The sequence below is a fragment of the Pogonomyrmex barbatus genome, unplaced genomic scaffold, assembly GCF_055798465.1.
Source record: "Pogonomyrmex barbatus isolate J1 unplaced genomic scaffold, ASM5579846v1 scaffold2, whole genome shotgun sequence".
Classification (NCBI taxonomy): domain Eukaryota; kingdom Metazoa; phylum Arthropoda; class Insecta; order Hymenoptera; family Formicidae; genus Pogonomyrmex; species Pogonomyrmex barbatus.
Window position 1 is genome coordinate 13,417,461 of NW_028297116.1, and position 121,253 is coordinate 13,538,713.

Here is a 121,253-nt window from a genome sequence, read left to right on the forward strand (position 1 = left end):
TCATCGGGTTCCTTTTTCTATGCTTTGCCCTACCATCTCTGTCTCGGTGAAGTTATTCATCCGCAGCTTTCCATAGAAAGTGCCAAAGTGTTCCATTTCGTGTCAGATATGGAGATTTATTTTCACGATTGGAACGTATCTTTCTCTCTCTCTCTCTCTCTCTCTCTCTCTCTCTCTCTCTCTCTCTCATTTATTCTTTTTCTTCTCTCTCTCTTCCCGCATCGAAGAATTTTTCTAAAGAATCGATCGTGTCATACTGATACCTATTTCTTACGGATTGCTTTCATTGACTTCGGTGTAAATTTTATCCTGGCTTCTTTTCGTTCTCTCTCTTTCGTGTCCCGAAATACGTGTATCTCTTCTCAACCGGATCTTACGCAACGACAAGTTCGCGATTGCCGGCATTTCATTATGCAGCAAAAAGTGATAAGTGCATTTTTATATACAAATTAATTTCCTTTATTCGCTCGATAAGGAACTCACGATGTGCTCCAACTGAAGTCGATTTTCTTTTGACGTCTTGGACACTGTAGCAAACAGTATTTGATTTCGAAATCGATATGTGAAATCCTTTCAAGCAATCGATAATGACTAACTGAATCTGAAATTATTCGATTTGCGATACCAAAAGAATTAATATTGGAATCAACGCACATATTCATTTTACATATTGATAGAATAATTCAAACTATATTATAAAGTTATTAAAATATATATGTATCGTAAAATTATTATTATTTTATTAATAGAATGTTGAAGCTTTTTTTATATATTTTGTTTTGATGAATAAATTTGACAATAAAATTATTAGAGATCATATGGTTCTTTAATAGTAACGGTACAATATGTTACATAATTTAATAATATGTTTTTAAGTGTCTTGAAATATTCATTACGTGTTAAACATCTGCTATAATTTGTAATTAGACTTTTTCATGTAATTTGCAACCGGACAAACACATGGCAATAAAATATTACAATAGATGCAAATAAGCAACAATAACAATGACTAGTGCAGTCGTTATTGTGCACCTAGCGCATTACAGATCCCTTCTTCTAACTTCCTAAGTGGTGCATACACTATAAAAAACATCAAATTCGCAATTTATGTGTCTATGTGCGTGTACGATGCGCCGTAACAATTGTATCGAAGTGGCCACCGTGTTCTTTGACAATAATAACAGACGCCAGACGTCGTTCCCCATATATATCGATGCGTGGCACGATAAATTATGTATGCATACGCGACTAATGCAGACGCACGCATGTAAGCGCACGTATGTAAGGGTGAGCCGGCACGGCACGTTGTGTCAGCAATGGCTAATCTCTATTTGCATCCCCGAATTTCGACTCGATCCAGAAACCTGACTGCTCCCCCTGATTTTCGGCATTCAGGTGGCATATGTTACTCCTGCCCAGGACTCGGGACCGATACATAGACCGTGATCCGGCATGACTGCACTGATATCGCGTAACGACATCAGAGATTCTCAACGGAACATGCAATCCTGACGAAATTATCAAAATTGTTCCAAATAAAAAAAAAATCAAATAAAAAATAATTTTTTAAGAATAAATTAATAATTTAATAATTTAAATAATAAATGATAATGGCTGGCGCATGACAGAGTCTCAAATTTATATCGGAATATAATTCAATTGTCCGAATTTCAATTTACAAAATGTATCAGACATTAAAGATTTGAGAAAAGGTCTTGCGTGTGAAAATTAGGATAATCTGTATCTCTAAATTGTATTTATTTTATTTCGTATATAGGATTTGCATTTTTTTCTCTGCGTCAAGTGTTTGGTCCCGCGGTAACGACGACGAGAGAAAATGGTATGGGTCTCTCTTGGCGATAAATCACAGACACTCGTTAGCACGCCGCGAATACATTAAGCGGCAGTTTCACTCGCGCGTTTTTCCGATCTAAAAATACAATATGAGATCCGTTGTCCTCGCGTGCGAACACGCATGTGCAGGCGCTTGTCCTGATAGACGGAGGGTTGCGGGGCACCCCTCGCGCACGAGCGCGGTCATGACAGGGGCGAAGGGACGAAAGAAGAAAGAAAGTGTATGGCAATCGAGAAGAGGAGAAGAGAAAAAGAGAGAGACGAGAGGCGGTGTCGGCCGCTGGGGTCGAAGGCACAAAAGAATAGCGTCGCATGCCGCGGAGCTGAATCCACCCCTAAAATTCACTCTCCTGCGCCGCTCTCTCACGTGTGCAAGGTTGCCCAAGCCTTACAAAACGTTCTTCTCGACAGAAGACGTGACGTGGCGACGAGTGAATCGATTTCCGAGTCAGGTCTCGATGGTAGTCAGAACTTTACATATTTGATACGATCAAACATATCGTGGAATTCAATAGATGTTAATTGTTAATATAGATATTGCTCCAACATTTATTACAGTAAAATTTGTGATAGTATTTAAATTAGTATAGACAATTTTTTTAAGTATTAACTAAATATAATGATAAAATATATATTTTCTGTTACCTATATTTCTAATTAGTTCTGTTATTGTCGGCTGTAAGAGATGAGCACGAATGCCGAAACTCCACAAGTGGTTGACGAATCGGGGGGAGAACCACTGCGCGCGTTATTGATGAGTGCCACGCAGGGTGGTTGGATGAGTCTCGGGATATTTTTGGGGTGGGCAACAGGCAAGAGCACTCGCGCGCTCGTAGAGGGTGCCCCGAGCTTTTTCGGATCGGGTCGTCGCTCAGACGCGATGCAGCACGAAGAGGGGAGGCCAGAAATCGAATGTACCGGGGAGGCGGTCGGTGCGGGGAAGTACAGAGAGAGGGTAGGAGGGGGATAGAGGGGGGGGGGCAGAAACCATCTGCCCGCATATGTTATGCTCCGCGTATGTCGGGGCCGCAAAGCTGTAAGAGAGAACCGCTCGTCCGAGACCAGGAACCGACTGTCTGCTTGACGAGAGGAAGTCGGAAACGAACCCCGTCACCTCCCCCGAAATGTCCGAGGAAACGAGTGTTTTCATAATTAGGAAATGTAGGGAGGAAAATCGAGCCCGAGGGGTTGGCTCGTGTCGGCACGGACGCGAACCGGCACGTTTTGATTTTGTTTCTGGGCCCTGCCTCGGTAATGCACGACTGCTCACGCGTTTTAATTTTTATTTATAGAAGCAGACTTCTAATATGTGCCGGAAATTACAGCAAATTCATCCCCATACAAAAGGAAAATTTTCTAATCGCATATATTCTATTTTGTAGATGAATTCTCATCAAAGCTCCTCTCTGGTACTTTGTATTTCATACAAATGTTATATCTGACAGTGTTATAATGATCAATGTATAAACATTGTGATATGAGAAAGTCATCAGGTGCAACGCTCAATAGTTAATTAATTAATTAATTAATCATTTCGATTCATATATTGTTGCAACGAGTGTCGATCCGGTGTGTCGACAGTACGATCGATATTTCATGTTGCTCAATTTCGTGATGCCTCCAGGTGCAAAATCGGTTACTCTCACCTGCATTGCATCGCGTCGCGAGATCTGCAAGTCACAACGTAAATGCATTTCATTAACGATGTCGGCTGGTTGTGTAAAAAATTTCGGAATCACTGTCGATCAACCGTTCCCGTTTTGTTCAATATTAATTTCTCGAAACTTTGTTGGTCCGTCGGTGTGTGGCATTAATAACTTTTTGCTCCTTAATAATTATCTGTCTCAAAATATTCTATAATGCTCGATTATGTCGAAACGTCGACTTGCGCCTTTGTGAAAGAAAACGAAAATATGGCAAATTGATTGGAGGGCCTGCCCGCTGCCTGAAATGATACTCGCTGCTTCTCAGACTGCTTCCATATGTCGTTTGTCGTACCAAGCGTAATCTTGCTGACAGCGAAATTGCGAATTCGCGAGAGCCGGGGTTAAAGAGCGCGCGTGCCCCCATCACTCTGAATGGCGGAGAAAGAGAAAAAAAAAGAGTGGTGTCTTCGGAAGATCGTCTCGTTCCCTTTAAAAAGCACGGAGAGGAAAACACGACACGTCGGCGATCGTTGCATTGTGACCGAACGAACGAGATCCCGTTCGCGCGCGGGCACGAAGCGGACGAAGCGGGTACCCCAAAGCGCAGCTGGTCCCACGTCACTCGTTCCGGGCACACGAACGAAGTGCGGTCTCACCATTCGTCTCACTTGCACCGTCGCTCATGCGTATCTGCTATCCCCTTCCCGTCATCCGGTTTCTTCCAACCGGCAGGATGAACGAGGACGGTAAGTCGGAGCCACGCTTCGGCCACGCGACTTCGAGCCGTAGTACAGAAGCCTTCTTGCACTCTCTATGCCTGTAGGTCGAAGGTTGTAAGTTATAACACATACACGCACGCGCGGCTCGATAACAATCGAAACGAGTTCAACATCGCGATGCGACATTACGGTAATCATCTTCTTTTTCTTTGCTTCAAGAAAATTACTGCTTATTTTAACAATAAGGAGATCATGGGCTAGTCAATAATGATGATTGTAGGAAATGTAGTTTAAACAACGTTTAATGTACTTTAATGTACTTTATGTTGCTTCAAATACTCTCCATAAATATTCTTTATTGTTTCATATTATGTATAGAAAGAGAAAGAGACACAGAATAAAATTAAATTGAAATAATTTAAAAGAAGAAAAAAGCTTTGTCAATAAATTTTTCTAAAGAAAGCTTTTTTCTTTTATCTCGTCGACAATATTTATTTTAGATTTGATTATTCATACGCGTGACATAAATTTGATTAACTTTTTCTTATTTCTTCTTTGATATAGCTATCAAGCCATATCTGTCAAGCCTAATTGCACATGCCTTTTCCAGTAAGATACGTTTCTTGTACGTTCGAGATAATGTGTTGATTGAGATATTACATATTTTTTATAATTTGATTGCGTCATATGATCATGACTGACGAGGAGAAATTTCCACCTAACATGAGCCTTCATAAGTCAAATAGTTCAAATGGACATTCATTAATGACTCACACAATATGAAAAAAATTTATATGTTCTTTTTATAAGATTTTATACATTTGACGCGAATGCTATTCTTTTGTAATTTTTATTTCTAATTTAATTTTATATTTATTTTTTTATATATTGCATAGCACTGAAGATGACTTAATCTAACATCGTTTATCACATATTTTATATCTTCAAATTTTATATTTATTACAATCATTTAACATTAAGACCTTACGTTGGCTTCTATATTCCTTTTCTTAAATTATTTGTTTTGAAACAATTTACTTTTGTGTTGTTTCCGATTGTACAGATAAATTAAAATTTGCTTTGACACTAAGATGAAAATTTATATATCAACTTCCCATGAAGAATTGATAATGAAAACATTGCAATGCGTACGCCAGATCTCTCTAAGCGGCGAAGACATTTGCAATCGACGCGATATCATCTAAAGCCGCGAGCGGGATGCATATGGTTGCTTCCGGGAGGAAACCGCTGACCACCATTTGATTATTATCATTGTTGCATATCCTTGGAGAACGCGACAGTTGGCTTCTTGTCGCGAGTATTCGTGTCATACTTTGCTTTCGGCAAAGTTACATGTAAAAGCGTCGCGTTGGCATTTTCGTTGAGGGTCGGCAAAAAAAGGACCGTGAGATCCATTGGCGCTACGGATTAGTCTCCACGCAAGTTGAACGGACCACGAGTGGCAAAAAAGAGAGAGAAAGAAGAGAAAGAAAAAAAGGAGATATTTTTTCACGATTCTTTCATGCGCCCCTTTTTAGGAGCCTCCGAATCCCTGTGCAGGAAACGGCTTTTTGCGCCTCCGAATCTTTTATCATCCAAACGGTCCGGGTTAATTTTTAATGACACACAAAGAGAAAATTGTCTCCCAGATATTTGCACAAGGAAAGTAGGATTACTTTTGTTACCGAAGCGTATATATAGCGCTGAAGTATTCTTATGAATAGTTGCGCAGACCTGCCTTGGTATTCTAAAATTTTAATAATTACAAGTAATAAGATCCGTTGATAATCAAATGTAATCCAAAAATTTTCATATTTTAATTTGTATAATTCCAAAAATTTTCCTATTTTCTTGCATGTTGTTGAAACGTTCGAGTATCAAATGTACAACTGAAAAATTCAAGCAAAATCAACGAGAAGTACAGGAATGGGGAAGAGTAGTAGTAGATCAGTAATAATAGATCAAACAGACTGATCGTATAATTTTGCACATTGTAAAGCTCAGCTCGTGGCAGGGTGGGCCCGATAGAGAAAAGGGGAGTAGAATTACCTTTCGTAGTTGAATAGAACGCACCTACGTAGGCACGTAGGACGAGTTGTATAGCGGAGCGTAAGTACGCCTGAATCAGGGTCGGATAATCGAAAAACAAGGAATCGACTTTTTCATACAATATATTGCATATGTATTACAAAAATAACATTATGATTCCTCGCTTTCTTTATCAATATACAGTCCCTGATTGAAGTTTATTGTGAATTAAAATATCTTTTAATTTAATTAATTGAATTTATTTTTAATTAAAATATTCTGAAGAAGCATTTTTTGTTGTTTACTGGATGTTAATATTTAAAAATAATATTAATAAATTTAAATATTATTATATCATCTGTATGTAAAAAAAGTTTAGGAGACTTTTTTATTGAAAATTGAAAGTTTTTAATTTATTTTAGATTATTTCGATTGTAGAATTAAACTCGTAAATACAACGGAAGTGCAATTTGTTTCTCCGAAGTATCGTCGTATCAAATTTAAAACTTCAAAATCCGCCCCTGCAACGAAGCATGGTGCGTAACAGAAGTGCGTAGGCATTGGTCGTGCACACGTGCAGGGGCACGCGTCGTGACAAAGGGCCCGCACTGATCCACCCCCTTTCTACCTCGTTTTACTCCCTGTTTCTCCCCGTCATCATCCCTCCTCCTCATTCCATCCCTCTTCCCTCGCGTTCTCTTACGGCTGTCGACTGCTTCGATTGCTTAACGCAGGCGAAGTCTGAAGCACTCGTTGTGTTATTAGCGCTTTTTAAGCACGTGGACACCCGTGGCGTATCCCGGGCTGCACACGGAATTTTACACGTTAAACTTGCACTCGTGCTGACCGATAATCGAGGGTCTTATTACTCTACCCCATCGCACCGGAAGAACGAGTCATGTTCGTACCAGACAATGGCGATCGTTTATAGTGAACAAGTCGACTTAGTATTTTACGATCAATACTTAAATACAGACAATAACATTTTCTTCATACTTCATTATATTTAACAAAATTTTGGAAGAAATTAACAGAAAATGACAAGTCATGACAAGTTCTCTAAAAGCGACAATAAATTTTAAACACAAGGATTTAAAATAAAATGCAAACTTGAGGGGTGCCATTGCGTGCAAGACCAATGAGATCACGTTCCATCACGACAGGGCGATCAAATGGACATTGCGTTACCACAATAATACGGCCATCAATAATCTTGACGCTTATCCCTTTAACAATAAACATGGGAAATTAGCGAGGACAATCGGGTATGGTTCACGTAACGTACGACCGGGTCCGCCAATACTAAGCCGAGGTGAACGCGGCCGAATTTATAACGAAATATATAGAGCGGCGACCCTCGCGAGAGAGGAGCTTTAATCTCCTGACGCGCCGTGGGGCACTAAGGGGCACCGAGGGGGCGAGCGGGCGCGCACGCCTCGGCGGAGTCTCACGAGAGAAGTGCTCGGGGGATTATGCACGAGAACGGGGGACCGCCGAGGGGCACCACCGAGGCCCCTATTGTTGGGGATCTTCTCCGACGCATAATGCCCCCGGATGAGTCTGTAAACTTATCAGTCGGACGGTCGCGAGCGGCATCGATGCGCCGCTCGATAATACCGAAACTCCGTGATATACGTGCCATGGCGGGAACGAGGCCGTCCATGGGATATTACGATCGCGCCGCCCCGTCTGAATACGTAAATCAGGATCAGATCACTTTGTGCTCCGACATGCATTTTTCTTTTTTCGCGCGCGCGCGCACGCAAGAAGCTCGTTCGCCGAGCACGCTTTTGAAAATATTTGAGTCCGATCGCGCGCAACCGTACCGGATCAACATATCCGACGACTTTACGATACCCGGTTGTGCATATTGCGATTTCGGGCCCCACCTCGCCACTCCCCCCCCCCCCCCTCGTTTGACGTCGCTCTTAAACGGCAAGCGCTCGATATACGAGTTGCCCTCGCGGTGATAATCGCTGAATTACGCATGTTTAACGCGCGATAAGAACACGATGCTTAGATCCTGCAGTCATGCAACAACAATTCGAAGCACTCATATAGACCGCTTTATATTCCTCGCGTGGTACGCTCCTGCATATATTTTTCTTATATCACGTCGTATAAACTCCGATTTCGCGTCAACATTAGCGAAAAGCATACCAAACATCAAGTTCTCGATGGCCATTTCCTTCACTTTACTCAAAGAAAATATCCCCCATCGTCGCTAACGAGCGTCATATGTGAGGATTGATCCTTTCCCGTTTTCAATGAAAATAATGAGGACGTGAGAACAGAAATATTATCCCCGAGAAAGATTTCATAAATCACCGTCTTAACCACTGTTGAGAACTAATCGGTGTCACGTGCAAACCGTTTGCACACGAATTGCGTTAATCCCTTACGGGAAGAGAGGATCTTTCTTGTATATGGAAAAACCACAACGCCATACCATGTTATTCCCATAAACAGATTTTTCCCAGCTGTTACGTGAAACGGAAAATGATTTCCTTCTATCCTACAAAATTGATAACTGCAGTTCAAGATTTTATAAAATATTAACTCCGATTTATGAGCGTATAATATTCTGAACCTCAGACATTTATCACTTTTTAATAAATAATATTATACGTTTCATAGACGTAAAATTAAAATTCTGCGCGCAACGTTTTGTAGAGAGATCCAGTTTACATAATGTGTATTATAAATTCGGACCTTCGTTTTAATCGCACGGTTGGTTTAGGGTTTAGGTTTAGCTCTCAGATTTGGGTGCACAAATGCAGACTAGATCTAGGTCGAATCCTACTGAACCCTCCGATCCCTTCGGCATAATCAGTACAGCCCCTGGTATGAAAAGCTTTTTATCGCAGTTGCTTCCTAAATTATAATTTACGTATGCGCATAAAATTTACAGTTAGGTACGCTCTAATTCAAATCTCAATCGCTATTTTGCATCACAACTGCGGTAATTCCCAATTATTTAACGTAAAAATAAATCTTGGCATTTTATAAATCAATTTTTCTCCCTTCCTATCTTTTTATTTTTTTCTTTTAAAATAAAGTGCTTTTAAAAATCAATCCAATCAATTAAAAGATATTTTATAAAATAAAACACAAGACACTTAAATAACGGAATATCCGCTAGTAGATAATTTTAGAACTGGTCTTTTTTTATTTTTTCCGGAACAAAAATCATATTTCGCATTTGGTATGTCTCTCTCACGAGCGTACCGCCCCGAAACACGAAACTTCCGCGACGCAACGAACGAGTGTGGTTCTTCCTGTCTTTTGCCGCAATAGGAAATATGCCAGGTGGAATCAAATTATTTTATCGAATTTTTTTCTCGTAGAAGATTAAAGTGTAAAGCTCAGTATTATTTGAGCAAAAATATGCAAATTGTTACATTATGAACTATGCCAAAGCCTTATTACACCATTTCTCTATCTGTAATGCTGTTATAAAAGATAAAATATTTTACTCATTTTTATTTATAGCAAACACGCATACTTCTTTCATGTGTTATATGATACGACATGTAGATACATGTCATACAACAGTAAAGATTAAAAGCGGTCTGTTACTGTAGAAAAAAATGCAAATCATAGAACGCAATTTGTTTCATGCGGATATCTAGCATGAGGATCTACGTAATCTTTGATCATCATTATGTCGCAATATTCAACAAGAATAATTCATTAAATAAATAATAATTATACTACAAACAGTTATATAGATTCTGCAATATATTGTCCATGGAATTTTGTAAAATTTAAAATTCTACGTAATAATATTAATCAAAAAGCATAAGCAATTTTATGTATCTTGATGACGAAGAAGGTAATATTAATAGAATGTAATATTTTTTTTACACAAGTATAGAACATACCGAATAAAGATGGGCGTTAAGTAGACTAACAATATAAACATGACTACCTAATAATATTACTCCGCCGTCGGCACGCGTACCATCGTAGGGCAATAAGGGCCAAAGTACATAATAATACGGCCCCCCCCCTTTAATCGCGTATCGACCGCCGTTCAATTACGCATTAGATTACCAGGATCACTTTGTCTTTCGTATAGTCTTCTCTACGGCCGATGCCACCAGTACAAGAAGCGGTAATTGCGGGCAAGGTACGCACGCACTCACGCACTCACGTACGCACGTACACACGCACCAATGTACGCCACACATTTATTGCTGGGCCGTAGACCCACACACGTAGTAGCACAACCGGCACACGCTCTCTCCCCCGGCATATGGCGCGGTCCCCCTTTTTCAGTTCCGGGGGAGAAGAAACGAGGGGCTGCGGCGCGTGCTGAAAATCCCCACTATTTCTTTCTCTCTCCTCGTCTGTTCCCTTCCCTTTTATGGTTTCGCTCCCTCTCACACACGCGGGCGCCCTTCTCCCTTTTCGTTCCAACCCCGCGACCCAACTTGGCGCGGTACGGCAAAATGCTGAAACGTAACCCATCTATCGATGTCCGCGCTCATTCTCGAAGCGGACGCCATGTAGTGCATACCACGAAGGCATGATCGGCGAACAGAGGTGCTGGTGATACGCGATCGTGAAAATCTCCCTTCTAGCAACAGCTAGCGCGAGCTTCCAACTAGTCCCAGGAGCCTTTGTACTCTTAAGAGCACCCTCGATATTTCCGTTCTGTTAACGCTCCGTTTCGTAGGTCGACGTGAGCCGGATTGTTCACTATATGATCCATGTGAATCGTTTTTGGTCGCAAGTGAAGAGTGAGGAGGAGTGTGAAAAATGAAGATTTTCAAACGAATGGATTACTTGAGTGCATACAGTTAAAGAGAATCTGAGAGAATCTTTTACGTATATACTGGACATCAAAAATAGATTGTTATAGAAAAATAATATATGTTAATTGTGATTTATATATGTGCCGTTGAGAATTTAAAATACAAAGAAAATAAGTCCTGATCTTTTTACATTGATATTACCGTGCCAAGAAGATTCAAATACAAAACGGTCCTGCATTCATATTGTATCGATATTAATAACTAACTATTTAAATGTCCGCAGTGCCTTTAATATAAACAATTTATAGTGGATGATACAATCGAGTTCGTGATCGAAATCTGGATCGTAATTCAATATTTATGTCCATTGCAAGTGCGACATGCAGTATGTAGATCAACGTTTTAATAAAGAAGAAAAGTGTTGCAATCGATAGTATCGAATGAGAAGATATCGATGAAAGACAACATAAGCAGATAAATTATTAAAATTTAAGTGCCTTCAATTCTTCCCTAGTGATATTTTCATTTTGTACTGTTTTGTACGAGACTGTTATTGTATGTCTATATAAACAAACGTCAACAAATGTGTATTATCGAATCATCGAAATAATTTATCTTCATGACAAGGGTTAGAGAGTATTTTCATCAAGTGTCACCTTGATCTTGGGTGAGTATTTAATTGGGAAGCCATGTCACTTTAAAAATATACCGTCTTTCATAACTCATATAATGATAATTGATGTAATAGTAGCAATGGTTTATATTGTATAAATTATTTTTAATTAAAAATAAATTAAATCGTGTTTTATAATTAGTAGCTCTACCATTTTAATTCGAAGTCTCTTTCGGGAAAAAAAATTCGGGACTCAATCGAATACGGACGATGTGTAGAGGATTGAATATTGGATAGAAAAACATTTTCTGTTAAAAATACGCAGACAATTTGCAACAGATTTGTTTTGAAAGGTCTCGATAATAGTTTCCGAGGAGTCGACGACCGTCGTGGAGAAGAATAGACGGTGACCTCATGCTTTACTTAAGCCGTGGCGACCGGCAGTGAGACAATTAGATCTCGGTTTGGGTCATCAATTTCATGAGTTAGTAAAGGAAGAAGCTATAAGCTCTTGTAAGAGACTACAGCAAAATATTCATGTACTCTTACTTTGAATTGTAAGCTTTTTGGAAGAAATACAAATCTATATAAAGTAAAAGAATTAAAAATTAAAAGCATGTTTTCATAAACACAAACTCATAAACACAAAAAAATAAAAGTTATTATTAATTTCAGAAAAAGCGTTATATTTACACCTAAAATATTTATAAACTTTTTATGGATACGACAAGTTTGACCCAGATTCGAATTGATACTCAATCGTAGCGTCGTCGAACGGTCTGCGTCGATAATCGTCTTTGTCTTCTATAAGAGAGTATTTTATTTATAAGCCCGGCAATTAGGCTCGTCCTCGACAAGCATTAGTGTCGTTTATCGACCGGTCTGCTGTGTGTCCTCACGCAGCTCGTTTAATCAACACTATTGTGGAAATTACGCGTTATAATATATAAAACCCAATACTTCGTGGAATTTAATTTATCAAGATCTAAAGTATAATTTTAACATAAGATATAAAAATATTATTAATTATTATTAATTGTTTCCATTTTTATCAAATTTTTTAATTATTTCGACCAATTAGATTTATTTACTATTCAATAAATTCATCGATAATAATTCTTTATTATATTTGATTAGAAAATTATTTCAAATGTTAAACTTTATGAATGGAATTAATTTTTCCAGCTTGGAACAAGGCTGCAAAACTTCGATGATAGTTCATACATTCTAAGAACTTATTCTGTATCACCAAAAGCACTCCTTGAAACGAGCACAATGGCAACCATGGGAGTAACAGTGTTTTGCAACAGAGTACAGATAAACGGCAACGATCAAGAACAATTAATGTTGCTACGAACGTTGCAAGATAACGAGAACAATATCATCGGCAATCAATCAACGTTGATAGTCCCGAAAAACAGCATCAATAACAACGCAACGAATTCCACAACAGTATTACCCCCGTATGATCCCTCCAGATTGAAGAAACATGGCAAGAATGGACAACCACCCCCTGTTGCTGTTGCCCGAAGAAATGCAAGAGAGAGAAATCGCGTGAAACAAGTGAACAATGGATTTGCTACATTGCGACAACACATTCCGAGCCACATTGCCGCTGGTTATGGCGATAGAGGTAAGAAGTTATCAAAGGTGGAAACTCTCAGAATGGCTGTAGAATATATCAGAGGTCTTCAAAGACTGCTGGCTGAAGCTGACGGCGTCGAATATGACTCCAAGATCGCTGCCGGTACACAGTGCGCTCCTTCTCCGACCAATAGCGTTATTTCTTCAACTCATAACGGCTCTGGCGAAAGACTCGTTCTTGAAGATGACGTACTAGCCGTAGAAGACGACGACAGAGAGCAATTGGATGAAGAAGAGGATGAAAGTGCTACCAAATCGAAAATTGCATTAGCCAGGTAAATTTTTAATATTAAATTGAAAGAACGGATGAAAAAAGGCGAATACGAATAGAAATATAAAAAAAGACACTTTGCATATTTAATACTTTAATACATAATTATGTTTTACTTTATAAAATAATTATGGATAATTATGTTATATTAATATAGCATATTTTAATTTTATTTCTTCTTTCTCATAGATTATCCCCTAATCGGACGGCTATTTCATCCCCACGTGACTACTACGCATCCTCGGTGGGGGACGAAGAAAATCTAGAACCGCAAACGATAACCAGTGGACAGAATTTCTCCAGATTGTCTCCAAATTCGGTGGCCTCACCGCCTTCAGAATATTATGCACAAAACGAGGAGAATCTGGAACCGCAGATTTTATCACCCTATAGCGGTGCTGGGGATAGCGAAGAGGGTGTGACTGTCTATGCGACCAGTCCGGAAACCTTCTCCGGGGCCCTCTATTACAAGCAAGAGATCACCGAGACGGGGGAATTCATGGACGTCGTCAGCTGGTGGGAACAGGAACAGGGTAGACTCGTCCATCAACAGCACACGCAACGGATGACGCACGCGTAACCATAGGTGAGTTCTCGACGAGTTTAACTCAAGTTGTCTGTTCAAGTTGGGAGACATTGAGCCGACGACAATAAATTACGGAAAAAAATTGCGAACGCTCAAACGAGACGGCTATAACTCGATAATTTCTGCCATGTAAATTTCTTAAATAGACTTATTAAATTGTATTATTATATCATCAAATGATATTATTGTTAATGGAAAATCATATTTTTACAACATTGTGTATCTTCAATTTTTCTTATTAACTGTGAAACAATAGAAGATAAATTAGTTAAAATTAGAGACGCTCGATTTTGGCGCAATAACAGGACAAATGTCTTTCGCAAAAACGACAAATGTGATAAGGATGTCGGTATTTGGACGGGTGTCGTGACTTACATGTTCGATGCGTTCAGAATGCACACGTGATACCCGCGTCGCGGAAATGCCGCCAAGTGGAAACTCGTGTTCAACGCTTCGTTCCGAACACGTGCTACGTCGGTGTCGAGCCCGAAAATAAACTCTACGCACCGAAACCACTTTGCAAAGTACGTGCCGACATGACACTTGGATGTCATGGTCTCTTCTACGTTTTTTATCTCATCAAGAACCCTCTCGTTTAGAGAGTAAAGAAGAATCTTTATACCGATATATCTTCTTATCAAGAAGAAAAATATCAAATTTTTATATAATATTTTAATAATATATGAAAATATTGCTTTTCCTATATTTGACAATTTCTCTATTTAATCCTCACAATAATAAAAAGATTGTTTTTAGATATTATTTATAACAATAAAATTATTCATAATAATAATTGCTATTATTTCAATGAATAATGATGATTTAAGTTCTATCTAAATTCTAGATTTCTTCTCGATAAAAGAAAAAGTTTGGATAGATTCATTTTTGCAACTTCCATTTTGTTTCTCTATCATATTTGTGCTCGAACTTCATGCATCGAAGGTCAGAGTAACCTTAATGGTCTACAGTATGCAATTTGGGGGACACATGGCTGGTGGTGGATCATGGTGTGTCATCTTAAAAGCGTGCAACCACGAACGGAAGTGGCGGAACGTCTAGCCATATGTTGGATATTCTTCTTGAAATATCTCGCAACCAGACCTTCCTCAATCTTCTTGGTTTCCAATTGCTGGTCATCAATTCCCATGGATATCTGACACATGTTCGTTTCACGATTGAGCTACTTCTTTTTCAAAGATCCACTTAAAGGAATTTTAAATCGAAATGCACGTGAACAGTGCGATAAAATATCTTTTAAATACTTTTCGACATCTTTATAAAATATTTATCCGAAAATTAAAATAGAAGTAAAGATTGAATTAAAGATTAATAGAAGAGATCGAACCTTATTGATTTTTAGTTTATATTTACTTATGTACACAATGTGCAATTTATTTTGCATGTATAAAAATACATAATACGGACAAATTAAAAAATAATGAAGTAAATTAAATTTTCTTTAAAAAAATCATAGAACGTTATATTTTATTTTTTTTTATTTATAAGACTTTTATAGAACTTTGTACTTACGTTTCAATTTTTGTATGAGCATAGCAAATTTTAAATGAATATATTTCATAGAGAGAAAGAACGATTGCAAAGCGATAACCGATGCATTCGATTCTGGACTTGCAACCGAGGGAAAAAAATCAGCTGGCGGACGGTGCCAGTCGCCGTGCCACAAATAGACGTCGCGGTTTCCTTAGAAACGTGCGTAGCGCCCACGTGCCGTACACGCAGACCGGCATAGTGTTGGATGCACATACGTTGATCGACTGAAGGGCGACGGAAGCTGAATTGCCGCTGCCGCTGACATATGCGCGGCATGACAATTTAAAAAAGTCGAGTCATAAACCGTGAAACGCTTCGCACGGAACTTTTCCTCTTGAAAATATTCTCGTTAATACTCTCGTCATTATTGGCAAAATATTTTTAAGAAACTCTTTTTAAATAAATATATGGAAGTGAACTCGTTATTTTAATTCGTTAAAAATAATATACCAATTTGCCATCAATTCAATGCCATCTTAATTGTTCTTAAGAAATTTTCTAGATTTTATTAAATTTGATAAAATTTCATCTCTTTTGTTTCAACAGACGCAACGCGCTTTTCTCATGTATATCTTCTTTTGGCGAAGATATAGTTATTACAGAAACATATCGCGGCATGACAAGAAGCATAGGGAGTAAGGAGCTTTAGGTTTTAGGCGCGCGAGGGCTTGGAATGAGCAGCCAGCAAGTAATTCTCGACAATTATAAAGTGAGGTCATCTACGAAGTTTACGAGATGCGTCGTCGCGTCAAATTAATTTAATAAATTCCTTACTCTGCTCCCGGTCACGTATATCGGTGCGTGCGACCGCTATGCCGGTTTTCTTCCTCGCTTGATTCGCCTCTCGCGAGGGGCAGACGAGGCCTAAGTCGTAACACCGCGTGTTAATTCGCGAGGTGAGAGAGCCCGGGTCCTTCTCATCCGAGCCGCGGGCAGTCCAATTAAATCCCCTTTTTTGAATAACATATTACATCGATAACGGAAATGCGTTATGCGCGAATTAAACGCGAGATAATCCACGATAATCAAGATAATTAATCGAAGTGGCGTAACGTCGCGTTGGACACGGGAGTTCTTCGGGGTAGGAACGTGTGCAGGGGTGGCCGGAAAGCCGTGAGCTAAATGTTGCAGTAAGTAATGACCGCGTCTCGCTTCAGTAATTGAAACGTATTATAGAGATTAAATATGAGATACGGCCGTGCTGCGGCCATGTAATTGTGAGGATTTTTCTCAGATCTTCTTCGACCGTAGAAGCAGTCCATAAATATTTATTGTATAAAAAAAAAAAAAAAAAAAGAAGAGTAACTTTTCGTTTAATTACACAGATTCCTTAGAAAGCAAACAGAATGAATTTTAAAAATCCTGAATTTTCATGTACATATCCCAAGATATCTGAAATTCTGATATCTTGCAGTGTAAAGAGATAAATACTTTCTTTTTTTACAACTTAATAATTTGTTTGTAATTTATATATGAATATTATTATTATATATATATATATGAATATTATTATATTTATATTATAAATATTTAAAAGAAATTTCTTGTTTCTTTTATTGAAAATATCGAGAAAATATTTTTTTTTAATTATCTTTTGAAAATAATATATAATTTAAATGAAAACCATTATCAAATTATTGCAAATTGCATAGTAAAATAAGCACGCAACCAAGTTTATAGCAATCGTCATTTTTCGCCTTCAGTTCAGCTTATTTCACAGACATTTAGAACATGGAACAAAGAATCCAACGAATAATTATGCTGGTGGAACCCGCATGTTAGTTATCTTATCAATAAACATTACCAGCATAGTAGCACGACAGTTTTAAAACGATAGTGACGGTTTGAAGCCAATTTTAGTATTACTGAATCCGCGATTTTTTAATTATCAGTTATTTTAGTGTAATTATAAAAATATATATATTATAGGCATTCCATTTTTGTTTAATTATATAATTTTATTATATTTTATCATATTTAAAAATTTAATACATAAATTTTTCAATAAAATTTTTCTTAACTTTAATATATAGTCTTGATTAAATTCTTGTACGAATTTAATTTAACTAAAATAAATAATTTTATAAGTTTTTTTAACAGCAAAAATTTAAAGTTATAACTTAAAACGCACGCTCTTTTTTCATTTATCAAAATGAGATATGAGTCAGATAAAAGGGAATAAGTCTGAAGACTTCCAGATTCGAGAGACGACAAATACTTCACCACAAGACACTTCATGTCGGTTCTTCTTAGGATCTTAAAAGTACGGGCGTGGTAGATCCTTTAATTTATCACTTACCACTTACATACCACACACGTTTTCCTCAAGCTTTCTTTATCGGTATCTTTACGATTATGGAGAGAAAGACATTTCTTTACCAAACCTTTATGAAGCATCGTAAAGATTGATTTAAAAAAAGATGACAATGCAATGGATATGTGCAATTCGCCAAAATTTACGTATATTTAATTAATAGCTTAATTAAAATATATATTTTAAAAATTGTACATATATAGAAATATATATACAATATATATATTTCCATACATTTCCACATTCCACATTCCACATTCCACATTCCATACATTTTTATTAAAAGATATCAACTCTTTGAAATTAACAATTAAATATTTTTATAATTCATCTTATATAATTTTGTATGATAATTCAAGTTAATTGCAGTACATTATTAATGGAATGATAATACTGCTATATATTATATTACTTTATATAGTATTTGGGACTAACGATTTTTTTATAAATTGCATGGTATTTGTTATAATTATATATTTCTGTTACAGATTATTTTTTATAGTATCCTATAATTCAATGTATACCATGAAAAGCAAGAATTTCTGACATTTTTTTTTCTTATACCGAAACTATCCTGTTCCTTCTGTGCCTCCCGATTCTTTCTTCCAAAGAAAAATGAGGATTTGCCACATTATTTGTACATGCGTTTTTTCCCACGATATATCCGGAATCTACGGGATGTTCGCGACGATTCGTCCGTTCGTTTCCGAATTTAATTCTTCTCCAATACAGCTAAACGAGGATCCGCGCGATCCAGTGACGGAACACAATAGCGAGACGGGACAAAGGATCTCTCGAGGATAGACGGGATCTTTCTTCGTTCCCTTACTCGCAGGATCACGAAATTGTGATGGAAACTGTTTTCTTTCGATATAAATCTTCAACAAGGGTTCATGGGTATCTTGGATAATAACGGTTGTCGCAAGGAAGGAAATTTTCGCACACGCAGATTTTCATGATATATCCTGAGATAAAACGTTATGCGCTATAAAAGAGGAGGGTAATACAAAATTTCTATGATAAAAATACAGAATAATCCACCTTACAAACTATGGATGATTAATTCTCAAAAAGTAATAAGAATTTTAATCATTTTGTATATAAAAAGATGAAATTTATTCACGTGTTTTAACATAAATTTTATATCTGAAACTAATGTAATAATCAATATATGTATATTATATATATTAAATATTAATATTAATTTATAATTTTTTTCAGTTACAGATTCCAACTAGGAAAGGTCAATATTTGCCACAAAATTCGGAGTCCATTAATATAATAGATTTCGATCAAATTTCGCATGATCTCACTAGACCAGGATGAAGATCTTTTCAAAAATATATAACATTATTGTTATGACGTCGTAAATATGAACGCATTGTGATTGATAGCAAAAGTCGGAAAATCGTACTTACTTGTTACGAGTATTTGACCATTAAGTTGATCTGCTTATTATTATATCTTGTCTTTAGGATAACCAACAGAATGTGAAAGTTATGGATGCTACATTTTTATTTAATAAGAACAGTATGTTTATTTGTCTATAACAATAATACTTAATATTACATCATATCTCATTTTATTACTTATTTGCATTATATTTTAAAACTCCTGTAAGTTTTACAAAATTTTTCTATTTATATATGGATTCATCAATTTTATAAAGTATTACAAATTGGAGTACCGTTATCCATGCATACTTTTGACTGTACTAATCAATCGTTTTCTTAAGAACAATAGAGAGAAATATTTCAATTCTCTTTAGCTGTTGTTTTGCGCTTCCAGAGAAAAAATACTTATTTTTTGGCTATTTATATCACAACAAGTACAATTAATTTTAATTATATATCATAAAGATAATTATATTTATATGAAATCGTTTACTGCGCGGAACTGTAAAATTGAAGTAAATAGACATGCGTGACGTACTGTAGAATAGAAACAAAAATTCTTGTTGTACCAATATCATCAATCGTTACGCTATCTTATTATCGATACATTATTTTATTAAACTTTTACAATGAATGTGTTTAAGATTTGAAAGATAAAACATGACATTCTTATTTAAAGCCAATGTTTATAGAATATTTATTGCGTCGTGTGTTTATTATTGCACAATTTAACATGTTATATATATTTAAGATAATTCAGGGGCAACAGTACATAAGATATACTTATAAAGAGTCATATATTCAATGAGGAGATGATACAGAGAATTTTGTAATTTTATAGTTACGCATTATATAATTACATATATAATATATATGAACTTTATTTTATATTGGTTATAGTGATTTCAAATATTTGCATCGAAAATTTATAGTGATTTCAATAATATATAATGATTTCAAATATTTGCATTGAAAATTTTTATATTAAAAATGATTCTCGGCGTTACAACAATGGGAAACATGTAGGGTAATTGAGAATCAGGTCTATAAACGATGCGCAATTATACTTTCGATTTAATGATTCATTTATTGATAAAAGTTCCAAACGTTTCGACTCAAATTTAAGTCATCTTCAATGGTACTATAAAGTAAAGATATAATTCTGTATCCAGTTGATGAACTCAACCATAAAAATTAATGATGATATATCAGTTATGTCAGTTATGAATATTCTGAATGAAAATTGATTAATAACTAAATGAATAATTTATTAATAATAATTTTTAATGTGAGATAGTACATGTATCTGTCATCTTTCATGTTAATTAAAACGAAAGAGTAGTCATGAAATGGTTGTCACCCAAATGAACACAATTAACTATAAAAACGGAAAAAACCCAAGAGCACAATATAATTCACGCTTTAAACTTTTTTAATCGTCTCTGATAAATATTACAAGAAAATATGTACAAATATATAAATAATATATATTAATAATATATATAAATAGTATATAATTATATAATATTATATATTATGTTACAATACATTAATTTAAACAATATAGAAATAGTTTATATATATTATATATTCTATATAGTGTCTTGTATCATTTCCTCATCTTTGACTTTGTTAAACTTTTGGTACACCCTGTAGGCAGACGCTTTGTAAATCGACTTGATACTGCGATACACAATCAAAAAAATTTGTACATAAGTGCCTTAATTAATCGTAGGCGATAAGTTATATTAATATTTATATTTTTTTTATACTCGAAATTTTTGACGAAATATTTAAAATATTAATATATAAGAGTTACTATTCACACATGAAATGTATTTTATATACATGAAATCTTTCTACCTGTTTGCGATATTATAATCTATTTATATAATAAAAATAGTCATCCGTTATTATATTGTTTACGATATTGGTAATAAAATAATTATTAAATAATTTTTAATGAACTTTTTGAAAAAATACTTGACAGCGTGCTAAAAGAATATGTATATTTACGTATTTATACCATATGAAATAAAACAGCGCGATCACAGCTTCAATTTCGATCAATTGTAATTAATTATTCTTCAAAAAATATTATTTTCATCCCCACCAGGAAGTACTATTTAATATTATTTAAAAAAGTACAATTGCCTAACAAGAACAACAAAATTGTTGCGAATATATATACATAATATATAACCTATGTGATTATTATAATATGCTTTTCGCAACTATACATTTTCAAGAACATAATGAGTTATAATGAATATATATCTAATTGTTGTAAATTTTACTTACAAGTGCGTTACAAAACTGAATCATTTTATTATTCAACTTAATATAAAATATTATGGAAATACTGAAAGCATCAAGTATTTTAGGATTTACTGTAAATTACATGCGGATTAGATATTTCATTGCCATAAGCGTCACATTGACGTTCTTGTAGATATCAATGCCTTAATTAAGTTTTAAATAAGTATTCTATGATCTTGTATTTGATATATCTTTTTATGGAATATTTAAAATACATTTTATATTAATTATGTATATCATAGTTTTATTTTAATAATCTGTACTATTATAAATTAATTATAAATTATAAATTATAAATTAATTATAAAGTTAATTAAATATATTAAGAATTTTACAAAAACTTTCAAAATAAAAAAATTAAAAAAAATAAACTAAATTTTATATGTAATCAATATTAAATATGATTTATTACATATATTTTATTCTTCCAAACATAATTTTGTATTGATTCAATTTTTAATATTTTGCGCCGCTATCTTTTTTCGATCAAATTAAAATTTGCATAAAAAATATATTTACATATAAATATATATAAATATATTTACATTATAATTTAAATAATCTTTCTTTTATAACTTGCTCTGCTTCCCTTTTACAATATGTTAATAAATCTTAAAAATATTTTGCCTCATTATATAAAACTTACAGTAATTTAAAATTTGAAAGATAATTATAATACACTAACATTTTCACATGTAATAAAAGAATCAGGATTCGTATTTTTCACTTCTATTTCGTATTTTTCATTTTTACTTCGCATTTTTTACTTCTGCATATTCAGTCTTCTAATGCCTTCTTCCACTTTATTATGTCGATAGGTCAATTTTCCGGTCACCTATTAGAATGCCTTCATTTATCGCTACGTCTGTATATTTCCATATTGACGAACATTAATCGTTTAACATTGTTACGTATGCATAATTGAATTTTACTCGTCATGCTTACATTGTAAAATCACAATAATATTATTTCATTTTGTGACAATATACCACAATTAAATAAAAACATATTGTAAGAAACTATTTACTATTTTAATATTATAATTTAATAAATATTTAATTTATTAAATATTTTAATATATATATTATATATTATTTTAATAAATAAAAATATTTATAAATTGAAATATACGTTAGGAGTTAAAATAACAGTTTAATATTAGATATGCAAATTAAAATTATAAAAACATACTTAAATTACTATACCATAACATATTTCAAACAAGACATATATTCACACACACACACATATATATATATATATATATATAAATAATTTAAAAAAATAAGAGTTTGCTAAAAGTCTAAAAGTCTAAAGTGCTAAAAGTCTAAATAAATAATATAGAAATTAATATAAAACGTACATAATATATAAGACACATATCTTAAAAATAGTAAATGACAGTACAAGATTAAATATGTGGTGACGTGAAAATTTTATCGGTAATAAATTTATATTAAATAAATTTTTATCCATTGATTCATCTTTTGAAAAGATTAATTAATCGTTTGAAAAGATTAATTAATATTACTACTAAACAAATTAATTGTTTTTTTTATTAGTATTAATTAGTATTAATTAGTATTAATTTAATTCAAATCTTTTGTAATTTAATATTTATATGTAACATAAATGAAGATGCAATTATAATGCCAGTGAACTTAATAAATTCATAATCGAATGCATGACGCAATTTTCACATCCGGCACGTGAGATATAAATGAAATGAATAAACAATGCAATGGTGAGGTCAGCGTATAATTAAAACTGAATACATAAACTCTTGTGTGAACCAGACTTAGATTATAAAATATCAATCAGTGTTACGCACAGATTAGAAACGCATTTGCCATTAAAACGTGAAAACGCTTCTTTAATCGCCTAAGCCAACAAAATAGTTTTAACAAAGTATTGTTACATTAACTACGATTGAATTTTATACCTTTTAACGACGATATTGAGTAGTGTATTATAAAAAAAAATAAAATATATGTAACGTTATTACAACGTAATATATCTTTTTAAATCACAATGGATGTGATTCCAGTAACATCATCGTATTTTTCATTTATGATTTCTTCGCTGCTGGTTGTGTTTGCCACAGCACTAATTGCAGCGTATTATTACATCGAAACATCTCGAGCTGTTCGTCTGATAAAAAAGTTACCATGTATGTACACGCTAATAATAAAAATATCTTCAACTTCTAATTTAAGAAACATGTTTTTTTCGATTATAATTTTTAACTATACAATTTTCTATTGTGTTGACTTGCAATAAATTTTTTATTTTTTTCTTTTTTTTTAGCTCCACCACATGTACCTATTCTTGGTCATTCATTAATAACTTTAAAAGCGGCTCCCGAAGATATAATAGAAAAAGCTCTTGAATATTATGAGAAATATGGAACGGTAATAGGAGTATATTTGGGAACAAAAGCAGTTGTCTTTTTAATAGATCCACAAGATATCGAAATAATTTTAAGTAGCTCTGTGCATATCGATAAATCCCAGGATTATCAGTAAGAAATCAAATTAACAATTAATAAAATAATTAAAATATTACATTATATTATACTTTTATATCTATATTATAACTGTAGACATATATTTTACTTTAGACGCTCTTGTTATTTATTATTTTCCTATTATTCTGATCTTGTTTAAAAAATTCTCTTTATTCTCATCGTAGATTTTTTAAACCATGGCTTGGAGATGGTTTACTGATTACAACTGGCGATAAATGGCGTAGACATAGAAAAGTGATAGCTCCCACGTTTCATATGAATATTTTGAAAACGTTTGTGCCTCTATTTTATGAAAACAGCATAGACCTTGTGCAACGACTTCGCGATCAGATTGGAAAGGAATTCGATTGTCACGATTACTTATCAGCCGTAACGGTTGACATTTTGACAGAAACGGCGATGGGAGTTAGGAAGGGTGGAAAGAAAAAAACTGGATTTGACTATGCTATGGCTGTGATGAAGTATTTATTTTAAAATTATACTATCATTTTGTTATTAAATATTTAAGTATCATGAAAACATATTCATCATAATTTGAATTGATTGTAGAATGAGCGATATTTTGCACAGAAGACATTATGACGTATCGTTGCGGGCAGACATACTCTTCAGATTTTCTAAATTTGCCAAGCTTCAAGAGAAATTATTAAGTATTATTCATTCATTGACAAATAATGTGATTAAAGAAAAAGCAAGAGATGTCGAAGAAAAACATGCAAAAAATCAGCAACAAAAAGAACCACAAAATGATAAATTAATGGAAAGTTCGGTCATGACAAAAAATACAGAAAGTGCTAAAAACAATACTGCTAATTATAAACTACACTATGTAAGAGATGATCTTGACGATATTGATGAGAATGATATAGGTGAAAAAAAACGACTCGCCTTCTTAGAAATGATGTTAGAATTAAAAAAAGTTGGGCAAATGACTGATGAAGAAATTTGGGAGGAAGTGAACACTATCATGTTTGAGGTACGACAACTTTGTTTTAGAAATAAATTTAATTTTTTTTCAACTACTATAAAATACTTCGTGCATTATAAACTACTATTGTTATAATGAATTACATTATCAAAGAATTAATTATTGATTTATTACAGGGACATGATACCACGGCAGCTGGCTCGAGTTTTGCACTTTGTGCATTAGGAAGTCATCCAGATATTCAAGTACGTTTATTATCATTCTTTATGATTAAGCACCGATAGCTGATATTATCATATTTATGTCGCAAGTAGACAATTATTCTATTAAAACTTCAAAGTAGATAGAAAAGCGATCAAATCTTTTCGATCCTCGGCATTTTTGACGAAAAATGTCTTTTTTGTTCCCGGAATAAATTTTTGAGGAAATTCTAAAAATTCATTTAAGGTCTTTTCATCCCACACAATCGCTTTTTCTTTTATAGCTTCTGTAAAATTAAATCCTGAAGTAGCTAGAAATAATTAAAGAATTATATATTAATTAAATGGTTACCTCGTTTGACAATATTATATATTTATCAGAAATTTATTATATATAATTATATATTATTAAACAACTATTGATACGTTTAAAATCAAATTATTCTGAATTTTCTTTTGATTAAATTATTTTTTTGATTGAGTTATTATCTACAAAACAATTAAGGCATTTAATACACCTACTTCCACAAGTTTTGCCCATGATACCATGCAGGTTAGGACCTAGCTTATGTTTCCCATCTTTTTCCATAGTATGACATGAAGCACACATCTTCATAAATAATTTCTTACCATTGACCGCGTCACCCATCTAAGTAGATAATTTGCCGTTAAATTAAATTTATTTAAATTAAATTAAAATACTAATTCAACAACATTGCATTTCGCGATATTCATTCTTTATCGTTTCTCTGCGAGAGAAGTCGATATACTTTTTGGTTTCGATAACGATTGTAACAACTTATCCTTTTCTTGGTCTTTTAAGTTAATAATTTTCTCCTATAGGCTCGTGTGCATGAAGAATTGGACGCAATTTTTGGTGATAGCGATAGACAATGTACTTTCCAAGATACCTTGGAAATGAAATATCTCGAGAGAGTTATTCTTGAAACTCTGAGACTTTTCCCACCAGTACCTCTAATTGCCAGGCAGCTTAATGAAGATGTGAAGATAGGTAAACATATATTCAATTAAACGCATTATTAATAATAACATTAGCTGTATCATGTGAATTACTTTAGAAATTTATTTATAAATTAAAAGAAAGAGATATAATTCTTTTTATATTACAGTTACAAACAATTATGTTCTTCCAAAATCAACGACAGTATTGGTTGTACAATTTTTGACGCATCGTATAGACAAATATTATCCAAATGCAACAGTTTTTAATCCAGACAACTTCTTACCGGAAAAAATGCAGCAAAGACATTATTATGCTTACATTCCTTTCAGTGCTGGACCAAGGTATTTTTTAATAATAATTTTTCTAATATCTAATATTTTTTACTGAACATTTAATATTTTTTACATCTCCCCCCCCCTCTCTCTCTCTCTCTCTCTCTCTCTCTCTCTCTCTCTGTGTGTGTGTGTGTGTGTGTGTGTGTGTGTGTGTGTGTGTGTGTGTGTGTGTGTGTGTATACAGTTATAGTTATACTAGAAAATCACATTTAAATATATAAATCCAATAAATGTTTGTTTTTGAAACAAAGAATATTGTTAACATATTATTTTGAAAAAAGTTATCGTAATTAAAAACATATCGTAAATAAAAATATATTATTACATTTGTTGACAACAATCGTATTTTTCATAGATCCTGCGTGGGTCGAAAATACGCTATGCTAAAACTGAAGGTTTTATTATCGACAATATTGAGAAATTATCGTATCACTTCTAATAAATCGATCGACGATTTTCAATTGCGAGGTGACATTATTCTGAAAAGACATGATGGATTCAAGATCAAAATTGAGCCACGCAAGTCAGGTTTGATAAATCAGTAGATTAGTCGGAATTTAATAATTCCGGATTCGCATAATACATGATTTAAGAAAATATAGTCGATATATAACTTAATAAAAATTATTATTTATTCATTGTTTTTTTGTCTGATATAATAAACTATAACTTGCTTAACTATAAACTTGCTCTTTTATAATTATAATAACTTTGTATAATCTATAATATGCAGATGGGAAAATATATTATATTTAGAATATTAAAAGAAATACGGCTGTAAATGCACTTTACAACGACGTATTTGAATTTTTCAAAAATGTTACATTTTCGAGCCCTCCCATCCCCTCCCCCTAATTTTCAAAAACTTTTAAATCTTTATAAGAATATGAATTCAATAGCATTTTATGCTGAATACAACGGTATATAATAAAGTCATTTTCCGAAATCGCATTTTTGGATTTTTGGAATAAGGGAGAAATACCTCTATATATTTGCTCCATACTCGTTTCATACCGCTGGCTGCACGGAACAACGTTAAAGGTGAATATGACGCAGTACAGTTTGTCAGTACAGTATCAGTGCAACAATAATTATTGAAATAAGAGCTTTTTAATACTTTTTAATACTTGTTTTATACTTTTCAAATACTTTTTGTTATAATAATAATAATCATCAGAGCAAAATTGTATCAGACAGCTCATATAAATTAACAAGAGGAAAGAGAGACCAGTGAACAAACAAAAACGAAGTGACGTGATAAAAACAAATTTGAATAAACAATATTTATTGTAAAAATAACAATTAGCAGAGTTACTTTGAATATAAATCTGATATTGTCCATTTCGACTTTGCGGAGCCTTCTTCAGTAATTTTTCTTAATAAAAGCGATAAAAAACGAAAGGGAATGTAAATGTATAAAAACTGGTTCGGTGAAATTGTAGAACACACATTTAGATTCAAGCGTAAATAGATAAAAGAAAAATATATAAAATAAAATATATAAAAATGTGAAAAATATAATAATTATAAGAGTGAAATTAAGAGTTAATAGTCAGACGCATAAGTTTTTATGGATTTAAAATTTTCCTTCGTTTTTTATCGTTTTTGTTAAGAAAACTTGCTGAAGAAGGCCTCGTGAAGTTAAAACGTGCAATATCAAATTTATTGAAGGTGACACTGTTAATTATTGTTTTTACAATAAATATTGTTTACTCGAATTTGTTTTGTTTTGTCATTTCATTTTCGCTCGTTCATTGGCCTCTCTTTCCTTTTATTAATAATAATCATAATTTTAATAATGATAGTGGGTTTATTGGACAATATTCAAATGTTTGATGATATATCAAAGAATGTATGCAGTACCATAGAGAATTAAAAACAAGTTACAAATAAAGAAATGATTATTTTTATAAAATATTGTTCATTTAATTTTGGTCGTACGATAGCTATTGCAGTGCTTACGGTAGCTATTGCAATGTTATGAATATATTTTATTGATCAATATTTATATTTTATAATATCTTATTATCGCAACTCTACGCAAGAAATAGATTTGTGAAGACGTAGTTTTATTTGCATATATTGTTTATCATAAGCATCGGATGAAATTTTGATAAAAATTTCGAAACCTTTGTTTCATTCCTTCAATTCTTCTTGAATTTGTCTTACTACTTCTTCAAAATTCAATTGTTTTTCTTTATATATTTTACCGAGATATTATCGACGTTACATATAACATTTTTTTACATTGTATGCGTAATTTGCTTCGTCATCAGTGAGTTCAATTGTCTGCATCTGATATATCAAATGCGATTTGAAAATCTAATGGTTCTTCCTCTTCCATTTTATGTTAATTATTTAAATAATTATTTATTTAAATAGCTAATTTATAATAAATTTAATGTATCTTTATAATAACTGATTATTTTACAAAAAATTTGTTGAACAAGAAAAATAAATAATCTTGTATAATATACAGATCATGTATAATATTACTATGTTTAAAAATCTTTAAAAAATATTATCAAAATTAATAAATTATTGATTAAAAAATTCTTAAGTTAATTAAAATAAATAATTACAATTTTAATTTAAAGAATTTATAAAATAAAAAAATGTATGAAAATATAAACAGCAATAAAAATTTTCAACTTTTTTTTTAAGTACATAGTTATTTATTAAGCTTGTATTTCTCACTTGTATCAATTGATAATATTTTAGAGAATAAAATTAATTATACAACTGTGAATTTGCTGCGATTACATTCTTTTGTACTAATGTCCATGCAAACAATGCTCATGTAAATAATATGCAAATAAAGCTGTGCCTTAGCAAATATATTTTTTGCGTAACGTTGCGATAATAAGACATTACGATACAAAACATAAATGTTGATTAATAAAATATATTTATAACATTACAATAGCTACCGTAAGCATTGCGATAGCTGCCGTACGACCAAAAATTAAATAAACCATATTTTATAAAATTAAATAAGTCATATTTTATAATCATTTCTTTATTTGTAACTTGTTTCTAAATATCCAAAGTGCTTCGTACGTTTTCTAATATCTCATCAAAAATATTTGACTTCCGTTTAACAAAACCTGCTATCATTATTACTATTATTACTATTCTCATTATTATTATTATTATTATTATTATTATTATTATTATTATAAAAAAGCTCTTATTTCAATAATTATTGTGACTGATACTGACGAATTGCATCATATTCACCTTTAATGTTGTCCCGCGCATCCATCGCGGTATGAGACGGATACTTATGTATGGAGCGCGTATAAAGGTATTTCTCGCTTATTTCTCAAAAATGCGATTTTGGAAAATAATTTTCCTTTTTTTGATAGTTTTAACGGTTTGGATGATATTTATTCAGAAAGAAAAAAAAACAATTTTTTTCGAAGGGTGGTTTCCCCCTTAACATTTGAGAACGCAGATAAAAAAAATTATGTGTCTCTTATTTTTGTCCATATTTTAACATACTCGAAGCTCATTAAAATCAGAGGGGGCAGTTCCGATACTTCTCTTGTAAGCAAAATTTTAAGCAAAGTTCAAAGCAAAAAAATCATATTGTTGAATTATCTTGCAACTTTGATAATATATCTCATAATTATAATAACTTTCTTTTTAAAAGTATAATTTATTCATATGTTTTCGCAAATATATAAATATATAAATTTGATTTATTTAAATACATTTATGTATGTATAAAAAAGAATTTAATTTTTAACTACAAAATATAAAATTCTTTTTATCTAAATTATTATTATTATTATATAAAGCGCTATATATACATACATGTTCCATGTGAATCATGAATATAACACTGAACACTGAAAATACTAAATATTTTACTAAATAAAGGAAGGACAAAAATAAAATTTAATAACTAGAGCAATATAAGTTATTAAATCTTGGTCTGTATTTTTTTATTTCCCTTCATGACTGATAGATTTCATTTTGGTTTATCGCACGTTGTTTTCGCCATTTTTTAAAGTCTACAAAGATAAATTGCAAAATCCATGGCAAAATAAATGCACTATTTAACACTAGTAGAGAGATTTGATACATTTCATAACTACCAGTCCAATCCTTAATTAGTCCTATAATATATATAATTATATAAAGTATAAAAAATTGTATTATGTTTAAAAAATATATATTAAGTATACAATCTTTTTATCTATAATAATTAAGTTAAATATTAATAATAAATTAAAGTCATTTACCTATAATAGCGCCAAAAATTATTGTGACTAGACTGCTGATGACAGAGTAGATACCATAAGCCGATGCGAATTTTTTTATATCCTGCTCTTCTATAATAACTAGAGGTTGCGGAACCAGCAACCATGATCGCACGGCACCGACTATTGCTATCATAATATATGCGCTCATAATCGTATTGCTGTACTTCAAAAATCCTGCATACCGTAATTTTCTTATTTTAAATGTTTATGACAATCTATTTAATTATAAGATTAAGAGGCTTACCTATTCTGGCGAATTCCATGAAGATTGTAGCTGTGAAAAATATGTATTTCTGCTTTACGTTTACTACCAGTGTAAAAATTGTTAGCAGAATTTTTGACGTCCACTCGGCTATTCCACTAACTGTCATGCTTATTGCGGCTTCCGATTTCGTATATCCCGCATCAGTCATTATAAGAGGAAGAAGAGAGGAAAAACCAAAGTCGGATGTACACACGAAACTTACACCAAAGCATAAATTTAGGAAACATAAATTTTTCACCAAAGACATGTCCACAAGTTCCTTCAGAATGGTTTTGAATCTTATATATAAAAAGATGAAATAGCTATTAATTATAATAGAACCATTAGCTCCTAAAGTGTTCAGATATATTAACCTTGAGTTATATAATTCAATTACGTTTACAAATAATTAGAAACACTGTACTCACTTTATCTTCTTTTCAACGCTTTGCCCCTCAGCGTCTTGTTTCTCTTCTTTCTCGTGGATTTCTTGATCATGTTTTTCATCCCTTTCCTGCATTTCTTTATCTTGTTTCTCTTCCTTCTCCTGAATTTCCTTATCTTGTTTCTCTTGTTCCTCTTTGATTTCTCTACTTATTTGCCACTCCTTGTTTCTCTTCTCCAGAATTTCCCGTGTATCGTTCAATATACAAATCGTACGATTCGCCAAATTGACCAAGTTGGAGGCTGAGATAGCTCGTATACGCGCCAAACTTCCGCGAATTCCATTCTCGATAGCTGAGACTGACGCAACTCTTTGTGTAGAAAGCTGACGAATAAAATTAACGTAAACATAAATTGAAAAATATAATCAATTAAAAAAATTAAAATTTAATTGATAAAAAAAGAAAAAAGATTGTATTTATTAAATTTTATCACCTTAGAATTTTCAATTAGCAAAGGCATTTCATTTTCTTCTTTGAGACTAAGAAGACTGCTACATTTAGTTTTAGAAGAGACGTGAATCACGGCGATGGTTGAACGACGATTGGACATTGCTCGAAACATTCGTTGTTTTTTCTCGTGCGCTCTTTCAGCACGAACTTCCTCCGGCTTTTTGGCATGCCATTCCACGGGATGCATCAATGACATACCGACAATGCTGTGAAGGCTGATCCCGCCTACGATTGCCGCGGTACCTAACACAAGCGGAAAACAAAAATCAATTGTAATAAAGTTCTAGAACCTCTGTCTTTGCAAAACTTATATATACCGCGAAAACCATACTCCGTCAATAACCATCCGCACAACATAGGATATACGATTGAGCCAAGTCCAATAACGATTTGCGATGCGGACATTACCTAAAAGAGAAAAAAAAATATTTTGAGAATAAGTTAAGAATTCGGTATTCTTAAACAACGAGCATAAAATGCGACTGCTTTACTTTTGGTCTTTTCTTCACGAAGTACGAGTTGAAAACCGTGTTAGAGATCGTAATAATAAAGCCAAATCCAAAACCTTGAAGAAAACAGATGAAAGCGACATCGTATATGTTTCTAACAAATGCCAGAGCGACATTTGGTAACGCAAAGAAGATTGCACCCACAACTCCAATTAGTCTTGGAGTATGTCTCTTCAGCAATGTGTCGGTAAGCAAGCCTGCAAAAAACATTTGTCTGTGTTTAATGCATGAACGGAAAAAAGAGAAACTATTTTATTATTGATAAAATACATTTCCTATTGCTATACATTTGAAAAATACATTTTCTAATGAGCATTATATTATTAATATATTTTTCAAACGTTAAAAATTTCCAGTATTTAAATAATTTTTATAATATAATTTATTATATTTTATTTGTATTACATATTTATTATTTTTTAATTATTTATAAATTATATTTGTACACATAAAATATATTGTATTCACATATTACGACATCGCGATATCGTAATATTAGCAATATTAGACAATAATAAAATGGCGCATAGTGTATAACAATAAAGGAAATAGATATGAAACTCTATTTAATTTTTTATTCGAAGATCTTCGCTGAATTTAAAATAAAATTTGTTGTTATCTTTGGACTCAGTCACAGATGGAAAGATTTCCCATTGACAGCAAAAGCGCATTTCTCTATTAGCTCTAATCTGATAATCGTGATATATTCCAAGAACATATGATAACAAAAAATACGTTTTTTTATAGACAAGAATTCAACTATAGTGAGATTCAAATCATGTGTTGTGAATCTTTGATATTACGGAAATATACATATTACAATCGTATATGTCGCAAATATGTATCAGATTAAAGCTTCGGTACACACATTAATCAATTTAATCTTATTTTGAAAGCGTAAATTGCAAATAAATTGTAATAAGAAGCCAATGTCTTAATTGTTTAACGTCGATAAGAGTAAATGATGAGGTTTATTTCGAGAGTCACTTAATCTCTTTATCACACGGATGCAAATACGAGTTTTTTCTTCCGAGGAAAATTTTATACCGAGAAAAAAATGCTATGAAACGTATAGATTTTCTTATAAGCCCATTGTTACTATTATTATTACTATTAAATTTATATAGAAATTTTCTATTAGTTATTATGCAATTATTACATATATTATATATGTGTGCTTACTCGCAAGAGAATAGGTGATCATAAAGAGAGAATTGAATAAACTTGATGCCATGCCTGCCTGTCCGGACGCCTCGAGAAATTCGGCGAAGATTATACTGAATGATGATGACGGACCTATCGTGGTAAACTGGAATAACAAAACAAAATTATGAGTTACATATTACATATTTACACATAAAATTGCTTATATCAGGAAATGTCCCAAACCATTTTTTAAGCAAATAAGACATTATGTAGAAAAATAATATGTTCGATTTAATAGCTGACCACTATTATATCTTATAATCATATTGCACTAACGAAAGTTAATATCATTGCTAATACGATAATCCATCCCCAACCACCATCTGGCGCTAAGTCTTCCAATTTAATTTCATCTTCTTCGTTCAGTTTTTCCATCTTTGCGATTGCATTATTTTTTTCAACAACGTTATTGATTGTGTGCGTATTTATCGTAGCGTCGGTAATTTCTGTTGCCGTCATTTTGCGTCTTCCTGCAATCTTTAAAATTTAAAATTTAGACTTACTACAGTATTAATTGCTTCTTTGATTTAATCAAATGTATTAAGTATATATCTTTCGCAAAATAAAAAAAAAGTGTAACAGCAAAAATATTTATAAACAATAAACACGTAAATGTAATGTTATACGTAAATATTATATTTATAAATATATTTTACTTTAATTATTATTAAAATTAAAACTAGGTAATCTAGAAAAATTATTTGTCACGTTTTTAATTTCTGTAATAAAAACATATCTTTAATTTATTGATTAAATTTATTAATTTTAAGACTTTTTTTAATCATATAAATTGTATAAAATTTTTTTAAAATTATCTTTATTTTATTAATACATAACATAAGTAAATCATAATATTTTAATAGAAATATTTTTATATATATATAAAAATTTATAAATTTTAGATTATTTATATCCTTGTTGACATCATTTACACAAATTTATGTCAAATTTTTATAACATTTTTCAAATCAAAATTGAAACCAGACAATATTTTAATTGTACAGGATTTGAAGATAAGATGTAAGTATTTACCTAGCAGAATGATAGATAAATTTGAAGCAAACGTCAACGCTTCCGATACACTTCCACGATAATCGAAGGTAGACAGTTTCTGACTAAGCGGGGAATCGACTATGCCAGAAACAATTTCGAGATTCTCCTTATCTTACGTTGAAAGTGTCGTTAAATACCATTCTTAGATCGGACTGAAATATTATCAGTAGCATCTGCAATTACGGAATTGCACAAAGAGAAAAGATACAAATGTAAACAAATTGTCTCATGTGCGGTTTCTGATGCACGAGATGCTCCAATTAAATTAACTACTAGTAAATTAAATAGTAGAAAAAAACTTATCTTCCATATCTGATTAGTCAACAATGAATATCTTAATACTACGACTTTAGTCTAGATATGTTAAAGAGTAAATAGAACAAAATTAATAAGAATTTGTAAGTTGAATAATTTTTTATTATTATAAAAATTCTTTCACAAAAAATAATACGTAAGTGAGAGAAGAATTAGAAAGAAAAATAATTAAATATATTTTTATTGTAATAATTTTCTAGAGATATTTATAAATATTGTGCAAAAAAATTTGAATAATTTATATATATATATATATATATATATATATATATATATATATAATTTTTATATATATATATATATATATATAAATAAATAATGCGAATCGTTGCACATTTAATATAATACATACAATATAATACAATACAATTTCATTATATAATATTATAATATAATTACACAATAATTGATAATAGCAATCAAATTAAATTTATTGTGACACATTAAATTACATTCTTTATTAATTTGATAAAATATTTAACTTGATAATTATATAACAATATATATAACAATAATTTTGATTTTATAACAAAAAAAAATCATAAAAAAGCATTAGTGTATTAGTGTAGAAAAATTATTTGTATAAGTAAGTTAAACCTGGACAATGTTTACCCAGCGTACATCTTATATCTCATCAACAAGTTGCATAAGTCAAGGCGCAATTTATTTTAATCTCTTATATCAGTAACGCAATATACGCATAATATACGCATATATGCTTATCTATTTTATTTATAGTATAGATTGCAGTTTATTAGCACAGAGACAATAGTAGTAAATATTTCCATAATATAATCCAATATTTTGAAAGTTGTAAAGTTGTTTGATAATAGAATTGATTATATATATATATATATATATATATATATATATATAATCAATTCTATTATCAAATAACTTTACAACGTGAAAAAAATATTACATTATGAATACTCTCATATGGTATCAAAATTATTATTGTATTTGTTAAAGTATTTTTGTTAATACAAGTAGGTAACATTTTGTATGTAGACTGACGTATATCTATATCTCAGTGAATGCTATCTATATGTTCAATATGGATACAGATAAAACGTCCAACCAACGAAGGTCAATCAGTATTGCAAACGATCCGCGTGTGCTCGTAGTGGTCACTTGCGTTAACAATTATTCGCCAATTAACTCAACCGTCTCCAATTACTCATTCCAGCGATTCGTAAATACGTCTACATTGCTGAATAAGAAAGAAGTGTGATGTGAGAAATATATATGGAGTGAAACAAGACAATAAAATCGTGTTGAACAAACAACAAATAATTAAAATCAGATTTTTATGTTTTTATAGATTTAATGGTACGTTTTATTATATTTATTATTTACCTAATATACATTTATTATAAGTAATAATTTAAGTATTAAGTAATAATAATTTAATATAATTCCTGTAGAAATATTAAAAATGGAAATATATACTTGCATGATACGTAAAACGTAAAATAATAATAATGTATACATAGCCATCACTTTATTGTCTAGTTAATAAAATTTATTTACAATTATCCCATAAATAATTATAATTATAATTTTTTTTATATATGTCATGTGTTACTGAGTATAGATAATATTAAAAAGCAAGTAATATAATTGCACAATTAAAGATATCTTATCGATATATTATAAAAAATTTATTTAGAGTGTGCGTATTTTTCATTTAAACTTGTAATACGATAGATATTTTCTTTGATTATCAAATCCAAATGCGATTAGATATGCCTTGCATATTATGTGACTTATTAAATACTAAAATAATTTGTTCTTGTTATTGCATAATATGCATATTATATAAAATTTTATTTATTGCTTTGTAGATTTTTAAGTGTACAATTCAATTGACTATACACGCAACGGCTATTCTAAATTCCCCGCTTGACCAACGTATCTTTCCAGAAGAGTAGGAGTGGAAACTCCAAGTAGAGAGAAATAGACTGCAAACTAATCGACACTTCACTAATCGACAGTCACACGAAACAGAAAGTTACAACAGCAGTGGGCAAGCAGAGTATTTGATTAGTGTTTAGCGAGTAGTATTAGTATTGATTAGAAGACGATTATAAGAGGATGCTATTTAAAGAAGATAGTCAAGAAGTTTAAATCTCAGTATCTGATTTTTCCTACACTTTTTAACGTTGATAATTTATGCTAAGTATAAGATACCGTTTTCGTGGATGATGACAGAAGAAAACAAGAAAAAAAATATTAAAGGACAAGCTCCAGATGGTGGCTGGGGTTGGTTCGTTTGTCTTGGAAGCAGTCTAATTTTGGTAAATGTCAATTGCATTGTTATATAAAAATTCTGAATTATATATTTATATTTATAATTAAGGTTATAATAAAAATATAATATAAACAGAAATTTGTATGAAAAAGATTATATTATAAGTAATGAAAAATAGTACAGAAAATTATTTTTAAGTGACATCTAACTTTTTATCTCACAATTATTCACAACTATTATTTTTATGTATGTTCATTATATTACGCAATAACTTATTAACATTTCTACATTTCTATATATATATGCAGTTACATTGACATTGAAACGTAAGAAAAATACAAAATAAAATTATATAAAATGCTATTTATAATAGTAGAAAAATTTTGATTATTATTTTAACTAATAACTAATAACTAATAACAATGAAAAATGTAGCTATCTTTGCGATCCTTGGATCCATCATTTGGGTTGCTCTTCAAAGATTTATTAGAGAATCTCGATGTCGATTCCACAGGAACTTCGGTTATAATGAGCATCTTAGATGCTATCGTTAATTTTTCAGGTAAAATATAGTTTTTGCGATAAAAAAACAACTTTTGGTTATTAAAATAAAGCATTATTTGTTCTTATTAAAGTTATTGTATATTTTCAGGTTTTTTAGTTGGGCCATTGTTAAAAAAGTACTCTTACCGACAAGTCGCATTATTTGGATCTTTGCTAAGCTGCACTGGTTTAATAATTACATCACAGGCTAATAGTATGCTGTATATTATTTGCTCTTACAGTGTTTTAGGAGGTACATACAGAATTTATTATTAGAAATCATACTATTTTAATGTTTTAATACCATTCTGATTGCGACAGGTTTAGGTACTGGCCTTGCCACAGCTAGTTCTTTTGTCGCATTAAATACGTTCTTTGACAAAAAGCGAGGACAAGCAGTGGGTTTTTCCATGGCGGGAAATGCATTGGCGATGATGATCGTACCGCTGGTAAGAGATATTTGTGAAAAAAAAAAAGATTTTGTCTAATAAATAAAAACGATTTATTTGTAGTTGATACATTTGCTACTAGACTTATACGGATTTCGCGGCACAACACTTATTGTCGGAGGCTGGGCATTACATTCTATAGTAGGAGCATGTTTGTTACGTCCACTTAAAGAACAATCATCGATACCACCAGTCGAAGTAAATTTTTTACATACATGCATTTTTACACACTGCATTTTTAAATACTGAATCGTCATACTTTAAAATTTCGATATTTCAAACTTTGAGCAACACTTATTAAGAATATACACTTTTTTTTAGACAAAATCTAATGAAAAACAAGAAAGCGATGCTCTATTAATGAAATCAAATCCTGATGGAACACGGAGGATGTCAAATGGATCGATGTGGACGCAGGATCAAAACGTGGAAAATGAGCCAGTTCCATTTAAAACGAACTCGTTTATAAAGAAAATAAAAACAATATTTGACTTAGATCTTTTCAAAAATACCACGTACTTAAATGTTACTTTAGGTTGCAGTTTTTACTATGTGTCTGAATCGAATTTCAAATTAATGACTCCTTTTTTCCTTTCGGATATCGGTGAGTAAATTTTCAACATATAACTTTTAATATAAACTTTAACTGTATCAGTACCGTAGCAAAGGATGTCCCCAAGTTGTTGTCAAAGGAATTCCCATGTATTATTAAATAACGCGGAAATATTAATAATAAAAATTAGTCGCATCGCATACATACAAATCTGTTTAGAGCAATATTATAGGGACTTTGATGATCGAAAGACACCGATCTCATCAAACATCCTCGCTACGGCACTGCTCGTGAGTTACATAAACTGCTCGTAGGAACTTGACGATCGGCAGGAATGACGAAAGCGGAGGTGGCCTTTTGCCTGTCTCTGACTGCATTCACCGACATCCTCGCTAGACTGATACTGCCCACGCTATTCGACAAATTCGGCTGGAAAAAGCGCATAATTTTTTGGATCTTCTGCTTCCTCCTTGGAATTGCACGTTCCAGTAATTCTTCCATTGAGTTTAAACGAGATTATTAAATTTAATTATTCCACTACGTTTTCATTCTTATTTTTATTATTATGGCTATTTCTCTTATTAAACTCTTATTAAACATGATTACTTGAAGTCTAAATTTAGAGTAAATTTAAATAATAGATATAAATAATGAAGACTTTAATATGGAATGTAATTCTACAGAGGGTTCGGAATAAGTAGAGAGATTGAAAATTTTTCTTTTTTACGCAGTATTAGCGGAACAATCGAAAGGGACGACGCTGATTGTCATGTTTGTAATAGCGGGATTTTTACGTGGTGCTACATTGGTGAATTTAAATCTCTGCATATCCGAATGTTGTACTTTAAAGAAGCTGCCAAGTGCACTTGGAATATTTATGGTGTGTAAAGGCATATGCGTAGTCACCATGAGTCCTTTAATCGGTATGTCTATATAATGTCGCTTATATATATATATATATATATATATATATATATATATATTAAAATAATATTGTGAAAAATAATTCTTTATATCTATTAAAAAAGGATACATCAGGGATGTCACCGATAGCTACCAGATTTGTCTTCATGTAATGACCGGCATGATAGTTGTTACATTTACCGTGTGGAGTATTGAATTTTTATACGTCATCCTCTGTAGACGACTTGCAGTGGCTAAAAAATTACGACGGAACATAATGGAATAGTATTCTAAATTTAATAATATTTCTATAGAATGATTAAATATATTTTTATCAGTTATCAGTCAAATTTTTATGATTAATGAAGCATAAAATTCTAAAATAAATAATTCTTTCTTGGAATAATCTTTTTTTTCAATTAATAATTCCCGCATTTTATTATAAAACGATAAGCAATGCGTATTTGTTAACATATAATAATAAATTATTATAATAAAATTATTTTTCCATGTTAAAAAATAATCTTGTTGTAATAGAAATATAGTGCGTTAAATTGGATTAAAGTGCCATGACTTCATAATTTGTAATCTTTTTAATGCACTGATATGTTATCTTACTGCATTATATTTTTACAGATGCGACAAACTTATTTCTCTTCTGTTTATCTAAAAGCAAAACTTCCTTGTCAAATCAGTTATCATTCTGTGCAGACAAATAACAAATCTCGCTCATTGTTTTCTTAACAGAAGCTGTCAAAAAAGATTATCGAGTATAAAATTAGATAAATTCGATAAATGTATAATCAATATTTATTTTCATGTCTGTTTATATTTTTCGTGAGAAAAAGAAGCTGCGGTTTTTATCATCAAATTGCAAGTACTTTATTTAAAACGCTGTACTTTATTTAAAATTAAAATTACATTACTGGTATAACGGATATGACATAGGATAATATAGATCATTACTCGTGTCATCATTGAACTTGCATGAGATAATGAGGCATGTTGATTTAATTTGCATCAAATACATAAAACCATTTATAAATTAAATACATCTATTTACACCGTTCGAATGCACCGTTTGAATGCGAAGCATTGCATGCGCGCGTGCATTCAAACTCGCGGGCGAATATTACGAACGATTGTATTTGATCTCGGATGGAGCAGCGGAGCCGGTTTTCATCGTGCCCCCTCCTCTTTGGGTCAGTCTCGCAGCGTCCGCAGCTCGTGTCAGAACACACTTCTTTGGCTGCATATGTGTCGTAGATTTATATCAATTTACGCAGCATCTTAAAAAACTTCCTTTGCTAACATTTAAATAAATTTTCCAACTTCTGACTTGTGTTAACGTTGACAATATAAAGATGACGTTCTAATCCAGTGTTGACAAATTTTCCGACAATATTTAACATTGTTAAATGTACAATGCACTATTTGCCAACATACTTGATGACTCGATAAAGTATCTCCGTTTGATTGATGTCAGGTAAGTAGCTTGTATGAAAAGAAGAAAGAGTATCTGAATTATTAGTACAGATAAAGAAACTAAGACGTTGATGAAGAGCAAACAAAAGAACAAATTGAACTCATTATTTCAGATAATTATTTTTGTTGTTTTAAGTAACTGATTAATCAAACAAACGTTTATTTTTATCATTTTACTTCAGTCATGGGTTCTTAACTTTAAGAAACACGAATAAAAGTCAGAGAAAATTTAATTTTGTCGTCAATATGTTGTAAACTTTCAGAAACTGTTAATAGTTATGTAATAAAGTGTTTTGCGCAAACTTTTATCTGTAAAAATATTAAAAATAATGTCGATAATCTATTGGACTATCTTTTCGTCATAAACATAATTATTATAAATATAAAGTTGATCGATCAATATATAACAAAACACATTTTTATTGTTTTCTAAGTATCACCATTTTGTTAATTATTTTATAATGGAGAAGTATTTAATAGATTGCACAGTGACGATTAAAAATGTAAATATGTGAATACGCGATAGAAGAGAGCAGCCGTCTAACACATACGAGACATACGATTTATATGTATGTATATTATATGCTAATGCATAATGCATAGGAGACGAATGAGAATGAGAGGAACCTTATCCGCGTATCTTATCACTAGCCAATCTGAATTGACAATCACACGTTATCTGAACGATCAAGCTTACAATACTGCTGACAGTACGAGCGCGAGGTACAACTAAAAATCTAGGAATACTTTCATGAAATACTCATAGAACAGCGATTGAATACGTTCGATAGGATGGCACGTGGTGTGACAGATAAAGGCTGGGCATGGGCGATCGTCGTTGGCGTGACTGTTATCAATGTAAGTCAACTTATCAGTATATATAAAAAAATAACTATCGTAATAACATTAGAAATTTGTGATAATTAATTCTTATTGTTATAAACGAATTTTAATAATCCTCATTTATGATTCTAATCGAGAGATTTCATCAAAATAGTAAGTAAAACTTTGTTTAATCAGAAGTTGTAACTCAAAAATTTATAAAGAAATCTTTCATGATTAGATTCAGCTCATTTTTAAGACAATAACATTTTCTATCGACATTCATAGTATTTTAAAAGTTCTGTAAAATGTGATGATATTCTAGAAAATGCGAATGTTGCGAAATTTGAGCCACAAATTTTTAAGAGACTAATTTATAATTTCCTTCATCAGCTAGCTGTGCTTCCGGTCCAGCAATGTTTCGGACTTATCTTCGCGGAACGTTTCGCAAGTCTCGGCATCGCCGCGACACAAACAAGTCTAATTCTCCATCTTAATGGGACACTAACGTGCAGTTTAGGTCTGATAAGCGGTCCGATGATGAAAAGATTCGCCTTTCGTCAGGTTGCATATTTTGGCAGCTTGACGGTCGTTCTTGGAATTTGCGCAGCTGCCTTCGCTGTGTCTCTCCCGACTCTCATTATCAGTTACTGCGTTATCATTGGTAAATAAACGCAGAATAATTAGTGGAATACAAATAAGAGCCGTAATACGATAAACAGTTTGTCCTTTTATGTTGAGCACCACTGAACTCTGAAAGAAAACTAAGCTTGTGGAGAATAAGGTGATTGTAGTACACGCACATCCAAGTGGAAGAATGTTTAAAGCGTTTGCTATTAAGTTTTTACTCAGCATTCAGTGACACTCAACATTATAACACTCTCCAAGTTTAATTATTAAAGCAGATAATAATGTTGTTGTATTCTTATAAATTTTCAAAATTACTCTACACAATTACTCTGTACAATTTGAAGCTTTAAACTCTTGTATATTAATTGCATTATATTATTATCTTAACAAAAATAGTAGTATTATATAATTATAAAACATATTTAACAGGTATAGGCCAAGGAATTATTTTCCCAGCGACGACCTTAGCTCTGAACACCTACTTCCGTAAGAAGCGTAATGTAGCCATGGGTCTCTCGGTTACAATGACCGGTCTAGGTCCAATTTTAATGCCTCTTTTGATAGACGTACTTCTCGAGAATTTTGCCACCACTGGCACTCTTCTGATTCTCGCCGGGATCGCTTCGCATTCCCTTATTGGTGCGTCGCTGTTAAGGCCGCTAGAGAAGCAGAAAGAGGTGAGTTAAAGGTACGTGAAAAAAGACATAATCTTATACCAAACTTCTCATCATTTTTCATCTTACATATTTCAGTCGTCCCATTGTATATTACATCCCATTGTACGTTAGCAATATGTGAAATGTAAATCATGTCTGGAATGCTCTTTTTTTTTCTCATTTTTTAGCAAGTTCTGGTAGACAAAACTACTGATATATCGAAAGAGGAAAATTTATGTGTTAATAGTGAAGCAAATGTAGAAAGTAACGCCGTTGAACGCCAATTATTAAGCAGAGAGAATACTGAAGAGGAAAGGCGATCAAACCACCATCGTTCGGAGAATTGCGAAACAGAAATAAAGGAAAATAGAAAAGCTTCATTTCTTAAAAAAATTATTACAAATATGGACCTCGATCTTCTTCATGATAATCGTTACATAGCGATAGTACTAGGTAGATTACGAAGTGAATCCGTAAGATCTCGTAGAATTAAGATCTTGAGAGGTACATGTAACGTGTGTTTCAAAAACAGGGATGAGTATCTCGTTGGTAGCCGAAACTAATTTCAATGCGATGATACCTTTCGTTCTGGCCGAATTAGCGAGCCTCGACAGGACGTCCATAGCTACAGTGATGTCGATTCAAGCTGCCGCGGACATCACGGGACGTCTTTGCGTACCATTGCTGGCGCAAAAGATCGGCTGGACGTGCAGGAATCTTTATGTGATATCTCTGCTGGGATCGACTCTCGGAAGGACTAGTACGTACCGCCACATAAAGTATACGAATCACGAGGAATCTCTTCACGAGGTGATTTCTGGGGTGGGTTGATTAGTTGGTAATGTGCATATGACAACTGATACATCTGCAAATTATTAATTGTTATTGTCAAACCGCGACCGAAATCGTGATATTATTTATATAGCAATACAAATGTTACAACATATTTTAAGGTTAAAATTTTTAACATACATAACATTCTTTGATCAATAATATTCAATAATATTCGACAATATTGTTATCTTATAGCATTTTATTATTGTACTTTACGTATGCAGTTTTGTTAATTTTCATATTCCCAATGTTTTGTATAAACTTCTGTACAAAGTCATTTCTCATGTTAGTTTCTTGACAGTTCTATCAACGTGGGGTGACACCTACGTCATCGTGATCGGAGTAGCCCTAATCGTTGGGCTAGCGAAGGGAACCAAGGCTGTCTTTCAAGCTTTAATCATTCCCGATTACGTACCATTGGAGAGACTACCGGCCGCATCCGGTATTCAGATGGTTTGTAACGGCATCCTGTCTATCAGTATGGGACCAATTATCGGTAAAGAGCAATTTATAATGAAAGCAACCTGTAATTTCTTATTAATGTTTGCTTTAAAATAATAATGTTTATAATAAAGCAGCATTCTTATTGTATTTATTTTAATCTAAATTGAATATTTTCAGGTTTGGTGCATGATTCAACAGACAGTTACGTAGGTGCGCTTTATTTCACATCTTTACTCAGTTTGTCCTGTGTTCTCCTGTGGTTGATAGGTGGATTATGGACTCCCGGTAAAAATACACTAAAGTTAGATCAACAAAATACGTCAGGGGAACAAGAAAATTCTCGCGAAAATGCGTAATAAATTTATTTAGCCACGCTCTAATACTTTGTATAATGTAAAACATTGACGAATATAGATTATTTTGATTCTACAATCTCTTTAATAATATTGTAGAATTATTAATTGTAGAATAATTATGCAAGAAATTCAAAATTTTTGCTCGTACATTAGTGACATAGCGTACATTTTAACTCATTGACGATATTATAAAAATTAATTATTTTAATTTTATAAAAAATTTTATAAAATTGTCAATAAATGTACTTAATTTCCATTAATATAGCTAAACCATTAATATAGCTAATAATTCTATAAAATTAGCAATATATCTTTATAAATTGATCGTTATATAATTTATCGTAATATAACGTAATATAATTAAACATTACACAAATGTATATTATGCAGACATATTTAATAATTGAAAATTATTTTTATATCAATAACAATCTATATTGCGAATTTGTAACAGACTCCACTTATGCATTGATAATTGCTTATCAATGACTAAGTTGATACGCGTAATAAGATTTCATTTGTAGAGATATGAATATTAAGATATATACAGATGCATATATTCGCATACCTTCTTAAATACACGAATTATTACTTAATTTTATATCATTAATTTCTATTATTTTCTTTCTCTCCCCATTCTCTTTGCTCCAGTCCTGCAATACTGTTATAAGACAATCCAATGAAAACTTGATTAATATATTTAAAATTAAAATTTTCGTCTGCTATATATTTATGTATGTTATTTATTAAATAAATAAATATTACGTAATTTTTTGTATAATTATAATGTATATTTATAATTTAACTCCAGTAATATAAAGTGTATGCAATAACAAAATTAAAGAAATAAAATTGATATAAAATTATAATACAGTATGTACTATTATTAATTAAAATACAAAATTAAAGATTAATTATTTGTTGATAAAAATTTTTTTTACTTTCAAAACTAATGTAAGAATAATATAAAAACTTTAAACTTTTCTTCTACAATGATACACATGCGCTATAAAATGTTACAATTATTAATTATTGTAAAATAATCAAATGATAGAAATGATAAACATATAAACGTATATATTCATGTAAGTTATATATAATTATATATAATTTCATATATAATTTCTATGGCACATTTCTACTATGGTATATTTCCTATTTGGTTTTCATCTAACGTTGTAATCGCATTGTACAGTAATAATTTATTGAATGTTTCATGGAATGATCAGAAAGATTAGATTAATCTTAAACTCTCTTAGACACTTTCTTATCTGTTATGAGTGTTATGAGTGACAGTATAACTTTTCTCATTTCGCGAGAAACTACACGAAAAGAGAGTACTTTGGTATTAGAAGAATATGTTAAATTTTGTGTTACTTTTCTATACAGGTTGCAAGTACTTTATTAGTGTTGGATCAATTCAACTTGTGCATTAATTCAAAAGGAAAAATTATTGATAGATTGTTATTGATAATTGTGTAATAATTTATCTTATTGTGTAACATTTTATAAAACGGAAAAAGAAAACAGTGCATTTATATGTATGTATCAATTTTTTTCTTCTAAATGTTAAAAATGTATATTGGAAACTTAATTACAAACTTGTATCAAAAATAATATTTTATTGTATTATAATAAATAGAGATTTGCAAAGATTATTTGTTTATCGGACGGATAAAATGAGATCAGTGATGCTTCAATTAAAATTGCAGATTACGTTTCCGAATGGATTTGTCAAGTTATTCAAATAATCGCGGTATCGATTAATGCAGATAAGATTGATAGCATCTAACATCATCTCACATCGGAAATTGCAAGTCACTATTATTACATAAAGTCAATACTATTATGAAATGATTAATTCAAGAAGTGATTTAAGTTTAATGTTTTGACGATTGTATACAGTTTGCAGGCAATTGTTAAAGGGGACACAATTACTCTGCACACAATTGATAATTACGTGAATGAATACGAAAACAACAGACTTTATGCAAATATTTATTTGATAAAGTGAATTTTTAATTTATATATGTGATACGTTTATATCATTTGTAGACAATTAATTATTGTTATAAATTAATTATTGTTATACAATTTGATTTTATATTGATTTAGAAAATGTTTACGAAAGTGCCGCCAAATGGAGGATGGGGATGGATCATTGTTCTAGCCGCTGCTTTACATGGCGTAAGTTGTCATATAATTTTATCAGGAAAATAATATGAAATAAATGCTCATACAAATGTCAAAATTCTTATAAAAAAAATTGAAATTAATTCGAGATTAATAAATGTTTTATAGTTGTCAACCATTCCGATCCTGCAAGTATTTGGATTGATATTCAAAGATTCTTTTGCTGTACTCAATTTGAATGCAACGGATACAACAATTATAATTAATATAAATTTGGCATTTGGTATGATACTCGGTTTAATTAATGGACCTCTTTTGAAAACTTTCGGCTACAGAAAAATAGCAATGATTGGAAGTGCAATATACTCAATTGGTGTAACACTAACAGCATTTGCTAATAATTTTACTCTTATTGTAATATGCTACGGAATATTAGCCTGTAAGTAAAATTATTCAGTTTTATTAATAATTTTAGCAATTATTGATATAAAATATTATAATATTATAATTTTTTTACATGTCTAACGTTCCAAAATATATCAATTATATTTATAATATTTCAATTATATTTAATTAGGTAAATAAATTAAGTATTAATCATCATTAAAATATAATTTTTTTATTAGATATAAAAAATATATATAATAAATAATATATATAATAAATATAAAAAATATATATATAAAATAAACAAGATGTTTTAAAATTTAAGTGTCTATTCAATAATTTTAAATGTAGACATATTTCATACAGTCATATCAGCTTTATACCACTATAAATTAATCAATTTATGAATTTATTTATTGTAGCTATTGGTATGAATATGTCAATGTCTGGATTTTCTTTGGCGATTAATTCTTATTTTACTACAAGACGAGGACGAGCTATGGGCTTATCGGTGACTCTCACGGGATTGGGTTCAATCCTTATGCCTCAAATATCATCCTTTTTACTTTCATTTTATGGTATTCAGGTATCGTAAAAACTACTTTTGCGATAAAGAAACATTTTAAATATAAAGAAAATAATAAATAAAAAAATATTAAAAAAGCTTTAATACTATTTGTATACTATTTGTATAAAATAATTAGTCTTAAGTTAAATCATGTAAAATTAATATGTCAGTATGCTATTAAAAGCATGTTTGTGTATTTATGTATTTCGATAAGAAGCATCTCGCGTTCGATGTAGCTATATTTGCAGTGAATGTTGCTGATAGTAAAATGGCAATTGCTTATCAATGTAGGTCGGACCATGAACGTTTACTTTCTATATTATCAATTCTATAGGATCTATATCAGGATCTATATCATTAAATTAACACACGATTTTCTTTCTCTGCATTGTCAATCTGTAACATTAATAAAGTATTTAGTGAAATATATCTCTTTAATTCCTAATTAACTTATTAAAAAATATAACTGTTTACACAATTATTTTTAAAATAATAATTATTATAAATCTTATTAAAAAGCATATATAGTATAAAAAATGTAATATTATGTAGGGGACTGTCTTGATACTTGGCGCTTACAGTTTTCATTCGATGATAGGCGCTCTGCTGTTGCGACCAGTTAAACAGCACATGAAAAAGGTACCTATCTGTTTAGAGACGATTCCAGAAGAACCCAATATTTTAGCCAATGAGAAACAAGGTATTTGCTAATAAAAAATATGTACATGTGTAATACACTTTTTTATTAATATAAATTAAAATTATTTGCAGATACGAAGAAATATTGCGAGGAGAATGAAGTAAACATACATTCTTCGATGACAGTAATAAACAATTATGAAAGAAAAAGGAAAACGACAATAACCAGCATCGATCACGATATCGAAGTTGGAAGTATTTATGGATTCGATACGCCTTTACCTCGACAGGTTTCTATAGATAGAACAAGTACAATCCAATAATTAAAACATATTAATTAATAATAAAATAAATTAATTAATTAATGATTAATTGAAAAAATATACACGGCACTGAAAATGTAAATTCTATGTTTTAGTATCGTATGATGGAAATTACGATACGGAGATGTCAATGGTTAACGGAACCTCAAAGACGAATTTACACAATTGGAAAGCTTCAAGACATTCATGGTGGAATTCAGGTATCAAAATATAAATAAAAATGAATTTTTATATTGACAAATTCAGCTTTGTAATTCAATATTATAAAAATTATATATATATATATATATATATATATATATATATATATACTTAATAAAAAAATATATATATTTTTCATAGCCAAAAGTATAGACAGTATTCATCTCGGTAGCAGCATAAAAATTTTTGACGAACCTGTTCCAATAACAAAAAAATTGACTTTTATTGATAATGGTGTAAGCAAAACTAATGGTATAAATAGAACTAATGGTGTAAGTCAGAACGTTGTAGAAAAAGATTTATTATTAAAAAAAGAAACAGATAATTGTCTAATCAAAGAAGACAATGACGATCGGTGAGTATGAGAATATTTAGTAATGAGCAATAGATAAAATAAGACTAATACTTACTCTATTCTTTTTTTCTCGTTTTATTAACATTAATGTAAAATTATTATTGAAGAATGTGCGAGTAGTATAAATTATAATTATATAGAATTCTAGAATTTAATACATAGAAGACGTTACTTTTTAATATAATAAAGAATATAACAATCATATTATAGTGACAAAAATAATTCGACCATCAGTCGAATTCTGCGTCGAGTGGCTGATCTTTACGATTTCGATCTTCTGCGCGACCCGATTTACGTGAACATCATGTTAGGGATGTCAATTGCAATCTTCGCGGAGATCAACTTCTCCATGCTGACGCCGTTTATCCTTGCCGACATGGGCTTGACAACTGCAAATATTGCCAACGTCATGAGCATCATCGCGATGGTCGATCTCGTTAGCAGAAGCGTGGCACCTTTCCTAGGGGAATGGCTACGTCTGCCACCCAGGATGATGTACATGCTCAGCCTGTTTCTTCTGATAATCAGCAGAACTTGTAACGTATACCAATCATCTTCCGTTATCGAGTTTTGACAAAAAGATAAGAAAAGATTATTATCTGAAAAAAAACGCAAAAAATCTCAATATTCACAGGCAACAGATTTATTTTTACTTTTATTTCTTGGCGCAGCACTAATATTTGCGACTGGTTTCGCCTCGATGTTGGCCGTTGCGATCGGTTTGGGAGCAGCGAAAGGAATTCGGTCGGTATATATGACTTTAGTAGTACCCAGCTACGTTTCGATTCAAAAGTTACCTAACGCTTCGGGGATTCAAATGCTGACCAACGGAATGATTCTTATGAGCGCTGGTCCTATGATTGGTACGTAAATTACAATATATCATTTATACATTATATAATTATTATTTTTATATATAATTTATTAAGTGTCCAAAATTTAAATAATAAAAAATTGTCGTTGTTGCAGGTTTAATACGAGATACTACTGGAAATTATACGATTTGTATTATCCTGCTCAACTGTGTGACCGCTCTTACGTTATTTATTTGGACAATAGAGATGATACTTATACGAAGAAAGACTGCTCGGCAAAAATCACAATTGTCCGAAACAGCGAACTGAATAATTATCAAAAATAAATTATTCAAAAATAAATTATTTTCAAGTGTGATACACTCATTGTAAATCCCAAAACGTGTTTCAAGCTGTTGAAGTAAGCTGTTGAAGGGTAGTCAAAATATATTTAAAGAGCAAAAGAAAAATAAGAAAAATTACATTTAACAATTTTCGATTTCACGAATTATGAAATAGAAGTAAAAATTTGTTCACGTTTCCTTTAAGTGGCTTTCGCCACTAATGCAATTGCATTAATGCAAATAATTAAGGTCGTGTCCTTGTTTGATACCATTTACCATAGAAATGAATCTAATTACAGCGTTAGTCTTCTGTAGACGCGATTGGAGTTTTTAAGACAACCGCGGTACACCGTGTAGACAATGGTACACCTTTTCCCACTATTTTCCGGCAGGAGATTCTCACGTCTTGATGCGACAAGCAACGTGTGATCTTCCTGAAGAAACCTGAAAAGGAAGTTTGAAGGTCAATGAATTGTAGATATTGTTGCATCAAGCAAGCCAATCTATTCGATGCTGATGGTTTCATCTTTTCTCGCCTCAAATTCTTTCTCATTAGGTGTAACATCTTTTTCGTTGAATGGTTATAATATACGCACGATATCACCTAATTTTCTTGTGCTACGAATGAATAAAGCACGGAAGTAATGTTATTTCTTTTCTATCAGGAAAAATTAAATATAGAAAATTTTTTAAATATATAAAATATTTTTAAATATATTTTTGATATATAATTATTATTTAACGATATGAAATGGTATATGTATTTTTAAATGTTGAATTATTTTTTCATACAATTTCGCTTGAAGTGAGTGAAAGAGCGAGTTCGAAATTCACGACACAATCATTCCGTTTCACTGTACAATCGAAAAAAATTGATTTGCGCTGCATGCATATATGTATATCACGTACAAATGTATATTTAGATGCAGCCGTATTCAAATAATCGTGACACTTCTTGGCGAATGTTCAGTTTTACGAAATCGGCGAAAGTGACGAGCGATTGGTAAATACATAAAAGACGAGCTCAAGTAACGCGACAGGATTTCAAAACAACCACACCTGTAGTTTTCTAAATTTTTTTAAATAAAAAAAATGCGCAATATTTTAAATAATTTATCATGCCACGTGAATATAATTTAATATACTAATTGTCAAGAATAGTGTTGCATCGTACGAAAAAAATATGTCGCATGAGATTTGCAAGAATTAGAAATATATTTACTTAATTTATTTTAGAAATAAACCTATACTAGTCTTTTTTATGTGCAAATTGTTAAGTCATTCATTATTCATTATTTTTTATTTGCTATCCGTTTTCTATTATTCATTATTCCTCATATTTATCATTGTTTTTTTTTTTTTTATGTCACGCCAGAACTCATTATTTTAGCATTAAGAGTGTGACTGGAAACGAAGAAAGCTTCTCCTTTGGAAAACGTTTAATAATGCACGATAGTTTCTGAGAAGATTAATTTTAAACTGACTTAGATTTAGCTTACAGTATTGATGAAAGCGCTCCAGAAAATGAGAGCATGTTCGCTTAAAATCCAGTTCGTGTAACATGGTCTAACCTGATTAATCAATATATCAAGAGTCATTAGTCTTCTTTTCGTTAAAATATCTTTTTTACGGCAAAAAGTTTTTTTATTTAAAGCAAAATTCAATTGCTTTTAAAGCTTAAGAAAAAATTTTATGTAAATCATTTTTAAAAATACTTTTTAAAAAGTTTTATGCAAATTATTTTTAAACCGGTCGTAAAATAAATTTCTAAAGAAGATTTTAATTATAAATAAATGCAATGTATATAAATATTGTATATATTTTTTACAGCAATTTTAATAGTGAACAACTTCGAATCACAACATAATGTGACAAATGCAAATATACTCCATGTCTTGAGTTTCTTGTTGAGTTTTTTTTCTTATCTATAAACTTACCAAATTTATAAAAAAGACTTATTAGACTTAACAAAACATGTATATATGATATACATATATGTATATATAATATACACATCCGGATTATAAAATACCGGTGCACTGGCCACGATAATCACTTACGCGCGCACGAATCGAAACAGTTCACCCGTTTATATTAAATATCAGTAAATTAAGAAGTTTATTTGGAAATGAGGTCGAAGAATATTTTAACAGTTACAACAGTTCACAACCGTTCACATTGTTCACGGAAACACACTCAAATCGTCCGCACATACATAAAGAATTATCTTGAGCATTTTCCACACTTCATACGTCATCGTCTGGCACGTGACACCTACAAAAAGTATTTTGTATTAATTAAAACATTTTATCTATTAATTGCAATAAATAAAATTACATTTGTAATATTTCAATTATAGATAACTCAAAAAGTATATCTTAAAACATTAAAAATATATCTTTAAAACATTATTTATAAATATAAAATTTTAAAGTTACCAATTTAAATATTAATATTAATAATAATTTACTTTTAATAATTTATTAATAATCATTTATCATTATATGCTTTCTAATATTAAAGAAATTAAATATAAAGATATTTTTTAAAAAAGAAAATTATGACAAAAAATATTTTTATAAAAGATTTAATTATAAATATTAAATTAACAGTGATAAATACCTTTGAGTGCCCAGAATACAGCATAGGAATTTCAAGAATTTCAGGATGTTCGAACTCATCTTCATTTTCGTAATTGTGTTTTTCAGGCAATGCAAACTCTTCATGTTCCATGATGCCCCACAAAGGAACGCTCTCTGGACCTGTGGAAGCCACAGCCAAATTGTTCACAGCCTGAGGCAACACTTGATAGGCTTTCTCGATCGATTCAAACGTATCTTCGGACTTTGTCTTCGTTTTCTTTATATCCGTTTCCGAAGCTTTCCTTGATTCCTTCGTGTTCCTTTCTACCTCCTTCATCATTTTCTCTTTTTTCTGTTGGATAGGAGTCGATTTAGAAGTTACAACAGACTGGGGCGTGACGACATGGACGCGTTCTTTGTTCACTTGAGAAATCCCCACAGGGAAGCTCTGCCATATGTCGACGTTCGTGGATGTAGTGGGAGTATCGGTAGAACTTTCAGTTGACTTTTTAATGTTCACTGCCTTAAATGAAAAGTATACAGGAAAAGTAAAATATTATTTTTCTTATTATTAATATTTTCTTAGAACGTTTGTGAATTGTTATCGTACTTGTGTAGTTTCCACGCGATTGCTGACCGATTCTTTGTATTCTAGATCATTGAAGCTGAATCCGGCCAGAGTGAACGTCTTAACATTATCTTTGTGAGAATCATCTATGTGATCAACAGGCTCGGTGGTAGTCAGATACTCATCAGGGATTTTCTTTGAAGGAAAAAGGTACGGATTGGACGAACTAGGCGATACTGTACTAGCAGTTGTGCCTTTTGAATATTCCTGAATCAGAAAAAAATTATCTTATTTTTATAGTTTACTATATATAAAAAATTTACCATAAATAAAATCAACATAATAATAAAAATTTTGACATTAATAATTAATTTTAAAGTTAATGACATCAAAACTTATCGTTAGAATTTTAAAATACAGTTTATCATAGCATATGATAGTTATAGAATGTTTTCTGTAACTATCATATGCTATGATAAACTGTAAAAAAAAATATTATGTACTAATATTCAGTTTTAATATCCATTTTTCTGCATTGCTATATATTAATTAGATTTAATATTACAATATGCAAGATTATAAATTATATTCATCACTCTATGATGAATATAATTTAATCCGTTCATAAAAATATATTTGTTAAAAAAGAATTGTATACCTGTATCGTCCAGTTATCAATATTCTTTTGCAATCTATGTACATCTATAGAGTTGTTCGCTTTAATACTAATTGGTTTTTTGGTGACATTTTCAAATATCGGTAAAGTTGTCGGCCAAATTGGAGAAATGACCGACGAGTTGGGAGGACTGGCCACTTTGATTCTGTTTCTTGATTCTTCACCAGCATAATTGTCATGATTGGATTCACTCGCGTCGGAAATCTTTTTTTCATGCGTTGGATGGAATGGAAGTGGCGTATATTGCGACGTATAAGGAATGATGACTTGTACCTAAACATTTTGATCGCACAGATAAATTATACATAAATCAACGAGGACAATCTGTCTCCTTAAAGATTTGTTTTTTTATTTGAAAAACATATTCACATCACCTGTTTATTCCTCTTCGCACCTTGCTGTGTCTCGTTCAAATTAATATTTTGACTCAATATATCTTCCGCTGCATCATCGTAGGGTTTCAGAATGTTCCAAAACGATTGCGGAATTGTATCTGTATTCGGAGTCGTTGAAAGGACATTTGACCACGGATACCACGTCTTCCCAAGTGGCGAAGTGTAGGAGACGTCTTGCTCCCGAAGAACTGTAGGATCATGAAGACTTTTGGTAGCATTCTGAATCGTGTTATTGTTAACCTTCGATATTGTCTCGAGATAATCCGGAGAGAGATGAGATTGCGTTGAAGCGACACCTTGACGTATTCCGAAAATCTCCTCACCAGGTACCACAGTCGTCCCGGCAATCTCGGAACTCTCAAAGCCCCCGAATGCGTTAGAGGTCGGCGATATCGAGGACGAGTCCGTCCGACTTTCATCCGTGTGCGTGAAATCTAGCAACGGTGACTCCTCAAAATTTATTGAATCTTCAATCTTCCCAGAAGATCCGTCTAAAGCACGCGGAGGTACGTGAGAACTCTCGGCGACGTTGGCGCTCGTGGACAGATCGTTGTATCGATTCGGTATTTGGTCGAGATCGGAAATTCCATAGCTGGGAAGATTTTGGTTGATTGGACCCGCGTTATCGAGGAAATTTCCTGTCGGTCCACTCGAACCCGTCACCTCATAAAATCCTGCATTATTAGGCACTCCCGAAGGTTGACGATTCTGAACGCCAGAACTATCAACAGATGTTTGATGATTTACGGAATCGAATAAATCTTTATTTTCGTATTCTTGTTTATCTGGTACAGGATTGACATGACCGTGAGACACTTGAGTTCCACTGGAGGATAGATCACCGTGTGCCCTATGATCTTGAAAATGATCGAATTCTCCGCTATTTGTAGGATATCCTAGTTCTTGATGGATCGAGGGATTTGGATACACAGATTGTTCGTTGTGTCCACCATTGAAAGCAGGTCTCGTTACATCCAGAAAAGAGCCGTTTCCTGTGAGCGCGCTGTTCCCGGAAACAGACGGTGGTGGTGGTGGTGCGTCAAGATATAAATTTTCATCAGAAGCGATCTGCGAAGGGTAATTAAAGTCTCCCGCTTTAAAGAGCGGCGGTAATGCTCCGGGAAATAAATGCGGGTTTGGTAACGGGCCAATAAAGGAGTTGTCCTGGTCTTCGATGGGTAAAGGCGACGCGAAAGAGAAGTCTGGAGCTCTGACTTCCTGCGAGGCAGCATGATGAGCATCATAAGGTACTTCGTGATTTACAGGTGGCAGATACTCGCCGTTCAGTGACGATTGAATTTGCGGCGGTGGCGGTGGTGGTATATACGAAGCATCTCCCGAATGGGCAGCCTCACCTGGATTCTGTATCGGCATCCACGGGACTCTGTTGCAAGAATTGCAACTCTTGCCCTTGGCTGAAGAAGGATATGCGGATTGATCGTTGACAGGAGACGGAGGAAGAGGTGGTTTCTCATAAGGAGGGGGATTCACCACAGGAGGGGGACCGTTGTAGAGTGTCGCGGGTGGTCCAGGAGGCGATAGACCTGGTGATGGGGAATATGAAGTTTCGTGCAGTGGTGGTGGTGGTGGTAGCGGCGGCGGCGGTTGCGACGAAGACTCGGAACTAAAAGGATTCAACCACTTCATCATCCACGAGAAATATCCCGGTGCATCGGTTGGCTGGGGAGTCGCCAATCTTGGATTTCTGCTGTATGGACGAAATCCTGGTGGTGGCGGTGGTACGAGATACTCGCTGATTCTGCGAACGCGTCGAATGTAGTTTGAACCACCTCGGCCATTCTGGATGGCAAAAACTGCACTGATTATGTAGATCACCAGCAATAAGAATGGCAAAGCCTGAAATACGAAACCATTGCTTTTGTAGCCGAAAAGATTGCTAATGTTATTAGCTGAAACTTATTTTGTCATATAAATAATTTGTATTATTTGCTATAATTAGAAAACAATAAATCTTTGCTTTAGAATTTTTTAACAAAACTGACTTTAGTCCAATAGATCCAAATTTTCGTTATATAGTTTATTTTAAATAGAAATAAGAGGAGACGCACAGCTCCTTCCTTAAGTCGAAAGTTGTTGGATGTATGCTAACAATTGTTTTTCTCTTTCTCTTTCTCGATATTCCGGGTATCATTTGCCCGACGAAATCTCGTACGCATTACATTATTATGTACACTTTCCGTAACAGTCAATGACGTGACGGAGAATAAACGTGCAGTGAAGCGAACTGGGTCGCACCATGAGAATCATTCTACGCCGCCGAGGATTATGTATGCCGTGCGTGAAATTAGACGCCTTCTCCCTTGTTATTCCAGAATGGAGTCCTCGTTGGTTTTCCTCTCCTTAATTCTGAATTCAACTGATTACCCTGCTTTAATACACCGCTTGCTATGTGCAATTTACGCACATACAGAGAGCGAACAATATTGCCGCGTCGCAAAAAAAAAAACATTCGGTCGCGAAGAGACTAACAATTGGTTTCAGCTGCCGCAAATCATATACTCTCGTCACGTTAGTAATCCTCAGTTTTCACATTCGGCTAACGTTATTAAACTAAGCGTTATTAGATTTCGCCCGGCACTCTTTACGTATTCCTAATTCCGAAATTGGCTTTAAACGCGAGTGGAAAGCACTGGTGTAACTGTCGTTCGAGACTCTTCGGCCTGTTTAAACGACGTAGACTCCACAATCATCATCCTCCTGAAGAGATTCTAAGTCAACTAGTCATTATCGACGGCACGAGGTCATAAGGTTTACGAATGCAATGGTGAAGGTCAAAAATGTGCCACGAGAAAGGATCACGAATTCAATTCCGTAGAATTGCTTCGATCTATTATTCACTTTGTTATTTTGTTATTTATGTGTACGCAAAACTATTGTCTAACGATTGTCTAACGATTTATTTGGAGACAAGAACTTTAAACATTTTTCCAAATTCGATTTCGATATCAGTTAGCTTCTCAATTGACCGTAACGTATTTATTTTGGGTAACGTATTCATTAATATCCACGATAAAATTTTTGTTTCAAGTCACGACGAATTCACAAAAACGCGCAGCGAATGATCCTCTTAGGGACAGAAAGCCGAGGCTAGGAAGCTATTATTATGGAAGGCCGCGAGGAAAACGAAGAAAGGCCGGGAATATGTCGCGATTCGCAGCACCCACAGTGGCGTGGAGATTCTCCCACGTGGATTGAATGCAGAGAGAGAGAAAGAGCTCTCCACGTGCTAGTTCTTCGCGTACGTGCGCGTGCGGTCGCGTCGCCGCTCTCGTGAGAGAGAACGAGAGTAAGTCGGCGGGTGACCGTGTTTGTCCCGCGAACCGGAAGCCGCGTAGGAAAGTGAAGAAACGGAAGAAAAGAGGAGGCGCGCTCGCGCGCACGTATGCGCGAGAAACGCGCCTCTAATAACGCATTACGGTGATTTTACGCGCACACGGGAGGGCGTTATGCAAATTGCTTCAGAGCAGGTCGCATCGCTGCATTCTGCTCGCAACGCGCGCGATTCGCAACGCGATGCGTCGCGTATGCGGTTTCGTTTACGGCGCGCAGATGTTCGACGCAAAGTAGTTTCTCGCCTGATGACTGTAACGCGCGAATCGAAATTGTCACGGTTATCCCACGAAGATAATTCACGCAATAGTTAGAAAATTTTCCCCCACAGCTAACATTTACGTCTACTCCGATGAAACATTAATACTCATCACGCGAATTCCAATCGCGAGGTTTCACATTTATACACACACACACACACATATATATATATATATATATATATATGTACATATATTTCGATTAAATTGAGCACGCACAAATAAACCTACTTGTTTCTGCGTGCGTTCTTTCGATATGATATGATACATCTTCATCTGCAGAACTATGTGGCACGACGCCATTTCCTCAGACGGACTTTAATGAGAAGTCAGTAGGCTACGAATACCCAGCAGGTATTAATCAAACATGGATCGAGAATAATAGTGACTCCGCGCTCTTAAGTCAAGGATAGAATTAAGGATAGAAGAACGGGTTGAAAACTGCTAGGAAGCGGATAAGTCCGATTTCTCGTCTAGAGATCGTCCAGAACATCTGGAGAGCACCGATTTGGCACACACAGGTCGACGGTTTACGATCGCACGACTGACGATCGTATCAAGCCTACTGACGTATATCGATTATCTTCCCCGGCCGTTTAAATCGTCACGTTTGAATGGGAGATTATGGTTTTACTTGGTTGGATTGCAAATGTATCAGCATCTTCGACCACGAGATCTCGACCCAGAAGTGCAAGGTGAGAGGACGCGAATGCGCAAATGCAACAGCGTAACTATGATATGAAACTCAGTGATGCATCTCATTATAAAGAATTCGCTCTCGAAACCTCGAATTGTTCTGCGAACAGATTCGATAAAACGCATAGGCTGAAATAAAATTTACTTAAATATATGAAAACACGAAATAATTATACAACATATATATATAAATGTACAAATGTATCTTGATGTATTTTAAGTCTGTGAGAGAGAATTTATCCTACAGATAATAACCGTTCATCTCGTGCATTTTCTTGTGATACAAATTATCAATGCGTAATAACGGAGGATGCGCTAATAACGCGAAATGAGTATCGCAAATTCTAATAATCGTCCCGTCTGAAGGTGCCCGCGCGGAAGCGTCACCCGCACGTTTTCTCATTAGGATCGTCTCACGCTACAGCAGGAATTAATTATTAAAATGTCCGATTATTAAATTTGATTACGCCACTGCGCCCGTGCGCGTACAAACTCGTTGCCGAACGGCGGAGATGTAGCACCCGCGCACACATAAAACGAGTAATGTAGGTAAGTGGGCTGTGGGTATTACGAGGAGTTTGAGACCTACAGCAAGAGAAGACGATGTAACGCGCGCGAGGTCGTGCACGTGTAATCCCGAACGACGCGTATTCGTGTATGTGTACGTGTATGCGTGTCCCATACGAGCGCGCGTATACGTCGGAAAATAAATGTCAGCGTTAATCGAGACGAACCGCCGCCGATAACGAGGCTGCGCTCTCATTACGGCGCCGGGATAACGTCGCCCGAAATGAAACGATCATCGCACACGTACGAGAAATTCTGCGAGATATCTCCGTGAAATCGAGACCGACCGTCAACGAGATCGATATTCACAGGCGAAACTTTCGATGTCTCTCAACGAAGCTGTGACAACAAAAATTACAGTTTATAATTACGATGACTTTTTATATTAAAATGACTGTATAATTCTCTCCTATTTATTCTCGAATTCTGTACGGGATATTGTATATTTTGAGAAATCTCGGCTTTTGTAAAAAAAAAAAAAAATCTAAAAGCCGTACGTACGCCGCCCGTAGATTGTAAAAAGATAATGGTATTATCCTGTCACTTTCCGAGGCGGATTTTAAATTCTCCTAAAGCCCCGACGATCCCGTGGGAATAGTTCGGGTGAAAATCAGGAGATCTTGACGATCTTCTCTTCAGAAAAGACGAGCCCTAACGGTGCTTCAACGTCGCAGAAGACAATTACAGGAGCGTCGAGACAGAGAGAGTTAACTATCGTATTTACATCGTGGGCTGCTCCAGTTCGACGTGCGTCAGAAAAATACGGCGTAAAGTGTTGGTCGTGACCCCTTATATGGTCTTCTCAAGATAAGTAATCGCGATACTTGACTCGCAACTAATATCGAGACTAATTGAAATCCATATTTTCGAGAGATGTAAAATTCGAGATGAGTGTAATAGAAGAAATTCATCTCAGGCAGATTATCTTATTATTTAGAAAACGATAGAAATAATATTGCCAAGTCTTCCTTAACTTTCACGATTTAAAAAGTTCGATTACAATCCAGATATAAAATCGTACACGGCAAATATATTAAGCGAAAGTATGTAAAGTATGAAAGGGGTACGTGCACAAATCGAGTGAAAAATGTCCAAGAATCGTACGTGTTGTGTAGAATAATAGAAAGAAACCTCGGGTGGCGCTACATCATTATTGACAACTCAATGTTATAAAAGAATATGTCTATAAACGGAAAGAGATTTCACCTTTGTTTTGCCAATACAAACGGATTTATTAACTAGTACTCTTGATTTCTACTTATCTCTTGCTTCACTCGTTATTTTAAAATAGAAATTGTAACAGTATAAATTATATATATGTTATATATCTATTTTAATTTTTAATATCTTTAGATTATAAAAGTTTGTTCATCCAAACAAGACATACTAATATAATATTAGAACTAAAGTGACATGGGCACTTCGAGTAGAAAATGTTTGCATGGATATCTCACGCTCGTAAAAAGTATTGACTCTTTTCTAAAGCTGATAAGACATGTAAATGGAAAGTAATTTTTCTTTTCATCTCTTTTCTAAGAAAATTGCTTACACCCTTATATACTTTGTCCTCTTTATCAGCACTATATGCAGTTTTAAGATAAGATTTAAAGTATTATCTAAAACTGGTGACAAAGCAATATCAATATGTGTAAAACATAATGTGAAAAAAATATTCTTTAGATTTTAAAATCTAAAAAAATGATATACAAAATATTCTAAAATTACTCGAAAATAAATATTAAAGGTAACTGTTTTCTTATAATAAAATCGAAAAAAATCTATCATTTTTAACAATAAATTTATTATACTTACACTTGATACTTAAGTTTTAATATTTGCTTTTTAACTAAGTCTTAAATTATGATTTTGTTAAAATAATGATTATTTTATGCAAATAAAATAAATAATTCCACTTTTTATTTTTATACTTTGCAGCTGAAAAAGTCACAGATTATTAATATCTCTATATTTATGTCAATAAAAGTCGATATTAAATTTTACAAAAAATAATGTTGATATTCAATGTTATGTTGTTAATATATTCTAAGATTCTTTGCATAATAATCTTGAATGAAGTAAACGCGAAAAGAGCATTAATTAGAAAACACTTGCTGCACATATTTTTGGAAATTGGGACTATGTGAGACACGTGCAAACGGAAAGCGATAGATTTGGGTCGTTCGAAAGAGTTTCCCTCTTTGACTGGCGATGTGCCGAACGGCCTGATCGTCCACCTCGAAAGCGGTTTATGTCTTCGTCATTTATTCGTCACTCTGACGCGCGCTATCGACGATTCACGATGTGCATAAATCAACCATGACTTTTGAGACACAACACGGGCTGTACATTAACATATTGCTCCAACGACGCTCTTCTGGCTAATTAAAGAACGTGACTGCGGGACGATTCTCCCGCAAAATACAATTTACACAAAATCAAATCAATGTGTTCAAAAAAATTATAACTTTAGAACTGGAACTCGACTATTAATAAGACATAATAAGACAGACTTCTTGTCAAATTATTTGCGGTATTTAATATTTTGAATATATATAAAGTACATTTTTTTATAATATAAAAATATAAAAGAAATGTTTAATATGTAATTAATAAAAGTATGCTATTTATTATTAAAAAAAAAAAAAAAAGAATCGGTGTATTTGCGACATATGTGTTATTTCTATTATATAATTTTCTAGAGACAATTTTTTAATATTTAAAGTAATGCTCAATTTCTTCTTACTTTTTCCTATAATTATCTACATATAAATTTCTTTAATGATAGATTAATCTATATTATACTAAGTGAGGATTTTTTAAAGAGATATTCTTTTAATGAAATAATATTTAACATGAACATGGAGAGTTCCTACGCGTCTATTCCATGTTCAATATAGATTAGACTCGAAAGCGGTGTGCGTCTTTTCTATGTCGTCAAGGCTCTCACGTTGCTCGGTACATCATAATTGCGCAGCCCGCACGATTCGCCTCGTTATCAATATACCACGAGTAGAGAGAATTATAGCGCATTAAAATGATCCATCATTAAATTCACTAGAACAATCTACAAATGTAAGGGCAGTGATTTGCAGTTTTAATCGAAAAAGATTGCACGCGATAAAGATAATTATTATCTTTTGATAATCAATATTTTGACAATGAATATTATTGTGCTTGTATAATAAAATTGAATTTTCAAAATATTTCTTGCATAAAAGTAGATTATCAAAAGATATATATAATTATTTTTATATTATAGTAAATTTATTTTAATTAACATTAATCTATTAAATTTTATATTAAAAAAAAAAAAATCTCTCTCTGAAATCTTTTGATCAAACAACAACAATCTCATAATAATTCACTGCTTTTTTGTTCCAAAAAAAATAAACTTATCTCTTATCACTAGCATTACTCACTCTTCGAGCATCCATCTCTCCTACAATGAGGTTCTCTCCGTCAGGAACATGTCACATGCACGCGAAATCAAAATCACACTTGTCCTAAATCTTCTTCCGGAGCAAATCGGATTTCCACCAGCTCTCTCAGCCTTCCATCGTCACAGCGCGTAATGCGAACCGAACGGGGGCGAGAATTCTTCCTCGCCGCGAGAAGGTGAAGGTTGAAGCGGAAGGACGCAGGATCTCGAAGCGACCGTGCATGGGAAAGGAGGTGGGAAGAAAAAAAAAATATGGAAAGAAGGATGCGCACTTGACCAGGGTCAAAGAGAGAGTCCATTGGAGCGTCTTCGGCTGAAGTCACTTATATACATTTGCGCTTCTCTCCTTCCTTCTTGACACCTCTCTCTCCCTTCCGTAGCACCTTTCCCTCGCTCCAGAACAAGGATTCCTCCGTGTACATTCAACCAATCTCTCTCTCTCTCTCTCTCTCTCTCTCTCTCTCTCTCTCTCTCTCTCTCTCTCTCTCCCCCTCTCTCCCCCTTTTTTTATCTCTGAGGCTGCAGTTGGACCTATGAAAAGAGGGTTTTCCTATCTGTTCGAAAATATTTTCATCCCTGATCGTTGATAACGAAAGAAAAGTTATTTAAACTCAGAGAAGAAGGAATGCATAAAATGCAGGTATAAAGGCATCTTTGACGTAACTGGTTTTCTTATTCAGCGTAATACTTTTTATTCCACAATATAATATTGTATATACACACACACACACACACACACACACACATATATATATTATATCTTGCAAATTAAATGACTATTAAATGTATTATATGTTAAAATTTGCTATATCTTGATACTATTCAGTACACACAAAATATATAAACAAAATGATAATTATATTTTATATGATGGAAAATAAATCTTTAATGGCGAGATAGAAAATGAATATTCGATATGAACAAGATATGCAAAATCAAATCTGTTATAGATATAAGATGTACATGCATAATTAAAGCATAATGCCAGCAGCATAACGAACGTGCATAGAATATTACGTGCGGACATTAAACTCAGTTGCAACTTTCTCGCCGCTTTCTGGCGATTTTGTATTCCGTAGATTCACCCTCGATTTCCTCGTCGTAAAGCCGCCACGTTGAAAAAAACGTCGCATTCTGAATGCGCGTCCGACATTTCACTTGGAAAGAATCATCGGGGATGCAGAAGTGACGTTCTGACTTCAAACGACGTCGAAAAAAAAAAAAAAAAACATAGCTTTATATTTTAATCACATTAGCTTTCAATAATTACGTAATATAATAACGCCAATAAATTATCACTTTCTTTAATTTGAAATAATGAAAATACAGCATTGTTAGAAAAAAATATATTAATATATTTATATATAAGAATATATTAATATATTAATATATAAGAATATTCGTCGACAAAAACAGGGATATGTAAATTCGAGGTAAAAGAGATGCGTGAATTTATGGCAAGGCCAACGTGAACTGTCTTCATTTTATCTTGCTTTATAATTCCTAATTAAATCCCTGATAAACGATCATATGTTTCACACAATTAAACCATAAACCGTTTTGCTATAAATGATCCTGACATTCTCGCGTCGGCCAAATCTTTCGATCACACGCGACGATGAATTCCTTCTCGTGCATCGTTCTTTTGTACCTTCAATCTTATCTCAGTCTGATCAGGATTGCCGTAGGTCAAACTGCGATGCCTACCTGCACAGAAATAGGTGCTTTCGAGATCTACGACGGGACCTGCAAGAATTATTATATTTGTGTGGACGACGGCGAGAAACTCAATCCGGTGAACCTAATGTGCGCCAGTTCTGCCATATTCGACCCTCTTCAGGGCAGATGCGTATCTGAGAGCACGGCTACGTGTCAGCAAACGACGACGATGCCACCCTCGACGACGATGCCACCCTCGACCACCACTTCAGCACCACTCTGCGTTAGATACGGCAGATTTCCAATACAGGACGCGCAGTGTAAAAGGTATTACCTGTGTTACTGGGACGGCGTCCGTTACACCATAATGGACAATCTGTCATGCCCGAATACGCTGGTATTCAACCCGGTATCGGAAAAATGTGTGCCGCCAGAGAGATATACATGTCCGGGAACAATTGGATAAGGACGATCGAACATTATAATGTAAATTATACATATTCGCACTTTATAAAATGCTCTTGCGTGATTCTGAGAAAAATAATCATGTAAACTAATATAAGAATAACGATTGTTAAATATTAATTACTATTTATCGAAATAATTTCTGCCAAAAATAAGTAATGTTTTTCTCGATTATAATAAATATATGTTTACTGAGTAATAAATGGATATAAATAATAAATGGATGGAGAGAAATTTGTTAAATATAAAAGATGTTATATCACTTGATAACGTTCGATAAATGGAAAAAAGTAGCACTGAACGTAATCATCTATGATTAAATCGTAAATAGATTTCCGACATGAAACAGATTTTATAGGCTGATAGAAAAATAATCAGCAAATCTTTGAATACCCGCCTGTTTAACAGTTGTGTTTATCACCTAAGGTATTATTTTCAACTTAATGGAAACAATAAAAGTACGTAACAATTCCTCGTTAGCACGATTCATTATAGATGTGATTCAGCCGATGTGATTGTGATTGTCGATACGAATCGGTGTTCGCGATTAATTATTTTCGAATGTTATGAACACAAGCTATAATTGTTTGCACAATAATCAGGCGTTTACTACTAAAGATTATTAAACGTTTTAAATATTTACTTCTCTATCTAAATGTCAAATATATTGCTAAAATTAGAATAATTAACAAAAATTATATACTAATAAGAATATAGAAGATTAAATTTTTATTCTACATTAAAGTAATGAAATTTCTTTTATAATATTAAATGCATATTATATTTGTCTGCAAATTTGTACATAGATTTACATAAATAAAGAATATATTTTGTTTTATTATCTGTTACCTGTAGTATTTTAAAATAAAAATAAAAATTTTTAATATGTACTGAAAGTTTGCTTATCAATATGCATTTATATGATTAAATATAATGTACCGTAAGATTTATGCATACAATATAATTCTTCATTTTAACTTCACTAAAATTATCTCTTGACATTAGAAAGTACAATTTAATCTTGTCAAATATATCTATTCAAGGGAGAACTTTGTACAATGTGAATTCAGTTAGAGTTCTCAGATTGCCACCCATCGGCGCTTCTTTGATTCTTTCATTCGACCAATGCCCTAGTTCTTCTGTGGTCGCTCTTCTTCTCCTCGAGTGAACTCTACTATCTTTGGGGTCCGCTATAACATCCATTAAATTTGTTTTAACAACCTCTTTGATTGATTTGTTGATTGAATTTAATTGATTTTGCGCCATTTGCGACACCATATGTTGCAATCCGACTACGACATCTTCCTGTATTCCTGGTAAGCTTTCCCGCACGACTTCCAGTTTTGTGTCATTATTGATGCTCTCTATCAAAGACATCGTACTTTTATTTCTTTCAGTGGTTACATTTTCATTTTCCATAAATTCTAAAGCTATAATACTCGTCTCCTCCTCGGGTTTATTCGTAATCGTAGTAGATCGTATATCCTCCATCGTCAGATTAGCATCATGAAATTCCGTAACGTTTGAAAAATCAATATCATCGCTGATGTTCATCTTTGTAGAAGGCATTGTAATTTCATCTTCTGCTGTAGTCACATTTCCTTCATTTTCTGTATACGTAGTGTTATTTGTTTCCTCTTCGGGATTATTTGTCGTTGCGGAAAGTTGAATATTTTCCTTCATCAGATAATCCTTCTGAATTCTTGAAATGTTTAAAGGATCAGTTACAGAATCAGTGGGATCATAAAGATTTTGTTTAGTCAGATTTTCCTCATCAAGACTTCTTCGTCTTCGTCTTCGAGATAGTACCTCGTGTTCCGAGTCATATTCGGAATTCTCATTTCTGAAATCAATGTAATCAGAAGTTTGATCTGAGATTGAATTCTCGAAGTCAGAATTTATAAATTCTAATTCTTCGCTTTTACTGTCAGCAGCACCACTCCGTTTTTTCTTGACAAAATTCGTATCTTTTGTCAAATTGCCCAAGCTGGTACAATTTAACAATGCATTTATGGTTTCCATGTTAACGGAATCGTTCAAAGATTTTAATTGCTCCAGCAAATCGGGATTATCATGATGTTGTGGATTCTCATCCAGCAATAATTGTTTCTCTACTTCGACCAAGTTATGTTTCTCCTTGTTCTCATTAATGTGCTCCAAGAGAACCTTGACTTTCAAAGCCAGCTTATGTTGCGGCGTACTTGTAGTCGTACTTCTTCGAGTGTCCGTGATAGTGGGAACATTGATAGCCGTCGAATTATTCTCATTCTCTTGAGAGGTCAACATGGTCGCTGCTACATTCGCCACAGTCGTGTACCGACTTCCAATTGTTGATTCCTCAGACAAATCAATTACGGACTTAATTTTCGTCGTTTTTGACGGAAGTCTCTCTTCTACGGTCTCTCTTTCTTCCTCAGAACATATCTCTGATTCGCAGGACTTGCTGATTGTCTTATCACAATTTCCAGATTCGTCGCAGGCTTCCGAATTGGCAACGGATGCACAATCTTCGGAATTCTCGCACAATTCCAACTCGCTAGTTGTTGATTTGATCTTTGTTGGCGATATTGTTGTTGTAATAAATTCTTCTTTCTCAGTAGTCTTTACTTTAAACAACGACGCTTCTTCGCTTGTGAATATCATGCTTTCTTCACTTCCTCCTATGTATACTTCTTCGGATGATTCGGTGCTTATGTTCTTAATTACGCCTTCAGTTGAAACTGCTTCTCCGCCTAGTTTATCCAAGATCATTCCAGATTTTTCAGATTCTTTCGCAAATTCGGTAAATTCAATCGATGGTATCGCAGTTGTAACATCTTGCTTAGCAACTTCTTCCGAAACTGCTGTGCTCGCACTTGTAAACAAAACATGACTAATTTTATCTAATTCTTCACTCGTCAATTCAATGAAACCTTCACCGCTGCCTTCTTTAGACTTCAAGTGTTCTTCCATATCTTCTTTTACGATATAACTTGTCGTCGTTTCTAACGTAGTTGCACTGCCCTCGTCAACAGATACTTTATCCGTTGATTGAGACACTTTCGAAGACTCCTCGGAAATACCTGTCGTAAATGCGACTGGAGTTGTCTTTTCAGCTAACTTAGAAACTATTTCTTCTTCCTCTTTTGATGTAGATAACGATTTCGTGACTTCTTCTGATCTCTCCTCACTAGATATTTCTTTTTCCGTAATTATTTCTCTACTGCTAATTGGAACTGACATTTTTGTATCTACCAAAGTTATTGGTGATGTTTCAGTGACTACCTCCGTTACGATTGCTTCCGAGGTGGATGATGATTCAGAAAATAATTCTTCCGAAGAAGATGCACTCTTTTGCATTAAGCACACTGGATCTGACGAATTTTCCTCACAATCTATTTTTTCCGAAAATTCCTGAATTGTAGTTGGTATTTTGGGAAAAATCGTAGTTCTTTCAAATATCTCTTCATCAGGTAATGTTTCCAGCAATTTTGTAATACCAGATAAATTTTCTTCGCTCTCGCTTTCGATCTTGCTCTGTTCAACTGTTTCTTCACTCGAACTGATTTCCCTGTCATGTTCCGGTAAAATGCCAGCGAAACCTGTAGTTATTTCTGCAGTATATTCAGTAGTGGATTTGATCGTGCTACTCTCTTCACTTCCCTCTTCCTCATAATCATCCGTGCAAGGTTCTTCAGTTTCCTCCTTGGCCTTCGTTGCCGTCAGCTGATGCATTTTGGGACTAACTTTGATCTCCACTCTCTTTTTCGGATTCTTCGAACCATCGGACAATTCTACAATGTTTTTACTAACAACCGGACCGACTCCGCATTTCACACTTTTGTGTTCCCAAACCACGACATTGCCGACATGACTGACCGAAGTGAAGTTAACAATCCTGCTGACCATGGTGTCTTCGTCTATAACCTCGAATAGAGCTGTTTGGCCAATCTCAGGATCGTTCGCCGTCAGCTCACCCTCAAATTTCTTACATTCCAGGTATTTTTCTGGTATAGTTGCTGAATTTTCAAAAGAGATTATATATTCGCGGATAACCAGCTTTTTCGGCGGTCGAACGACCTTATCCTCTTTGATGGTCGTCAACTCGATCCAACACAAAGTGATATCTTCGCCCTCGTGAACGCTGCTAGTTCTCTTCACCTTAGAATTATTACCAACCACTTCGTCAAATTCCTTATCAACATTTATCGAGTGACTAGTTGAGTTTCCGATGAAGCTGCTCGAGTATCTTTGATTTTTCTTTTTACTACTTGCACAGTTTGTTGATTCTTTTTCCTTAGCAATTTGTTCTAGTGTTTCTTTTCCTGTGACCAATAGAATATTTTCTGTTGTGTTTGGTTTGTGGTGCTCGTTACGATTGCGTGTAAAGCGATGACGATCTTTGCGATCGAAGATATTCATATTCACATTCACGTTCTGATTTTTTATTGCGCTGTGCAGAAAAAATGGAAGACTAAGTAATTAAAGATGATAATGTAGAATATTTATTAGAATATTTATATATACGTAATATTTTTTTTTTACTTAATAAATTAATTATATATTTTTTGGAATTTGAAATTTTATATATTTTTTGGATTTTTCTACTTGTTCATTTCTAATACTATTAAAAGTTATGTATACCATATACTTTATACTATATAAATTGATTTTATTAATCATATTTTACTTTTGAATTTCGTCATTATTTTCTTCGGATGTTTCCGTTTCCTTCGATGAATCAGATTGCAAGGTACTATCCCAATTCTTATCTTGGGAATTTGCCTTTTTGTCTTTGAATGCATTCTGGATCTGAAGAATTAGACAGATGCCAGAGAAAAGTTGATGACAACAATTTGGAATAAATTTGAAAAAATTATAAATATAAAAGCACATATGAATTTTTGTTTCCCACAGATTTATATTAACGCACAAAAATATTAGTATCAATCTCCCAGAGTAACAAAATAATTACAATTTATTTCCAAAATCCACTTACAGCCAAGGAATCCAAATCAAAGCGTTGCAATTGTATGAAATGAAGTGATGAAAAATCCAAAGCGGCATTTAATAAAACTAGTAATCATAATAAACAACAATATAATATAAAAACTGCTACTCGTCTATTTATATTATAAAGATATTATAAAGAAATAAAAAAGTATAAATAAATTAGTTATATATAAAAATCTCTTGATGACATTGTTTAAAATTAATCTGGATAAAGGTTTAGCGAAATTTTCTTACCACAAAGCACTCTAAAAATTCAACGACAAACGAATATAATAGATAAATAAATTAAACTATAATGTAAAAAATTTTTTAAAATACAATAAAAGTAGTGAAACAATTTACTTAAAAAGAAAACATTGTCAAAAATAAATAAACTCTTATTATATATTAAATAAAAGTAATTAAAAAGCGTGTAGAACAAAAATAAATAAAAATATAAAAATATCTATTTTATAATTAATTTACATACTTGACTTGATGAATGAGAGGCAAGTGGAATAGCAGCATTATGTCTAAACCAACAGCAGACCTTTCAGTCAAATAAACATATTATTAGGTTGATAAATTATTACTGGCATCATCGAAATTGATATCTTTCAATATTAATAATATACTGGCATCTAAATATATGTACACGTAAATATATGTTACTTGTATTTCGATAAAAATTGAACGCATGTTTGTATGCTAAACAACATGCCAACAAATTGTTTTCCAGAGATATATGTGAAAGTTTTATGAAGACATTTGATATATTGCCTGGCGGCGATCATGTATACGATTTAATTTAGAAAATGTCGGTTTCACAATTGATCTCCGATCAAACCATGCAAGCCCGACGATATCTCGGCACGCGAGATTAAACGCAACGACTGCACTGTGCATCGGCACGAAAGTGAAAATGATCGAGGAACAAAATATATATCACGGTACGATAAGAACGGTGAGTCTAATAAAGAATTTGCTTATTTAACGTTGAAATATTTATAGCGCCGAAGTAAAAGAAACTAGTTATGACACATTTAATCAGTTTGACGAAATGAAAAGAGAAATCTGTTAAATGTGCGTGATAGCCTAGATTAAAGTATCTTTTATTACATGCTGTGATAACATTTATTATTCTTCTATATTTTATATTTATCTATTTCTTTTATATTTTAATAATAATTTTTATACTCACGTATATACTCACATATTTCCAACATTTTTTAGAGTATTTTTTTTAAATATTTTCGAAAAATTACTATTTTGTCATTCAATACGTTAGTCTTTCAATAGTCGTTAATCTTTCAAGTTAAAGAAATATTACTTGTAATGTAAAATGAAACGAATATTCTGCTTTAATTTTAAATTCACGTTAAACAAATAATAAATAATTAAATAGAATATGAAAGAGTAACTACCTACCACAAAAAGTAAGGGGAGGGTGTAAGGCGCGCGAACCAGCATCGCCGCCAAAATGTCACCTTTTCGTTCTTTCCAGATCTTCTATCTCTTTACTCCTCGAGCAAGAAACACGACCTACACCCAACACCAGAGCAGAACTTTTAATCTTGCCAACAAAATCTCTAATTTATCACTGTCTGTATGTGTTAACCTGACATTATCTGACAATAAATCAATAAATCTACTATATATTTAACTTCTAATTAAGAAACGATTATCCAACAAGTCGATCATGTTTCCGAAAAGAATCGAGCTGTTTGCTTGTCATCGGTACTGACCACGACAGATAATCAAAATGTTCCAATGATGGGGGCACGCAGCACTCGCCTGATGTTGAATCGAGGTCTGTTCCTATCGAGTGCCAACTCGACTAGACCTAGCACCTTCGTGCAAGCTATCGTCCCCACCTGTTATTATCAAATCTCTCTAACCCCGCTCCTTTTTAAGACCCCCCCCCGGTTCAACATTTCGATTTTCCGGACTTGTTATCAGCAGCAGCAGCAGCAGCAGCAACGTCTCGTCTCCTTGTCCCACGACTTAATTTCCCTAATTGCTATTTTCCTCGTCACTTCAACGATGCATTGATCAATTGATTAAATACATCTCACTCGCCAACGCGTTCCTAGCAAGAATCATTTACCGGTACCGGAATAATTACCTCATCAAAAAGCCTTATATGACTAAGAAAGATGACTACTTCGTGTACCTAAATTCGACACTTTGCACAATCTATTGGTAACTGTCGGATAGCATTTCAGATAATAAAATAAAATATTATTTGTCTTTTTCTTATGATGATTCCTTAATCAAATATTTATATATTTCAACTTTTTCAAATCTTATTTTATATAAAATCTTTTATATTTAACCGTTTTATGTTATTTCAATATAATAATAAAATAATTATCAAAAATTGTATTTAAAAATCTTTGAAACTTTGGAAGAACTTTTGAAAGGGCATTGATTTTTTCTTTTTCTCTAACTAATTAAGAGATTCTACATATGACTATATTCATTTCAATTTAACAGGCAATCGATAATTGACTATGTAACATTTAATTTGAATGTCTTCGTTCGTTATGCACGATAAAGCTCTGTCGCTTTGTTCGGTTCTATTCTCTATGTCAAAAAGAACATTTCGTTCGCTGCATTTAAAAGTTTAATGAATTACAGTTGCTCCATGTCCTTGAATTATGATAATGTAGGTGTTCGCTCAAAAAAAACTCTTGTCTTATTTCATCACATAATTACACTTGAATAACTCGTTCGAATTACTTTCTCTTTATAAAGGTACCAAAACTTTTTCAATTAATTTTACGTGAATTACTTTATAATTTAATCATAATTATTAACAAAAAGAACTAGGAGCAAGATCCTGCTCTCAGTTTTGTTAGAAAAAGATTTACGTAAGATCTCATAACACTCAAATAGATATTTTCCAGCAAATTCGTAATTTTTGATTGCAGAAAAGCAATCTTCTTATGTTCTTAATAAAAAGAACATTACGATAAAACATGAATAGTTTGACGAATGAGTAAACGTGAGAGAATTAAATTCTCGTTCTTTTAATGATTCTCAACATTTATTTCTTCTTTTCTTTCTTGTCTTTACATTGCTACTAGCAAGTCACGATCGCTCGTTATCTATATGTTACACGGCTTCGCGATCATCTATTGTGCTCGGAGAAAAGGCTAGATCGCTTTATATGTTCCTTTGTCTCTCGTTGATCGTTTTATCGCTACTGACGTCGAGATGTAATAATTTACAGACCATCACGCGCGGATGCTGCGAACTCTAGTCCCCAGAATCGCTGATGACAGTCGTTGCCGATTTTCCGACAGCGCCATTTCCCTTTATAGCGCAAGTTCTTCGAGGAGATGAAATAAATCCAAAAATGAAATAAATAATAAAGAATCTAGATGATAGTGAAAAGTCTCTCTTTAAACCAACAATATATCGAGAAATAAGGTTAAATCTATTTAAAGATTTTTATTTATAAAATGAAAATATGTCTAAGAAGTAATCCTAATCTCGACACACATACGTAAGAATAAAATTTTTATTTTATTTTTTAATATAAAATATTGTTCTTAGAATATTTCTTGAATAATTACGACAACAGCACGAATAAACAAAATTACTGAAATATTTTTTCATACCTTTCAGTTTTGCATATTTCTAATTATTCTATCTAATTAATCTACTCGATAACTGCCAGCCAACGCCACCACGGCTGTGCACATGAAGCATAGTTTATTAACAAGTTGCCAATAATTATAACAGTGTCAATAATTATAACAGTGTCAATAACCTACGAATACGATTCGGCAATTCAACCGGATAATCGCGATCGGATTAACTTGGCGATTTAAGTGGTTCCCGGCGGTCGTTATTGCGCCGAGCGGCCTGCTCGATCGTTCTCGTTTCGATTTGACGTTGCGCGTTAGGCGGAAGAAGCCGGCGGAGGAAGACGGTTGTCGACGGTTGGACCCGGGAAATAGAAGAGGAAGGGTGTGTGTACGATCGCATGCGAGCGCGAAATCATAAATGCTATTGCGCAAGGTGGTGGTCGGGGACACGAACATCGAAATGAAAGAACGGAGATAGCGTGCGCTTTGATGATTTGTGCGCGCGATTGATTGGAATTGTGAATTTACGAGATGCCCCCACATCTGCCGTTTATTAACTTCTGCGATTATCTCGCGCCGCTATAATCGTCGATATTAGCAATGATCCAACGATGCATTACCCCGCATTCCCCTCCGAGACGTTTGCTTCTGAGAAATGTCCTAAAGTAATTTATTCATACTGCGACCGATCACTGGGACAGCGGTATTTCTGAAGAATAATTAACGTGTAAAAACCTAACTCACATTTTCAGTGTTTCTTTCTTCAAGTTACGAATAAATACAGAAGAAACGCAGATCGTAAATTTCTTATTTATTTACAGTTAAATTTTGCCAAAACCGCAAGCAGACATTAACGTTTGTAGTTATATGCTCGTTCAAAGGACGTTACACAACGTGCTATTTGAAACGTTCTATTATATCATAGCTGTCGCAAAGCATTTTGCAGTAAAATGAAACTTATAATGTAATGACTAAGTAATGGGACACGAGGTAGACTGTCGCGTGCATACTTGCAGTAGCAGTATATGTACAGACATATTCGTGCATACTTGGAACCTTGAGCCAAAATCCTCTTGCCCAATATGCCAGTGAAAGGAGGTGTTTCTCCCATATAACAGAATTTCCACGGGATTGATGCAGTTCCGATTAGCGTCAGTTGTCGCGAATAACAATTTGATACGAGACACAGTTCACTAGTAAATTACATTAATAATTCATTAAAATACAATTGATTAATATATTTATTACGTGTGAAATTTATTAATTTACGGTAACATCCTCAATGTATTTCTAGAGGATATAAAATATTTTTTAAGTATAAAAAGATTCCATATTAAAACGAATTTCTAATAACATTTCTACGTTATACTTATGACACTTTTATTGCCGTTAAATAATAAATTAAACAATGTGGTTTATAATAATTTTTCTGACAATGATATTTACGATAAAAATTTTGCACGGCTGGCAACGTCCATCAATGTTCCCTCCAGGTAATACTTTAATATTCAAAAATATTCATATTATTTTCATGTTACTTTTATTATTGCATATAGTTCATAATTTAATTACATACGCAACTTCTTTTGTAAAAGCAGTAATCAATTATATAAAAAAAACAAAGAAATTTTAATTTATATATATATATATATATATATATATATATATAATTTAATTATTATGTAATTTTAATGATATTCTCGAATCTTTCATGGAAAAGCCACAAATCCCAATTACAATTTTTACAAAGAAATTCTTTTATAAAAATGAATAAATTATCAATATTGATATCTATAAAAAATACAATATAAAAAAGTTTTCATTTTATATTATTTTAATTCATGAAAATATTTTTACTTTTAACTTTTGCTTTTTTTTACACATGCTCTAATATTTTATACTGACATTCCATTTACATAAACATGTAAAATATTTGTAAAATATTTTATTCAAGGACCCCGAGGTCTGCCGATCGTGGGAAATATACTCGACGTGAAACGTCTAGTTGATGAAACCAAGTTTTATTCCCATGCCTGGTGTCGGTTGGCCGATATTTACGGACCCATCGTCGGCTTGAAACTTGGTATATCCGAACCGCTGATCATTGTTTCGGGTAAGGACGCTGTAGTCGAAATGATGGGTCGACCTGAGTTTGACGGCAGACCTGATGGATTTATACACAGATTTCGGACGGGAGGTGAACGAAGAGGCGTACTGTTCACGGACGGTGATATCTGGCGAGATCAAAGAAGGTACTTTGCAATGCGATTATTATCTTTATTATTATTAGTAATCCTAAGGGTTCTCAAAATCGTATCGTTTTATGTAAATTATGAAATCTTTAGCATCAATATAAATTAATGAGGAAACTTTTATTCTTATTAAATAATAATTTTAAATATATATTTTTAAAATATCAATAATACTTTTTATATTTGCATTTTCTTTATATTTGCAACCATTATTAAGATTAAATCTTTGAAATATGATTACATTATTTTTTGCGCACAAAAACTAAGAAAAATAAACTTATATTACAACTTGTTACGAGTTTTCAGATTTGCCTTGAGAACATTGAAGGAATTTGGATTCGGTAAAGTCACAATGGAGGACATAATATTAAACGATGCTATTTCCTTAACGAGTACGATAGAGTCGCTAGCTAAATTGGGACCCATTACAAACTTGTACAATATTACCTCAATAGCCGTCCTTAATAGTTTGTGGACATTAATTGCTGGATCAAGGTGTACTGCAAAATTATTATAAATTACATACAATTACGTTTCATCAATAATAACATTAGAATATATTGTCCATAGATATGACTTGCAAAATCCAAAATTAACAGAGATTTTGTCAGTAGTAAACGATCTCACCAGAAATAGTAATGCCACAGGCGGCATATTGACCCACTTGCCTTTTTTGAGATATATCATCCCAGGATTGACCGGATTTACTGTGTTAGATCAAAGATTGGCACGAATGTGGCAATTTTTCGGGGTAATCTAATATTTTTCTTCTTTATGGATGTAATTTCGATCTATATACTAAGATATTTTATTTCAGTCCGAAATAACGAGGCACAAACAAACTAGAACGCACGGCGAGATCAGAGACTTTATCGATGTTTATTTAGCGGAGATGGACAGCAAGCAATCAAATCCGACCGTATCATCTTTTAACGGTACACAATACATTATGTACAAAAAATGTACAAAAAAGAAAAATAAAAAAAGTTTTATATAAGTTTAAATATATTAAAATTTTCTGCCACTTTATTGTTAAATTCTTATAATCATAAAAAAAGAAATAACATTATTCATGAAGAGAAAATAGTATTTAAAAATAGTTTATTTTAATAATATTGTAATAAATAAATAAATATATATATAATGTGTTTAATTTTAATGAAAATTAGATAAAATTAGATAATTAAATAATTTTTTTGTTACGTGTGACAAATAATATAAAATACTGTTCCAGAAGAACAATTAATCGGTGTTGTGAAAGACCTTTTCACCGCCGGTGTAGAAACGACAAATAATACGATTGGCTTTATAATAACGTATCTTGTGGCAAAACAGGATGTACAAAGAAAAGTATATGAGGAAATCGAGAGAGTGCTAGGCAAGGAAGTACTACCTCGCACAGAATACAAAAATCGGTATGTACGGAAAAATATTGCTTGGCATACTATTAATATTAAATCGTTCGGAAGTTGCACGGATATACGAAAAATTTGCGGTCGCAAATTTTCAGACTGCCATACTTAAACGCGACGATAGCGGAGGTGTCGAGATTAGCGAATGTCGGTCCAACCTCAATCCCTCATCGGGCAATGACTGACTCTACTCTCCTGGGTTACAAGATAAAAAAGAATTATACTTTGTTGGCTAATCTGCGAAGCGTACATATGGACGAGCAACATTGGGGCGATCCGAAGGAATTTCGGCCAGAAAGATTTATTAATGACAAAGGAGAGTACATCGAGGACCCTTGGCTGATACCATTCGGCTTAGGTATACAAATAAATATACAAATCTCTTACAAACCTGAAGATTGTGATATTAATAATATAACAGGTCGTCGAAAGTGCTTGGGCGAGATCTTGGCGAGGAACAGCGTATTCCTGTTTACTGCATGTCTATTGCAGAAATTTCAATTTGTGTTATCTCCGGAACATCCCGACCCCATTTTAGACGGTCTGGACGGCTTTACAATCGCGCCACCTAATTTAAGTGTTATTGCTATCAAAAGAAAATGACTGCTTAATTTTTCATTGATGCATGTAATGTAATGTACTAATACTTATAAAATAATATATATATATATATATATATATATAATCTATACAAAAATATATAATATGGATGAAATAATAATTATATTTTATAACAATTGTTTATATAGAATTAATAAAATACTACTTTTCAAAAGGATTGCAGGAATTAATAATCGTATTTTTTTTTTACAATAGCGATTATCTTTATTTTTATTTTTTTTTTAATACAAGTTCGATCTCAAGTAATGTTAGAAGACTCTATTTACATTTGATATACAATTAACATGTTTTCTATTCACAAAAGAAATGCTTACAAGAAGTCTTTCACTATATCCCGTAACATTTTAGGGAACGTTATATTTTTTTTTATCGTTGGCTTATGCATTTGGCATAATTCAAAAAATGGCGAACCAACTATATAATTGTTTTCGTATCGATGTTTATATAAAGCGCGATAAATGATGGAAGACAACAGAGAGACAAGAAGAATCATCAAATCTTCGCAGTGCCAAAGTAACTATCTATATTCATTTCTACAGTTTCGATGCTTCGAATTATCGAGTGAATTGACCAGACAATTGCCGCAAATATTTGCTTCGAAAAAAAATTAATTAGTATATCGAAATTTAGAGTTAAGAATATTTTTTTCGTAAACAAAATATATATTCAAAATATATATTATATACAACCACAAGATACATAGAACTGACACAACCGTCAGCTTTGATTGACATATTTATATAATCTCTATGAAAGAATGTATTACTTACAATATGTCATATACTAATATTTATAGAGTAAAAACAAATAATAGTCCATATAACCGGACGCATTATGATAGACATATAGAATCGTAATATAACATGAGAGAAGTTTCAAGTTTTATTTACACGAAGAATTTGGAGATTTTTATATGGTCCACACAGATGTAGCTCTTCTGTATGAGTGATAATAATGCAGTCATCATCGTGATTTACAATGAGTATTAATTAATTGGAAGTTTAGACAATTTTATATTTTTTAATAACGATGCAAATACTTCAGAATTTTAATATATTTATATAATCAGTAGCCGATTTAGTAAAAATTATTAATCAGATTAAGGACTAACACAACATATAACATCGATAAATTAACATAACAAAATAACAAAATTATTCTCACAATGCATGACGACAAATAAAAAACTGATTTGTAACAAAAATACAAATATTCACATGTAAATAATTAGTTAAGTATAATTTCTTTTTCTCTTCAATGTTAATATCAAATCACGATGTGAATCGAGTGATCTCATATATATAATATGATTGTTAACCATTAACTATCTCATGGAATAACAGTTCCAAAACTTGAACTCTTATAATTCACATGAATCTAACAATAAGTTCGACGATGTCCAGTTAAACTTCAAAAAACATGATACAATATCTCAAAAATTTCTTCTGTTATTTACATTTCTTTAGTAGAGCCATCGACAATGTCTGATCCGCATGTCAAGATCATTCACAGCCTTATAATCAGCTACATTGTCATTTTACAGCTTGTTCGCAAATAATTATATAAAAGAAACTGTTATAGATGAAAAAATTTACGTGCACGAAAATATTTTATTGCAAAATTAATATGAAATCTAAATCTGCATCTATCTTTGTAAAACTAGAAGTGAGCATTGATATATGCATGAATTAATTTGATTATCCATACTACATGTAAAATATTTATAACCAAAAATGGAAGATTCACGAATATATCATACGTATTTTTTATGAACATACAGTATAATTTTCTAAATATATAGCACGTAAATTTCTTAGAAACGTTATATTATCGTCAGAATTACTTTATAGAATTAGAGAGAGACTTCAGATATACATGATATCTGATTTCTAATAGTACACTGCTTGTGTGCAGGTCAAAGCAGAAAAGTCTTCTACTGTTTTGCGATTTTCGTAATTATTAACGAGTTATTAAAATCGTAGAATAAGCGCGCCCGATCTGTCGGCCAATGCAAACGCTTGACGAAATACAATCGTCCAACACGCGTTTGCGATAGAAATGCAATGAAATGTTTGGAGATATGCACTATAAGCAAATGTTCTGTTAATTGTAGACTTCACGTCTATATATCTCGCCGTATTCTGTGATCTTTAGTAATTAACTCGTTACTAATTCTGAAAATCATAAAATGGTAGAAGACTTTTCTACTCAGTTTGACTCACTCTACTCGTTATACAAGCGATGTATCATTAGGAATCAGACATCCCGTACATATCTCAAAGATAAATTACAACATTGCATCTTTCCCTTCACTGTGCAAAAGGCCGAATCGACGAGAGCGTCATGAAATGATTTTGCACAATCCACGAATCGATTCTATTTTCGAACAATAAATCCTGCCCAAAATTGATTCGAGACTAGATGACGTCTCGTCTACGCGAACCTCAGGACGACAATGCTAAACCCAATCGTGCAAAAACCATTTCTCTTCTTAACCGCGTGATCTCCCAGTAAACATCGTGAACTGTAACAGTAGATTAAAAAATATAAGTACTAGCAGAAAAATGTAAATTATTTTTGATTTTTATTACTTTCAATATTTAATACATAAACATTAAAATATTTGTCTGAAAAATTTTTTTTTATTTTTAAGTACGTTATATATAAAAAGAACAAAATCTCTAATAAATTATTTATCATTATGCATTAAAACATACCTGAACTTTTGACGAGACCACGCTCAACGTATCTTAGATAATTAAGAAAATCACATACCGCTATGATCTACAAGAAAGCAGAATATTCTTTACAAAACAGAATTTTCTATTATTTTTCGAATGAATATAAATAACCATTATATAGAACTTACTCGATTGCGACATATCTGCGAAATGCAGTGCCATTGGTTTTCTTGATCACTGAGCCGCATACGATAATGGCATTGCCGTGGTGTTTCCAATAGTGCACATTTTCTGAAATCGAAATATTATCGCTGTTTCATACATTTACAAAACTTTTATAGAAACATTTGTGATAATAATACCATCGTGAATAAAAGCATATAATCTTCCAATTATTGTTGCATCAACTTCAAATCTTGCAAATTGTATGCAATTGTAATGTATAAAGACATTACAGAAACATAGAATTGCAAAGTTCCAATCAGATTATAACAATATTTATGTCAGAAACATAAATATATGAAAATAAATATAGAAATATCACCAATTAATAATAAGAAATATGTGTTTAAATCATCCAATAAACGCACAAAATCTTGTAATTTTTTTATTATATCCTGAGATATTAAATATTTTAACATAGAAACTTGAAAACGTACTTGGGAAAAGCAAGTTTTGTTTTATCGCTGACCGCCTCGATAAATATGATACCATCCAAAACGGCTTGTCTGACCCTAGCCCCCAATTCTTTATTTGGGAAATCCAAGCAGAGGTCGATATCCTCCCTAAATACCCTCCCAACGAAGGGATCACTTTTGTCGATGCAGGGATTTGCTTTCCACCTCAGAAACTCAGTATGCACTCTTGGATCAACTTCCAGACCGAAGTCCTTACATTCCTTTTCCTTCTCCTTCTCACGCTCACGCTTCCAATCTCTTTCAAGAGTCTCCTTGTCGATTGGTAGAGGCGGCCTTTGTTCTTTCACAGGTGATTCAGGCGGCGAATTCTCGCGACCGTATTTTAAATTAAAATGCGACGGCGACCTGTATCAGAATTGCAAATTATTTTTAACCGTGTTATTAAATTTGCATTTTGTCTTGCAAAAAATAAACATAAATACTTAAGTAAGTATATGACTTTTTATGTTTCTTATAATTTATAATAGTTTATAAGTAGTTATTCTGTATATACTGTTATTGTGTTATTTTTAATTATGTGTTATTTTTGTTTAGAAAAATTATCGAAATACATAATATAAACTTTAATTCTTTTTAATAATAAAACTTTATAACAGATAAAAATATTTTTTCGAAATTACCAACAATATAACAAATGTGCAATTATTATGACGTACTGCTTGAATTTGTCATTTCCACATTCAAAATGCTCGGTAGTTTTAAAGAATTATAAATTTCAAAAAAGGTCGAATTACCTCCGATGTTTTTTTGTGAAAAGCCCTTGCTGGCTCTCCTCCCCATTACTAACGCGTCCCTTCGTGTCAATTTGAGGATGCAAATGAGGATTGGGCCTTGACGGTGTAGATGTAAGCACCAAAGTTTTCAAAGCTGCTACTTCAGCTGCGAGCACTTCCGATTTCATGCGGCTCTCCTCCAGAAGACGTTCCGCCGTCGCTTGACGTACGTTAGCTTCTCGAACCATATTATGTGCCTCCTATAATAAACATTTTTTATATTAAATAATCTAAATTGTTATATTTATACTGCTATATAATAATATGTTATATAATAATATGTTAATAACTTAAATTGTTATATTAATAAAATAATTTCATTTCTCTGTTAATATTGAAAACTATATCTTACATAAGCGTACAATTTTATTATTTATAATTTAGTATTGTAATTCGTTCTTTGATTTAATTTTTTCATTGTAATAAAATGTGCGTTATTTAATCTTCTAACAATATGGAATTGGTAACACTAACTTGAAAGAGACTGGCAGTGAGTTCTTCGAGCTCGGCTTCTACATCCTGTCTGATCCGCGAGAGTCTGGCTACTTCTTCGTCCTTTAATTTTAATTCTTCATGAGCTCTTTTAAGTTCTTCTTGCAATTTGGCCACTGCATGCTCTTTTACTTCAGCCACTGCTCTTCCCCATTGCAGAGTAGTAGGCGATGGCGGACCGTTAGTCTTTTTAGGAACGCACAATTCTTGCTTTGATGATTCTCCCAGCTAAAAAAATATTCACAAAATAATTATGTAAAGTATATAGTAATATTATATTAGTGTATAAAATGTAGTGAGCATTAGTAATATTATATATTTGTACAAGAATTATTAAAATACGACGAAGCGAAGATTGAAATTACATGCGTATTTTTAGAGAGGGAGAGTCTTTTTGTTGTTTCAAAGGACTTCTCCTTTTTCAAGTCCGTATCGAGTTTCTCATCGGCAGTTTCTCTCACAGAGTCATCTTCGCTCAACCGAAAATCCAAAGGTTTCGTACATTGAGCTTGAGATTCCAAGACTTCCGACTCGTGAGATTTTAACTTTTCGCAGGATTTCACGGACTTCTTCTCTTCTGATAAGTTTCGATGTCGCGACAGGACACCTTGCAACTTTTCGTTGTATGCGAATAGTGGAGTAGTTTTGGTTGAATTGGAACTAAAATATGCAAATCTCATTATTCTCGATAGCATAACACACATAAGTATTACAATAATAATAATATAATCGATGATATCCGGCAATCCCGAATATCAATTAAAAATTTTAAATGTAGCATCGTTTTCTACAAAAAAGGAATTAATTTTGCAATCATAGCAAAATTATTACTATTATTATACATTCGACAAAGTAAAAATTAAATTTCGTTACTACAATCAATTATTGGATATTAGAAAACCAATAGAAAATCAATTAAATTCATTCAATACCCAGGGTAGCACAATTGGTTTCATATACATTTTTTAAACATATGTGTATACGATTACGAAACGTTACATACGTTTAAAGAACGTATATGAAATTAATTTGCGCTAATCGGGTATTTAACCAAACGTAATAAAAATTCTCCATTATGGTAAATTTCGTATTTCATTTTATCGAAAGCAATTTCAAAAATCAATTACATATACTAAATAAAAAGATGATTTCGATAGAAAAGTAAAAAGTCAATAAAAAAAGTCAATAAACATACCTATCACCTAGGAACTTGTTATCATCCTCGTCGAATAGACTAGTGGGCTCTTCATCCTCGTCCTCGCATTTTGTGGCATAACCGAAGAGGTCCGTAGCTGCCCTCGCGAGGTCCGATTTGAGAATAGGATGAGGCGGATGTAGCGTGGCGCAATCAGCTTCGTCCGTGTAGAGCTCATCTTCATCCGTGGTGTATTCCTCATCGCCGGTTGTTCCGGTGCTCCCGGCCCGTCTGTGCTTCGTCGTGAGAGGTCGATAGGCGTATTCATTCGAGCCGGAAACTGACTCGTTGGATTCCATTGACTCGGGCTGCTGTTGTTCCTGGACCTCCTTCATGGCGCCTTACTGTGATTGAATATAGTCTTGAAACTTGCTGAAACATTTAAATATTATTTCTTGACACGTGACACGTAAAGATATTTCAAACATTGTTCTTTTTCATATAAATATATTCTACTTTTTTACTTAATAATATAATAAAATAACTTTTCTTATCTTTAAACTGAATATAAAACTTGTTTTAAATATTTTAATTTAATAAATTATTATTATTATAAATTTTGATTTAATAAATTAATTTTATTTATATTTTCAATTTGTACACAATTATATTTTCGCTTTGTAGTACAAGTTTATTCCCCCAAGTAATATTCGTTTAATTTTATTCCTGGCCATGTGACATATAATCACAATATTGAATATACTTGTGAAAACCGACTAAGCTCTTTCTCATGTAAAACCCTACAATTTTTTTTATAAATAACTCATAAATTTCATGCGTGCCTTGCGTGATTGCGAATGCGTGTGGCACGCATGTGCTGGCCTTTGCTTATTACATAAGTGTATCTTGGGAAATTTAAATTTATTAACACACTAGCCATGTCGAATGAACCTATTATTCGTCACGGTCATTATGCAAACTTGGTATAAATTTCCATGCGAAAATTTAACTAATATCGGCCAAATTAAACGCTCCGCTTTTTATTAAAGATACGATAAAATCGGGGGCGCACAGCTGTGCAGTTAATTGCTTCGAGCCCACTTAAATAAATACATTATATAGAAAACTGAATATAATATCTTGTTTTTAACGAATTATCTCTTTTGACACTATTTCACTTAACTGCTTTAAAACCTTCCAACTACTCCACGCTTACAGATACAATACAATGCTTACAGATAATGAAAAGGAACGAACGTGCGCTATCATGTTGCACGCATATCCTTACGTCATACTGCCATATCGTGCACATAATGGTTAGAAGGGGAATATATTCATTCATACATCCTTCTTACAGGTCAAAAAGAGTTAGAAACTCGGCAAATTTTTGTTAAAGTTGTTTTTGTTAAAGATTATTAATTCAACTTATCTCAGGTGACATGAAAAGTCCGAGAAATGATATCATTGGAATTAAGCGCAAGCACATTATTAACTCTTTATTGTTAAATCTCCAATGAATATTACAATGCTCTTTAATTAAGAACTGCAACTGTATGAATAATAACAATATCCAGTAATTCAGAATAGTTTTAAAGGATAATCATATTTTTCTCCAGATGCTTCAGAACGCGGGTAAATTTCCGGCTTAATTCCGCGGATCAGCGTTAATTGGCGTGCAAAGTATGCGGAAGAACGCGTTACATTTCAATTTGCATACATTCATCCAATTGCTCTCGTTGCAATTAGAGATCTACCATTTTCTGATTACATAAATTTTTTAATTATTCATTTCGAAGAACTACGAGAATCAGATAATAAATTTATTATTAATATATCTTTTATCGCAAATCGCTGCCAACACCAATTAACCAATCTAGCATACATAATTAAAAAAATTATTATTAATAATTAAAAATTTCCATTGCATCTGTCTAGTTCGGTTCTTCCGATTTTTTTTCTTTCTTAAGTGGAGCACAATTTCTACGATCAAAGTCACGAGAAGGATGGTTAAAGGATGGCTCGTTTAATCTTCGAGGATATCACGTGGATTGTTTCTACATATTCTCACGAGGCAACGGTTAACAATGTAACAGGCGGTACCATGAGTACGAAGATGATTTCCTTGGAGGCTATATAAGGGACGCGCGGAGATTGCGTCACGGTTAAATCGTGATCGCGCGAGTGGTACAGCCGGGCACTACGTGCTACTCTCTCGTGTATCGTCGCGGGTCAGTACCACGTGATAAGCACAAATCAGAGATATAATTTTTCATTTTTGTCACAACAAACAAAATTCTAAAAACTGTTTATAACATTCTTATAAAGGTAATCATGCAATTTAAATGTAAATATTAAAGCATCGTCAAAATCGATCTCTCTAATCTCTCCCTATCGCTAATTTTAATGACTTTTTATTTTCTACAAATCAGATATGTTTAATTTAAAATTGCAAAAGCGTAGAGAAGCGACATAAACAACAGCGTAGAGAAGCGTGCGTTTGTGTTGTTAATTTGATAAGCAGCGCGCAAGAAAGTGCGAAATCCAGTGTCTGATTCGTCGATCATTTCGCGTCAGCGAAGGCCAGTAATTCCGCGGTTAATTATCAGTCAACACGACGAAGGGAGATGAAGGGGTGTGATTAACATTTACAGAGGGAAACATTCTCGCATTTCCTGCGAGAAATACCACACTCCCCTGGATATACACATCCCTGGCCTTGCGCTCTCTCTCTCTCTCTCTCTCTCTCACGCTTCGCGTGTGCTAGTTAGCTTCGTGCACGCGGGTTCTGAATTGACAGCGTCTCAACAATGTGGACGCGTGTGCGTCTCTCGTTTGCACGTGTGAGTAAGCGGCGTGCGACCGCGTACCAGTCGCAGACACGCTCTATGAACATCGTACCACGACAGACGACAGCGAAGGATATAGGATTGTACCACACTTTCATTCGCCTGCCGAATGTTCCGAATGAACGAGGAAAGATTTTTTCATTTCGACATGAGATCATCGATTATTTTCGAAAGGGGGGAATGGGACAGGCAAAGCAAAGGGGGTAGAACCATGGTGTAACGTCACTGAATGTCGGATTTTCATTTAGGTAGAATTCGAACGAAGATTTAAAGTCCTTTCTCAATCGTGAAACTTTCTTAAGATTTAATTTTTTCTTATGAAAATTTTACCGACTTGATTTCATCGACGCGAGATGCTCGAAAATGGCGGGTCAGAATTAGAATGAATCACGCGTGGGCATGAATAAGATGATGTCAGATATATGTCCAGATTCTCATCTCTCTCTCTCTCTCTCTCTCTCATGTAGTCTGTTCCCATCTGAAATCTAGTAGGGTAAATTTTTATCGTAACTCTTCTATTCATTGTTCTAGTGAATAATATTTTATTCATGTGAGATAAATCCTATTCATTGAATAAATGTACTTGTCCACTTTCTTTCTCTCTTTCTCTCTTCTTTTCCAAAGTGAGAAAAGAAAACAGTACAGATTTCACATGAATAATTCTTTGGTGAAACTAGACTAAGCTAGACTATGACAGGTTATCTAAATATACGGCATGGAACGAGATGCAATGAGATTATTAATATAAACGAAGTACAAGGTAAAGCTATAGCCCGAAAAGCTGATAGCTCGGATACTCAATCGTGCAAGCTTGCCAATCAAGGTTTCTAGTAATAATGCTACAGCATTAAAATACTCGTGCCTTGAGAATTGCAGCGAATAGGCCTCAATTCAAATGACCTAGATGCATGTAAGTAAGAGGGACGTAATTTAATTTGTCGTTTGCTAGTACAGTCGCGCCTGCATCCAAGTAGTCGAAGTTAACAAACTTCACGCTACAAATTTACGATTTACGATTTATCTAATTATTATTTATCACAGTTTCCTACTAACATTTCCTACCAACATTTATAATTATAACGTAATAATCTAAACGTGTCTGACAAGCTCGCAGAAACTAACGCGATATATTATTCTAATCTAAGTTTGCTATTTACGAGAGAAAGAGAGCGAGAGAGAGAAGGAGAGAGAGAGAGAGAGAGAGAGAGAGAGAGAGAGAAGGAGAAAGATAATTAAAACTTCTTCATAAAAGATGTATGCACAGGAACTCGCAGAACGTATAATGCCTTTTCCTCTTGTAATTATATTCTCGGGTATAAAACAACGTCGCAGAGAGATTTCATTGAAATGCGCGCAAAAAAGCAAAAAAAAATTTAAAAGCGAGATTGAAGCACGTCATTTCACACACCATTGCACGATTTGACACCTCCGCAGGTGCGTCTTAATCTCGCCGCACATCTTCTTTCATAATGAATAATTATTGTGCATTGATTGCAATAGACATGTATAACTCCACGCAGATATACATGTAACCTTCAGCTGTGGAGATATAGCACCTTTCTTTATCGATAACGTATGGAGTTTGGGTCCGATACAATTCGCGCGGCATTTATATCGCATGACGCATGCCACTCGTAATGCCATTATTTCGCTTTTTTTTTTTTTTTTTTTTCATACATTCGCGCAGCTGACAAATGCATTTTCGCGCGCGTGCACACTTTTTGTTATTCCCAATCATACATCACAACGCGCCACGGAAGCTACAATATAGGACTATTGTGTAGCTTCCTATTGTAAGATTGACACACCGTGTCATGAACGACAGAGACAATGGCGCGGGTTAATCCGGCAATGTTTCATTTTACACCCTACCTCTGCGATTGACTAACAGTATATCGTATCACCGAGCAATTCATACGGCATTCATACTTCCGAGATGAGCTACGCTCGCGAGCGTAGCGACGATGCATAATTCAACGAAAGCAACAAAGATAACGGGAATAATATCAAGCGTAAAATGTTTATATCCCTTGCAGATATCTACGTAAAGAAAACGTAATAAGGAACGTAATAAAATTTATTCTAGCCTCATAAATATATTATACAATACGGAGTATATGCAGGATAAAAGGATAAAATGCAGATAAAATCTTTTTACATCTGTAGAGAAAAAAAACCTATATATTATATATACTAATGAAACTTATATGATAGAAATTGTAATTAGAGAAAGAAGGATTCAAATCAACTTTGAAGAAATTATGAGTAACTTTTCTGATAGTTGACCTTTGAAAGAGAGAGCTGTCAAAGGTAGGATAAAAGAGAGAATGCTTATGCAAGGTGAATATATAAAGGCCAAGATGATACGACTAACAACATAACTATAGCAGGGGAATTACGAAAAGAAATGTGGACGTTGTTTCCCACGTACGTCAAGACCGTACAATGCATCCTCTACTAAATCAACATTAACGACGTATAACCAGCAAAACATAGTGAAGGTCGCAATATTCTCCCTGGATACGCAAATTAAAAATCTGCAAACGCACTAGTTCTTATCAGACGAATTAATTGGATCTGAGATATACGATAATTATTTCTCACGAATCGAAGCTATTTTACTATTGAAGTTACAAAGATGTCCAAAATATCATCCAGTCTTTTAACTTTTTAATAATCAGTCTATGATTTTATTCGTTATGTCGTTATTATTTTCCAAATTTATTTTTAGATTAATTTAATTCTAATTAATCTATACATAAATATCTATACATAATTTAATCTATACATAAATAAATATTTTATGTAAGAAAAAAATGTACTGTAAAAATTTTTTAAGCGCAGTGCGTTGAAATTGTATTAATAATTTTAGTTTGAAATTGTATTAATAATTTTAGTATAACTAGAACTGCTTACGTCATGCCGTTAGAATAAAGATTATCTGATATATATATATATTCAGAAACGTGTACCGTAACTGTCATACGTGTGTATCTCGATCGAGCAATTATTTACGGTGAAACGCCCACATTTTACCTCGTCGCGACAACGGCGTACACCGCAATCAGTTATTCAACGATTACAAGGCTTACGTACAAAACAAATGAGAGAAGCGGATAAATCGGAAGTACGTTATCGCGCGACCAATCTCTGGTTTCCATTTGATAACGAAGCACCTGCTCGACACAATGCGATTTCAAACAGATACACCCCGATATAGGACAAGCGGAGGAGCCGGTGAAACTGATGCGAGAATAAATCGCATGTATATCCAGTGATTAAAATGCCCAGTAGCGATGGTTACATTTAAAACGTGTCACGATTTCTATCTCTTTCTCTCTCTTTCTATGCATCATTTTCCAAATACTTTAAATTATTTTCTGGCAACTGGAGAACGGGCTCACTCGCCCGATGCAATTTCAATCTTGAATCCACGGCGACGCCAAATTGAAAAAAAAAAAAAAAAAAAAAAAAAAGAATATTATTCCGAGAAAGTGTACTGAAGTAATTTTCTACGATACGCTCCATCAATCAAACCGTCTGGCCAATCTCGTAGTGAATTGCTATCGAGAGTCGAAGGTCGGGTTTCGCCAGATCTGCGATTTGACGCAAACTACGAGCGATTGGTAAAATTAATATAACGCGTAATATACATGTGTCGATCCTGACTTGCGTTAGTCGTAAATAAAAATTACGCTTGACTTATAATACTAAATGTCGTAGTCTCGCGCTCGTTTATACGTCACTGTACCCAATTCAAGTTGCAAATCCAATTTAGGCTCTTCTGATCGCGTGATCAAACGAAAGGTTCAGACGTTCTACACTCGCGTTCTATTCCTCGCACGATTTTATTTATCTCGCGAAACTAAGATTGGAAAGACTCGACCATCGCGAAAATATGACAGAGTTAAAATTATTCCGTTGGCGATTACGTTAAGAAGAAATGTCAATCTCGCGCGAAGTCTCGGAAATGCTGAATACAATGCCAGCGGCAGAAGCGAGGTGACAGTTTCGAGTTTCCGCCAGCGGGACTTACCTGTCAGGTGAAATCTTCTCCGAAATCGGCGACATTCGTCACGTCAATTCAATGTGGACAACGATCGATCGCGATGTCGCGACTGCAAAGTCAACGATAGACAAAAGGCAAAACTCGATCGTGAGTCACCAAATCCACGCTTCGCGGCGGTTCGACGCGGACTGAACCTGCTATACTCTCCCACTCTCTCTTTCTCTCCCTCGAAGTTTGCCAATGATCTCTCCCCCCTTGGGAGACGATCTGGCATCGCCTCGATCATCATCCTCCTCGCCTCGTACATCATCAACCTGCTGCGGCGAGCCAAGAGGAGTTACGTTGTGCAATTGCGTTATACGAGTGGTAGTGTGTCGTATATGATAGAGCGTTTCAAATAGAATCGTAGACCGGATTGAAGAGTCGAAATGAACACAAGAATGAGGAAGTTCGCAATTTGTAATTTTAGACGTCACGACGTCGAGTTACGTCAGATCGTGCCCTAGAAATATTTCGTTGAATTCTTCGTTGATTCTTCAATCTCGATTAAAGTATTTCAAGAGAAAGATGTAACAAAAAAAAAATCATTTTTGAGAAATAATTTATTAAATAATTTATAGATAGATAGCATTTCTTTTTCTCCACTTGCGCAAATAAATATCGCTAATTAATTTAAAAAATTATTATTAATTATCTTACAAAAAAATGATCAATGATTGTTCATTTTCACTTGTGCTACTCTTCTTCCTTGGCTATCTTTTCCTACTTATTCGACCCGCCGGCCGTCTGTTTCTAATCACGACATTATAAGCGCATTATTGACTGACCGCATCCTTGTCTCTTGACAACCGCGCCAGTTGATTATACATTTTCGCTTATGCATTTGCATTTAACATTTACATTTGATTCTTCTTAGCCACAAATCCCCCTTCCGGCCACTTGTCCACCTGATAGCTCATCCTCCCACGCATGAGTTTCGATAATAACAACATCCCTCTCTCGTGCCTATCAGTGCTCGAGTAGGCCAGCTAGCTGGAACGTTAATTATAGCGTCCGTAATTGAGTTTGATAGGGCTCAATGAGATAAGTGTGACCCTTGATGCACGGCGACCTCTACATACCACGACTGGGAGCATTAACGTTAATCATCTACTGGTTTCTTCCTACGCACATGTCATACGGCTATTAAAATCATTCGTAATTTTCTTTTTCCTAGAAAGTACAAAAATAGACATCCCCTTTGTACATCTATGTCGTAATCAATCATCTGCTATTAGCAGAATTAGCTTTGTTGACTATTAAATAATGGGAGAATTTTATTGGATCTTTTAATTGTGTACAGACTTTTAAATCGATACGCTGTTTACTCTTTTACTTTGCGGCTCAATTAGCAACATTAAAAGCTTCCATCCTGCCTTTCGGAGTGTTCCCGCTCCCTCGCAAACGCGAAAGCAACTGAAAACTCTTCTTGCAACGCAACGATGCATTGTTCGTTGCGTTCGCAGTACGCCGAACAATCCCGCTGTTGAACAAGCTTTAGCTTCGTGAAATCTCGGCTCCTGCCGATAATAAAACTTCACCCGTCGAATTAAAGTTCATCGCGGCGTTTTTAATCTGTTGTTTGCCAAGTTTGCAAAAATAACTACTTGCATCAAAAGAACTGACATAAAATAAGAGATATTTTTAAATAATGCATCTGTAGGGAAAAGAAATTTATTTCCCCGTAAAATTTATCCAGATTTTTTAAATGCATTTATATTAATATTTAATTACTAAAATGTTAGAGAGAGAGAGAGAGAGAGAGAGAGACAAGAAGAAATTTTAAGAAAAGATTTTTGTTGTATGAGGCAGCAAGAAAATTTCAACGCCAAGCCTTTTAGTAAATTATTTTCATGGATATGCTTTCAAGGAATCGAATAAAAAGAAATAAGATCGCGAGAAACCTTGCCCCGCCAGGAAATTCTTTTCACAACATCGCGTCCCAAGGTTTTTAAATATATCTCTTAAATATCAGTTGCCATCTCGAATAAAAGTTAATATCGAGGGATCCTTTGAGACATCCGAGAAATTTGAAGGAACCATGAAAACCGCTATTCTTTGCGATGCATACACATGTGTGGACCACAACTGAATGTATTGTGCGAGTGAGATGTTATTCTCGGCTATTTGCGTGCGATTTCGTCATTTTCGGCGCCGATTTCATCTCGTCGAACACGCGAGCATATGTGCGCATATGCGAAAAATAGAATTGGAATGGAATAAGTAAAATTTTCATTGACAAGACATTTTCAAATTTAACAACACTCTAGAAAGCATTTCTCGCATGACATGCACCCATGGTAAAAAGCTTGAAAAATTCACGTTTAGAGATAAACTGTGCAGCATCTGAGTTGCCATTAATATTTCAACAGTGGCTGATACCTATTAAATTACATCTTTCAATATTCACCATGTTGCGCGACGTCGAAATTCCGGATAAAATGAAATACACTTCTAATAAAACTTGTTCTTTATATTTCTCTCTTTTTATTAAATTTTTTATTAAATAAATCACCATTACAATAACATAACAAATGTAATATAAATTTTACATACCTCTTTTGTTTTAAAATTATTTTATATGTCAAACTGTAAAAATACTATACACTTTTCTAAATAACAAAAAGTGTAAAAATTTATTTTTAAGCATTTTACAGATATACAAATAAATATATTATCATTGATAACTCAACGAATTCTATTTAAACGATATCGATTAAAATGCCGCATGTAAGAATAATACACAAGATTACATAAGAATAAATTTCCCTTGCATGACGTTATGAATGAATGATTAGGTAAATGGTGATAACAGACTAACATTTTACGACATCTTCCTGTGTCAACCATTATTCGATTGGAATCTGTGTCAAATCAACTCTCCTTTATTAATTAACCAATTCTTCGTATCAAGGTTCTCAAATTAAATATCAGAATATATGTAAAATGCAGAATATATATAAAAAATATTATGCTATTATGCTATTATTAGAATTCATTCTGCAACATAACGCAAAAATTAATTATAACATAAAATTCTTATCAGAATCACGTAAAATCACGTAAAAATGAAAAGGCAACTGCTTCACTATTAACAATAATAATAATTAATAAAATAATAATTTCAGCCGATTTTGTGTCTTTTCTTTTATATCTTATTCTTTATTATCTAATCAGAGCACTAACAAATTACGCAACTATCGACATCTCTCGTGGATATCTCCAACCCCAATTCTACCCCTAGCTTCCACCTTTCTACGAGCCGGGTATAATCATGCGTAAACACAGAGACCTGAAAGGGGACAAGAAGACAGAGGAATACGATCCCCCTTGGTGCAGTTCCTCGGGTGCTTATTTTTAAACGCAGTCGATGCACTTAGGCCTGTCAGCATCGTCGACGTCGCGTATGCAGGAATTCCATACACGATATTACGATACATACGTCGCATATAGGTATTGCCTATGTGCTTATAGCGACAGTATCACGCAAATCATGTGTAGATACGTGCTCTCACGTATTCCCCTCGGGCCGTGACCCGACTGCGCACGAGCCATGATGAATTCCATCATGCAAAAGGGCTGTAACGCGTCGAAACCGATGCACCGCACGTGTGATGCAGGATCGTGTCGTGTTAGATGGGTCACAAAGAGCAACTGCCCAGACAATAGGCCGACATTATAATAGGTTCGTTATTTTATTATACGCTGTCGCGTCTATCGGCGTCAATGAACTCGCGCAATTTGCATACTATGAGCGGCCATAGTGTTCGTATCCGAGCCTTCAATTCTTGACTTCGTGTGCAGGTTCCAGGCAAAGGAAAGAATGTGAAACTCTCTTATTGACTAAAATATACATATGGTCATATTTTTTTATTAAATCACGAATCTATTATGCGTCTTTTCAGTTTGTAAGACCGAAGAAAATGAAAAGTAATGAATAAAATTGCACGACGCTGTATATAGGACGCTGTCATTTCAAAATTGACAGAAAATAAATTACTTCTTGCAAGTTATTCTTTGTTTCAATTTTTCTCTATAAAAATATCACGGAAGGTTATTATTTCTGCCATAATTTTTCAAATTTTAATATTTCAGAGAAACTAAGCTTCAAAATAAAATTTTATTAAAAGACGTAAATTTAAAATGAGTAAGCGAAAAATATAGTATGCGATGTGTCATTGTTCGTTCATGTCTTTTTAAATGTAATTTATGAAAAATTTCATTTTGGCTTGGAAACTCAATATTCTTCTTCGAAAAAATTCGCTTTAAATTTCACAGAGAACAACGCCGAATGTCCGATCCCACGTCATACCCGTAACGTTATAAAAAAAAAAAAAAAACAGCAGAAAATCTCGTTAAGGTACTCATGTATGGTGCATTACGTTGCACATATGATACACTGGTTTAAAGATCGTATAGATCGGTTGGAATAAATTCCTCTGAGAAAGTGCACTCAAGCGAATCTATTCCGCTTCAAAGAGCGTAAACGCATACGGCGCACGGGATTCCACACGCGCAACCGTGAGATCGTAACACGTCCTCATACGTTAGTTCTTGAAATCACGTAATTGCCTTTGATTTATGCAGTATTAACCGGAACCGTTTGTAAGACTTCGGTCTGAGTCAAGCGTAATAATTCTGCACTCAGCTGCGGAGTGTAACATTTCTAATTATACAGCTTATCACATTTTATAAATAATAATAATATTTGCGATTAATAAATTCTTTTTAATTAATCGCTCATGATGTTATTAAGCATTAAAATTTCAAGATGTATTTTAGGAATTTCTGGATCGCATAACTTTCAACATACCGTACATTATTTTGATAATAGCATTAAAGAAGATATATTATTAACATCAAGTTATCTAAAAAAAAAATTAAAAAAATAATTGTAATCTTTCATAGGGGTTTATATTTTTTAAAACGTATAGAATGAAGAAATTTTATTTTTCAGTACTACGACCGAAAAGAATAATCAAAAATAACACACACCCCTTGTCAATTAATATATTAATTTGTAATAATACATAATTTTGTTTGAAAAATACAGTCTCGCAGCAACTGGACAAATAACTAAAAGATTCAGAGATATATCACGAACACGCGTCGCTTCCGACATTCTGGATGTGATAAAGCGTAGGAGATTTATGCAGCCGACAGTATCCCTGCATCTTCCAATGTTGTGTAGTTTTTAGTTATCTCCACCGGTTTCCGCGACACAGACGCACGAGGTTGCACGTGCAGGTTGCACCGCGCATTCATTTTATCTGCAATGGGATAGGGATGCGGCTATCGCACACCTTGCAAAGGAATCTCGCAGAACTATGCTGAAATTGAAATGGAATGAAATTTACGCAATTTAATTGGACGATGAAAACCATAAACCTGAACGTAATAATAAAAGCAGCATGAAGACGAGCAGCATTGCAACGAGAAATATCAAATATATGCATCGCAAGGTTTATTCCCTTTCAAGAGAGAAATTTCCTTCTTTTAAATATTTCAATCAAATTTTGTTTAAGAGAAAATTAAATTTCAAATCGATCGAAAGACAAATCTCTCGCGAAATTGGTTTTCTCTTCCCTCTTCTTTGACACACGTGACTAAACGTAAAGAATGACTCGCGCTCGACAATTTTCGACTTTCCAAACTTAATGTCGATCGATAGAAAATGTTCCGAGCGTCCGAGCGTAAGATTATCTAAATTTATACGTACGCGCGACCTGGTTAAAACACAAATGACAGCGTGTCGACACGTGAAATCGTGGTCGGGGTGCCGCAGGGCTGTCTCGAGGGCAGGGATCGCCCCGTCCATGTCTTCCCGGTGCCATCGAACCGGCGTGGTGCGGACCGGAATCCGGTGGAAACCGGTACGACGGGTTCCACGGTCGGCGGTGCACAACTTCCCGTACTTCTAACTCATAAACACAGAGACAGCTCTCTCTCGTGTACTCGCTCGTAAAAATTCTTACGGCGATCGTGGGCGCTTCTCGTCGAGCGCGCTAACGCGAGTACACGTGCGTGAGTACACGTGCACGTGCGTGAGTGCGTGAGTGCACGTGCACGTGCGTGATCTTCCAGCCCGGGCCCTCTATCCCGAGCGATCGCGCTTGCAATTAATTGGGGATCATGATACCCAGAGCTTTCCTTCGCGTGAACACAGGATTCTTCGTTTTCTTATTAAATTAGTGGCTAAACGACTCGTGGAAGTGTTACCGTACAAGTCTCACTACTTGCGGATGCGGAATGAAGGAAGAATTGGAAATTAGTGTGCGCAATAGAAGAATCGTCGGAAAACGTTATGCGGAATACGAGATCAAAGCTTTGATGTTGGCTCAGACATTATTCTAAAATAATGCGACGAAAATCATAATTTTCTCCCTTTATTTTAACAAATTAAAATGTATTAATAAGCAAAATATTCTAATATTAATCATAAGCCAAATTAAATTGCTGTATTTTAATATAAGGGACTGATTTGACATTAGACTGAGAATCGCGTAGATTCGTGCGTCTGTTATCATGTCGGTAATCACGAATTCTCTTCATTCAAAAAAAAACAAAATACGGGAAAAGGAGATGCGTCAATATAGAATGTAATAATGCCGAGAAAAAAACTTGTAACGAGATTATATATATCACGCGGAAGTAGAATAAACATCCGTAACGCAGTGGAAGAAGCGATTAATTCCGCCTCTCTAACTAATAACCAGTTTGCGTTCGAACGACGCATTCGGACATTCCCACTATTATTAAAGCGCATTACGCGTATTGTTTTGCGTGCACCTTATAAGGTTAAAGGAATGCACGCGCATTGCGAGAAATCCCCATCACGTGTCTCCTTCGTGTTTCCAAAAAAAAGCGGGAATCGCCTCGAAGTTGTGATCGTCAACATTGTAATCGTCATGCATCTCGTCAGATCGCCTTACAAATGCAAGCACGTTGACTTTATTGATCAAAATTATGAACGCAAGGACACGCTGAGCCTTCATTAAGCAGTAATGTATGATAATTACGTGTGCTTGATCATCGATTCCTTCGTCGTTGCGATATTCCGTTATCGTCAACAATTCACTCCGGGAGAACTCCGGTACGAGACCGGTTTTCACACGAGACCGGTTTTCGAAAATGCAATGCGACGCGATGCGAAACCGGTTGACGAAGCAAAACACAATCCTGGATCGTAATCACTTTTTTGCCCCCCCCTCTCCCCCCCCCCGATGAAAAGTGAATGAATGACATATCCTGAGGAAGAGCGAAAAGTCCATCGTCGATTTACTCGATTTGCGTAAGAAACTTCGGAGCTGGCAATAATACTGGTAATTACCTAATTACCGCGAAATGTCGGCTCTCTCTTTCTCTCTCTCTCTTCTTTTTCCTCTTCTCTCACCGACGTCTGAATAAACATACAAAGCAAATTAATTGGACAACACTGTGCACAACAACGTGTGCACGCGCCTCTCCATTGCGTTCTCATCTCGCTTTTTTATCTATTATACAGACACTGGTACGTGCCGCGTTGCGAGTTTTCACGATTACAACAGCCGCCTGGCTCTTTCTATTCCGCCACTCCTGCATCCTCGTGACATGAAAGATCCATGGCATTTTAAAAGAATTGACGCATCCGCATGCCTCTTTCCATAGCTTAGAAAGACTTCTCCCGTTGCGCACCGCGTGGCAATGTTATCCAATGTTTCACTCTTGTTTGAGAAGTTAATTGAGAAGTTAACTTGAAAAATTAAAATCTCAAATTTATCGAGTCGACGATAAATAAACGACGATAATATAGATAATAATTCATTTCTGTTATTTTTGTCATTTTTGTATCGTTGAATATAAAAATACGATCGGAACAAATTATTTAGATTGAGTGCAATTTATATGCTTATTTTATAGTTCACTTCTCCCTTGCAGAGGGAATTGAGAGACGAAGTTGTTTTATAGTCCGTTGCCCTTCGAGGCAAACTTTATCGTGTACTGTCAAGATGATTTGCAGATGCCTCGAGAATATTTCACCAGCCCCAGGACTCTCAAGCGGCGCTTTAGAAAGGCTGACAAAGTCTCGCTCGGCACGAGAACAAGTAGAACGGCCTGCTCGACTAACGGCATCCGGGAATTCAGGGCCGTACGTTGATAAAAAAAAAAAATGATTTTCCAGTTCAAAACAGCTGCGCTATCTTTTTCATTCGGCGAACAACGTCGCGCAAGAGATAAAGTTTATCGCCTATCCATAAATGATGATTATTCTGCATCTGGCAGAAAGGAAAGGAAGATGCGGCTTTCATCATTCTCCGTAAATTGCGCATTCCTCGCGTTTTCTCGCAAGTATTTCAGCGTTTTCATTGCCATTTTACGGCGACATTAGGCTAAATTAACGCTAATTAAGAGACAAATGATATCATTTCCAGATGTGAAATTCACGCGTGTGAAAGAGATGAACTTGCGACATTTTGTGAATACAAATGCCTCGTGTATGTAACATTTTCCTAGATAGATACGCGCGAGAATAAATAAACAAAGGAACAAAAACTAATTTGTACTGTTTCCGTCGCAATAAAGCAATTCCTACGAATTTCACGTAATTGCGATCCAACTCACGATCAGATCTCGCATCGCTACGATAATCGCTTATTGCGAATAACGAGAGATATATTTCATTTCACTATCAAACAAACGATCCCGTAATTTTTTTCGGATTTTTCTGAAAAATCCGTTCGTCAGCTGTTACGGATCTTTATTGTGCACCGCACGTACGTTTAATGGTTGCCTCCCAGGTACTAATTTGTAGTGACCATTACGCGCGAAATAGTAGCAATTACGACGCCTATTAAAGACAAATGAGTGCAATGACTTCTACGAATTAACTTTTGTACTTCTTCGGTAATATTAGACGGTTATTAATTACCTCTCACAGGCTTCTAAGCGCAGTTTAATCTAAGTGCAATTTAATAGCACGCTGTTAAAACAACAGTTAAGTACGTAATAAGTAAACTAATAAAAAATTTTGGACTTACATTTTTAAATGCTGGCGAAATACCAACAACATCACGTCGCGCGAGGCGGAACTGGTTTTCAGTGAATATTGTTATTTTACTCTAAAAGCTGTTTATTCTACCGATACGTTATTTCGTAAAAAGTATTATAAGAAGCATTATAAACTCTCGAAAGAAGTACTTTACATTTTACATTAGACTTGCGTAAGTAGTAAAGTAATAAATGTACTTTCCTCTTGATAATTAAAAGATCCGTCACTTATCAAGATTCAGCGGTATCTAACTAAACTTGTCGTGATTCCACCAATGTATCAGTTTACATTGTATTCGTTATTTGTTAATCTACTTGTTTCCAGCTTCATGCTCCGATAGGCATTCCATATCGCGAATCCGAAAGATAGAAATCCGAAAAGCGCATTGTACCCCGATAATGTTTAGATCAACTTGTTAACTTGACTTTTTGCTGAAAATCTTACGTTTGTTAGAATCTTCATTTTTCAATCGGTTCTCGCTAAACATTCGTGCTGGTTTTTTTCTAGAAAAGTGATTAATGATATACGCGAATGAAGAATAACCGGCAATTTTCAGCGATAAGACAGATATACCATGGCAAATACTCGATCGAGACACTTTGCACGCTCGCTGCACAATAAGTCAACTTTCACCTCGAGCAGACTGAATGCTTTCGCGTTAAGAGAGAAATCTATAGATACAAAGAGTTCGTGCTTTAGACTTAAGAACTCCGCCTCGCCTTCGCCTTCGACTCGAAAAATTTCTGCGGACGCTCGCCTTCGACGTAGCTTAAAATATTCGTAAATTGAACGTCCGATCGCGCAGGTGTCACGAGTCCCATTCCACATATACAAAACGTTACACAGCTCGCGAAAATAAAATTAGACAACAGATCTCGTCCGGTTTCTCTCCGTTTTTATTACATAACAGCAAAAAGTAGGCGGTTTGCGCTGATCGCTTGCGTAAATATTTTGCATCAAGAAATTTTTTATACCTGGACAAAAGTAAGCAAAGATTTTATGAGTTTTCACTTAAATTTATTTTTATCTTTGCAGAGTATTTTTATAGAGATGCCATGTTTACAGAAAAATTGCATTTCACATTAAATTATGGTTTTTACTTATTTTTTTACGTTTAAGATCTTCCCATTGGTTGGTATCATCAATAACAGACCACTCTATGTGTCATATACCATTGTGCAACGTTTCGTGTCATAAAAAACGCATTTCCGGGTTCTTTTGCAGGCGCCATTTATCAAATAGCGCTCGCATCGATCTCAAACTTCACTCGATATAATTAAAGTGTCGCCAAAGATGTTAAATTACTGCCAAAAACTGTCAATTATTCTCCCAGCGGTATCTCTTATAATTGACCCTGTTACTCTTCCAGATTTCATTTCTCATGTCGAACATCGCACTTTCTCTCTCATTTCCTAGTTAAATAAACCACCGGAACACTCCCTGTGTGTGAGGAACCTCTTCACGACTTCTAGACACACGCGACTATCATCGGACGAACGTTATTAAATCTGCTTTCAATATGCTCGCAGACGGAAGTATGAGCAAAGAGAGCAGCATGATAAACATATTTATCTGTTATATGAATTTAAAAGATTTGCTTGTTTTGCTTGTTTCGCAGGAGCGATCAGTTAAATTGCAGATTTTATTTTTAATTTTATTCCTTTTGTATAATGTAAACATATTTTATTTTTTTTCTTTTATTCCTTTTATTTAACAATTTAATTAAGAACAAAATTTATGCATTTATGAATATGAAGAAGAATGTAGAAAATATTCGCATCGTTTGCACGATGTGTGCAATCGATTCAAGCTCATGCGATTCTCGTGTCGCATGCATAAATACATGTCGTCGGCACGGTGCTGCCGAAGCATTGGGAATCACGGATGCGTGTACCTCATCAAATTATATTTAAAGTTCGATGAACCGCATTCGCTATTCATGTTCGATGACAAAGAGGAGCGACACAATTTGCGAAATAGACATCGAGGAGAAATCGAAAATCGCTAAGATTATCCGTTTCAGATTACCTTCCCAGGTTTTATTTGAAAAACGCAATTGAAAATGTTTATACGATTCGTAAGAGATTTGATATTCCAAACTTCGCGCACATTCAAGCACATTATGAAATATTCCATTAACTAATCGTTCTTCGCCTTTATAATTTGACTTTCGCTTTATACATTACTAACAGACGACCAAAAATACATTATCCCATATGCACGATATTGTCGAGAGGAAAATTTTTTACGCGTAAGTACATTAACGATATTTTTATATAGTAATATACGCGGTGTAAATATAACGTTTACAAAATTGTCTCATAAATATATCAAGCAGGCGATATTAAAGCCCGTTATACGCAAATTTAATTAGCAGCTCTCCCTCGTTGCAAACGCAGCAGCACCTCATAGAAAGGTAATTTTTAATTATGCAAAACACGACTGCTTTTTTCATGCAATTAGAAAGCGCGGAGAAACTTCCACGATGCTTGCGCGAATGGTGTTACATTTGAAGGTTTCGCCGGCGAAATATTCAGAAAAATCGTGCGTAAACACGAGCGTGCTGCGCATCGAGTGCAGAGATCTTGCTTTACCACTACCAACAGGCTCTGTCGTGCATTTTTCCACGGTCTACACGCCTCTCGTCACGCCCGTGTACGATAAATCGCGATTTTATTCCATGTGCATTTTTACGTGAATCATGAACATTTTTTTATTAGAAACACATGGAAGGATTTTGCGCGATTAATTAGCGTTTATTAGCTGGCGAATCGGTCTAACGTAATTACCGTTTAAATTTTACGAGTATTCCGCACGCGGGTATTCGGTCTAGCAGTTTTTCCCGCTTCTTTCCTGCCATTTAGAAAGTAGGATACTCCGGTGACACGTGAGAAATCCACCGCAGACATTAATTTACTAGTACGACGACCAGGGACGCGTAACATTTGTACGTTACATGAAACCGTAGAGTAATTCGAGCTTTTTCTCGTCTCTCCCTTTCCTCCTCCGCTCTTTTCCCTGTTTTTCTTCGATTCCAGATATCTCGAAACCCGTAATTTCGTAGACATCAACGTACGATTCCAATCAATTTAAATTTATTTGCTCAACCAACATCTGTATGTTTGATTTAGTCCAATTAAGGTCCTGAAATTTATTATTGCTCGGTAAATAACGTTAAATTGAATAAAAGTATTAAAAATTGAAACGGCACTATATAATTTTCCTTAATAGGCAAATGAATTCAATCGTAGCAATTGCGAATTAACTCGAATCGATACGATGAGCTCGCAGGCAAACGTTCTTATCGGTTAGTAATAAATTACTTCATGCCGTGATCCACCAATCGCAGGCGATTTCGCGATTGCCAATAACCGATAGCGCGTGCGTTTATTAGCATAATTTTGCACACGTTGCACACGGGACGATGGACACGGGACCGGATGCAACGAGAAAAATAGTACATCGCGCCTTATGTAAGACGCTGAAGGAAGCGAAAAAAAAATGCTGAATCCTCATTGAAATTCCTGAGACAGTGCATTGCTCAAGGCAGCATACGTACGATTCAGCGAAGAACCTACTTTTTAAACGTGATATTTTCTCTCCCATATGTACCCACTATGTCTTTATGAAACGCTTCGCGAAACCCGAAATTCAACTTCGCGCATAACGTGACGCGGAACAGGATGACTAAATTACTGGTTTCACACGTGAACTCACGTGTTACCGCGAACAGGAAGAGGATATTGCAGCTCCGTCTCTGTGGACTTACCAGATAAATAATTCCCATCTCGTTTATCCATCGTTTATCATGTAAATATACAAATTTGAACTTCACAAAATTTTATCTTCACATTCCTTTTTTCATTATTCCTTATCACATCTTTATTATCGAGTCCTATTCAATTCGTATCGAAATATCAAATAAAAGATAAATAATTCATAGAAGAGAAATTGAAGAACAAAACAGTATCAAACAGTATCAAAACCTGAAATTCTTGCAGCAGAGAAGGAAATTTGTTTATACTTCAAAATATTATATTTATATTTTTCCATTGATATTTTTTAAGATGTAAAATTAAAAGTAAAAGTTTAATAAAAAAGGAAAGATTTTAATGACTGCTAATACTTGATCAGTTAGGATTTAAATTTTATATCACTAGTTCCAACAAGGATCAGTATTAAATTATTTTCTTTAGTCTTTACATTACGCTTTTTTTTAAATCAAGAAATGTACAAAGGCATTATGCAGAAAGCACCGGAGTGATCTGCACGTGACAAATAAATACCAATGATAAGCGTCATTTCTCATTCTACCGCTTTATTCGAATTCGCATGCCCGTCGAACGAGCGCATCTCCACACAGGAATTTAACCGTACTGAGATTACAAGTCGACGAAAATCGATTGCGTCGATTATGTAAAATTTGTTCGCCTCCTCCCCCGAGGACATTAAGCCGGAAAATCTCTCGCCGCAGCATCCGTCGCCGACGAGAGAGACGACGAGAGAATCAGTATCGATCCGGAGCACGGTCCGATTCTAATAATGGGAGCGACCAGACACAGTACTTACCCGCGTGTAAGCCGCTCGTACTCTTTGCCATTCGCGTGAGAAGAAAATGAAGAAAGAAGGAGGAGTGGAAAATGATCGAAGACCCTCGAGGCGTGCGAGCGCGCTGCCAGTCCACGGGTGTCACGTTGCACTCACGAATGTCACACTGACGGTGTGCGGGAAAGCGACGTGAACCTACCCAATCCAAACATTCGCATGCCGCGGCATAGACCGCTACTGAAGCCTCTCAGGACGCAGGGTAGCGTCGTAGCTTCGCGATCCACCTGTTGGAGACGTCCTCAACTAGGAGAACCCGGGTGCGGGTGTAAAGTCAGATGACGGGCGTTCTCGACTCTTCACGTATGAATCTTCAAGTTTTTCTTCAGTTCAACAGCTCAAAATGCATTCGAAATATAATTAGAACTACCCTGATTTATCCCCTACGATCAAACTGCAACGTTGTTTGCATTAAGATCATGATTTCCATAAAAGACTACTACTTCGCTTCACGCAAAAAAAGATTGAGTATTTTAACGAAGCCATTTTCTTCCTTTATTCTCTTCTATCATGGAATGTTATTTATGATGATACATTTAGTTTAAAATTAACATGTAATCTTTTGTTCAATGTTATATTAAAAATACTTTTTAATATAATAGCTTCTTTATGCAAAGGATATGAAAAATTAATGAGTTGATAAAAAAAGACGATATTGTTACGATATAAGATTTATAACAAAAAAAAAGGATGTCTTATAAATTATCTAGCATGCGATATTTTAGATAGAGTATTTTGATTTTATTTTTATAATAGAAATTTATTATCTCAATTAGTATGAGAAATTTATAAGATACCAGAAAAATTAATCTCATTATTTTTAAAATAAAAGAGAAATGATTTGTTGTTTGTAGGATTTAAAGATATTTTATTTCAATCAACTATCGATTATCAGCTATTTAATGAATCGATAATTAAAACAAGAATATAAACAAGGAACTATTCAAATCGAAGCTAGATGACAATACTAAATGTATTTTAATAAATATTAACGTTTATAAAAATTCAGTCAACGCAATGCAGATAATTAAATATTTCAAAAGCATCTCATTTATTATTCTACAATTATTTAAAACTCAAACTATACAAAAAAATTCTTGAAAAACATATACACACCGGATATCTTTAGGAAATTTTATAGTTAAAATTAAATGAAACTATTGAATTTTTAATTAAATTTAGCTTAAATTAAAATTAGCTTATTTTGAATAAAGATAAAATATGAATTTTGGGGTAATTATAAAAAAAATCAAATTTTTTAAAAATCTTGAAATATTTAAAACTTTTTATGTACTCAAAAATTCAAAATTGTAAAATATCAACGTTTGAATTTAAACGCTTCGGGACTCACTTTTTAACTGTAATATTTTTCAAAACTATATGTAAGCTATATGTAAGCTCTTGTAAAACTAGCAGTCTTTATATCATCCGTCGGTGCTTCTATCGACCCGGAGTGCTCGATGAAGTTTCAAACAAGAGGTGATAATTTGAAATTGCTTGCTGACATTATATTATTTAATGGTTACACAATTTTATATTTACATTCTTTAAATAATTTTACATTCAATTATCTTAATGTTTTGTATGTACATTTTTCTTTATAATATAATATATATTTTCACGCATATATCACATTGTGTGAAAATATATTTTGTAATTATAGTAGCTTCTTATTCTAGCCACGTTTTTGTCAAGAGGATCTCGATACCTGAATTTTTCAGGAAAATAATCGAAATTATCGTTATCAACTATTGATATAAAATTGTTTCCACCGATCAAAATATCTAAACAATTATTTTATAATATAAATTCATGATTTATTATTAGAAAGAAATTAATGTTTCATAAGAAAATGTGTATATTCATAACACAATGTTATATATATTGCATTATAAATATTATTAAAGCTTTAAACTTTTCTATATTTATCACTTTCATGAATAATTAAACACAAAAATATAATAACATTAAAGGTGTAGTTTTAAATAAAGATTGTTATAAAATTATAAATATATACTACACCAAGATAATATTAAATCATAAAAATATTATATTATATTATAAACTAATATCTAAATTTTATCAGTCACACGACTGTCATAAGATTGTCAGTGTGTAAGCTTAAGTTCTCACCAATGATTTTACCAACAGCGTCACGAGGTTCCGAGGAAGTCAATGTAGATGACGTCCTGCGCAAGCAAATTGTCATATCCCACATTTTTGCAAATATTTTTGAATTTTTTATAAAGAAAAACGTAAAAAGCAATAGAAAAATCTAAAGATCTATCATTTTCATCTAAATATATATATATATATATATATATATATATATATATATTCAAAAAAAGAAGAAAAAATTAAAATGATGATGATGATGGTGATGATAATGATGATGATTATGATAATAATAATGAAAATAATAAAGAGGAAGAAGAAAATATCTTGTACCTTTTGCAGCGTTATCAAGACACATAAACGTTTATTGTGAGACTCAGAAAATGCAACTTCTCACTGTACCACAAATATATATAACGATCACGCCTCTCCATGTGTATACAAACTCATGGGAGAGAGCGGTGATATCGATTTGCCCTCCTTCCCAGTTGCGTATTTCCCTTCCGCTTGTGTCGATATAGATTAACATAGCTGCAAAGTCACAGTGTTTCATTTCTCGAGGCAATTTTTCTCGAAAAAAAATGGAAAAAAAAATAAAACTGTAGTACACGCATTATTTTATTTACTAATAAACAAATGATGAACAAATATCATTCAAATGAATAAAACATCCAGCTCAAACACAATTTATTTGCTAATACAGTTCATTCGCCGTCTATTTTTTTATTTAAAAAAATCCCTGTGATAGACTGACAAGAGATGTGTAATCGCTTGTTCTACAAGTACATCTCTCTTCATCCCTTTTTCCACCAAGATAATTTAACGGAAATATCACGAGGAAGAAAAAGAGACAACATTAAATTCTATTCGAGTAAAATAGTTCGGCGATAGTGCACGAAGATTAAAGAGAGCGGCGTAGGTGGCCTATGTCAAACGGCGCGGAATGGTGCTGGTAGGTCAAAGTTTAAATTGACATACAGACTCAGCGTCGTCCCGACAGGCAGTCGTTGTCGGGCAAAACCGATTGGGAACAACGGCCAGCTCTCGTTATCTAACGCAGCCACACTTGCGGACACGTTAAGTAGTAACAACGTAGGCAGGATAATGGCATTCAAAGGGCTGTTTGCAGTTCAATGGAGGGATGTGCGTTCTATGTAGTTACGTGGACAGGTGGAGATGTATTTATACGCGTCTCTCGAGGCGAATGAAAGAATAGATTTACGCGGAAACTGGTACACAGTAAAATACAATCCCAATGATACCTAGTTAGATGGCTGCGAAAGATATCCCCGGACACTTTTTAATAACGCGAAAACTTTACGTATTAACGTATTATCACGTATTAAAAAGTGGATAATCATCAGATCAGGTTTAAAATAATTAAAAATTCACTTCTACCGTATGCTGAATACAAATAATATTTAAATAATAATATTTAAAATTTTGTAACATAATATGCAAAAAAAAGCAGTTTTGACATTTATCATCATTAGGTTAAAGTTTATTAATATTTTAATTAAATTTTTTTTTATTGCTCAAACTTTATATATAACTAAAAAAAGAGAGAATTAAAAGAAGAAACCAAGTTTACATTTCGACACATATCTAAAATGCCGTCCACGCGTTCTAGTTATATTCTACGAAGAAAAACGAGGCTGAAGACAGCTATCAGATAACCGAAATTGCGGAGAAGCCTTCGAAGCGAGAAGCAAATGTTTCGCTCCAATTCCCAATAATCCGACACGGCGGGCCGGTCCTCGTCGTATTCTATAGTCGTATAGAAAATATAAAATTCCTCATATAAACTTATGAAAACAATATACGCCAAGTCAAATACAGTGAATAAAAAGTAACAACCAAAAAAGCCAATCCCTATAGAAGAAAAAACATGAATTATTCAAAATAACTGTCTGATCTGTAACTTTATTCAGTGTTCCTTTTTTTGTTACGTTTTTGCAAGATCTTTTTACATTATATTTAAAGCTTCTATATTTAATAAAAAGTAAATTTAAAAAGTTCGTTTAAAATATCATTTCACGTTGGCCAAGATTTTATCTCATTTATAAAGATCTTTTATTAAATGACTGGTTTTCAGCTAGTTGAAAGTTAAATAATCTCTCTTTCAGTGAAATATAAATTGATTGATTCTACTGAATGTTAATTTTTGCTTTTAATCGCCGAAGAGATTTGCAAACGTATATTGATGCTAAATTGAGAGGTATTACCTTTGATTCCGCAGGGATGTGCAGCAACAAGGGATGAAACAATAATCACTTTGTTACCTGCTACCTGACAATTATCGGCATTACTACTGTAACGTCATCATTCGATTAACCTGAAAATAGCTAATTTTCTTAGTGAATCACATAATGAATTACAAAATTGAGATTGATATGTTATTATCTCAAACAGCATTACAAGCCTCTGCACACAAGCAATATACTATATCTTCATTGAGCTTTAGCCCATAAAAAGAACATCAGGAATGCGATTAAAAATTATAAAAATTATAAAAGTTATAAAAACGTATGAAAATTTGTTTTAAAAACATTTTAGTTAGAAAAATACAAAATAAGAAATACAAATTATAAAATAGCTAACAATTTTTCTACATTTAATTTATTTTTTACGAGGAGGGTTGAAGATATATTGATGTCACACAGGCTTAAATAATTTGCTTAAATAATTAATAAATATAAATATCATTCTATGAATAATCTGCGACAATTAGGAGAGTGCTATTGTTCTCGATGTTACTGCGAGATTAAATGTTATGAAATATCAAGGTGTGAAATGATACTTCATAATTAAACACATTTATTGAATTTTTTATTGGTACGAGTAATACATCGCCGCATCGACCAGCGCGAGACGAATATACAACATATGTATTTGATTACGCATTTAACTGCATATAGACATTTACACACAATCTATATTTCATCCATACTGTCACACACGCAAAAAACTTGCACGACTCATGAGGACGATCGAAAGTTTACCAATCAGTAGGTTGCACAGGACACATAGCTGATATATGATTAAACTGTCTTGTCTACATTTTAACATATTTTTTTTTAAGAACAACCATCATTTTTAACAAATTGAAATTTTTTTCGTGAGTTAATGATTTCGGTTAATAACTTGTACCCCAATATTTGTACTCGCGATATGTAATTAGTAATGATTACGTGTGATATCATATAATCATTAATTGATTGATATGTAAATAAAATTATAGGTACTAATCTTTAATTATTCTTTAATTCAATGATCGATTATCGTGGAATTAGCAGTCTTGGAGATTTGATAATCGCTATTGAATATCTTTATATCATTTTTTTGTTGCAGATTTATTGACACACATAGAAAGAAAATGATTCGCTATTTTTTAATATATAATTTATATTTTATGCTTTCGTAGTTAATTGTTCAAAGCGTTTGGCTACTATAATCATTAACTGGACATCAAAGCAGAAGACAGTTATCGATTTCTTTGCAAATGTTAGATAACATAATTAATGTTACATAATTTCAAAAAGAATACTAATGAACGTCATTAATAATCTGTCGGTCACAAATATGAAAACAAGACAAATTTTTAACAATTTGATATGCAATATATCTTAAATTCTAATTTAAAGTTGGAAAGATATAACGTTAAATTTCAGATAATAAATGCCGAAAACTTAAAAGTACAGCATACAATTTTGATTAAAGGAGATTCAAGTTGTACTAACAATTTAAATTTCAAATCAGGATAACTGCAAAGTTATAAATTTTACACAATTCCTCGGAAAAGTTACATTGAATAAATATATAGCATGTGACACAAAGATTTAGAATGCAGATATTTCTTCATGGAACTATTTCATATAATACAGAATAGATGTTTTTTTTTCAATATAATATATGAAATTCTGTCTAGATATATTTAATTTTTTTTTATTTAATTATGTTTTAGAATCGATATGGTCTGAAATCTGAGTCCTCAATTGATCATAAATCCCTGAAGGAGAATAAGCTCAAGGAAATATAAGATCCATCTTATCCAATGATCCATTGTCGTAGACGCGCGTGTAGTAACGCAAAAGAGACAATATCGGGGATCTTCGATCGTGAGCATCATACTGATAGGCGTTTGCACAGACTTTGACCTTTCTCTCAGGCGCTTGCGACAAGTCAATCGTAAATGACAAATAGATAGGATATAGTCATGTAACAACATTTCGCAGACCAAAATCTTATGGGCCTATCTAGAAAAATATAGATATAGATATATAGATATAGGTACATATACAGGGTGGTCCAGTAGACTTTCGATAGAAGCGGGCATGGTTAACCGCACTTCTCGTCTCGTGTTACAAAATGGAAAACTCTTCAAGAGAGTAAGTAGCGTAAGTTCCTGCAATTGTTTAATCGTCAGGCATTCCTTATAAAATAAAAAAAAAATTGCTAGGATTAACGAGGATGTCTTCGTTCATTTCCACTTTGATCAATGTTAATTTAATTTAATTCTAAGGTGTTTACAATTAAATATTCTTGTTTGCACAATTAGTAAAGGAAGTGAATAACGATCGAGTCAAATTTTTGACTTGAGCATTATTCTCTTCCATGTGTGTTTCCAAATTATGCTAGTATTTCCAATAAATAGTAATATTTCTTACTTTCCTCTAACATGCACGTAAAGATTACCAGTGCTAGAGGTAAAATATATTCAACATCTCTACTCTTTTTTCTTAAATTCTTCATTTAATTTTAACGACTTATCGACCTAGTTGCTACATTCTTTGAAGCTTAAAAGGAGTCGAGCTAGACTGGAGGAATTTTGTGAACGCCATTGCCCGATGCCGTTTTACCTAATCTAAACTTGGTCGCTGTCGCGGCGAGATTAAAACTTTTTGTAACTCGCTCATCCGACTTTTATCCTTTTGTATAAAGCTTCAATCTCAATTTCTTCACAAAAGAATCTCCCGGCAAATATGTCCAATATGTGCAAAAAATATAAAAGGTTAAAAATATGAAAGATTCTTGTCGAAATATTCCCGTTACATCATATTGCGGCCATTATGCAAATAATGGCAACAAATTGCTAATTTAATTTTATATATTTTCTATAATCAATAAAGATATGGAATTTAAAAAATAGATTAAAATTTTCTTTTTTCCGTAGTTTAATGGTCGAATGTATGAAAATGAAAAAATTAGTAATAACTTTTCTTTTATTTGAGATAGATAAATGTACGATATACAACAGATATATATATATATATATATATATATATATATATATATATAGATGAGACACCACTGGATTGCACTGCACGCGATTCGCTTGTCGCAGATATGTCATTTAATTTAGCTGCGCGTCCGTCGTCTGGTAAATCTAGAGAAGGATCGATCGCGCGGCGAATCCCACGAAGTGCGAGCGGACGCTTATATATGTTCGACTAATTCGATTGACCGTGCACTAACGTCGAGCTTGTACAGAGCCGATAGGGAGACAAGTCGAGCAGCAAGATATTTTTCTTAGCTCTGCGAACAAAGGATCTGAGAAAACTGAACGAAGAATGGGAGCGATAGCAAAAGCAAGCGAGGACGCTTTTCGAAACGCCCACATCTTGAAAAGTCTCCGTCCTATATATAAGTTAGTTTCATATTTCTTTTTATTATTACTTCTCTCCCTCTGTAGCTTTTTAGTCCTTTTTATTGATTACTTTCGTGTCTTTTCCTATTTCTCAATTCTAAAAATATCCTTTTTGGGAACATTCAATCGATATAACGACTCGGTATTGTGACAAAATAAACAAGAAATATAGTGCGATAATGACCTGCTTTCTTATTGGCTGTTCGTGATGTTAAAAATTAATTACAGTCATGAATGAATCCTTTCGCGGATCATTTAGCATCGAGTAGGAAATTGATAAGATATAAATGACTTTACGATAATTTAATTTTATCGTCAAGAAAACTTGTGTTATTTGAGTTATTCAGAAAGGATCTAGGAAAAAAGTAGATAATTATATCATCAAAGTGATGTATATATCACTATGATGATATACCGTTCCATCAAAAAAGGAATTCATCTCTAAAAAAATTAACCTGATAATCTAATATTAAAATAGAAAAATGTCATTGGACTCGTTGATAATATTGATTTTGTCTGTCTCCATTGGCATTTGCTAACCGTTTACTAGCCATTTATACTGCGTCTGTGTAAGTACAAGATTGGCCTTCGATTTATTCAACGATCTTAATTATCTCGCTTATATCCTCTTATTTCACTCCTGTATAGATAAAACTTTTGCCGGGTTCCTTCCTCGGAAAGGAAATGGGAAGACGAAATGGACTTGTCATGATATGTTTTGGACCTTGACGAAGGGCGTAGGAAATCACATTATTTTTGTGAGATGGAAAATCGATCGATTCGGGAAAGACGCACATTCGACGTCATTAATATCTTACAATTTCATTTAATCATCTCCAGATCGAACGTCGATCATGTTCGGACATTCACGCGAAACTATATTTTTATTAGTTAACTTAATATCATTATTTACTCTCAACTTTGTGCTTAATTCTTTATATGTATCACAACTTTAACGATATCGAGCCATCAAGCTCCGATTCGTTCGATGCGTAGACATCTAGATATGACGCGTTCGACTAGAAGATATCCGAAATTGGAAGGCCTTAACGACGCCGTTATTAATCTAAGGGAGGAACGAGCTTCCCAAAAAGACGCTTATCATACATTATTGTAAGATTATGCACATCGACACATCCAGGATTAACACTGTCACTAATTTATTATTAATTACCAGTTATCAATAGGCATTCTCAATTACATGCCAAACGCAATTCACCGACGAGTTGTCTCGATTGCTGCATCGAATGTAATGAAGACGCAAGTGCATCGAGATGATTATAAAAGTAAAGAATGTTATCATTTTCCCCCCGGAGATTTAAACCGATATGTAATTTCAGACGAGCCCATACGCTCGACGCTATGAACACGCGAAAACAATTATTCTTCTTTTGTTTACAGCGTCGAAACATGGTCGAAATTCCACTGGTTTCAAATCCCGATTTTACAGAGGCGAAACGCGGCCGATGTAGCGCGCGTGTTATTTAACGTTATTTAACGAAATGAAGAAGAGCCGCGTCGTCGGAAGAGTACAATATATCTTGCGTTTGACATCGGACACAGGTACAAGTGCGCCATCGTCGATCTCTCTGTTTCATTATAGAAAGAAATACTTAAGCCCGTTGCTCCACGAAACGTCGACTCAACGCTTCGCGAAATTGGATCCGTGAATCAACATTCGTATCGACGATGATCGATCGAATAAATTCTCGAGGAAAAACGTTGAAAACGTCAACGTCTGCTTCAGAGAATCGGCAACACTTACCCGACAAAATATATAATAATATAGACGTTATACACTTTAGAAACAGTTATAATAATATAAACTATCCTATTTTTAGATTTTTAGCTTATCTTTTGAGAGGTATATATATATATATATATATATATATAGGTTTTAAATGTCTTTTTCCATTAAAACGTATCTAATAAACTCGACGTTTGCAACGTTCGTCTAGAATTTTGATTCAATCATTTTTCAATTTCACCATCATCCAATTTTTGCAGATATACGATACTTTAGCCCAATGAAGACATGCTTATCGGTACAAGTGATTCACGTCGAAAGCGACTATCGATTATTTAATTTTGCAATAAAAATTGATTATATATTGATTAATATGTCGATAGTCATAAACGATAAAATTCCGTTGTCATGTGACTACTCGGATTCACTCGGAAAAGCACATTTTCTTTTAACAGGCACTTAAGTATTTCCTTCCAGTGTGTGTTTACGATTGAAACGACCAGTTAACCACTAGTGGAAAATTCATTCGCGGAATCACAGATAAGACTATACTGATCCTTGACACTACATCGTTTAACTTCTGTCGCTAAACATCTCATAAGATCAGGAGACACACATAGAATGCGGGATCGAGAGAGAGAGAGAGAGAGAGAGAGAGAGAGAGAGAGAGAGAGACTCGACTTATATTATTTACGCAACAGATCAGTCGGACGTTACTCGAGAAGACTCAGAAAGAGATTATATATTAAATGATACCAAACGTCCTCCTCCCGCGTTCCTCGATCCTTTCCTCTCCGTCGTGTTTAATATAGTATAACAAAATATAAATCTGAAGGCGACACATACGTACGCGCGAAGCACGCGAGCACGTACACATGTACAAAGTAGTTTGTTGGATCGGGTTGGCACATCCTTTACAAAAAAAAAAGTAATTTAATACATTCAAGACAAAACAGAACAATCGTACGATTGTTACTCTTTATTGTTACTCTTTAACATTTATCATCTTCGTGGAGTCTTTCCTTGAAGAGAGATTTGCGATCGTTCAAACGATTTTATCGAAGCCACCCTCGATGACAGATCGCCATGTTTCGCAATCTGACGCGAAGTGACGCAATGATAATAAAAATCTTCTAATTGCACAATCGCATGTGAACGTAGCGGGGTAGGAAAAAAAAAACGTAGCGATGGCAGGTGATGAAATTTATCCCTCGATTTGCCATTTCATGAAACCCGCGTGTATGTACGCCAACGCGATCCGACCAACATCTCGTACACTCGGGTACAGATAGATATTTGTCTAGTGTAACATTTTCCCGCTGTCTTAAGTGTATCCGGTACAGTGGACCACTTCCGTTCCGGTGAAAATTACGCTGGGGACCTTTTAAATCTCGTAATTGCGAAACTTACTGACAACCTCGTTGGACTCCTGATAGAACGGAACGCCGTGGCTCGAACGGTAGTAGAGATTCATGGCACCACCCTCTGAAGCCCTTCTGTGCGCATTTGTAGGATGACCTTTGAGGTGAGCTGGTGAACCACCTGCCTCTTCAGTCGTATCCGGCAGCATTCTGTCCTTTGTCTTCGGCGTGCTCCAATGCATGGTCTGTGAACAGAGGAAGACTTGATTAACGTTACAAAATAACAATATATATAAAATGTAAAATTAAGGATTTTTGGACCCTTATAGCTTTGTTACAATGTGCCCCTATTTTTAGCGAAAAAAAAAAATCTATTCAAAATTTATTGAGTCTGATCTTTCAAAAGATTAACAGATTGAAGAAAGCATATCATGAATAAAGAAGAGAAAATCCCATATTTGTATAAACTCACCTCTTCTATAAATTACTACAATCGGTATAATTGATCATTAAAGTTACAAATCCTTTATATATATTTTTTTATTAATACAAATAGTTGTTAAATATAATGTGCGATAAAAGAGAGAATCAGCATGTTTTACAAACTCGCTGTATTAAATAAAAGTGACGATACGTGTGAAAGGATTAATTTATTTCAATGTATATTGAAAGAGCGAATTACACTGTAATAAATTGCAGCTTATTGTCCAAAATGGACAATAGCGCACCAATTATCGTGCCTCACCTGCTGCACATGCTCCTTCATGCCAACCCATTGTTTGTAACTGATCTTGATACCGCTATTCCGCCATTTATCGTAATTGCTCCTCTTTTCGGGATCGCATAGAACCTCTTTTGCGTACTACGATATAAAAAACAAACACATTAAAGTGTAAAATTCTTTCTCTCTGCACATTTAAAACTGACTAGGCTATAAATCGATAAAATTAATTAACTTTTGCCTGTGTATAAGAAGCGTACCTTTAGCTGTTGAAATTTCTTTTCGGCCTCCTTGTCACCGTCATTCTTGTCTGGATGATATTGAAGTGCTAATACCTTATATTCCGCCGTAATTTGCTCGACCTGATTTTTAAAATTAAATAAAAACTATCTATAACATCATTTGATTGCGAGAATGAAGATTAATTTTCTTTCACTTTGAGATTATGTACTTCTCTGCTGTATTCTATGTTTTTCTTTCAATTAAAATATGCATTATTATAGTTAAACATTACATCAGAAAAGTGCAAAATTTATTAAATTAAAACAATTGTTGATATATTTTTTATAATAGTATAATTTTACAATCTGTAAATACAATCTGTAAATACTTTTACAAACTGTAAATAATAATTAAAAATTTGAAGGAAATTATAAACCGCAATATACTTCCGATATTTGTAAATCTAATTATTTTCGCCATATTTTGATATTTAACTGATTTGCAAACATACAGACTGTCTGAAATAACATCACGTTCGTATTATTTCGGAAACGAGATATTACGAACACGCTAAAGCGACGTATCGACCGCATGTGTACGGAATTCTTATCAAAAACTCGATTGAGATAACAAAATATAAACTGCAGATTTACAAAGGCAAACGACCTTCCAATCGTATATCTTTATGAATTTGTTGATATCCACTTATGTATTGCTGATAAAGAATGCGTAATTAAACCATGTTAATATTTATGATCCGTTACATTTCAATTTTATTAGTATTATCGCAAAGAGTACGATTCTCTCGTGCATCGATTTATTTTATTGCAAAATCACGACGTATACGAAATAACAAAAGTGTTTAAACACATCAGAACAATCTCATACACGATGTGAGACGAAGATTTGATTTAATTTCAGCACGAATATTGTTGTGCGCTATTTCAGCATACCATAAACTAGGAGATGAGACTACACCTAATTGTGTCGATCGAGAATTCAATTAATGGAGAGTTTAAATTGCAATTTCCTTTTGGGATCGAATTATTACACAAGCAACTCGACGTTTAATTTACTTATCTTAGTGTAGGTGTAGAAAATTAATTCTGTACACATATCTCGTTAAAGCTCGCGGTAAATTGAGACAATTAAAATTTTCAAATTATTATAAATTTTATATTTTGATGATATCAAAATATTTATATTACAGCTTGAATTAAACCATAACGAATAATATTAGTTTCTGATATAACAGACAAATATAATAGTTGAAAATTAAATTACTTCGTGGAAATGACTTTGCATAATCGTTGCATTAGAATACTTAAAAAATACTTTAAATTAAAATTAATTATTTATTATAATTCTTAATTATAATTCTGTTAAATTTATTATTAAATTATTACGGTATTATAACGGTATTATTCTACGCGTAAAATCTCTACATTTATTATAATTTCCATCAACCTTCAAAATAATATCTGACTTTAACCTTACAAATATAAATTTTCGCGATAAACTTGTTTTTCGGCACAAATATTTTAAGCGTGAAAGCTTGATCGGGCGACGCCTACATTACGTATGAGATTTGATTGACAGAAGTAATCACGCGTTTATTTTGTAATGAATTAAAAGGTGACAATTATTTGCGACTTTCTATTTGAGGAATATTTTAACTGAAATCCTTTGAATAACTATAATAATCCAAATGCTACTAATTTACAATTAATTTCCTGTTTCTATAAAAGGAAACAAGTAGAAATAATAAATTAATGATCGGAAAATCCAACATAACGTAACATGATACGAATGCAAAAACGAATATTTCTCGCGACACAACAAATCGTACTATGAAATACGCAGATATTTAATTCGCGATTTATCTAACAGGACGCAGAAACAAGACGCAAAAAATATCTTCAATTCCTTCAAGATTTTCTGTATAGAAGATTTTCCTGCATATTGATCGATTGTCGGAATTTATTTTTTTTACCACAATGGTCATATCGGATACCACGTCACCGCGAGATAAAACTCAAATGGTACACTATCGCGTTCAATGATCAATCCATAACGGGAACACACAGACTTTTAAAGCGCGGTGAAAATTTATTCCAACGTGCTCTATCTCACCGTGGAAGACTCGTCGCAGGATAACAGAGCGTAATAGTCCTCCTCCTCACTGGGTGAGTAATTGATGGCGTCCTCGACACTCATTTTGCGACTCTTTCTGGAACCTCTTGGCGCGGTTCTCCCTTTCCACCCCCACTCCTCCGGGATTCCTCGAGGGTGTCTTACACGCGAGGAGGATCGCAGCCGCTGTCCGGACTCGTCGAAGAATTTGTCGTCGCCTCTTACCTACCCGGTCGAGTCGAGATCCCGTCACCTGTTGCGAGAACGAACGAGCTAGTCCGTGAGCGTCGCCGTCGCGTCGTCGACTATCACAGGCGCCAAAGTCAACCGAGTAAGGGGAAAACCGTGTCGCAGACCCGGAAAGACCCGATTCCCGGGGAATCTCGCGCGACTGCGTACTCGCCGTTCCGAGCCGGCACCCCCTTCGCAAAACGCGCAATTCGCACCATCGCGCAGTTGCGGTTCACAACTCACCCTTGCGTCCCGTCGCCTCGCCACCGCCTCGCCTCGCCTCGCCTCGCCTCGCCTCGCCTCGCCTTGCCTCGCTTCGCCTCGCAGAGGCAAAATCATAACATATATTCCCCCTAGAATCTTGATGTAATTTATCATTCTCCAAAATTTCCACGTCTCATATCTTGGGGCAAAAATACCGTTAAATTGAATGCGAAGAAACCCTGAGGGAGAGACTGAGTCTCACGGACTATAACAAGGATTATAACATTAGGAAAGCGAGATTATCGCGAGAAATTGCGTGAATCTCTTTCTCGGTGTACATCGAAATAAATGAAGTTTCTTGTATCTCGTTATTCGTTTCTTCTGATTAGAACTGGAATAGACCAGACTCGAATAAAGCGAATCTCATTTTCTTCTTATTGGGTTAAGAGCGCAATTTAATTCTATGCCTGCTACGCATTTAGCTGTCCGTTTTAGAGCGGAGGTTTTATCGCGAGCAAATGCACAAATTTAAAAAAATAATTATAAATATCACGAATAGACAATCGCGGTTGCATCATCCTTTGTCAAGAATATATGAAACTTTACGAAAATATTTTCATGAATCATCTAAAAGATTGATTTTTCTTGAGAGTTACTACGACATCAAATTGTTATTATGTCATAAAAACAATCGTAACACTAATATTTGTAGAGAAAACTTAAAAAGATAAGCTAAGATAAGATATAAAAAATGATATATGAAGAATTCAATTAACAATTTTTTTATCCCAATTTTCCTGAAAAGGAGAGAAAAAGAGAGAAAGTGAAGAAGAGAAAGTACAAGATATAGAAGATAAAAAAAACTGTCCGCGCACGCATATTTGTTCGAAGCACGTTCTGAATATCAAGTCGAGTCAGCACAAAGTGCTCGTGTTTATCCCGTCAATAAACGATTCCGATAGTATAACGATCCGTGCATTTGCTCTTACGTAAGCACCGTTATCGCCAAGACTCTTGTGCTGAGAATTATTTTCGAGGCTAACGAGACTGGAATCACTCCGTGGAATCGCTTCTCCTTTCGAGAAGATCGCGTATGGAAAATCCCGGAGGAACACTTACGAGCGCGAAGATCGGTGTCACGTGTGGTCCCAATGATCCTCTGAAACGAAACTGCTGCGACTTTTCGCTTTCGGAATATCGCGAATATCGTACGTATTGCAAGGAGCACCATACGACATTGAGCTCCTCGTCTCACGTCAGCGAGACTGTGGAGACCCGCGGCTTTCACTCGCGGTTAAACAGCCTTGAATCTCTTTTATATATCGCCACTTTACCGACTGTGGAAGCAGAATTAGTACGTCTATTCTCTAGGATCTTTTTTTCCGAGAACAAATTGTTTATTGAATTCTGTCGAGCGTGTTCGAATCAATGGCGCGACGCGTTTCGTTTCATTTCACCGACGCGTCAAGTGCGCAGTGGGAATTTAATTTCTCACAAAAAAATATAAGAATGTCAAGTGCGTTTCCACTGTGTTGTCTATAGATATTCATCATCCAAAGAAATTCAATTTACGAGACGAGACACATCCGAGTTAAGCATGAATGTTTGTAGCTGTGGAGAGACGCAAAAACTTGATTGGAAATTCAAATCTTCTAAAGAATTACGAGAAGAGACAAATGGGAGACAGAGAGAGAGAGAGAGAGAGAGAGAGAGAAAGAGACACATTGAAACGTGAATGAATGTATGGATCAATTATACATTCCCCTCGCTTCTGAGAGAAGACAACAGGACAGCGATCGCCGATACTTTCATTTGCAACTGCTGATGCCACTATTTCGATTTTCTGGCACATCCTATACGATATAAACAAGAGAATTAAACTGTTTCACATGCATATGAATAAAAAATAATTTTGCATATAACATCTATTTTAATATTTTATAGTATGCATTTACAATGTTACTTTAAACGTTTCCTTAAATTAATATTTAACAAATAAATAAAATAAAAAATTTTTTAATTAAATATATAATACAAATTATTTTAAAATTTATTATAAAATCGATATATTAAAATTAATTAATATATTTTTGTAGCGATAAAGATTCCATGATGTCTTTCTTCAAAAAAATAGCAATCAACAATTGAAAGAGCATACTTTTTATGATTTATTGTGAATTCGCAGAAATAGGCCATGCCCTGAAAATTCACTAGGTGCATTACGAGCATGTCACGC

The 121,253-nt window shown here is 33.6% G+C and overlaps 13 protein-coding genes across 29 annotated transcripts; 7 read left to right on the forward strand and 6 right to left on the reverse strand.

Moving 5' to 3' along the window:
• Positions 1-10,520: 10,520 nt before the first annotated feature.
• On the forward strand, positions 10,521-21,933 carry LOC105428434 (uncharacterized). 2 transcript variants are annotated; one of them, XM_089076312.1, is made up of 4 exons: positions 10,521-11,674; positions 12,806-13,539; positions 13,725-14,121; positions 19,208-21,933. In XM_089076312.1, the coding sequence occupies exons 2-3, from the start codon at positions 12,896-12,898 to the stop codon at positions 14,113-14,115; spliced, it is 1,035 nt and encodes a 344-aa protein (XP_088932438.1). In that variant the 5' UTR covers positions 10,521-11,674; positions 12,806-12,895; the 3' UTR covers positions 14,116-14,121; positions 19,208-21,933. The 2 variants fall into 2 exon arrangements, with proteins under 2 accessions (XP_088932438.1, XP_088932439.1); XM_089076313.1 differs by lacking the exon at positions 19,208-21,933 and adding an exon at positions 18,719-19,162.
• Positions 21,934-23,483: 1,550 nt separating this feature from the next.
• LOC105428432 (cytochrome P450 4g15-like) lies at positions 23,484-27,439 on the forward strand. Its single transcript, XM_011640761.3, has 8 exons — positions 23,484-23,869; positions 24,007-24,220; positions 24,391-24,687; positions 24,776-25,202; positions 25,331-25,399; positions 26,198-26,366; positions 26,485-26,659; positions 27,009-27,439. Exons 1-8 carry the CDS (start codon positions 23,731-23,733, stop codon positions 27,196-27,198), a joined length of 1,680 nt encoding a protein of 559 aa, XP_011639063.2. The 5' UTR covers positions 23,484-23,730; the 3' UTR covers positions 27,199-27,439.
• On the reverse strand, positions 25,481-26,003 carry LOC105428431 (cytochrome c, testis-specific-like). Its single transcript, XM_011640760.3, has 2 exons — positions 25,877-26,003; positions 25,481-25,665 (listed from the first exon to the last, which is right to left on the reverse strand). The coding sequence occupies exons 1-2, from the start codon at positions 26,001-26,003 to the stop codon at positions 25,481-25,483; spliced, it is 312 nt and encodes a 103-aa protein (XP_011639062.1).
• A 3,174-nt stretch (positions 27,440-30,613) lies between the features above and the next one.
• Positions 30,614-34,934, reverse strand: LOC105428430 (uncharacterized). Its single transcript, XM_011640758.2, has 10 exons — positions 34,812-34,934; positions 34,056-34,256; positions 33,756-33,882; positions 32,556-32,770; positions 32,382-32,472; positions 32,048-32,307; positions 31,597-31,937; positions 31,169-31,467; positions 30,904-31,098; positions 30,614-30,777 (listed from the first exon to the last, which is right to left on the reverse strand). Exons 2-10 carry the CDS (start codon positions 34,236-34,238, stop codon positions 30,614-30,616), a joined length of 1,875 nt encoding a protein of 624 aa, XP_011639060.2. The 5' UTR covers positions 34,239-34,256; positions 34,812-34,934.
• A 1,313-nt stretch (positions 34,935-36,247) lies between these two features.
• On the forward strand, positions 36,248-40,255 carry LOC105428429 (monocarboxylate transporter 2-like). 2 transcript variants are annotated; one of them, XM_011640754.2, is made up of 10 exons: positions 36,248-36,479; positions 36,995-37,447; positions 37,837-37,963; positions 38,054-38,197; positions 38,266-38,393; positions 38,457-38,591; positions 38,715-38,997; positions 39,279-39,434; positions 39,678-39,869; positions 39,975-40,255. In XM_011640754.2, the coding sequence occupies exons 2-10, from the start codon at positions 37,352-37,354 to the stop codon at positions 40,133-40,135; spliced, it is 1,422 nt and encodes a 473-aa protein (XP_011639056.2). In that variant the 5' UTR covers positions 36,248-36,479; positions 36,995-37,351; the 3' UTR covers positions 40,136-40,255. The 2 variants fall into 2 exon arrangements, with proteins under 2 accessions (XP_011639056.2, XP_011639057.2); XM_011640755.3 differs by having other exon boundaries at positions 37,074-37,447.
• Positions 40,256-41,054: 799 nt separating this feature from the next.
• LOC148936683 (monocarboxylate transporter 14-like) lies at positions 41,055-45,677 on the forward strand. Of its 8 annotated transcripts, none has more exons than XM_089076158.1 (9): positions 41,055-41,335; positions 41,815-42,057; positions 42,126-42,192; positions 42,550-42,820; positions 43,216-43,463; positions 43,631-43,895; positions 43,975-44,202; positions 44,578-44,772; positions 44,898-45,677. In XM_089076158.1, the coding sequence occupies exons 2-9, from the start codon at positions 41,930-41,932 to the stop codon at positions 45,074-45,076; spliced, it is 1,581 nt and encodes a 526-aa protein (XP_088932284.1). In that variant the 5' UTR covers positions 41,055-41,335; positions 41,815-41,929; the 3' UTR covers positions 45,077-45,677. The 8 variants fall into 8 exon arrangements, with proteins under 8 accessions (XP_088932284.1, XP_088932287.1, XP_088932285.1 ...); XM_089076161.1 differs by having other exon boundaries at positions 41,815-41,903; positions 41,986-42,192; XM_089076159.1 differs by having other exon boundaries at positions 41,861-42,057.
• A 782-nt stretch (positions 45,678-46,459) lies between these two features.
• LOC105428426 (uncharacterized) lies at positions 46,460-50,839 on the forward strand. 4 transcript variants are annotated; one of them, XM_089076156.1, is made up of 12 exons: positions 46,460-46,617; positions 46,789-47,086; positions 47,208-47,263; positions 47,378-47,648; positions 48,019-48,182; positions 48,717-48,864; positions 48,936-49,112; positions 49,222-49,326; positions 49,469-49,682; positions 49,893-50,218; positions 50,354-50,545; positions 50,652-50,839. In XM_089076156.1, coding segments are annotated over exons 2-12 (1,809 nt in total). In that variant the 5' UTR covers positions 46,460-46,617; positions 46,789-47,085; the 3' UTR covers positions 50,807-50,839. The 4 variants fall into 4 exon arrangements, with proteins under 4 accessions (XP_088932282.1, XP_088932280.1, XP_088932281.1 ...); XM_089076154.1 differs by having other exon boundaries at positions 46,461-46,617; positions 47,192-47,263; XM_089076155.1 differs by lacking the exon at positions 46,789-47,086 and having other exon boundaries at positions 46,461-46,617; positions 47,192-47,263.
• A 1,782-nt stretch (positions 50,840-52,621) lies between these two features.
• LOC105428425 (uncharacterized) lies at positions 52,622-63,641 on the reverse strand. 2 transcript variants are annotated; one of them, XM_011640745.3, is made up of 6 exons: positions 63,335-63,641; positions 55,021-56,898; positions 54,629-54,919; positions 54,013-54,237; positions 53,443-53,925; positions 52,622-53,094 (listed from the first exon to the last, which is right to left on the reverse strand). In XM_011640745.3, exons 1-6 carry the CDS (start codon positions 63,347-63,349, stop codon positions 53,074-53,076), a joined length of 2,913 nt encoding a protein of 970 aa, XP_011639047.2. In that variant the 5' UTR covers positions 63,350-63,641; the 3' UTR covers positions 52,622-53,073. The 2 variants fall into 2 exon arrangements, with proteins under 2 accessions (XP_011639047.2, XP_088932278.1); XM_089076152.1 differs by lacking the exon at positions 63,335-63,641 and adding an exon at positions 58,884-58,986.
• Positions 63,642-64,820: 1,179 nt separating this feature from the next.
• Positions 64,821-65,950, forward strand: LOC105428424 (uncharacterized). The gene has a single exon (XM_011640744.3). The coding sequence runs from the start codon at positions 64,973-64,975 to the stop codon at positions 65,477-65,479; it is 507 nt and encodes a 168-aa protein (XP_011639046.2). The 5' UTR covers positions 64,821-64,972; the 3' UTR covers positions 65,480-65,950.
• A 281-nt stretch (positions 65,951-66,231) lies between these two features.
• Positions 66,232-72,306, reverse strand: LOC105428465 (uncharacterized). 2 transcript variants are annotated; one of them, XM_011640809.2, is made up of 5 exons: positions 72,195-72,306; positions 71,878-71,991; positions 70,940-70,999; positions 70,148-70,269; positions 66,232-69,910 (listed from the first exon to the last, which is right to left on the reverse strand). In XM_011640809.2, exons 2-5 carry the CDS (start codon positions 71,917-71,919, stop codon positions 66,517-66,519), a joined length of 3,618 nt encoding a protein of 1,205 aa, XP_011639111.2. In that variant the 5' UTR covers positions 71,920-71,991; positions 72,195-72,306; the 3' UTR covers positions 66,232-66,516. The 2 variants fall into 2 exon arrangements, with proteins under 2 accessions (XP_011639111.2, XP_088932754.1); XM_089076628.1 differs by lacking the exons at positions 70,148-70,269; positions 72,195-72,306 and having other exon boundaries at positions 71,878-71,980.
• Positions 72,307-74,765: 2,459 nt separating this feature from the next.
• Positions 74,766-78,447, forward strand: LOC105428423 (methyl farnesoate epoxidase). Of its 2 annotated transcripts, XM_011640742.3 has the most exons (8): positions 74,766-75,538; positions 76,000-76,297; positions 76,604-76,792; positions 76,868-77,048; positions 77,115-77,232; positions 77,532-77,712; positions 77,808-78,067; positions 78,131-78,447. In XM_011640742.3, exons 1-8 carry the CDS (start codon positions 75,454-75,456, stop codon positions 78,310-78,312), a joined length of 1,494 nt encoding a protein of 497 aa, XP_011639044.2. In that variant the 5' UTR covers positions 74,766-75,453; the 3' UTR covers positions 78,313-78,447. The 2 variants fall into 2 exon arrangements, with proteins under 2 accessions (XP_011639044.2, XP_088932118.1); XM_089075992.1 differs by having other exon boundaries at positions 77,808-78,441.
• Positions 78,448-78,508: 61 nt separating this feature from the next.
• On the reverse strand, positions 78,509-104,825 carry LOC105428422 (guanine nucleotide exchange factor for Rab-3A). Of its 2 annotated transcripts, none has more exons than XM_011640741.2 (9): positions 104,601-104,825; positions 84,170-84,541; positions 83,340-83,634; positions 82,957-83,202; positions 82,444-82,682; positions 81,671-82,054; positions 81,200-81,302; positions 81,048-81,114; positions 78,509-80,854 (listed from the first exon to the last, which is right to left on the reverse strand). In XM_011640741.2, the coding sequence occupies exons 2-9, from the start codon at positions 84,502-84,504 to the stop codon at positions 80,775-80,777; spliced, it is 1,749 nt and encodes a 582-aa protein (XP_011639043.2). In that variant the 5' UTR covers positions 84,505-84,541; positions 104,601-104,825; the 3' UTR covers positions 78,509-80,774. The 2 variants fall into 2 exon arrangements, with proteins under 2 accessions (XP_011639043.2, XP_011639042.2); XM_011640740.2 differs by lacking the exon at positions 104,601-104,825 and adding an exon at positions 90,992-91,171.
• Positions 104,826-109,558: 4,733 nt separating this feature from the next.
• On the reverse strand, positions 109,559-118,959 carry jdp (DnaJ domain-containing protein). The gene is made up of 4 exons (XM_011640737.3): positions 118,583-118,959; positions 116,488-116,589; positions 116,252-116,368; positions 109,559-115,751 (listed from the first exon to the last, which is right to left on the reverse strand). Exons 1-4 carry the CDS (start codon positions 118,664-118,666, stop codon positions 115,530-115,532), a joined length of 525 nt encoding a protein of 174 aa, XP_011639039.1. The 5' UTR covers positions 118,667-118,959; the 3' UTR covers positions 109,559-115,529.
• Positions 118,960-121,253: the final 2,294 nt, after the last annotated feature.

Excerpts from the sequence above, each read along its gene's own strand:
- LOC105428434 (XM_089076312.1), top strand. The coding sequence starts at position 12,896 with ATGGCAACCATGGGAGTAACAGTGTTTTGCAACAGAGTACAGATAAAC. Across the intron at positions 13,540-13,724 it reads TCGAAAATTGCATTAGCCAG|ATTATCCCCTAATCGGACGG; the intron begins GTAAATTTTTAA and ends TCTTTCTCATAG.
- LOC105428432 (XM_011640761.3), top strand. The coding sequence starts at position 23,731 with ATGGATGTGATTCCAGTAACATCATCGTATTTTTCATTTATGATTTCT. Across the intron at positions 23,870-24,006 it reads TCTGATAAAAAAGTTACCAT|CTCCACCACATGTACCTATT; the intron begins GTATGTACACGC and ends CTTTTTTTTTAG. Across the intron at positions 26,367-26,484 it reads TAATGAAGATGTGAAGATAG|TTACAAACAATTATGTTCTT; the intron begins GTAAACATATAT and ends TTTATATTACAG.
- LOC105428431 (XM_011640760.3), bottom strand. The coding sequence starts at position 26,003 with ATGGGTGACGCGGTCAATGGTAAGAAATTATTTATGAAGATGTGTGCT. Across the intron at positions 25,666-25,876 it reads CATGGGCAAAACTTGTGGAA|CTACTTCAGGATTTAATTTT; the intron begins GTAGGTGTATTA and ends AATTATTTCTAG.
- LOC105428430 (XM_011640758.2), bottom strand. The coding sequence starts at position 34,238 with ATGACGGCAACAGAAATTACCGACGCTACGATAAATACGCACACAATC. Across the intron at positions 32,308-32,381 it reads GACGGAGTATGGTTTTCGCG|GTACCGCGGCAATCGTAGGC; the intron begins GTATATATAAGT and ends CGCTTGTGTTAG. Across the intron at positions 31,938-32,047 it reads TGCTAATTGAAAATTCTAAG|CTTTCTACACAAAGAGTTGC; the intron begins GTGATAAAATTT and ends TTTATTCGTCAG.
- LOC105428429 (XM_011640754.2), top strand. The coding sequence starts at position 37,352 with ATGATGACAGAAGAAAACAAGAAAAAAAATATTAAAGGACAAGCTCCA. Across the intron at positions 38,998-39,278 it reads TTTTTTCCTTTCGGATATCG|GAATGACGAAAGCGGAGGTG; the intron begins GTGAGTAAATTT and ends GACGATCGGCAG. Across the intron at positions 39,870-39,974 it reads CACCATGAGTCCTTTAATCG|GATACATCAGGGATGTCACC; the intron begins GTATGTCTATAT and ends CTATTAAAAAAG.
- LOC148936683 (XM_089076157.1), top strand. The coding sequence starts at position 41,268 with ATGTACAATGCACTATTTGCCAACATACTTGATGACTCGATAAAGTAT. Across the intron at positions 42,058-42,125 it reads GCTGACAGTACGAGCGCGAG|GATGGCACGTGGTGTGACAG; the intron begins GTACAACTAAAA and ends TACGTTCGATAG. Across the intron at positions 42,821-43,215 it reads CAGTTACTGCGTTATCATTG|GTATAGGCCAAGGAATTATT; the intron begins GTAAATAAACGC and ends CATATTTAACAG.
- LOC105428426 (XM_089076154.1), top strand. The coding sequence starts at position 47,195 with ATGTTTACGAAAGTGCCGCCAAATGGAGGATGGGGATGGATCATTGTT. Across the intron at positions 47,649-48,018 it reads ATGCTACGGAATATTAGCCT|CTATTGGTATGAATATGTCA; the intron begins GTAAGTAAAATT and ends TATTTATTGTAG. Across the intron at positions 49,327-49,468 it reads ACATTCATGGTGGAATTCAG|CCAAAAGTATAGACAGTATT; the intron begins GTATCAAAATAT and ends TATTTTTCATAG.
- LOC105428425 (XM_089076152.1), bottom strand. The coding sequence starts at position 58,955 with ATGGCGTCGTGCCACATAGTTCTGCAGATGAAGATGTATCATATCATA. Across the intron at positions 54,238-54,628 it reads TTGATAACTGGACGATACAG|GAATATTCAAAAGGCACAAC; the intron begins GTATACAATTCT and ends TTTCTGATTCAG. Across the intron at positions 53,095-53,442 it reads TGTATTCTGGGCACTCAAAG|GTGTCACGTGCCAGACGATG; the intron begins GTATTTATCACT and ends TACTTTTTGTAG.
- LOC105428424 (XM_011640744.3), top strand. The coding sequence starts at position 64,973 with ATGAATTCCTTCTCGTGCATCGTTCTTTTGTACCTTCAATCTTATCTC.
- LOC105428465 (XM_011640809.2), bottom strand. The coding sequence starts at position 71,919 with ATGCTGGTTCGCGCGCCTTACACCCTCCCCTTACTTTTTGTG. Across the intron at positions 70,270-70,939 it reads CCTCTCATTCATCAAGTCAA|ATCCAGAATGCATTCAAAGA; the intron begins GTATGTAAATTA and ends CTAATTCTTCAG. Across the intron at positions 69,911-70,147 it reads AATAATGACGAAATTCAAAA|CGCAATAAAAAATCAGAACG; the intron begins GTAAAATATGAT and ends TTTTCTGCACAG.
- LOC105428423 (XM_089075992.1), top strand. The coding sequence starts at position 75,454 with ATGTGGTTTATAATAATTTTTCTGACAATGATATTTACGATAAAAATT. Across the intron at positions 76,793-76,867 it reads ACATTAATTGCTGGATCAAG|ATATGACTTGCAAAATCCAA; the intron begins GTGTACTGCAAA and ends TATTGTCCATAG. Across the intron at positions 77,233-77,531 it reads GACCGTATCATCTTTTAACG|AAGAACAATTAATCGGTGTT; the intron begins GTACACAATACA and ends ATACTGTTCCAG.
- LOC105428422 (XM_011640741.2), bottom strand. The coding sequence starts at position 84,504 with ATGAAGGAGGTCCAGGAACAACAGCAGCCCGAGTCAATGGAATCCAAC. Across the intron at positions 83,635-84,169 it reads AACAAGTTCCTAGGTGATAG|TTCCAATTCAACCAAAACTA; the intron begins GTATGTTTATTG and ends TGCATATTTTAG. Across the intron at positions 81,303-81,670 it reads ACAAAACTTGCTTTTCCCAA|AAAATGTGCACTATTGGAAA; the intron begins GTACGTTTTCAA and ends TTTCGATTTCAG.
- jdp (XM_011640737.3), bottom strand. The coding sequence starts at position 118,666 with ATGAGTGTCGAGGACGCCATCAATTACTCACCCAGTGAGGAGGAGGAC. Across the intron at positions 116,590-118,582 it reads CCTGCGACGAGTCTTCCACG|GTCGAGCAAATTACGGCGGA; the intron begins GTGAGATAGAGC and ends TTTAAAAATCAG. Across the intron at positions 115,752-116,251 it reads TGAAGGAGCATGTGCAGCAG|ACCATGCATTGGAGCACGCC; the intron begins GTGAGGCACGAT and ends CTCTGTTCACAG.